The sequence below is a fragment of the Balaenoptera physalus genome (assembly GCF_965194825.1).
Source record: "Balaenoptera physalus genome assembly, contig: HAP1_SCAFFOLD_1081, whole genome shotgun sequence".
Classification (NCBI taxonomy): Eukaryota; Metazoa; Chordata; class Mammalia; order Artiodactyla; family Balaenopteridae; genus Balaenoptera; species Balaenoptera physalus.
This window is the reverse complement of record NW_028125712.1, coordinates 35,283-179,461: the sequence shown is the minus strand read 5'-3', so window position 1 is coordinate 179,461 and position 144,179 is coordinate 35,283. Positions and strand designations below refer to the sequence as shown.

General features: G+C 35.0%; 1 long non-coding RNA gene across 3 annotated transcripts; it reads left to right on the top strand.

The window, feature by feature from the left end:
• Positions 1-33,660: 33,660 nt before the first annotated feature.
• On the top strand, positions 33,661-111,057 carry LOC309653750. Of its 3 annotated transcripts, XR_014259432.1 has the most exons (4): positions 33,661-35,304; positions 83,454-83,530; positions 85,551-85,631; positions 110,321-111,057. It is a non-coding gene; the product is annotated as an uncharacterized lncRNA (long non-coding RNA). The 3 variants fall into 3 exon arrangements; XR_014259433.1 differs by lacking the exon at positions 33,661-35,304 and having other exon boundaries at positions 83,308-83,530; XR_014259434.1 differs by lacking the exons at positions 33,661-35,304; positions 110,321-111,057 and adding an exon at positions 87,132-87,858 and having other exon boundaries at positions 83,308-83,530.
• Positions 111,058-144,179: the final 33,122 nt, after the last annotated feature.

The window sequence follows — 144,179 nt, the reverse complement described above, 5'->3', positions numbered from 1 at the left end:
GGAAAAGACCTACAATAACAAACCCAAAGCAATTAAGAAAATAGTAATAGGAACATACATATCAATAACCACCATAAATGTAAATGAATTAAATGCTCTAAAAAAAAGACAGAGACTAGCTGAATGGATACAAAAACAAGACCCATATAAATGCTGTCTACAAGAGACCCACTTCAGACCTAAGGACATATACAGACTGAAAGTGAGGGGATAGAAAAAGATACTCCATGCAAATGGAAATCAAAAGAAAGCTGGAGTAGCAATTCCCATATCAGACAAAGTAGACTTTAAAATAAAGACTATTTATTTAAGACACAAAGAAGGACACTACATAATAATCAAGGGATGAATCCAAGAAGAAGATATAACAATGGTAAATATTTATGCACCCAACATAGGAGCACCTCAGTACATAAGGCAAATGCTAACAGCCATAAAAGGGGAAATCAACAGTAACACAATCATAGTAGGGTACTTTAACACCCCACTTTCACCAATGGACAGGTCATCCAAAATGAAAATAAATAAGGAAACAAGCTTAAATGACACATTAAACAAGATGGACTTAACTGATATTTATAGGGCATTCCATCCAAAACAACAGAATATACTTTCTTCTCAAGTGCTCATGGAACATTCTCCAGGACAGATTATATCTTGGGTCACAAATCAAGCCGTGGTAAATTTAAGATTGAAATCGTATCAAGTGTCTCTTCCAACCACCCTATGAGACTAGATATCAATTACAGGAAAAAAATCTGTAAAAAATACAAACACATGGAGGCTAAACAATACACTACTAAATAACCAAGAGATCACTGAAGAAATCAAAGAGGAAAATGAAAAATACCTAGAAACAACTGACAATGAAAACACAATGACCCAAAACCTATGGGATGCAGCAAAAGCATTTCTAAGATGGAAGTTTATAGCAATGCAATCCTACCTCAAGAAACAAGAAACAATTCAAATAAACAACCTAACCTTAAACCTAAAGCAATTAGAGAAAGAAGAACAAAAAAACCCCAAAATTAGCAGAAGGAAAGAAATTATAATGAACAGATCAGAAATAAATGAAAAAGAAATGTAGGAAACAATAGCAAAGATCAATAAAACTAAAAGCTGGTTCTTTGAGAAGATAAACGAAACTGATAAAGCATTAACCAGACTCATCAAGAAAAGAAGGGAGAAGAATTAAATCAACAGAATTAGAAATGAAAAAGGAGAAGTAACAGCTGACACGGCAGAAATTCAAAGGATCATGAGAGATTGCTACATGCAAATATATGCCCATAAAATGGACAACCTGGAAAAAATGGACAAATTCTTAGAAAAGCACAACCTTCTGAGACTGAACCAGGAAGAAACAACAAATATGAACAGGTCAAACACAAGCACTGAAATTGAAACTGTGATTAAAAATCTTCCAACAAACAAAAGCCCAGGACCAGATGGCTTCACAGGCGAATTCTATCAAACATTTAGAGAAGAGCTTACACCTATCCTTCTCAAACTGTTCTAAAATATAGCAGAGGGAGGAACACTCCCAAGCTCATTCTTACGAGGCCACCATCACCCTGATACCAAAACCAGACAAAGATATCACAAAAAAATGGAACTTACAGGTCAATATCACTGATGAACATAGATGCAAAAATCCTCAACAAAATACTAGCAAACAGGCTCCAACAGCACATTAAAAGATCATATACCATGATAAAGTGGGGTTTATCCCAGGAATGAAAAGCTTCTTCAATACATGCAAATCAATCAATGTGATACACTATATTAACAAACTGAAGGAGAAAAACCATATGATCACCTCAATAGATGCAGAAAAATCTTTGGACAAAATTCAACACCCAGTTATGGTAAAAACCCTCCAGAAAGTAGGCATAGAGGGAACTTACCTCAACATAATAAAGGCCATATATGACAAATCCACAGCCAACATCATTCTCAGTGGTGAAAAACTGAAACCATTTCCTCTAAAATCAGGAACAAGACAAGGATGACCACTCTCACCACTATTATTCAACATAGTTTTGGAAGTTTTAGCCACAGCAATCAGAGAAGAAAAAAGAAATAATAGGATTCCATATCGGAAAAGAAGAAGTAAAACTGCCACTGTTTGCAGATGACATGATACTGTACATAGAGAAACCTAAAGATGCTACCAGGAAACTACTAGAGCTAATCAATGAATCTGGTAAAGTAGCAGGATACAAAATTAACTAATGCACAGAAATCTCTTGCATTCCTATACACTAATGATGAAAAATCTGAAAGATAAATTAAGGAAACTCTCCTGTTTACCACTGCAACAAAAAGAGTAAAATACCTAGGAATAAACTTACCTAAGAAGACAAAGACCTGTATGCAGCAAACTATAAGACACTGATGAAAGAAATTAACAATGATACAAACAGATGGAGAGATATACCATGTTCTTGGATTCAAAGAATCAACATTGTGAAAATGACTATACAACCCAAAGCAATCTACAGATGCAATGCAATCCCTATCGAACTATCAATGGCATTTTTCACAGAACTAGCGCAAAAAATTTCACAATTTGTATGGAAACACAAAAGACCCTAAATAGCCAAACCAATCTTAAGAAAGAAAAACGGAGCTGGAGGAATCAGGCTCCTATACTACAAAGCTACAGTAATCAAGACAGTATGGTAATGGCACAAAAACAAAATTGTAATCAACGGAACAGGACAGAAAGCCCAGAGATAAACCCATGCACATATGGTCACCTTATCTTTGATAAAGGAGGCAAGAATATACAAGGGAGAAAAGACAGCCTCTGTAATAAGTGTGCTGGGAAAACGGGACAGCTACATGTTAAAGAATGAATTTAGAACACCATACACAAAAATAAATTCAAAACGGATTAAAGACCTAAATGTAAGGCCAGACACTATAAATCTCTTAGAGGAAAACATAGGCAGAGAACTCTTTGACATAAATCTCAGCAACATCTTTTACAACCCACCTCCTAGAGCAATAAAAATTAAAACAAAAAAAAATAAATGGGACCTAATGAAACTGCACAGCAAAGGAAACCATAAAGAAGACGAAAAGACAGCCCTCAGAATGGGAGAAAATATTTTCAATTGAAGCAAGTGACAAAGGATTAATCTCCAAAATATACAAGCAGCTCATGCAGCTCAATATCAAAAAAACAAACAATCCAATCGAAAAATGGCCAGAAGACTTAAATAGACATTTCTCCAAAGAAGATATACAGATTGCCAACAAACACATGAAAGGATGCTCAACATCACTAATCATTAGAGAAATGCAAATCAAAACTACAATTAGGTATCACCTCACACTGGTCAGAATGACCGTCATCAAAAAATCTACAAACAATAAATGTTGGAGAGGGTGTGGAGAAAAGGGAACCCTCTTAAACTGTTGGTGGGAATGTAAATTGATACAGCCACTATGGAGAACAGTATGGAGGTTCCTTAAAAAACTAAAAATAGAACTACCATATGACCCAGCAATCCCACTACTGGGCATATACACTGAGAAAACCGTAATTCAAAAAGAGTCATGTACCACAATGTTCATTGCAGCTCTATTTACAATAGCCAGGACATAGAAGCAACCCAAGTGTCCATCGACAGATGAATGGATATAGAAAATGTGGCACATATATACAATGGAATGTTACTCAGCCATAAAAAGAAATGAAATTGAGTTATTTGTAGTGAAGTGGGTGGACCTAGAGTCTGTCATACAGAGTGATGTAAGTCAGAACGAGAAAAACAAATACTGTATGCTAACACATATATATGGAATCTAAAAAAAAAACACAAATGGTTATGAGGAACCTAGGGGCAGGACAGGAATAATGACGCAGACGTAGAGAATGGACTTGAGGACACGGGGAGGGGAAGGGTATGCTGGGATGAAGTGAGAGAGTGGCATGGACTTATATACACTACCAAATGTAAAATAGATAGCTAGTGGGAAGCAGCCGCATAGCACAGGTATATCAGCTCGATGCTTTGTGACGACCTAGAAGGGTGGGATAGGGAGCATGGGAGGGAGACGCAAGAGGGAGGAGATATGGGGATATATGTATATGTATAGCTGCTTCACTTTGTTATACAGCAGAAACTAACACACCATTCTAAAGCAATTATACTCCAATAAAGATGTTTAAAAAAAAAAAGGAATTACTGGAGGAAGTAATGGAATGGTAACTCAAGCCCGAGTTAGAATTAATAAAAATGTGAAAGGATATATACAGATATCCTACTTTCAGGAAACTAAATTGCATGGAGGAATGAACAATTCTGTGGTTCAAATCAAAGTCTTAATATAGCCACTGAAAGTCACTCCAACTCTCTCTACCTTAATTTCTCCTTCTGTAAAATGGGGTTAATTGAAGGTTAGGATGTTAGGGACAGAAATAATATAGGGTCAATCATTCATAGACATTCAATAAATCGTAGGTTTGTTTAATAATAACAATAGTTACCAATAATTGGGCTCTGACTACACATCCTTAATTATATACTTACTGTGTGTTCTTATGTCCTTCAAACAGCTCATGAGATTGAAATTACTTTCCACATTTAAGACATGGAAATCTACCCTTAGAGATATTAAATATTAAGCAAAATTACCTAACTAGTATGTTGTAGAGCTGGAGTTCAAACACAGGTAGTCCAGAAACTCTCCTCTGAAATGCTTTAACTTAGTGCAAACTCATACATCAGAAGGAATGTTTACTTTCATATTTTAATGATTAAATCTTCCTAGCCATAGACTAAAATTAATTTAATATAGAAACCCTGCTAAGGGGTAACTGATTAAAATGGAAGACTGGTGGTTACAATTTTTGATATTGTAATAATGTTCACTCATCTACATATATGTGTAGCTCAGTGTAGGTTTTACATCTATGAGGTAAAATTATAATGCCAGTGTAAGTGTTATTTACCAGATCAATTCTGTATATATTAACATCAACTTTGTGAGAGATGTATTACATTTGTGTAAGTTTCTTATAAATGTAAGTAGCATATTTTTCCTTACAGAACATTCATAATCAAATTATTTGTATTCATGATGAAACTCTTGAATTGCAGTGGCTCATACTAGAAAACACAGTTTCTAAAAATAGAGATCTTACCAAGAATAGTCAATAAGACTAATTTTTATTTATTAGGTTATAAAGACAGAAATGAATGTAAAAGTACAGTTAACTCAACTTGCTTTCTGTAAGCTTCTACTAGCTTCCAATCTTTTGAATTTAGCATCGGTGATGTCCTACAAATTTTATATTTTAAGAAGATGCAAAAATGTGGCAAGAGTAGAGGTACTGAAAAAAAGTAGATGTAAAGGTTATTGGAGTATAGAAAGTCAAAGAATGGAAGCTGATTATTGCATTATTTTATATGAACATTTGCATTTCATTCATTTCTTCATTCAACTAACTTAGCAGTTATTTTTCAAACCAATTCTACCTGATGGGCACTGTGATAGATTTGCTGCATTGCGCTAGTCAGATAGGGTCACCTCCTGGAAACAGACTTGTTTCTTGTTCTAAGTGGTCATGGGACAGTGGAAGGACCACTGTCCATTTCATAGATGAAATGACAACTTTGTGGAGAGGCTAAGGGGAAGAGGAATCAAAAATGGAGAACAGTTTGTATTAGACAAGCCTGGGAAGATATGTTGGCAACAAGTAAGTATAGTATAGTATACAGGCAAGTGATTAGTTTTTTATTTGTATTGATTGAAGAATCCAAGAATTGTGTATGAAATAAAATATCATCAAGTTTTTAAATAAATTATTTACATATGTTCATTTTGAGATTCCCAGGATGGATTTTTTTTGGAAGGTGATGGAGGGAACCTGAATTTCAACAAATAATACAGCCAAGATTTACTTAACACTCAACAATTCTGGGTAATTAATCTCAAATCTAGATCTACCTATTCTATCAGGTCTCTTGTCTCACATCTCCAACTGCCTCTAGAATATTTCCACCTAGATGCCTCATAGCCAACATGTCCAAAACTAATCTCAAAACCAGCTTCTTTACAAACCTCTATTTCTGTCAAAAAAAAAAACCCACTTCAGTCACATAAATTGAACTTTTAAGATTCTTTCCACTTTTCTATCACCATACCCATCCAGACAGTACTTCTTACTTATTCTTCATTCATACAGACTTTTGTATTATATCCCTCTTGAATTTATTTAAATTTCCCAAAAAAAAGTCATGATAGAATTATGAGAAAAAAATGGGAGAAATTATACAAGACGTTTCTTCAGCATTTATTAATTGCCATGTACCCATGACAATGTCATTTACAACTGTTGACTTAAAATAGTATTTCTGAAGATGTTGATAGAAGACCAATTTTTTATGCTAAATATTTTCTTGAACTTCTAATTTACAATATATTTACACTTACTCTTTATTGGTCAAAATAATTAAACTACAATTAATTGGATGCATACCATGTATTCGATACACACATTTCTCATGTATTTAACAAATCTATAAGAAAGGCATATATAGTGCAGTCAAAGAATGTATAGCTTGCAGAATTTGAACAAACTGCCCAAGATTATATAACTGATACATTTCAAACTAAGTTTTTCCTTATATCAAAACCTGTGCTTTCTACATACAGTAGCATGAATGTCAGGGTGGTTAAACAGGTGTCTACTGCTGGCTCTGTATTAACAGAATGTCTAAATGTTTACGTGCCAAGTGAAAACTCTCATTTCCCATGTCTTCAAAATATGCTCCTCTTTCAATCGTCCTCATATGAGGAAGCTACACAGACATGTACCCAGCTGATCAAATTATATAATTACGAAAATTTGTCCTGATCAATCTATCTACGAAGTCTCCAAATTACCTACTTCTTTCCTCACTGCTAAGACAAGAAGCCAAACTCCCATTATTTATCAATTGGACAAATTTATTGCCCTCCTAACTGATCTACAAACATTGTCATTCACCAACAAAACTCATTTGCTCCTATTGGCCAGAGTGATATTTAAATTTATAAATTATATCACATTACTCCTTTGCCTAAAACCCTGTGTGGCCTGACACTGTACTATGAGTGAGATGCTCACATCTTCTTTTGATCTAGTAAACGTTCTGATCCCATTCTGCCTAGTTTCCCCATCCTCACCTGGTACTGCTCTTTTTAGCACCTCAGATGCTCTATTCTCACATGCTTTCTGGTCTTAGAAATGGACAAGTTCTGCCTTAACCTCATTACATTTGCACTTGCTTTTCATAGGTCTGGAAAATTACTTTCCTAACTTGCTGTGTACAGGTTCTCCCTTAACTTTCGGCTCTCCATACTACTCTGTCATCTTCTCAGAAAGGATTTGCCAGTCTGGCCTTACTAATCATCCCAGAGTTCCACCTGGTTCCTTCCCAGAATATACCTCAATGTGAAATGATCCCTTTGTGTATTTGTTCACTGTCTGTTTTCCCTCCTGATTGAATATGAACCCTAGGTTCAATTCTTAATCAGTGGTTCTTGGAGCAGGACCTGACACAAAGTCAGTTATCTATCAATACTTGTGAATGTATGCATGAAAAGTAAATTTCGTCAGAGAATAAGATCTTTTCTACATAGGAAAACACATATATCCAAAAAAATATATACTTACAGAAGTACTGCTACAAATGGAAGTATATATTTTAATTATAACAGTACTGAGTTACTGTTATATAATATTTTCAAATACAGTAACAGACTCATAAATAACTTACAGTAATGAATTATCTAGTTTACCATGTGAAACTTTGTGTGTAATGTTATATTTGAAATCAATATTCCATCTATTAGCCAAGCAAATAACTTAAACTTGTAAAGTTTGGACAAGGGCATATGAAAGTAACAAATGCTTGACAGTTGTGAGCATTTTAAGTTACTTAACATTCACACAGAGTTTTCTGCTATGTGATTCACACCACAGTAATTCCAATGAAATATACCTTCTAAATCTACTCCTAAGAGAAAGGGTCATTTATTTGATTTTTCTAAACCTCACCCAATATCTTTAAATGGTTCCTAGAGGATTTCACAAATTAATATTTTATCATAGGCATACTTTACAATGCCACACAATGACACAGCATAAGAAAAGAGGAATAAAGTCAAAAATTAATCTCAAAGACGTAAAGTACTCAAAATGTAGTAAAAAAAAACGAGAACAAGAAATGATATTGAAAAGTCATCATCTATCCAGGAACTACTGTAAAACTGCCTCTCACTGGATGTGTTTTTTGCATTTGTATTACTGTTTTTAATTTCTGAAGTAATAGTAATTACTACTGATGATACACTATAATTTTGTTGAAAAGACTGACTTGAGATTAAAAAAATTCAGCACTTTCTAAACACACACACACACACACACACACACACACACACCCTGTGTATAGTGATCTGAAATTCAGTATATCTTTTTATTGGCATTTGGAGACTTTGTCTAATAAAACTACTATTATGGACCTGCTTTAAAAATTCCCAGTCAACCTAGATAATTGTTTTATTTTTTATGGCTCCTAAAATAAAATATCTATTAGTTACAAGGCTTCTTCCACCCATTCATGGTTATTATATAGCCTGATGTAATATAAAGACTTATAAAAGAGATAAATAAGAAGTTTCAAGGAGAGTTGCTTTGTAAATAACAGAACATTTTAAAAGGAAAACTATGTTATCAAAGAATAATGAAATATTAATTCATATAAAGAAGAAACAATCAACCAACAAAAAACCCCCAGGGAATCCAATGAAATTAATCATCATAAATTCTAGAACAAGAATCAAGGAGATTGGATCCCCCATTTATTGAAGTTGTCAGAAATGAGAGATGCCACAGTAGTAATCTGAAATTTCTTTTTAAATGATTATTCTGTCAAGTATTTCCTTAAAACTGCTATGAAAATCAGCAGAGAAAAATCTTTTAATGAAGAAGTCAGATGGTCAAGGAGAAAAAGTGAAACAGTACAACTGGTTGTTTAAAAAATATCAATAATAAGAACTATCAAGAATTGGATGAAGTTAAAAAGGGAGCACTGTTATGGATAAAGCTTCATATACATGTACTGAAGTGTCTTAGGAAGGATTAATGTTATGTCAATGTTTATGGAAAAGCAAGATGGACTTGAGCTTCTTGAAGTGAATAGTGACTTCTATAAGAAACTAAGTCATTTCATCATAAAAGTGAAAAAAGTGAATTTACAAATACATAAATGAATCTGAGTTTTTAATCAGATTTGGTGAAAAACAAGTTGGTCTGATCCATCTCTACGTACAGAGATGAGTTTGTCAGACAATGAAAACACTATATAATTTCACCTTTCTTTTAAGAAATCTTAAGATTTTGCAGTTTCAAAAATATAATGAAGACACATGTTATAATGATGACTTTGGAGGGAAAGAGCAAATTGAAGGGACCACATGTAAAATTAATACAAAGTTCCTATATTCAGAAAGGTCACACCACATATGAAAATCAATCTGAGAGAAAGAAAGGGAGATTAGGATTTCATTTAGGTTATATGTATAAATAGAATAAAACTAAATAGTCACAGACTTTGGTAGTTTATTTAGTCACTAAATTATGTACAAAGAAAAAGGCTGTCACAAATGAAAATACAACCCCCCAAAAGGCACGGGTAACAGCAGAACACATGGTATCAATATTCATGTATCAAAGGTTTTTTAAAAAATTGACTCAGAGTCTTGTTAGAAAGTAGTATGATGACAAGGCTCATAGCATGAAAAAAACTTAAAGATAATATAGAGGTATGCCCTGAAATATAAATAAATAATTCTAGGGCTAGCTAAAGGGATTCAGGGTATTTAGTATAGAGGGAGAGGGCACAAAATAGACTGATTAATATTTTTCAATAATGGACACATTATAGTAAAAGGTTACACCTGGGAAAAGCACTGCAGAAGAGAAGACATTCAATTTTATCTGCTAGCTTCCAGGTCACACCTTAAATGAGTTATGAGAAGTGTGTGGATACAAACCATTTTTTTTTAAATATTCAAGGCGTAAATTTATAAACAGCTTGCCTAAAAATAGAGAAATGTATTGAAGAATCATTGTTGTTAGAGATTTTCCTTCCATGCTGTAATTTGCTGATAGTTTGTAAGCCATGATGTATATTTAATAATTTAGCTGTTTTGTTGCTCCAAAATATGTATTATAAATATAATAGGAGAGTTATAGACTTAAATTTTCTTGGCAACAAAGGTCATATTATTTCCCATGTATTTATTTCTCTGAAATTATTTATTAATTCCTTTTTACTCATTGTTAATAGCAAATCTTTGGAAGACAATAAGTTTAGTTCAGCAGATATAGGATATATGGCCCATATAACTATATATATATATATATACATATATATATATATATATACATATATACATATATATATATACTATTAACACAGATATATGATTCCCAACCATCCATTTCCATCATTTAAAACCTGAATTAGTTAGAATGTATTCCAGAATTAAATAAATGAGGTGAGAACTCATTTTGTTCTTCAGGTCTGACAAACAGAGGAAGGTACTGCTTTAATAAATAAACTTCAGAATGTACAGATTATTTCTTTTATGAAAAAACCTCTCTGGTCGAAAAAGTTGAAGCTAGAGGTGACAGCAGTAAGCACTGCTTCCTTTATGTCCCAAAGTCACACAGAATTCGGGTGCACTGTTGTGTCACCAATCATATTTTATTCCTCAAGATGAGAAAGAAGGGGCAATGCTGAACTCTAATAATCAAAGGACAAGGTAGGGGTATCCAACTTAGAGACAGCTACCAAAGCTCTCCCAGATAATAATAATTATAGAATAACACTAATTATAATAATTACTCCCAGATAATAATAGAATTATAGTAATTATAGAATAATAGTAATTATTACTATTTAATAATCAAAGGACAAGGTAGGGGTATCCAACTTAGAGACAGCTACCAAAGCTCTCCCAGATAATAATAATTATAGAATAATAGTAATTATAATAATTACTCCCAGATAATAATAATTGTAGAATAATAGTAATCCCAGTGACTTTTAGTAGTTCTGACAACATGCCAGACTCTGTTCTAAGCATTTTTCATGTATGAACACATTCAACCTGATCAACAACCTTATGAGGAGGGTTATCTTATTAGAAGCATTTTATAGAATGAGAGACACAGGGATGTTAAGAATTTTCCATAGATAATGCAGCTAGTGTTCAGTGTCAACCCAAAGAGTCTGACTTAGCCCCTGGGTCATACCACCTCTTCCTATGTATCTCCTCCTGGGGAGATTCTGTTAAACACATGCACGTGTGCATGTCCACACAAATGTGGAGAGCTACATTTTCCTCTGAATGCACTGGGATGAAGTTACATTTTTTATAGAGAAATTCTGAGTAAAACATTTAGGTGAGTTTTTACCTGGTATTTTTATTCTTATTTAGTCTATGAAAACACAAGAAATATATTCAGAACAAATGAAGATATCGATAATATACTGTATATTTAATAACAGTTAATTGTAAAACGACTTCAGCTTAACTATGTGTACATGTGTACACATATGTGTGCATGCAAGTGCACCATATATGTGTTCTCATGGCTTATCCACTTCCATGACTTACATTTTAAATCCACAATTTTAACTGCTTTTATTGTTATCTATATATTGATTTTTCAGAGAAAAAGGTAAGACTCTCGTTTTGAAAAGAGATAATTAAATAAGAACTTTTTTGTGGAACATATGGTTTCATTTTACTCAAAAGCAGCAATTACTTTCTCTATTCAATTAGTTTCTTGTGATTTTTGAGTACTCAGAGTAATATTGAACATTAACCAGTATTACATTAAGACAAAAGATTAATACATTAATTAAGTATTAACATTAAGACAGAAGATTATATCAACCTGGAGAAACTCACCCCCAATGGCTGCAATTTGTTTAGTTAATCCTAGAACAGTGATGGTGGCAATAAAAATCAGTGACTGTCACGTGACTCCTCTGAAGATGGGTTTAGACTGCTTTGGTTGTCAATACACCAAACCTGCGGCCCGCCACACTCCCTCCAACAAGAAGCAAATGATCAGTAGCACCTCAGAACCTTTTTTACACACTTTTGGTACTTGATTTTTTTAAAGGCTAAACCCAACTACTAGACATGACAAGAGTTAAGGACTTATTCTGTATAAAATATCTATAGTTAATTCAAAAATAAGCAATAATCCAGCCAGTGGAAAAATCAATGTACTCCATCTTTTATATATATATATATATATATATATATATATATATATATATATATAAAATTGATACTTAGATGTTAAAGTAGTAAAAAGAAGACAACTTAACCTTTTGTTTATTCCCTCAGGACACTTTATTGTAAAAACTAGACTGCTTACTGATTAATACTTTCAAAACAAGTCTCAAATACAATGATTCTTCAATAAAATCTATTACTTGTAGTAACACAGTTTCACAAAACAGAAATAGGATCTTTTGTATTTTGTCCCAGTCTTAGTCATAAGCTAAAACCAAAATTACTTTAAATCTCTTTTCTTATGTCATTTAAACAGTCTATAAGAAGCTCTTGAATCTTTTCATAGAAATCTTAGACAATTTTACTGTCTCTTTCTAATTTAGTGTACATTAATTTAGAACTATGATAAGTTATTTTAGCATTTTATCTAAAAGTAGTCAGTTAAGAAAAATTACCTTTCTTTCTCTACCTAATACATCAATAATTCTGCATGGTTACCAACTGCTTTTCATGAAAAATTATTTAACCCCTAACATTTATCCTATTAATACTTTCCTAGAAATTCATTGTTTTTTGTGTGTGTATGTTTTTAATGAGGCATGATTGCTCTTTCTTTTAAGATGTATTTGCCGGCCAGTACCAGAAAATCCATCAATACTGTCTTCTAAAACACTGTGATTTTTTTTCCCCTGTATAACAAGGAACCTGGGGCTAGCTGGCAGTGTTTAACATATTATCAAGGAGTCAGACCCTTCTCAGTGATGTGCTGTAGCCACCTCAGGATCTTCACTTTTGATCCATGCACTGTCATCTGATGGGCACAAGACTGCAGATATAGCCTCATGTAGCATAGCTATCAAGGAAGAGGAGCAGCTGAAAGGCTCTCTCACTTCCGCTGTTAGACAAGGAACTGCCTTCCCAGAAGCCTCCAACAGAGTCCTCATTGATCCTAATGGGAACACATATCCACCTTTAACTGAAATGGAGGCGGAGAAAGCAATCCCTTGGTTTTATATTTTACATACTTAAGGTGAAAGGAAGCATGGGGAAAGAGATTGAGACATGACTTCTAGATGTCAGCCCTATCACCTACAGTACGATCGTTCCCATAGGAACTGTTTTATTTAGGACTAAGTGCTGAAACAAGCATGAAATACAGAGCACTCCTAGATATTGGATGAAGTTCCGTAAAAGACTATCCTGAGATTTATATCTTTCATTAAAATATTTTTAAAGTATTACTTTTTAAAGATTAAATATTTAAAAGGGACTAAGAGAGATTTCTGGACATTCTAATTGAAAAAAATTGCATAATCATGTGTTCCACAAGGGATCTCACAGATAAGTATACTGGTTCAACATAAAAGTAAAATGTGAACGTGTTTTATTAAATCAAACTGAAGTTTAAGCACTAGAATAATGTAAAATAATGAAATAGGGTGAATACAACAAAATAGTGTAGATACATACATAATATATATAATTATATATATATTTATCAAACACAACAAAAACATTGTACTGGTATTATTTCAGGCCATTTGCTTTATACCCAACCCCATATATTTAAAAACTTATGTTATCTGTTTTCTATGATCAAAAATTATCAGCTCTATTTTTGTGGACAAGTTCAGCATGAAGACATTCTCATAGTAATGATTTATCACTCTACTAGTTTTCCTGTAAAAGATAATCTAATTTTCAAATGTGTGTGGTATTAAAATACTAGAATAAACATAATTCACTGTTTTGTTGGACAATACAATTTTGTTGTTTCAAATTTATTTACAAATTCCAATTATAGCGACATTAATTCACAGAAATGCCTATTAATTACATTTATAGCATAACTAGGGAGGAAATGAACATGAATTATTATGCCCAAATATTTAAGGCACACAGATGCCTTAATCTCTCAGGAATTAAAAATGTATATAGTCATTTTTGTGTGGTATGTAATAAAATAATTATTTCAAATAAAAGATGCTTTTAAAATATGTTTAATATATGCTTTAAAAGTTCTTTTACAGATTGTTTAATAATATTCATCTTTACAGCCAACTTTAATTTTATACATATTTAAGTGACACATGGGCTAATTTATTTTAAATTAATAATGTAAGAAAAATGTGAGTTTTCTATAAAAGATTTTTTAAATTACACATAAAGTTTAGCTTTGAAACCAAATTGATAGTTTTAACATGAGAAAAAACAGTCCCCTTTTCTTTGTACTCACCTTAAAATAAGTCAAAAATGAGAAACCTATACTCCATTTTAATGAAAATAGGAGACATTCATAACCCCAGTAACATCATATAATGCCTGAGTGCCCTCAGTCATAACATATAATGTCTGAGAGCAGATGGTGAAATAAAAAGTAATGTACCCAACCAAATGGAGGAAAGTTAACCTTAAGTTCCTGTAGAGGGAGATGTTGAGAGAAACCACCAATTTATTATACCCAGAACCTTTAGAAAGCTCAAGAATCAGGTACCCTCTGAAGCAGAAGTCAGGAGGTTGGTGGGAAGAGTATGTAAGTCTAAAACAAGGCATTGGTTTGAAAGTTACATTATGAAGCAGTTAGACCTCAAATCCTCACTAGCACCGCTACCCTCCCCTTATCCTGTCTCTAGAAGAGGACGAAGTTATCCAGAAGACGGAGAATTGAATGAGAAAAACTTTGGACTTGGAAACATCAAGCACAGATAAAGGGAGCAGTGATATTCTAAATGAAAACAGAGAGACTGAATGGAAGTCTATATAATGAAGAATGGAACCCTAGCCCCTTTCTCCAGTTTGGCTCTGGAAATCCTATAAGCAGACTTCTACCTACTAAGCTGGCCATTGAATGATCCTTTAATATAGAAGCTCAAACACCTGTGAGGAAAGGCCACCGATAGTGAAAATTGGGGGTTTCCAACAAAAAGCACAGCTTGCCACCTGGTCACCCTATAGGATATTCCACCAATTTACTACCCTTCCTTACTCCCAATAATATCCATATACATCCAGGTACACACTCACACATATACACAACATCAGAGCTTGTAATAAGAATTTTAGGAAGTCTAAATCAAAATACACAAATATTACCAGATATTTTTGGAAAATTTCCATCATGAAAGACAATAACCAAAATAAACACAAATTACAATTCAGAAACAATACCAACAATACTGAGAATAGAAGAATCAAAAAAATTATAAATACTACACTCAAAGATATGTGCAAAGATATCACAATCATAAAATAAAAGTAGTAAGGTGTAGAAAACTCAGGATCAAAAACTGTCTTAAAATTTTAAAATAATAACAGAAATATGAAAATCAGTAAAGGAATTGGAAGATGACATTAGAGAAAAAAAATGAAAATTATAATAGGCAAGAGAGTTTGAAGATCAACCCAGGAGAACTGCAAAAAGGACCAAATAATAAGAGTTGTAGTAAGAGAAAAAAGATGAAACACAGTTTAAAAAAATATATTTTTTTTTAGAATTGAAGATTAAAAATCCCCTGCCTAGTCTTATTACTCTGAAATTTCAGAACTTTATTGACAAAAAGGAAGATTCTGAAAGGCAATTCTGAGAAAAAAAATATTAGTTCTCATCCAGAAAATCTGGAATAGGAAGTCATACGCTTTTCTATCAGCCACTCTGATGTAAATGTGAAAGAAAGAACAAAGACATTTCAGAGCTAGCTACAGAGTTTCAAATAATCTCTTTGTTCATTTACTAAGAAAAATATTACAAGTTCTGCTCCATCGAAATAAAGAAGTATATCACACATGAGTTCCAGACACTAGAAAAAGCATTAAGAAAGAAGCAGAGGGATTCTCAGCAAATCAGGACCCCAGGACTATAACACGTAGTGGGCAGATTCATCAATCCGTCCTGGTCCTGGATGGAGGAGGAAGTAAAAGAGCATGGGAAAGAGTGTCACGTGACACACAGACTTAAGAACTGGACAATGCAGATCATCTGAGAAATTCAACTGTCTAGAAAATTCTTTTGACATGTCCCTTAGTAACTGGAGAGTATGAAGGACTTAGCCTTAGGATAAAAAAAAGTAGATTAAAAACAAAATATAAGGCAAATATTAACTCCAGAAAAAAATGAAATTTCAAAAAATCTCTAAACAAAAATGATAACGTATACTACAATCTCAACAGTGAAAACATTTCTATAATCATCTAAATTAAAATCTTGAATAATGATTTAACCAAAAATGTATAAGGAGTATATGGAGCCAGAGATATATATGCTAAGGTAACTAACATATCCATTTAACACAAGAGGTTGATAAGTAAAACTGACAAGTCAGTGGATAGATCCGATAAATCAATATATAGAATAAATAGTTAAAAGAATTTAAAATAGTTGTTTTTGGTGTGTAGCAATCTGGAGATGGAGTATAAAATTGACTTTTGCTATTGCAATTTAATTCTTACATCTTAGCTGTTACATGTTACATGATACATTACTATAGTACATTGATAAAAAGAAAAATTGATGCAGTCCCTCATATTTAGCTTGAAATTTAGCTTAAGTACAAATATTTTGAATTCTGGTATTTTACACTGTAAAGAAATAATTGGCTTATTTTTATATTTGTTTTTAAATAGTTTGATAAAACAGATGGTTTTAGGCTGCTATTTACAAGCATTTTCCTCCAAATAGCACATTTTGCTGTGGATAGACTTTATGCCAAATAGCTGAAAACCCAAATTCGATACAATCATAATTATAATAGTTCTCTTTTTTTTTTTATTGATTTTTGAAAAGCCTACCTATGTCCTACCCAATCATTTTAATCAAATATTAGACAATACATCACGGTGGTGACGAGCTTTGTTTGCTCTGAATTCAGACCATGTTTGTTCAAATTCCAGCTCCCTCCTTCTCTGTGTGACCTTGGCCAAGTTTTCATGGCCTCTTTGTGCCTCACTTCTCCCATATTTAATAACACAAAATAAATAGACCAGAATCATAATGTTTGTGGGAATTAAATTAGATAATTCACAGTAATAAGTTAGAACTGCACTTGGCAGTAGTAACAGCTTTATAATTATTAGCCATGTTACCATTCTCAGGACAAGGTGTTATGAGTCTGGTGAAGAACAACTTGAGAACATTTGAAAAATCATTAGACGTTTTATCCTTTTTGCTTTCTTCCTATATTTTGTCATTCCATCTTTATTTCATCCATCCATTCATTCATAAGTATATGTTAGTATTATTTTTAACAAAATAAAAGTTTTAAAGAGAAACAAGGGTTTTCTTGCATTTTCAATCTTTTCATCAACTGTATCACAATATACTAATGATCCACATATACACACGCACACACACACATACACACACTTGCACATACACACACACTCACACTTATAAATAAGATTCATTGTAACTTAAAACCATAAAACTCAAAACCATCCCAATTGTAGGTCACTCTGAAGGATTAGCCAATCAATTGAGTCCTAAGTACATTCCCAGGAAATCTACCAACTGTTGTCTGTATTTGCTCTCTAACTCCTGATACCATCTTCATCATTTCTGTTTTAAAGCAATATATAGAATTTTTATTGTAACATTTTCAAACAAAACTAAAATAAATACCAATATGACTTTTAATATTGTGGATTCCCCAACTCTACAGAATGATAAGCTGGAAACATTTTTTTCAGAGCTTCTAAGAGTGTGGGTTCTTATGAAAATTCTCCTAAGTCTGTGTTCTCATTGAGTTATTCAGTCCTTTTAAACCTCTTCTTGCTGATTCAGACAACAGAGATTCTTACCATAAATTCTATCTCAACAAATTGGTAAGGTAATTAAATGAGATAGTGCTTGAAATGCTTAAAATAGAGCTCAGAAAAAAGTAGTTATTAATTGGAAGGTTAAATTATAGCAAAACTACAGCAATGAAAACACTTGGTAGGCTTTTAATTATTTTCATGTAATATTCAAGTATATATTCAGCCAGAAAAAGAAGTTAAATGTCATTACAAATGTTTTGGTACATTCACTAAAAATGATCTTGAACTTGTTATATTTATACTGAATTCAGCAGAGTTACCTAAGGATTTAGAATAATTACACAGTAGAGAAAAAAGTATCTTAGAAAGTATCCAATTTCCTCATTTTACAAGGAAAAATCTCTACAGACAGCCAGGGCAGATAGGATAAACATAGTACATCATATTGCAAAATCTATCTTACTTTAAGAAATATTTGGGAACTGAAGAGGAATGTATTGTTTTATTAAAACATATATGATACATTATGTTAAACCTAGAGTTCAAGAAAATTTCCAAATATAATAAGAATGCTATGACTTTCTGTCTTCACCAGAGTCCTACACGTATTCACTCTGTGATGACTAATACTTGGTGAAGTTTTCTGAAAAGAACTGATACGAGTAGTTGGTAAAATTGGTTACACATTAGAAGTAGAATGACATCACTTAAAATTCCAATTCTGCCAATTTTCTCCACAGGAGCATTTCCACTTTATTCTTTCTACTGAGTTCTTCTATGCCTGAGTGAGAATAATTATGCCTTTTTCTTAGGTAAGCACATACTGAGAACAGGACAAAATCTGAACATAGTCCTTCTGCGTTGCTACTGCAAATGCAACTGATAAAAGAAGAGAAACTGAGCTTAAGAATTGATTTTAACAATTAAATTATTAAAATTAATCTATGGAACCAACTAAGGAACCTTAGACTTGGCATTGAGCTTAAGGAGCCAAAGTATATGAGGCACCATCTAGGCTTAGAGGATGGTTCCCGATTAATCTGTGGTAGCAAATTCCTAGAAACAACTTCAAGTAAATCAAATTAAAAAATCATAACAATAAAATTTATTATATACTTATATTCTGATGCATATTACCATCCTGGCCTGTTTGGGCAAATTTATGAATACGAAGCTGACAGTATAATACAAAGCATACTGTGATAAGTATAAATAATGTACAAAGAGATTATTGAGAAACTAAAGATGAATTCTGACTAATTTCACTTGAACAGTATTCAGAGAAGAAATAAAATTATGATGAGGCTTGAAGTATTCATAAACTTCAATATGGAATTATGATGGAGAAAGATATCTTGAGCAAGAATAAAGATGCGATAATTAGAAAAATATAGGGTATATGTCAGGAAGAGTAAATAGTCTACCAACTAAAGAATGTTGCTGGCCATCTGGTTCTACAAAAATGAAGTCACTAGTCCTGCAGCCACTGACCTTCAACACCGCCTGAAAGAAGTCCAGGGCGGACATCAGGAATGAGGCACTCTGTATTCTGGGAAAAACTGGCAAAACTGGCCTGCAGATAGTTAGATATTTTTAGGACAAAATTTGATGAAGCCAATTTCTTGCATCTTCTCATACCTAGAAATGCACTAAAATCATTAACGGAGACATCTGCTACTCGTGACTAGCAGCAGCCTTCTATGGAGATGTGGGCTTGACTGCATGTACTTCCTTCACCAAAATCACAAATGTGCTGACCTCCCCCTACCTCTTTGTACCAGTTCCTCAGAGCTCTCTGAGAGGCTGTTTCCCTGGCTACAGTCCTCAGTAAGCCCCAAATAAAACTGAACTCACAGCTCTCATGTTGTGTTTTTTTGTTTTTGTTTTTTTTTCCCCAGTTGACAAGTCCTCTATTTACTGTAAAACATCTAAACTATATTGAAAAGTAGTTTATGGAGATAAAACTGAAATGTTTACAGCAGAATACAAAGACTGTTGAATGAATGGTGTTTTTTTTTTTTGTAGTAAAACTAATCATTCCACATTTTAGTTGTGACAGAAGAAACATAACTTGAGGAAAAAGGGTACTTTTAGCACATATGTTCACTCATCATGGGGATCAGATCAACCAGTTCTAGGAATTTACCAGCTGATCTTTTTCCTGGCATTGATTTCTTGTTGTGGACAGAAAAATATAGAGGAAAAAATTGGAGAAGAGTATCACTAAAACAAATGGCTATAGTGGGCCTGAGATTTTTGATTTTGAATTTCTCTTTAATTTTCATACAATAATTCAGCAAGAAACTGTTTTTTAAAAAAAATCATGGCATATCACTTAGCAAAACTATCCCTCAGTTCCATGCATTTTCTCTTCCATTTCCTTTTGATTTTCTCAAATCATGTAAGTTAAAGAAAAATGTACTAGAATCAAAACTTCAAAAAATTGTTCAGTGTTGTTCTATGCAATGTAATCCTCACCTCTGAACATCTACATAACAACAGACACACATTTTCAAAGGACGATTTTCATAAAAAAATAACAGTTTAAATACCTTTATGAATATTAAACAGATGTTCTAGTATTCTTAATATTTTTCCTTGTTTGTAAATTTCTCAAGAAGGCCCCATCTAACTTTAAAATCATAAAATTTTGACCATGTTCCACCACAAATGGTCAAATAACACAATTTCCATTAAAAGAAAAGTAGGCTTATTTTGTCTAATATTTTATGACATTGTAAAATCCTTACATGTTTGTTTTTGGCTACCTCCACTTTAAAAAATAACCAACACACAACATTTCTTATAAATTTGAACATATGAAGTTATCTTCCTTCCCTCTCCTGTTTATCTAAAGTAAAATGCCTTGTTCATCATTAGATTGCCAAATGATAATATGACTCAATATGGTTTTAATTAGTAATCCCAAGATCTAGACCTTTGCCGGTTAGCTCTTTTCTATTTCCCTCCTCTTGTTTCTTTACTGTTGTTCCTCTCACACTTACTATCACTGCCCCATTATTTTTAGGAAGTATATGAATAATATTTGTTAATTCTTCAGAAGTGCTTAGTATTGGCTGTACAAGGTCATGACACAAATCTATCGCCGCTATTTAACCAATCTTACTCTTTCAGGAATAAAACTGTCAGTATGCAGTAACACAATATTTAGTATTTCTTTAGAGGTGCAAATTCATTCATTGAAAGTTGCCACTTTTCTAATTAGAAAACTATCAAATTGTTTTTTACTCAATGTTTTGTGATGCAGAACTTTTATAAGCATAATGGACCACAGATAAAATATATTATTTGATATTTCATTTGTTGCCTTACTTTTGATTGTTTTTCTCAGATGTAGGGGGGAAAAAGCAAGGAAAGTAATAAGAGAAAATTTCTTTGAAAAGTGCAAGCATTAGTAATTTTCCCACCATCTAGCTGGTAACAAGCAATCCCTCAAAGGGAGCTACACATTTTTACTTAGTGGAGATAGAATCTTCTATCATTTCCCAAGGGAGAAGCTTATAAAATATTGATGTTCTGGAGGGAGCGTAAAATAACACAAATGCTCTTCCATTGCTTTGCTGACAGCTCTGCTTCCTTTCTCTGAATGTGTTCTTATCCGATCTCTCTCCTCAAGGGAGACTGTGATATTCTCCTTTGCAGTCTCTGACCCACCCCAGTTTTGATTCAAAGTTCCTGTGGAAGCCTGCCTCTCTGAAAGGCGGAAAAGCCACGCTTTTGCTTCCCAGCACCTCTCCTATCCAGAGGGTCACAACTTAAGGAGAAGGTGGATCAAATAAATTATCACACCCTTTAAATTACTATTTAAGAAAAGAGGTGAGTAGAGACAGAGGGAAGAATAACAGCACTCCCTCATTTTAGAGGGATGAACCCACTATGTATTCTGTTTTCACAGGTTGTAAGAGAAGCACTTATTTCCTGAATCATTAATTTAGTATACTTATTTAGTTCAACCACAGAAATTTCTAAGATAAATGATTAATAATTATCACCAGCCAGGTCTAAGCTGAATGACTTTTGGTATATTGTTATGTTTGCCCTTTTTCTTCCCTGGTTGTGAAATGTCTTATGAATTTCATAACTACAAGTGGGAGACAAAAGGAGATGTAGCTTTTATGTTTTTCTACCAGAGTGATATGCTGAAGAAAGACTGAGCTATTTGGGACTGCATTTTGAGTAAACTTTAACATGATGGGGTATTTTTGCAGTAACTGTAATATTTATCCAAACATTAAAGTAAAGGAAATGGTACCATTAGATAACCCTAGATGAGTGTCATTGTATAACAAATGTTTTACTATAATTTTAAATAAAAGCTAATGTGTGAAATGTTTATGCCAATACTAGTATCAACTGATTCAGCAGTCATTTAGTAATAGATCTCATTCCAAATGAACCCTTATTTTACAAATATTTTTGATATGAATGTTTCTTATTAAAAACTCAATATTTGTGTCACTTATTTCTCACACAATTTTATTGAAAAATCAATGACTTCAAGTATTTAGAATCCCTGTGTGGAGGGGCAAAAATAACTAGGGAGGCAAAAATGGTGTAAGACTTTTTTTTTCCCCCACCTTCACTGTTTTATTTATTCATTTTTAACATCTTTATTGGAGCACAATTGCGCCACAATGGTGTGTTAGTTTCTGCTCTACAACAAAGTGAATCAGCTATACATATATATATATATATATATATATATATATATATCTCTCTCCCCATATCTCCTCCCTCTCACATCTCTCCCTCCCACCCTCCCTATCCCACCCCTCCAGGTGGTCACAAAGCACCGAGCTGATCTCCCTGAGCCACGCGGCCGCCCTCCACCAGCCATCTACCTTACATTTGGTAGTTCACACATGTCCATGCCACTCTCTCACCTCGTCCCAGCCCACCCCTCCCCCTCCCTGTGTCCACAAGTCCATTCTCTACGTCTGCGAATGAGTCAGGACAGGAATAAAGTTGCAGACGTAGAGAATGTAAGACTTTTTTAAACACTTTTGTTTGTTTGTTTTAGTAAACAAAGGCTGCACAGAATCTATGCAATAAATCAGTTATAAAATCAAAAGATCAGGTATTTTAAAAACATAATTTCGCTGAAAATTGAACAAATATTACTTGTGCTCTATGGAGAAAAATAGTACTTAATCCCTGGCATGTTATAGAAGACTCAGTTTATTAGGCACTTCTTCTATGGCAGCTGTAACATTAAACACATATACACATTGACTCATATACAGTTTTTGCAGCATGAGGTGTGCAACATTGCCATTTCCAGATGGGTAAACAAACTGACATTCACATGACTTAAGTAGATAAACTGTGGTCATACAACTCTGGGGTCTTTGATTCTAGATTCTAACCCACAGCTGCCATCTCCAAACACCGGTTTCTAAACAAGAGTGCATCATGCTAAGACTCTGAGGCTGAGGAAACATTACTCACGTGTCTTGGCAAGTTTCACCTTTACCCATTCTATGACCTTGTGTAGTTGATTACCACTGATATACTTTGAGCTCCTCAGGTGTAAATATATCACTCTATCACCCTGTTTAATTAATATCACATACCTATGAAGAAGCAAGACACTATTTAATTCTTAATATAACTGGAATGAAGAATCTTTGATTTTTTTTTTTATCATTCAGGGTATTAAAAACCAAAGTGAAACAGATGGAGAGCCAGAAGTGAATATAAGATTAACAAATAGACTCAACACCCAAAATATAAATGGAGACCCTCTAGGGATTAAACTCTCCTAAGGCAGTCACGTTGAGTAATTATTTTTTTCTCTCTTGGTTTCTAACTATTTTAATGTACATTTAAAATTTTTCTATTTTATAATAACTCAGTGCTTTCAACTAAAAGAAATGTAGTAAGTCTATATTTATAAATAATATATGGAGAAATACTAAATGTTGTAAAACTGTTTTTTCAATGTCAATAAATTTATTTATATATCTATGTCTCCTGGTATGTTCATAGTAATGAATTAAACCTGTTTTAAGGCTTTCTATGTATGCGAGGTACTTCTTCACTTTTATTTTATAGTGAAATCTACTTTCTAACAATTCTTATTGAGTAATGTTTAAAACCAGTTTGGTACAATTTAGTGAGAAAAGGGTACCTACAGGGCAGTTTCCCACACAACAGGCACTGTGCTAGAAATTTCCAATGACCTGTTTTATTTAATCCTATTACCAACCCTGTGAAGTAATGAAATTTTTCCCATATTTTGAAAAAGAAAATAGATGCTTCCAAAGGCTAACTAAATTGCTCTCAAACTTGTAACCATTAAGTGATAGAGGCTAACTATAAACTAGGTGCCGTGGCTCAAAAATCTTTCTGTGACACCACAGAGTTTTGGGGAATACGTTCTAATTTCATTGTGCACGCATGAGTGTTAGAGTGTTTACAGAACCATGCTGAAAAAAGAATCGGATGGTTATACAAGTAATTAGTTAAGGTGTGAGTCCCTTAATTACTAACACTTAATTTTCCTAAACTACAAATTATTTCCCAGTGTTTGACCTCATTCAGAACCTAATACTAATTTGACATTGAGACCAGGAGATAATTTGATAATCAGATAGGAGAGTTAGGGTAGTTGATGATGGACTTGGGGTGGAGCAGAGGAAAGGCTAGTTAGTACAGAATGGATTTAGGTTAAATTTAATTAATATTTGTTGAACTCCTAATAAGTGAATGCCACAGTATTAGTTTGCTAGGGCTGTCATCACAAATATCTCCGACTGGGTAGCTTAACAGAAATGTATTTTCTCCCAGTTCTGGAGGCTGGAAGCCAGAGGTCAAAGTGTTTGCAGGTTTCCTTCTGAGGCCTCGCTCCTGGAGTTGCAGACGGTCCCCTCCTCCCTTTCTCTTCACATGGTCTTTCCTCGCTGCTGTCTGTGTCCCTGTCTCCTCTTCTTATGAGGACACCAACCATATTGGATGACAGCCCACACTAAAAACCCTATTTTAACTTAATTACCTCCTTTAAAGCCTAATCTCCAACTACAGTTAGATTCTGAGGTATTGGGGCCTAGGGCTTCAACATATCAGTTGGGGGGGGGTACATAATTCAGCTCATAACTGTTATTATGCTAAGTTCCATGTTAGAAACAAAGATAAAATGAAAAAATAAATTGCCTTCAAAAAATTCCCAGGCTAGTAGGAGAATAATTGTGTCTTGAACTAGTGTCTTATTCTTAAACCAGGTCATCCTATAAATACCACAAAATTGTTTTTCTACAGCACAAATTAATGATGCTTCTTCTTCCCTGAAATATCTTTAGTGTGCTTCTAACATTTAGAGATGAATTTCACACTCCTCAGCATAACGATTAAAGTCCTGGTTCACGAGTCCGTCTTCTCTCAGTACAGTAACATCTTCTCCTGTGGTACCTTCTCAGTTCCCGAAACTTTCTCGATCAGCAACCACCCATAAACATTCTAACAACGCTGACCATGCTCTTATTTCCCTCCTGTGCTAGAATTTCTGCTTTCATTTGAACACATTTTTTTCTACCTTGGAATGCCTCTTTCCATTTCCATCGTAGAGTAGGCTGCTAAGCTGGTATTTACAATTGTAAATCTTTTTTTTTTTTGAGACTGTATTGCCCAGATTTTCTTGCAATTATATGTAGACACATTCCTGAATCTAGTCAAGGAAATGAGAGCACAGATGATAAGGGCCATTTCTGTGTCAAGACTTTTTTTGAGGAAATGGTTTGTCCTCTTCTGTCACTCAGATTCAGAGAGTATAGACCTGAGGGGTGGGCCTGAGTCTCTGAATTACCCAGGGAGAAGTGTCACCTATCCACGTGGATAGCACACAACTATAGCATGATTGAGAAAAATAGTTCCATAGTGGCTGAGACATTATATATCCAGGTCTATATGTTCGTTCATTCTAGCCTACCCAAGCAATATATCTAAACACTGAATTCTTATTTGTATTTCAAAAACCAGCTCAAACATTATTTTCTATCTAATATTTTCTTCCAATTTTCCCCCTTCTGGACCACAAACCCTGTAGATCTAGAAGGGAGTAGCAAATATAAGACATTGTAAAGAAAGCATCATCAGGATTTAATGATGAATTAGATGGTCTGAGAGGATGAAGAGTCGATGGTGTAGGAATGGAAAAGAAGGTTGGAACATAATTCTAAGCTTAAAGAATAAAGGAGCTATTTGAGGAACAGAGCTAATAACTTCAAGCTTCGATATGTTAGGTTTCGGATGGAACACGAAATTAGATACATCTAACCACTATTTATAAATATAGAAAGGCTGGAAATAAATATATATTTATGATTGATCCTCTAAAATTTGTTTGGCAAGTCTATCTGAGATGAAGTACGCAAGGGAGAAGTGTGGAGGAAAAGGCAAAATGATTGAGAATAGAATCCTGAAGATTTTGAACTTTAGAAAGATCAACTTGGAGGTCCCAAGATAGTACTGTGCTATTACAACAGAATAAATAAAAAGACAATTTAGAAAGGAGGAGTCATGTGAAAGTTGAGCAAAAACATGAGAAAAGCTGTAAAAATTCATGGAAGATTAATTTAAATCATTGTGTTACATAATCATTAGTATGAGGATGTAAGCTCTCTGAGAGCAGGATTTTTTTCTTTCCCCCTTTTTTTTTTTTGCACTTTCATATTCTCAGTACCTAGAATAGTGCCTGACACATAATAAATGGTCAATAAATAAGGTTAAATCAGTGGATTGAAACCTTTGAAGAGAACAGTCTTATTGAATTATTGAACTATTAAAGACAGATACATACTAGATTATAGGACCTTAGAAGGAAAAATTCAGATCAAGTTAAGGTGGGAGTCTGAGCATCTGTGAATAGAGAAGGTTTGAAAAAGAGGAGAACATCTTGAAAATAAATTCCCTGTTGGAGGCCTTAACAAGAATAAGTGAAATCATGACTGAATGGACTTCAACAGCAAATTGAATACAACATCTTACGATATATGAGTATCTTGGTAATGTGGAGGGTACACTTGGTAATAAAGCTAGTAGCTAGCAGATCACCTGGAACATAGAAGACATTTAATAAATCATCACTGATTTATGTCATAAGTTAATCAATGGAGTGGTGGAAGAACCATCAATATGTTTTATACGCAGTGACTTAAGTCTTCTCTGGTTACTGGGAATAAGCAGATTACCTAGTGACTCCTAAGCAGACCCACTGGCTTGAGACTTTAAGCCAGAGAAGAACCCTATAAATAAAGACAATTTTCATGAAATAAATATACTAGGAAGGGTATCAGTATGTCAGAGCAGCCTCCATAATTCAGGAGAAGCAAGAGTAAAAGTCCCTGTAGAGCATCTATGTACCCATTCCTTACTGAGAAGGACAGGTGTGGGGCTGGAAGCAGTTGGATCCTGTAGGAGGCAGTCCAGAGGGAGGGCCCCCATTGGTCCTGCTGAAGAGCCTCTGCAGGTTGTCTCTGGCTCTCCTGGGGATTCTCCAAACAAGCTAAGGCCCTTTAAGAAAGTCATTTTTTGCTTAAGCCAACTAAAATGGATTCTGTTGTATGCAACTAAGAGTATATTGGCGGTTCAAATAAAAATGTCATTTTTGCCTATTATATTGACATTCATAGTGGCTGAACTTATCATCTGTTCACATATCAGTGCCTGTTTCTTTCAACTGCTCTCCTTTGTATCCCCAAGGCTAAGAACAGTATGTATGTGATATACAAAAAGCAGTTAGTAAATGCATGCCATATAAGTGAAGGAGTTAATGAGTGAATACTTCCAAAACTCATGTCCATCAGGGACATTCTGGCAGAATTAGTTTAATAAAGGAATGTGACTTTTACTGGTTCCCTACCTTCAAGCCTGAAAACCCCTAGTTACCCTGTGTGAACTAGCAAGCTCAAGCATGGCTCAGGAAGAACCTACATCTGATATTGTTTCAAAGACTAACAAGTCAGAACCACTCTTACAAACAGGCCAACCACATGGATATTCCAGCTGGGAGAATGTTGATAGAACACCTGGGTATAGCCACGTTCCATGGTGTACCCTTACACAGGGTCATTAGAAGAAGACAGGCTCAGCCTGCCACCCCACTCCCATAAGTGCAAATTAAATATCAAGAGTGGGAATCCAGAGAAGAAAAATAAGAAAGACACTTTCTATGGTAATAAAGTATCACAAATATGTATAAATACAATTTTTATGAGTGGTAAAAAAAATTGGTCAAAGACAACATCAAATAGCATATTTATTTGGGAATTGCTTATTTATATAAGTGATAATTTTTGTGAACTATTTTTATCGTCATCATTATTATCATCATTGTTAATACTGCCTTTTAGTTAGGTTTCACCTAAATACCACTATATTTTCAAAGATTCTAGATGAACTATTATGTGTAGAAGCATGTGATCTACAATAGACCAAACAGCTTTTAATCTCATAACCCAAATATTTGATGATATCTGTTTATGGTGCTTAAATCAGCATTCCCCATCTTTGATGTACTATTATATACTATTTTATAAACATAAATAACTGTAGGCCAGAGAAAGAGGAAGAAACAGATCCATGTCTTTGCACTTCCAGTAAATGAAGTAACATTTCAAACTGCCAGAAACACTTGTTAATTGCTTCCACTGATTATTCCATTCCGTTGTGGGAATCCAGCTTGCCTTCCCATCTCCTCTGCATTGTAAAGTGAGGGATTATTTGATTCGTGATTTCTTAAATTGAAACTGAAACAAAACTTCCCACTATTATACCCCTGTGTATACCCAAAAGCTTACCTCTTCTTAGCCTATCTTTATTCAGCTTCCTTCCACTGTTTCAATTCAAAGAAATGTGGCTATTATCTTTAAACATAACCGGTTGGTAAAACTGACACGACACACTGTAGATCTTTCATTATATTCTTTTTGATCCTGAACACAAATGCCCAAAGTAAAATAAACTGATATTTAATACAGGTATTCATTTAAAAATATATATGTATATGTGTGTGAATATTATTATATACTGAATATATATGTACATATATTGATATATATACATATATATTTATTTTTGACACAAACTTGCTTGGATTTTTTTCTTCTAATTTTTTTGTGACTTTAAAATGTAAACAGATTTTTTTCTTTTGTTTGTTTCTAAGAATGTAATGCCAAGAAACAGAGGGGCAACATAATCTCCAAAATATGTCACTAAGGAAGGTGACTATACCCTTACAGGAATTTAAAACACTATATTACTCCATAAGAAATACTTAATTTTGAATTAAAATAATAATTTTTGAATTCTAACACAATGATAATGATTTAAACAGGAAATAAACCTAAACACAGAGTAGCAAAAAAAAAATAGACGAAGAAAATTAAATACTTTCTGCTGATACAAAATCTGTCTTTAGTCCATTGCTAATAAATTCCTAGATAAACAAAGAGGGTTACTTGTTTCTATGTGTACTACACCAAGACATCAAAACATTCTAGTAGAAAATCATGTATACAAATAACAGACTCAAGGTTAAATAGTTGAACTAAAGGTGACATGACAATGAAGATATTTTTATGTAATATAAAGACTAGATTGTCTTGCATTAGATACCTTTTTGTAATCCCGTATCTTCCTGCTCACAGCCTTAAAGAATTAGTTCTTAATTAGTGTATGTGACTTAATACAGTAAAATAATCTTTTTCTCTTAAAAAATTTATCACATAATATAGAAAAATATTAATAGTAACATTCCTTTTGTACTATAGAGAAATTGTTTCATGTTCTAAGAGGGAAAGTTGCTAAATAAATAATTTATGGCTAGAGCAATTAATGTTTTTATGTATGGGTAGGGTGACTTTGTACCTCAGAAGAGATGGAATAATAGAGTTTCTTCCCTGTGTTTTCTATGAGTGGCCCCCTAGTTATAATGGAAACTGATATTGCCAGTTTCATCAAGATTAAACTAACTTTAAAATGTAGTCATTTGAATCCAGTGTTCTGTAACTGAATAAGCTTAAAATAAATGAATGTTTTGCCAAAGGCAATGAAATTCAAAGCTAGTTTGGTTGTCTTTTATGTACATAAAAATAACTTTACTAATTTGTTTTTTTGAATAAAGATGAGTTTTATTCACACTCCATGAAAAAGGATTAATAGAATAGACAAAATTATAGTCTTACAGGAAAACATATCAATTACTTGCAGGTAAAACTGACATATATTTGAAAAATTCCTGTGTACATAATAAATACATTCACACAATGAAATGTTCTTATTCTGCTGCAGTGTCAATCTGCTTAAAGATAATATACTATAAAAATTTTAAGAGATGCTAAGGTGAAAGGCAAATATAAATCTCACTTGAAATATAAGTAGATTTAAAAGGTATTTCTTGACATTATAAAATGAATATAAACATTTATCTGCAGTGACATTTAAAATTGCTGTTAATTCCATTGTCACGGTATTGACACAATAACAAGTCAAATAGGCTAAAAGCGCATGTTGGTATATAGTCCTTGTACATGAATTAAGTACTTTCCTTTTTCACATGGATCAAGGAATAAATTTTATTATCAGATTTTCATAGGCTGAAAAAAAAACCATGCCTGAGTTCTTTTCTATCTATGGAACATGAACTACTCTTTGAAAATGGAAGAAATGAGTAGCAGACTTAGATAGGAAATAATTCATCAAGTGCCTACACATCCACAAGAAACTTCTCTGGAGACTGATACCTAATATTCTTCTCAAGTAGGGCTAGTTATTGTAGTTTGTTTTTAAACTGGTATAAATTGTGGGATCCATTCATGAATTCAACATTGCTCTACCTTAAACCCTCTTTTAGACCTGGGCAAGATGATAATAATAAATCCATACTTATGTAAATATATTACACACCAACAAGGAGAGGTCAAGGAAACTAATTAACCAGTAAAGAATCGGAGAGTTGAAACAAGGTGGGAGTCAATGTAATGTCAATACAAGAGATGAAAAGAGTATAGCTCAAGTTTCATTTTTTAATAATTGTCCTGAATTCCGGTCAGAGACTGACGTGAATAGTAAGCTGTTACAGTATATCTTCTATTGCTCTAGTCTGATTCTCTTCTGCCTATTTAGCAGTGCTTTTTATCCAGGTCTATTTCTGTTTCTGCCACTAGCATTGTCTTTCTAGAGCAACCTGATTCCTTCAATCAGATTTACAGAACCTCCTCTGTGTTAAGGGTTGTATGTGTGGAAGTACTGAAAAACAAAATATACAAAATGATTTGTAAAATGAAAGTAGTGAAATACATTTCAGTTTCCTTTCTCATTTAAAAATATTTAATTTTTCCAAAATTAATTAATAGTATTCAACTAATGGTGATAAAACATCAAAACTCTTGGTTGCATATGTTTCTGTTTTTTCCAGTTAATGAACCACAACACTCAATCTTCTTTTCAGTATGTGTCTCCTAAATTTTAGCAATACATACATACTTGATCAAAACGGGACTTAGGTAAGTTATTGATAGGTCGATATAACCTATCAGCACTATCACATCAAACTAAATACCTGTAATATTTGTTGGTAGTCAACAACTTCACATCAACAAATCTCATCTTCCTGATAGGAAAGCAAAGGCATGCTGTGGGAAAGTATGTGTTTTGGAAGATTCTTGCAAACTACTTAATAACAACATACTCTTCATAAATTCTGGACTCCTGTTTTGAAAGGATTTTAGAGCCCCTCTGAATCAAGAGTCTTCAGACCCGTTTGCTCAGAAACCACAGTAAAATTTAGATGTATAGCGCACACACACACACTCAGAACAAAATTTCATAATGTAATGTGCAATGCACTGTTATTTTAAGCTTACTTCTTGTTATTTCTAGTCTATCAAAAGTGCATTAGTATAAAGTCATTAAATTGATTTTATAGGCTTAATCAATTGAAGCCAACAATTTGAAAATATTGTGATAGATCCAACTCCATTTTATGTATGATTTAACTTTGCATCAACAATTGTGACACTGTTAAGATGGTATTGCTAAAATATCATCTGAGGTAAAATGTACACTTTTAAAATAATGTGATTCCTAAACTAATCCATCTACCTATCTTATTTACTCTACTCCAAATATTTGCAATGTTCAAGATTCAACACGTTATCCCCAGCCTTGCATATAATTAAAAATAACATGGGAAATTATACTTGAAAATTAGCATATGCCTTTTGAAATATTTCCAAAATTAGGGCACTGTCTATTGAAAAAGGAATAGAGTAAATAGTGTCAAAATTTTCAAAGGTGTTGTATCTACTCAGTAGTGCTCTTATATTGCTAAAATACATATAAGACTTTGTTTCTCTGTTTCATATTCCTCATTAATTATATTCTATTAGAAAAAATGATGAATTTCTAAATACATAATATGAAAAGAAATCAATCATCCATATTCATATTCTCGAATTCAATTATTCATTCATTAAAAAGGACTGTAGGATATTCATTCAAAAAATGTGTTTAGAGAATTCGGTCAGAATTCAGTACTGAATCAGACACAGCATTAGATCCTAGGGGGTGTAAGATTAATGTGACATGATCTGAGCTTGAGAGTATCAGCTTTGGGGAAAGACAGTGGAATAAATTGTTAGAATCTGATCTAATAGAGAGTCCATCTGGAATATGTAGAACGTACAATAGCTAAGACAGGGACTATATGGTAAAAGGTAAGCGGTATGGGTTGAGCGATCAGCACATCCGGGGTCATGTCTTAAGAGACTTAGAATGTTTACCTGTGAGGGACAAGATACATTTCAGAGGTTCTGCCTAAAATGGATGTGATATCTCCTTCCTATGATGAAACATAAAAACGAAAGCAAAGACGGATCTAATGAGAATCATTACCAGGCAGACATTCTACAGGATCTTTCTCTGGCTTGGCAGAACTGAGGAATAAATCTTCAGGCTGGAGTCAACAACAGGCTAGCCCAACCTATCTAAACCTATGGCTGAGAACTACTAATTTTCAATAATACTCTGATGTTTTCCAATGTATTGGCCTCCAAAATTTGGGAGAAGCAAGCATACTGTTTTCTGAAAAATCAGGTATTTCTGTTTACAGATTTCATGTGGTCTTGTTTAGTTAAAACTTCATTGAGTAGACATCAGCCTAGCTAAACATCCTTCCATGCATGTGCAGAGAAAACATAACTTCAGAGTCACAGGGTTTTAGGAAGTCATGCAGAGGACAGCAGCTAAAATGAAATTAAGGCCTGAGAAAGAGAGTCTAGGCAAAGAACACAGATGTTCAAGGACACAGAGTCCTGAAAGAGTTTGGTATATCTGAGGCATCTCCAGAGTGTCATTTTGCAGGAAATGGAGAGGGAAGCAGACTGGAAAGTTAGACAGGGCATATCAAAAAATATCACCCATGCCAAGCCTCTGAGTCTTAACAATGGAGATCCCCTAAAAGATAAAAATAGGGGTCTGACAAGGCTAGACTTTCTTTCCTTTTTTTTTTTTTTTACAAATTTCTCTTCAAATATAATATAAATATATAGACCAGAATGTACCATTTTCTCAATTTACAAAGCCAAAAGAAACTTTTGATAACTTTAAAAGTAGGTACAGTCATTTGTGTGGAAAATAGTTGATGAAATTAACATTGAAATAGCAACAAAGCCACAACTAATTGATTTCACATTAATATTGACTTAAGAAGCACCAGAACCAGTATCTAAATTAAAGTGTCACTATCATTGTGTGTCTGCATGCTGTGTGCTTTCTTTGCTTTCTTGTATGTGTAAAATGGCATAGGGATCATATGTGTTTGCATCTATATTTGTGTGCATGTGTATTTAGTTCCAAAGATGGCATTAGTTATGAACAGAGAAAGCAATCAAAATAAATCATCTCATCTTGATATGAAAGAACACAATATACCTTTCATATGAAAAAAAAGCTAAACTGTTACACATTGATTCCAAATTGATGGTTATTGATTCTAAACTCAAAACCTGTATAATAGAGTCCAGATAATTCTCTAAGAGTACTGAATTCTCTTTTTTCAGTTTCAAAATATCAAGGACTATTTTTATCATTACTATTTTGATTTCAGGGAATCACAAATTGCAAATCAGAAAACTAAAGATAAAAGGATTATTCAGATCAATAGCAAATCCAGAATTGCAAGTATTTAGATTTCCAAACTTAAATTATCATCAGTACTATTCAATCAAGTGATGTTTTTCTGGGGCTTTCTAAATGCATAACATCAATAAAAATGATTAAAACAAATGTCTTAGGTGCAATAAATAAGGTTTTCACATCCAGAGGAATAGAAACAGTCGATGTAAAATCTTAGCAGAGCTGAATATTAGCTCCATGAATGCAGAAACTGTATCTATCTTGTTAATTGCTATGCTGCCAATACCTAGAACAGTGACTGCATCATAGGGCTCCATGGTACTTGTTGAGTGAAAGAGTATATGCAGTAGCCCAGGTAACATGGTTGGTTCATCACTGCAAAACATTGTTATGGCATCCTAGAAACCAATATCACGGATACCCAGGAGAGGAACCTAGCCATAAACTAGCTTGGCTATTTAGCAACAATAATTTTGTACTACAGAATTAAAACTTTTAAACATAGAATCAAATGAGGTGTATATATTGACATATGTTGATACTAAGTGCAAGCAGATGGTATTAACAGGACATAGCTCTCTAATACCTTATCTAATACAAGAATCATAGAAATTATATTCTCTTAGATGGAAGATACTGGAAATCTGCAGCTCAAATAGAAAATTATTTGTGGACATAAGTTACTCTTGTATCCAGTGCCACATTAAATGGCATAATCTGATGGCAGACGGTCCTGGGAGGCTCAATTATGCTGACAGGCAAGTTATGCCATAAAAATAACTGTCACCTCCTCTGAAAGTGTCATTTCTCATAAACTGCTGAATAAGAGAAAAACAAAACAAGCACAACTAAACTAAGCAAAATGCACTTGCTGCCTACCTAGATTTAATTGGTCTAACCGTTATTGACTGTTGCCGGAAAGAGGTCTCCAACCAACAGCTTGCTGCGCTTCTGACAATGCAGGTCGTAGGAGAAATAATGATGATGCCAAGTAAAAGTGCCAGCAATTGACGAACTGGCAGAGGAGTGGACAAATATTCAGATTCAACGGATCAAATATTCAGACGCCGCCAAAAGGTAACGTAGGGGTTCTTTTTTTAAGTTACCTTCAAAATGAGTGTTAATCCAAATGTATATATATTTTTTGCAAATAAGAGTGTCTAAGGAACTAAGGGGAAAAGGGCCAGTTAAAAATATTTTAGGTCCCCGCTTTAAGAGGAACAACCATCATAAATGGTAGAACTATATTTTTGGTATCCGCAAATTACATTTAACAGGATACAACGACAATTTAAACCGTCTCCTTGGCCGCAGATTGTACAAAGCCCCTACTTGACCTCACTGTAACATGTCCGAGGACCACTTCAAGCATGTTTGCTTATTGTTTGTTTATTTATTTATTTATTTAAGATTCCAAGGGCATTTAACTGAGAATGAATGACAAACGTCTATGAATTGTTCTCCTTGGGACAGTGGTTGGTGTCAATATTCGCATAGGCACACATTAGCTTGCTCTTTAGAAACCACTCATAGCAGAAATTCAGAATAATCCATCTAAAATTATGGGTCTCGTCTTTCAGCTTAACTCTTAAATATTACCTCCTCCATATCATTCTGTGCTTTTATACTATCTGTCTGTTTCCCTCATGTTTTAGGTAATTGTGTATTCATTTCTCTATCTCTAGTTGGTAGATACATTTTAATCAGGAAATTCTATTGTTGATCTTGAGATCCTGAAGCGTTCTCAAAAAAGATTAGAATCAGATAGTTTTTCTCTGTCTCTGTCTCTGTCTCTCTCTCTCTCTTTCTTTCTGTATCCCTCTCTCTCTGCCATAAATGTAAATGCTTGAATTATATGTTGAATTGCGAGAAGGATGGGATTTTTAACTCCCAACCTAAGCACTGAATGATATTAACTTTCTACAAAATGAAAAATATATTTGGGAATGGGGGGAATTCAATTCTAATCTTGTTTCTTTCTCCAATTAATCTCTCTAATCATCAATTTTCTTATCTGCAACAGGAGAGATTTGGATTATAATTTATATAAAACCCTTTCTAATTCTAATAATCTAGTATTCTTGCTTTATTGCTAGGCCTTATAAATCAAGGAAAGAACTTCTAATTGTATAATAGACACTTGAGGAGTTCCTATCCAGTATTACATTTGACCATGTCTACTGGTGATGTGGGTAATAACATTGAATATGTTAGTATCGGGAACAAGTCCTGTTATAATGTCAAATGTATTTTAAGAATCTCATGAACTACTTTAGCTGCTTAATAAAAACCATCTATTTGTTCAGAAACCAAATTTTGAAAGGTGTGAAGAATCTTTGTTAGAAAATCATGTAGTGTTTGTTTAAGTAAGTGAGTGGCATGGCTTTTCTTGTGTGAACTATTCAATAGGGAACCTTAAATGAATTGCTTAAACACACATCTAACACAAAATGTTTCAAGGATTTTTGAAATCCTTCATAATCATTTTACATGTTTTGCTTTTATCTTCTTGAATAGAAATGAGACACAAATCTCAAAAAGACTAATATCCTTATCTGTGATGGTCAAGAGATAAAAGTGGGTTAAAAGTTTTGGAACTTAAATACATCTTAAGTTAAACATTAAATAATACTATGTTTTGCAAGGAGCCTACATGTAGTAGATTTAAATATTTTCATCATTTAATTAAAAAGACCAAGAAAATACTGATCTGTGTTGCCACAGCGTTTGTGTACAGCACTTTGTTTTGTTGTTACAAGGGCTTCCAAATTGTGTAACATGCAGGAAACAAATTCTCAGGATTCAGTTTGAATTAGAGATTTAAGCAAAATCTGCACCTGGGAGCAATCACATAATTAATTTTAATAAGGGATTCCCCGGTGGCGCAGTGGTTAAGAATCCGCCTGCCAATGCAGGGGACATGGGTTCAAGCCCTGGTCTGGGAGGATCCCACATGCCGTGGAGCAACTAAGCTCGTGTGCCACAACTACGGATCCTGTGCTCTAGAGCCCGTGAGCCACAACTACTGAGCCCGCGTGCTGCAACTACTGAAGCCCATGCGCCTAGAGCCCGTGCTCCACAATGAGAAGCCACTGCAGTGAGAAGCCCGCACACCGCAACGAAGAGTAGCCCCCGCTCGCCGCAACTAGAGAAAGCCCACGTGCAGCAACGAAGACCCAACAGAGCCAAAAAAAAAAAAAAAAAGCCATCTCCATAAAATGTTACAAAAAAAAAATTTTAATAAAAAGGAAAAGGCATACATGATCGGAGGTTTAAGATAGGATGAAACTTTTGGATACAAGGGTAAGATCCTTTGGGAGAAAAAAACAAGATACAAACAGCCTTAAGAAAAGAATCCAAATAGCATTAAATGTCTCTTGAAGGGACCACATCTGAAATAGTAGATATGAAAATCTTCCTGCACTCATAAGGTCCTTCAACTTAAAGGAAGTTGGTAGACATTTACCAGTACCAATAAACTCATTTCAAGTACTGTGCTGACATGCTTGAGCGCAGATGAATAAATAAAGCGGGTGGAGTAGAACTGCATCGCAACTATCAAACTCAATTCCTGCAAGAGTATTAATCTAATTAAGCATAAGTGAAGCAGTGTCATATTTTTATTTTTTATTAAGTTCATATTTTCAAATTGGAGATATACATTTGGAAAGGCCTTCATTCCTTAAGAATAAAATAGGATTATTTTCAAATAAAACACATTCATCAACTCTTCATTTACTAAGACTGGGAACCTCACTAAGTAAATTGAGCTGGTGTTCATTTCAATCTTTTTTTCTAGTTGACTGAGGTACTATAATTTACCTTATTCATTCCTGCAGAGTGCCTAGCACTTACTAGGCATGTACAAATGTATGTGAATAAATAAATCAATAAATAGAAGTTTATTCTCTGATCAGAGTGTCTAAGAAACATAAGAGTTGGGTGAAATATCACCTCATTTCTTCTGCACACATTTATACCTTCCAACAAGATTCCCTCTAAGTTATACCTGAAATAAGTGGTAAGATTCAAAAATCATCTAAGGTTGGTAGTGAGGTAACATGGAATCCACTGGAGTTTTCTTCCTCACCATCAACAGTTAAGTCTATGGTTGGCTCATCTGAATCAGATATGGCCATTTAAGCCTTTTTTGGCCATTGCTTTATTTGATATGAAAAAAAAAAAAAATCCCAAAGTAGAGATGCAGCCAGTCTGGCAGTCAAGTAAAACCTGAACTTTTCATTTGTTTGTTAACAAATACATCAGCAAAAAGCTAGCATTGGTTGTAAAAGATGTATTATTCATTTATGTATAATTGTCATTTGCAGACAGAGCCACAAATATTAAGCTTTGTTGAACATCTAAGGTTTCTCTCCAAGGTAAATCAAATCGGTGTAATCCTCGTGCTTTTATACACTGTTTTTAATATAGTAACATTTTCTTCATTCACATTAGTGCTTTCTGTTGTTTCTGACTTTTAAACAGTCTCAAATTAAAAGTAATGGAGAAAATGACTTCTGGGTTACAGAAATCACTGTTACAAGGACTAAACGTTAGAACATCATTTAGAGTTTATTTCTTTACTTAACAACTTTGATTATCTGGTTTCTTAAACACTACAGATTAGAAAAAGAAAATTAAAAGGAAGGAGGCTGTAAGGAACATGCAGAGCCAGTTCCCTAGAACTAGCTCTGCAGAGAAACAGTATATGTGACAGATACAAATGGACACTAAATAATATTTGGTCTCCATAATGATTTGGAGTGTAGAAGGAAAATTATTCTTCCATTTGTTAAAAATGTCAAGGAAGACTTTATTAAAGACTATTTTAATGGAGCTCAAGACTACTGAAATAGGGAGAGAGATTGAACTCACCTACAAATACAACAAGGACAGCTGGGGATTGACACCCAACAAACAGAGTAAGAGGGTAGACAGAAAATTACTAAGAGCAACTTGGTTAGTATGAAGGATGGGGGAAGAGGAGTGTGGCTGGATATCAAGGGTGGGAGGATTCTCCATAAACTGGTTTAGCAGGATTCTTTGCCAGAATTGGACAAGGTCATGGGGCTAAGACAAGGGAGGTGGGGCAAGAATGAGGCTTAGTAGAAAAGTGGGCTCAGGGGAACCTGAAAATAGAGTTTGGTCAAGGAGGGAGTTTTTGTCCATAGTCACCAAGAAAAGGTTCATTTAGGCTTTGTACTTTAAAAGAAGTTGGAGAATCCCATGCAGCCTTTGAGAAAAACCTTTACTAAAAATGCTTATTTTTCCCCCAATATTCCAATCCAATAGCAGTCTCCCACTATGTACAAACTGCACTAATCCAGAGCACTTCAGTTCCTAGCAATGTTTTTCATATTGATTAATACCTCAGACAAAATAACTGTCCTTGACTTTTCCAAAATTTAAAAAGGCACATGAAAGAAGGATTAAAATGTCTGGGTGAATTGTGCAATAACCGGTATTTGCCCTTCTATGAACAAGGTCACCAATATTTTACGATGGTTTAAATGTGATCAGCAGTAAATTAACAAGAAGGAGGTAAATTAACATTTGCCTACAATGCAGCCTTTTATATATCACCTTAAGAAAACAGAAGAAATTCCCTGCCTGTAACTGAAGATTTTTAAAAGTTCTACAACTTGTTTTATAGTGATGGCTTAATCTCCTAGTTGAAAATAGGCCAATAGGTTGATATTTTGGAAGTTCCTTCTAGCTTTTAACTTTGTTATCCTGAAATGCTTTTCCTTCTAATTCTTTTTCTTCTTTCATTTTCTTTCTATTAATTTACATTTTTTTCCTTCCTTTTAAAATTTCTTCTTTCCTCCTCCATCCCTTCGTTCCTTGTATGTGTGTTTCCATGCCCTGTTTTTTTTTGTCTCCATCTTACGTATAAATATTTTAATGGTGATTCTTTCTCCCCCATCCCAACCTCACTCATTCCTTAGGACTTGCCTCGATCTTGAACTGACTCTCTTTCAATTTTATATACAGATATCCTTTAAAAGATGCATTAACTTTATTTTAAGGTATACCACTCATCTCTAAATTGACGCATCTATGCTCTACTTTACGTGGTTGGAATTCCGAAAACTCTCTCATTTTTTCACATGGTTGCCAGTTAAGCTCCACCAATATGGAGTGCTAGATTAAAGCTGGAAGGCAAGGGAGAGCGAGTTGAAAAAGTTTGTTCCTTCCTGTTGGCCTGTTCTTCCCGTCAGCATCACTCCATTCTCTCTCCAGCAGTGATCTTTCACCAAGCAGCAGCAGTCATCCCCAGTTTCCAGCAGCTTTGGTTCCCCAGGAACAAACAGCACTGTCTCCCTTCAGAGGTTCTAGCACTCGCTAGGGGACGGCCCATTCCTAGAGGTCTGGACCCAAACTCTTTGGGGTCCAACCTGTGATCTCCTGAGGTACTAAGAGTAGCCAAGCAGTGCCTCCTCTTCAAAGTTTGGAGCCTAGCTCTGAAAACCCCCATCTCTACGCTCCTGTGCTATTAGCTGCATCTGTATGACACCCACTTCTTAGAGAGCTGAGTCTCAACTCTCTAGGGCATCTTCTCTAAGTTTCCATATTCTGAAAGCTCCATGATCTTCCCTTTGTGCCTTAAGCCTTAGGGGTGTAACTCTGTTGTACCTTAGTGTTCTCTTTTGATCTTTCTATTTTCCAACACCTCTTTATCCAATTCAATATACTAAATTCTTTCTGTTGCCATATTTAGAATGATTTATCTCTTCCTAACTGGACCCTGAGTTTGATACTATATTGGTACCAAGTATATTCCCAGGGAAAAAAACCTCATAAATAAGATTCATGAATTGGTTAGTTGTATCCTCGACCTCAAAAAATGTGCTGAGCTCCTTATCAATGGGAAATAAGAAATCAGTAAATTTTGGCATTCCATGCATCATGATTAATTAAATTGTCACCTGTGATCAAATGTCTAAAGACACGGTGGAACCGAGTACCTACTCTTGATGCACATGGGCTAGGATATCTTCTTACTGTACTGAGAGCAGGAAGAAAACAAATGACAAGCTCAAGGCTTTACAATCTTGGCTCCATTGACAGATAAAGAACAAGAGATTTTCTACATGTCTCTAGAAGAATTTCTTATTTCACTGAAAATAAAAATTCAATTGTCTAAGCTGTAGAAATAAAGACAAAGTCAAACTGACAAATTCCCAGGGCTGGACAACCCAAGGAAAGCAGTATTATAGCATGCCTAGAGGTCATCTTATTTCTTTAGTTTTAATACTCCTGTATCTGCTACTCACAAAACATCATAATAAACAGAAGTGAACAATATAATGATCCTACTGTACTTTCCAGAAAGGTGATATTTCCTTGAAGTCTATACATAGAGATGGTAGAAGACACAATGGACATGGTTACAATTGTTCAGGATGAGTTGACTAAATGAGAAGAGATCTTCCAGCAGCCCTAGGAAGCTGATAATAAATCCATTTCACTTGACCTGAGAAAATAATTATGAAAACTTGTGAAGGGAGCTGATAGGCCTTTGAAGAGTGGGACAGGTGGATGGGTGTACTGCAGATTATGGCCCTGTAAGTAGGTGCTATTTGATTTTCTTTTGTTGGGTCTCTTCACTGGAATTGGCTCACTGATCAAAGAGTAGGGTCCAGTATTCATTGTTCATCAATGTCCTCTTTTACTTCTTCTTTCTTCATTCAACAAAGTTATCAACACAACTCTCCCCACCAACACTGTTGGTACTCCAGGTCCTTTTATTTTATTCCGTTTTTATCAAGTTTAATTTCCCTGAAAAAACATAACTAAAAGAACAAAAAGTATTGTACAATACCATTTAAAAATGTATTCCTTCTGTTCATTCACATGTTATTTCGAAAGTAAACATGAGTGTTTGAGGGTTTTTTCAAGTCTACTTTAAGCTTTATGTTTGAAATATCTTACTTTAAAATATCTATACATCAAAGAAAATGTATCAAATATAAATTTGTACATACAACTGCACTGTCCTTTAAGCATGCTTAAAGGACAAATATGCTTTCTTTAATTTATGCAAACATATGGAAAGTTAATTTTCTTTAATTTTTAATTTTATTTTAATTTTTAATATCTTTATTGGAATATAATTGCTTTACAATGTTGTGTTACTTTCTGTTGTACAACAAAGGGAATCAGCTATAAGTATACATGTATCCCCATAAACCCTCCCTCTTGAGCCTCCCACTCATCCTCCCTATCCCACCCCCCTAGGTTGTCACAAAGCGTCGAGTTGATCTCCCTGTGCGATGCAGCAGCTTCCCACTAGCCATCCATTCTACATTTGGTAGTGTATATATGTCAACGCTACTCTCTCACTTCGTCCCAGCTTCCCCTTCCCCCTATGTCCTCAAGTCCATCCTCTAAGTCTGTATCTCTATTCCTGCCCTGCCAGTAGGTCCATCAGTACCGCTTTTTTTAGGTTCCATATGTGTGCGTTATCATACGGTATTTGTTTTTCTCTTTCTGACTTACTTCACTCTCTATGACAGACTCTAGGTCCATCCACCTCACTACAAATAACACAATTTCGTTTCTTTTTATGGTGGAGTAATATTCCATTGTATATATGTGCCACATCTTCTTTATCCATTCATCCGATGATGGACACTTAGGTTGCTTCCATGTCCTGGCTATTGTAAATAGTGCTGCAATGAACACTGTGGTACATGTATCTTTTTGAATTATGTTTTTCTTAGCGTATATGCCCAGTAGTGGGATTGCTGGGTCATATGGTAGTTCTATTTTTAGTTTTTTAAGGAACCTCCATGCTGTTCTCCATAGTGGCTGTATCAATTTACATTCCCACCAACAGTGCAGGAGAGTTCCCTTTTCTCCACACCATCTCCAGCATTTATTGTTTCTAGATTTTTTGATGATGGTCATTCTGACTGGTGTGAGGTGATACCACATTGTGGTTTTGATTTGCATTTCTCTAATGTTTAGTGATGTTGAGAATCTTTTCATGTGTTTGTTGGCAATCTGTATGTCTTCTTTGGAGAAATGTCTATTTAGGTCTTCCACCCATTTTTGAATTGGGTTTTTTTTTGATATTGTGCTGAATGAGCTGTTTGTATATTTTGGAGATTAATCCTTATCAGTTGCTTCGTTTGCAAATATTTTCTCCCATTCTGAGGGTTGTCTTTCATCTTGTTTATGGTTTCCTTTGCTTTGCAAAAGCTTTTAAGTTTCATTAGGTCCCATCTGTTTATTTTTTATTTTATTTCCATTTCTCTAGGAGGTGGGTCAAAAAAGATCTTGCTGTGATTTATGTCATAGCGTGTTCTGCCTATGTTTTCCTCTAAGAGTTTTATAATATCTGGCCTTACATTTAGGTCTTTAATAAGTTTTAAATTTATTTTTGTGTATGGTGTTAGGGAGTGATCTAATTTCATTATTTTACATGTAGCTGTCCAGTTTTCCCAGCTCCACTTATTGAAGAGGCTGTCTTCTCCATTGCATATCCTTGCCCACTTTGTCAAAGATAAGGTGACAATATGTGTGTGGGTTCATCTCTGGGCTGTCTATCCTATAGTTCCATTGATCTATGTTTCTATTTTCGTGCCAGTACCATACTGTCTTGATTACTGTAGCTTTGTAGTGTAGTCTGAAGTCAGGGAGCCTGATTCCTCCAGCTCCATTTTTCTTTCTCAAGATTGCTTTAGCTATTCGGGGTCTTTTGTGTTTCCATACAAATTGTAAAATTTTTTGTTCTAGTTCTGTGAAAAATGCCATTGGTAATTTGATAGGGACTGCACTGAATCTGTAGATTGCTTTGGGTAGTATAGTCATTTTCACAATGTTGATTCTTTGAATCCAAGAACATGGTATATGTTTCCATCTGTTTTTATCGTCTTTGATTTCTTTCATCAGTGTCTTATAATTTTCTGCATACAGGTCTTTTGTCTCCTTAGGTAGGTTTATTCCTAGGTATTTTATTCTTTTTTTTGCAATGGTAAGTGGGAGCATTTCCTTGATTTTTCTTTCTGATTTTTCTTTGTTAGTGTAGAGGAATGCAAGAGATTTCTATGCATTAATCTTGTATCCTGCTACTTTACCAGATTCATTGATTAGCTCTAGTAGATTTCTGGTGGCATCTTTAGGATCTTCTATATATACTATCATGTCATCTTCAAACAGTGACAGTTTTACTACTTCTTTTCCACTTTGGATTCCTTTTATTTCTTTTTCTTCTCTGATTGCTATGGCTAAAACTTCCAAAACTATGCTGAAAAACAGTGGTGAGAGTGGGCAACCTTGTCTTGTTCCTGATCTTAGAGGAAACGGTTTCACTTTTTCACCATTGAGAATGATGTTGGCTGTGAGTTTGTCATATATGGCTTTTATTATGTTGAGGTAAGTTCCCTCTATGCCTACTTTCTGGAGAGTTTTTATCATAAATGGGTGTTGAATTTTTCAAAAGCTTTTTCTGCATCTTTTGAGATGATCATATCGTTTTTATCCTTCAATTTGTTAATATGGTGTATCACATTGATTGATTTCCGTATATTGAAGAATACTTGCATTCCTGGGATAAACCCCATTTGATCATGGTACATGATCCTTTTAATGTGCTGTTGGATTCTGTTTGCTAATATTTTGTTGAGGATTTTTGCATCTATGTTCATCAGTGATATTGGCCTGTAGTTTCCATTTTTTGTGACACCTTTGTCTGGTTTTGGTATTAGGGTGATGGTGGCCTCGTAGAATGAGCTTGGGAGTGTTCCTCCCTCTGCTATATTTTGGAAGAGTTTGAGAAGGATAGGTGTTAGCTCTTCTGTAAATGTCTGACAGAATTCACCTGTGAAGCCATCTTGCCCTTGGCTTTTGTTTGTTGGAAGATTTTTAATCTCAGTTTCAATTTCAGTGCTTGTGATTGGTCTGTTTATATTTTCAATTTCTTCCTGGTTCCGTCTCGGAAGGTTGTGCTTTTCTAAGAATTTGTCCATTGCTTCCAGGTTGTCCATTTATTGGCATATAGTTGCTTGTATTAGTCTCTCATGATCCTTTGTATTTCGGTGGTGTCAGTTGTTACTTCTCCTTCTTCATTTCTAGTTCTGTTGACTTGAGTCTTCTCCCTTTTTTTCCTGATGAGTCTGGCTAATGGTTTACCTATTTTGTTTATCTTCTCAAAGAACCAGCTTTTAGTTTCATTGATCTTTGCTATCATTTTCTTCATTTCTTTTTCATTTATTTCTGATCTGATCTTTATGATTTCTTTCCTTCTGCTAACTTTGGGGGTTTTTTTTGTTCTTCTTTCTCTAATTGCTATATGTGTAAGGTTAGGTTGTTTATTTTTGTTGTTTCTTGAGGTAGGATTTTATTGCTATAAACTCCCCCTTAGAACTGCTTTTGCTGCAACCCATAGGTTTTGGGTCATCGTGTTTTCATTGTCATTTGTTTCTAGGTATTTTTTAATTTCCTTTTTGACTTCTTCAGTGATCTCTTGGTTGTTTAGTAGTGTATTGTTTAGCCTCCATGTGTTTGTATTTTTTACAGTTTTTTCCTATAATTGACATGTAGTCTCATAGTATAGTGGTCGGAAAAGATGCTTGATACGATTTCAATTTTTTAAACTTATCGAGGCTTGAGATGTGATCTATCCTGGAGAATGTTCCGTGTGCACTTGAGAAGAAAGTGTATTCTGTTGTTTTTCAATAGAATGTCCTATAAATATCACTTAAGTCCATCTGGTCTAATGTGTCACTTAAAGCTTGTGTTTCCTTATTTATTTTCTGTTTGGCTGATCTGTCCATTGGTGTAACTGGGGTGTTAAAATCCCCTATTATTATTGTGTTACTGTCGATTTCCCCTTTTATGGCTGTAAGCATTTGCCTTATGTATTGAGGTGCTTCTATGTTGGGTACATAAATATTTACAATTTTTATATCTTCTTCTTGGATTGATCCCTTGATCATTATGTAGTGTCCTTCTTTGTCTTTATTTTAAAGTCTATTTTGTCTGATATGAATTTTCTTTAATTTTATAAAAAGTTATTAGCTACAGCCAAGGAAATTATTTTGCTTAAAAGAAGAATGAATTGTGACTGAAACCCATCTTTACCCAGAGAGTTATGCATCTCAGATCATAAAAAAAATTTTTTTAATGTTTACTCCAGAATATTTCTGTTGGAATCCTGCCTGATACTTATCAGACTCTGGTTATACCCAAACATTTGCTCCTCTTCTTCCTCACTGATGCTGGGAAGACAAATACACTACTTATTTTTATAGACTCCTTAATAGCTAGAAAAGGCATGTGATCCATTTCTAGAGAGTATAAGCAGAAATTTGCAGGGGATAGAAGGGAGAGAGTCACAGGGGAGAACTTATGAAAAGCTTTTACTTTTCTAATTAATCAAACTTCAATCACAATAATGAAAAATGAACAGGTGCAGCCAGTAAAGCCCTTCCTATTTATTGCCCTACACTTAGGTCTGATATCTGGCACTGAGACAGCTCTCTTGAACACATGAATAACAAGCATGTGGGAAAGGCCAAGGAGAGTTTCTGGTTACATGGAACTAAAAGAATACCTAACGTTTACTGAGAGAAATTATGGATGATTTTCAGGTCACTACTTCATGGGCTTGAGTAGATTGGACTAAATTTATGATACCATGAATTCTTTTGCATATTAAAATCTTGATAAAACATACCTTCTTTTGTTAACTTGATTTATCAATTTAGTTGCTAACTTATGTCTCATGCCTGCCTTATATATCCTCCCTGAAATAAAAATCTGATTTCTATCATTAGCAGCATCTCATTTTATACAGTACCTTTTTTTTTTTTTTGGAAGCAAATATCAGGTAGAACTTTTTCCTTGGAAACAGAGATTTTTAGAATCTGGGAAAGAATTCTTGAGCTATTGGACACAAAACTTAATAACTAAAATTTGTAATAGACAATAAAATTATTTTAGACTTGTAAAATTTCAAATTGAGATAACAAATAGATAAAAACATTTTAGGAAACTTTTCTTCATAGTTTCTAAGTATTGATCAGCAAATGTTCTATACATCGGTCATGAAGATTTTGTCATTGTCCTTTTTATGTTTTGGTAAGAATGTGGTCTAAAGAAAGGTTAAAAGAGATGCTAAAACAACTTCTCAAATGATATTTTTAAAAGGCATTTTTAGCTTGCAAACATTTGAATCAGTCCATACACACTTAAAGACTGGAGTTTAGGGCAGTGACATCATCAAAAGAGCAGTATAGGCATTTCCTACCATATTCCCCACAAAGGACACAGATTTTGACAATCATCCATGGATGAGTGGGCTGTTGTGGAAGCTTGGGAGTTCAGCAGAGAAGTTCTAGCACATCACTGGAGCAAATAGATCCAAACTGGATGCACTGAAGAGGGTAAGTGGAACAGTTTCAATTTACCTGTGTCACCCCTCCCCCAAGGTGACACCACCCAGCGCCAGGAGAGAACGTCTCAGCCTGCGAGTTTTTCCACTAGAGTAAGTGAGAGCGTGTACGTGAGCACCCAGTTTCCCCAGCCACGCAGGATGCTGCCTTAGAGACCCACTGCTTTCTCGCCTCATCCCGAATTCTGAGTCCTGAACTACGCAACTGGTGGGAGGTGAGTGACTGGGAGAAGGGCAGCCAGGGCTCAGAACAGAATGTGTCAAAGCGAGTGAATCAAATCATGATGTCTTGGTCTCCAATAGGAAGCCTGCTCACAGCTGCTCAGAACACCTTGACTGTGGATCCACCTCACTGGCCCACAGGCATCCTACACACACCCCCACTCTGTGGAGGCCCCTGACAGCAGGGAGAGAAAGCACCTACAGATGGCTAAGGAGCACATTCATAAAGCCTGAACCACCTTGTAGGGCTAGGAGAAACAGCACTAACTTGGGCAGTCAGCACTGCCCTGGGGAAAACAAATAAGAAACTATCAGTACCTGACCTGGTTTTGCAGGCATACAATCTTAAGAATTAATGGGAATGGACATTAATTGTTAGAGAAATGCAAATCAAAACTACAATGAGGTACCATCTCACACCGGTCAGAACAGCCATCTTCAAAAAGTCTACAAATGACAAATGCTGGAGAGGGTGTGGAGAAAAGGGAACCCTCCTACACTGTTGGTGGGAATGTAAATTGGTGCAGCCACTATGGAAAACAGTATGGGGGTTCCTTAAAGAACTAAAAATAGAGTTGCCATATGATCCAGAAACCCCACTTCTGGGCATATATCCAGAGAAAACTCTAATTCAAAAAGATACAGGCACCCCTATGTTCATAGCAGCTCTATTCACAATAGCAAAGACATGGAAAAATCCTAAATGTCCATTGACAGATGAATGGATAAAGAAGATGTGATACATATATACAATGGAATATTACTCAGCCATAAAAAGAAATGAAATAATGCCGTTTGCAGCAACATGGATGGACCTAGAGATTATCATACTAAGTGAAGTAAGTCAGAAAGAAAAAGACAAATACCATACGATATCACTTATATGTGGAATCTAAAATATGATACAAATGAACTTATCTATGAAACAGAAGCAGACTCACAGGAGAGACGGTGGTTGCCAAGGGGTGGGGGAGGGATGGATTGGAAGTTTGGGATTAGCAGATGCAAACTATTATATAGAGAATGGATAAACAACAAGGTCCTACTGTATAGCACAGGGGACTATATTCAATATCCTGTGATAAACCATAATAGAAAAGAATAGGAAAAAGAATATATATATAACTGAATAACTTTGTTTTACAGCAGAAATTAACAAAACATTGTAAATCAACTATACCTCAATAAAATAAATTTTAAAAAAAGAATGAATGGGAATGTAAATTGGTGCATCCACTACAGAAAACAGTATGGAGATTCCTCAAAATATTAAAAATAGAACTACCATATGATCAAAAACTCCCACTTCTAGGTATTTATCCAAAGGAAATAAAAGACATACACCTCCATGCTCACTGCTGCATTGTTTTCAATAGCCAAGACATGCGAATAACCTAAGTGTTTATTGATGAATGTAGGGATGAAGAAAATGTGGCATATATACACACACACATATACAATGGAATATTATCCAGCCATAAAAAGGAAAGCCTACCATTTGGGACAACATGGATGGGCCTTGAGTCATTATGCAAACTGTAATAAGTCAGACAGAGAAAGACAAATACTCTAAGATCTTAATTATATGTGAAATACTAAAAAAAGTTGAACTCATAGAAACAGAGTACAATGGTAGTTTCCAGGGACTGCGGGTAGGGTGGGTAAATGGAAAGATATTAGTTAAAGTGTACAAACTTCCAGCTTTAAGATCTAGGGCTCTAGTATACAGGATGGAGACTATAATTAACAATACTGTATTATATACTTGAAAGTTGCTAAATGAGTAGCTCTTAAAATTCTCACCACATACACACATACACACACATGCATAGACACACACAGGATTAATTATGTGAGTTGATGGATATATTAACTAACTTTATTTTGGTAGTCATTTTGCAATATATACATGTAGCAAATCATCATGTTGTACACTTTAAGGTTATATATGCCAATTATATCTCAATAAAGCTGGGAAAAATAAAAATTTTAGTTTACTATATTTCAAAGTATATGAATTCAAGTTTAAATTTGCCCTTTTATTTTCAATTCATTTCAAACTGAACTCATTGTAAGGTAAGTTAATATCACTGCAAGTTGGGTCAATGAAGATGAACATTTTATAACACACAGAATAAATTATAGCTATGAAAATCTATATCACCAGAAAAACATAATTGATTAGAAGAGCTACTATGCTTTCAACTTATTTGTATACATAGTCCCCTAAGAAACCTATGGAAAGAAATGTATCAGCTCTATTTCATTAATGATATTCAATTTGTAGTGCTTTCAAAGACAAAGACTTAATTGTGTGGATAGCTAGAAATCACCTGGAATCCCTGGAGAAAGATATTTCACAGAGTTTGAGACAGCAGGTGTTCTTTAAAACATGTAAAAATATATATAATTAACATATAAATGTTTCCAAAAATAATGGATATTATCATGGGATTATTCTTGTTAAAAATGTGAGGCATGTTAGACAGGGTTGTAATATGCATTTTCTGTATTATTTTGGAATATTCAATTCTTCCACAGAGAAAAGGCAACAAACAGGTGGGATAAGACTCAAAAGAAAAGTTAAACGTATATAGAAATTAATCTAGTAGTTTACAAGAGACAGTCAAAATGCATCAGGTATGTTAATTGTATAAAATGTCTAAGCAAGGAGCTTGTGACACTTGGGTGGTATTTATATGACTTATTAAATTTATATAGTAAGTTAGTATAGTAGTAGTAATCTGTAAAATACACTGACGATTTGGTGAAAAGAATTACAGTGTAATGAAGGACATGACTGGAAATATCAAGTCATGTTGATGCCACAGCTGGGCTGATAGCTGTGTTACCCTAAGTCAGCCACGCATTTGATGAAACCAGCTGTGGTTGGGTGTACTTGTGCCTGTATCTTACCATTAAGGCAAGTGTGTGTCACTGGTTGCCCTCACTTTGCTTACAGTCATAAGCACACTGCCAGTGTGGAAGGTTGATGCGGTACAGTGAAGCAGGAGGCATCAGCATCGTGTAGCCCAGACTCAGGTAGTGTTGCCTTTCTACTCGCACCCTGTCCTAAGTACCTTAACCTACCCCATCTCTTCTTTCCAAGTGTGTTTGAAACTGATGTGATCTGAGCATCATAATTTGATCTGTGAGCCTTCTGTTCTATGATCTTTGGGATGGCTTGCCTGGTGGTGTCTTTAGAGGCTATAAATCCATCCAAGTAATTCAAGATCTGCTTTAATTTTTCACCTTCATTTCCCATTTAAGAAATGTTGAAAATTTTTCATACAGCAAATAAGCTAGAAGGAGATTATCTCATGCTTTGGTTAGTTTTAGTGCAGAAGAAAATAAAAGTGCATATTAGGCTTACTTGTGATCAGCATTTCAACTAGAAAACCCCTTTTTTTTTGTTTGCTTTATGTTTCTGTTTCTTGGGTTTTTGTTTTTTTTTTTTATGGAATTATTTATTTATTTATTTATTTTTGGCTGTGCTGGGTCTTCGTTTCTGTGCGAGGGCTTTCTCTAGTTGCGGCAAGCGGGGGCCACTCTTCATCGCGGTGCGCGGGCCTCTCACTATCGCGGCCTCTCCCGTTGCGGAGCACAGGCTCCAGACGCGCAGGCTCAGTAATTGCGGCGCACGGGCCTAGCTGCTCTGCGGCATGTGGGATCTTCCCAGACCAGGGCTCGAACCCGTGTTCCCTGCATTGGCAGGCGGACTCTTAATCACTGAGCCACCAGGGAAGCCCTCTGTTTCTTGGGTTTTTTTCCCCACAATATAAGGAAGAGAGAAACTCGGTTGTGTGGTTAGGCGCTCTGATCCTGCTCAGCTTGCCCGTGTTAAAGTCCCAGCTCTTTGGTCACCAGGTTCTGTCTCCTTGGTCAAATTAATATTCTCTTTGAACCTCAATTTCCTCATTTAAAAAGTAGAGGTAATAATAGATCCTACTTTCACAGCAATTGTAAAGATTTAATGAGAAAATACTTGTAAAATGCTTAGAAAACAGCCTGATACATGGCAGCATCCAATAACGGCTGTTATCTAAGGGAGAAAAAAATTAATACTTTTTAAATGTGGCAAATAATTCAGACAACTATCATAGAAAGTACCATGTTCTTCTGAAGCAGAATAAATATGATAAATAATAAATAAGATAAAATGTGTCAGGCAGTTAACTGGGCCTGTAGAAAAGGAATGTGTCCTTTGGCTTCTAAAACTGCAGCTCTCTTATGTACCTAGTCCATGGGCAATTTTACTGTTTATTAGAGTTTCTGTTTTTGATTTGTCTTCAGTCGGGTAAGGACGGTTGACAATAACAAGCTTATTTCAGGCTGCTGCCTTATCGATAGGTTTAACTTTGTTTTAAATTAGTAGTCTACTTTTTATTTACTTATTGTCATTCTCATAAAGATAGAACTGGCTTGCATTCACATTACTTTCATTTGGGGGAAACTTTATACAAAATAAAGATTACGGAAGTAATTAAGTATCCTACAGGTAATCTATAATATTCATATTTTTAAAGATTGTTGTATAGAATATGGTTCAGAAACAGATATCAAAAATTACTTATGTATTGTCAAATAAGTTTCAGAAATAAGCTCGGGGTATACTGTTTTACTCCAAGCATAGGAAGAACACAAGAATAAAGAGGAAATAACTCTCAAGAACTGTGCAGGGCTTGGGACTTCATCTTTCTTTCTAGCTAATAATCTACCTACTAGTGTTTTACACATGTTGGCAGAAAACATGAGACTCCTGGATCAGCGACAATATACTTCATTGCAGGCAGCAAAAGCTGTAGCCAGAAATTCCAGTACATAAGTGCTCTTTTTCCCTTGTGCCCATGGGAGTAATGCAGGGCCTATGATAGAGGATTGTTGCCTTCATCAGTTTGAGCTGCTATAACAAAATGCCATAGACTGGGTGGCTTAAACAAGACATTTATCTTCTCACAGTTCTGCAGGCTGAGAAGTCCACGATCAAGGTGCCTGCAGACTTGGCTCTTGGTGAGGGCTCTCTTCCTGGCTTGTAGATAGCCCCCCTCTCAGTGTGTGTTCATATGCCTTTCCTCGGTGCAGAGAGAAAAATTTCTGATGTCTCTTCCTCTTCTTAAAAGGCACCAATTCTACCACGGGGTTCTATTCTCATGACCTCATGTAACCGAATTAATTACCTCCCAAAGGCTCCACCTCCAAATACCGTCACATTGGAGATTAAGACTTCAACATAGGAACTTTGAGAAGACACACACATTCAGTTCATGACAACAGTACATCCACTGGGTTGTGTTACTGAAGAGGAACTTGAGCTTAGGGAATTCACTGCTACTAGAGCAAACAGAAGCAAGACTATATTTTGTCAAGGGGAAGCATTTCCATCATCCTCCATGTTTGCTTCCTGCAAGCATGCCCTGATAAATGACCCAGGTAAAGAGTAGTCAGAGTAATGCATTCTTGTTCTACCCACAAAGAACATGCAGGGACACTGATGGCCCATCGTGAACTGACTCTCCTAATACTAGTGAAAACTCAGAGCTTGAAAAAACTGTAAGCAGAAAAGAAATCCGTATACTCCTCTATTTCAACAGAAATGATGACTGCCACATAGTGAGCTCAATAAATATTGATTACTATAGCTGAATAATTGACGAAAGCCATTGGACTTTGCCTTTTGAGGAACAGGAGGGGATTACATATGGCCACCTACGCCCTGTTAGGGAGTTTGGACTTAGTTGAGAAATCACTGAAGTTTACTATAAGGAAGCGGCATGGGCAGATTTACATTTTGGAGCAACCACTTTGACCTCAGTAGAATGATGGATTTAAAGAGAGCAAGACAAAGACAGGGAGACAAATTAAGGAGCTACTGCAATAGAAGGAAAAGACGGTGATAAGGGTCTAAATTAGAGAATCACTGCACAGGACAACACTGAGAGTGATTTTAACAATATTTAAAGAACAATCAGCAAGACTTAATGCTTGATAGAATGAGAGGAGAGGGGTAGAGACCGAGAAGATGCCTGGTATCCTCACTTGAGTCTGGGGGAATGTGCCTTAAGCAGGAGTCAGGAATTCAGAAGGAGTAGTGGAGCTTCTATCATTAGATCCATTCAAATGAAACTATTTGATAAAACAATTTCTATTTTAGTTTTCTGATAGATTTCAAAGGTATGTAATTTTCCACATCCACATACATACATACAAAATTAAAAATTTAAATATTATCATTATAAATGCCTTTTTAGATAGGAACATTTATATTTTCTTAGACCATCCAAATACATAATTAAAAGTGAATTCTCTTTTCTAAACAGATACTTTCTTTTCTCATCTGTTTCATGCCCCACACAAATTTCTGTGATCATATAAGTAAAGATACTGTTCATCTATATGACTTACCTCTTAAAAGGTTTACAATTTAATCTTTTGTGATTATATGCCTGGTAACCTTGGTTTTGATGAATTACTTTTTGGCTTATATTTCTTAAGCCAGCAACTTTCTTATATTTGGTTAAAAAGACAAATCGAATTTCACCAATAGCTATAAATAAAGCCATTGATTTGAACTAGGAAGCTCGGTAGCTTCTTTCACCAAAACCTGGTAAAATTTTAGCATAAAAGATGGCATTTAAATGGAAAAGTATGTATGTATGTAGAAAACATAAATATTTGCATGATTCTGAACTTTTAATAAATGGACTTTCCATATATTTTTAAATGTGTGAAGAAATTAATGTCCATTTTACACACCTCACTATATTCTAACATTAATCCAAGTAAGTATATTTAATGGAATTAACCTCCCCATATTTGTAGTGGTTTAAAAGAAAATCATACTGATTTGTTGTTATTCTATACAAAGTTATTTATTTTATTGTAAAAGAATTGCCCTATTTATTTTTAGCAAAGCAGGGAAAGGATTGGCTAGGGAGGTAGGGTTCTGGTTTCAATTTAGTCCTCTCAGTATTTCTTAAAACCCTGAAGGAAGATATTATGAGTCTCATTTTAGGCTCCACTGGGTAAAATATCTTACTAAAGCCGTATAACAGTTTGTGGCTAAACTGAGAGGCAAGTCTTAAGATTTAAACCTAAGTTTTTCTACCATCTGACCATCCATTGTAAGCAAATAATCTTTCCAAATTATATATTTCTAAAATATAGGATTAACTATGGCAATATGTACATCTTTAGTAAACCCTTGTTCTGAAATGAATTTTAACTGAGAAATTCTGAGTCAGGGGAAGTGAATTCTAACCAGATTTAAATAATAATGGATTTTGTTAGGTGAGGAATAGTGGATCAACAGGATCTCAAACTTATAATTGAATTAATATAATTCCTTGGCTCTGTGTAAACATCTAAACTGGTTTGTTTTTGTTTTGAACGAACACTGTGGACTGACTGTAAACATCCATCAAACTTTTTTTTTTGAGAAATTCTGAGTCGGGGAAGTGAATTTTAACCAGATTTAAATATTCATGGATTTTATTAGGTTAGGGGGAGAGAAGTTTAATTTAGAAATAAGCTTCGGAAAGCCTCCTGATCAGAAGGGAGCCTAAGGGCCTACCCACCCCACCCACCCTTGGAGAGAAAGACCATTATGACGGGTAAGGCCCCCGAAGGGGAGGGGACCGCATGGGACCTGGTGCAGGAGCTCCACGAAGCTGGTCCTGGGCTCAGCAGGTACTGGCAGAGCCTAGAGTGAGGAGTGGACCGGCTTTCTCAGGTAAGGGGCCCTGCTTCTGACTGTGTTGCATTTGCATTTGCCACTCAGGACGAGCAAGATTTCAGGGATACACAGGAGCACTTCACAGATCATCCCGCCCAGCTGCAGGCCTTCCCAGTCTTAGTAGAAGGGACTGTCTTTATCAAGCAGGTCACTGGCTTCCAAGACAGGCAAGCCTGCGGCAGGAGGAGGACAGCCCAGGTCGCTCCCTCTACGACACAGCTGCAGGACAGGGCTGAGAGCCTTCCCCTAAGCTCACCTGAGGGCCCAGTGCAGAGAGCAGGTCTGAGGAGGCAGCTGGTGCTGCCCAATCAAACGTCTTGCATCAAGACAAGTCCAAGCTGTTCAGAGAAACCCAAACTCTTATTCTCAATGCCAACAGAACCACTTAGACTCACCATGCAATGGCTTTAGATAATAGCTTATGTTTTGCAATACAAAATCTAAAACACAAATATTCCCATTTGATAGCACTATGGAGACCTGAAACCACCTTCAGTCACAGTGTCTCATATCTGCACTAGCAAGACTTTACCATTCAACATGACCTTACTCTGCCTGATAATTATTCTCCAGGATGAGGAAGAAAAGACATTTTAAAACAAGATGCTTCTTAATAATGCTGCTTTCTAAGAAGAAATCTTTTAAAATGTATTTAGTTTTCTTTTTATGGACATAATAGACATTTGTTGTAAGGCATCTGAAGAACACACAATAACTTTAAGAAAAGCGTAAAAACCACCTAGTAAGTCACATGTACTTGCCAATAACATTTTGCTTAACATTCTACATTATATGCATAAAAATATTTGCTAAGAGGGAATTTCTGATTTTTCTGCCCAGAACTCCTAGAATAAACTTAATCCTATTTTCCCCTGAGATATACACCCACTCATCACAAAAAGGAAAAGAAAAAGAGATGCACATCATATACACATACTATGTGTGTACAAAGTACAGTCACATGGTACAAAATCCAAAACATTTCTACTGAGCGGGGGTGGGGATAGTGGGTAGCAGCTCCTTGAGAGCATTGTTAGGAACCCCTGTTCTTCCAAGGAGAATCGGTGCATACAAAAACAAATACCTGTATCTATCTCAATGATTCTCAAACTTGGCTGTATGTTACAATCACTAGAGTAGATTTAAAAATATATATATCGACGCCTGGGCCCCATCCTCAAAGATTCCAACTTAATTAATCTTGGATGTAACTGGGATATTGTAATTTAAAAGCTCTCTAGGTAATGCTTTTGTGTAAAGCTGAGAAACCCCGTCTATGCTATAACGTAATTTGCCACTTTTTATTTAAAAAAGGACATTTGAGATCTTTCCAAATTTCCATTTTTTAAGACCATATATTGAGGTATGGGTGACATACAAAAAGCTGTATATATTTAACATACAACAATTTAATGAGTTTAGAGATAATCATACACCCCGAAACCATCACCAAAATCAATGCCATAAACATATCTATCACCTTGAAAAATTTCTTCTCACCTTTCTTTTCTTCCTTCCTTCCTTTCTTTCTTTCTTTCTCTTATTTCAAATAAGAACATTTAACATAAGATCTACCCTCTTAGCAAAATTTTAAGTATACATTATTGTTAACTATATAGGCACTACATAGCACATCTCTAGGAATTACTCTTTATAACTAAAACTTTGTAACCTTTGACCACTGGTAACCACCATTCTACTCTCTGTTTCTGTAAGTTTGACTATTTTAGAGTCTTCATATAAGTGGGATCATATGGTATTTGTTCTTCCCTGTGTTAGTAATGTCCTCCAGGTTCACCTATGCTGTCACAAATGGCAGAATTTTCTTCTTTTTAAAGGTTGACTAATATTTCACTGCATAGTAATACCTCATTTTCTTTATCCACTCGTCCTCTGATGGAGATTTAGGTTGCTTTTATGTCTTGAGTATGTGGTAATGCTACTATGAACATGGGAATGCAGATATCTCTTCAAGATCCTGATTTTAATTCTTTGGATATATACTCAGAAGTTAGATTGCTGGATTGCATGATTTGATCATATGATTCTATTTTTAATATTTTAGAAATCTCCATACCATTTTCCATAGTGGCTGGCACCAATCTGTATTACCACCAACAGTGTACAAGGGCTCCCTTTTCTCCCTTGCTGATACTTTTTATCTTTTGTTTTTTGCTTTATAATAGCCATCCATTTTTCCAAAAATAATACATAATTCTCCATTGTTTGGATGTACCATAATTTGTTCAACCAGTGTCCTAGATTAGGGCACTTTATTTTATTTAATATTTTTTTTAAATTTCATAGTGTTGTTTTAGAACATATTGTTTGATATATGGATAATATTACTAGAAGATATATTCTTAGAACCATAATATCTGCATCAAATTGCATGAGAATTAGATAATTCTGTGAATATTCTGAAATTGCCTTTTAAAATTTGCCCTACTACTTGCATTATAGAATAATACCTGTTTTCCCACAATCTACCAAGGTTCCTCAGGCTCTAATTTGCACATGAATCACCTGGGGATTTTGTTCAAATGCAGATTATGTAAATCCAGAATGGGCCCTGAGATTCTGCATTTTGAACATTTCTTCATTTTATAGTTACTTAAGGTGGCATATTGGGATGTTTACTTGAGATTTTTCTTCTTCTTCCTACAGGTATTAATATCTGTAAATTTCTCTCTAAAAACCTTTCTAACTGTATCTCATAAATTGTGATTCTTCTTTATTCATCTTGATGTATTTCATTACCTTGTGATTTCTTCTTTGGTCATTGCTTATTGAAGGGTAGCTAATTTGTGAATTTCCCAGTAACTGATTTCTTACTTAGCTCCATTTTTGTTAGAGAACATACTTTGCTGATGCATGATTTCATTTTTTTTTAATTTATTGCTTATTTTATGTTCTAACATATGGTCTTTCCTGGACAATGTTCCATGTATGCTTGAGAAGAACATGCATTCTACAGGTGTCATTCTACTTGGTTTAGTAAGTATATAGCATTGTTCAAGTCTATTTTCTTTTTGATCCTCTCCCTAGGTGTTCCATCAATTACTGGCAGAGGAATCCTAACTATTATAATCAAATCGTCCATTTCCACTTCAATTATTTTCATTTTTGCTTTATGTATTTTGAGGCTTTGTTGTTAGATGAACAATTGCTATGTCTTCCTTTCAGATTTATCATTTTATCATTGTAAAATGCCCCTTTGTTTCTAGTTACAACCTTGGTCTTAAGTACTATTTTGTCTAATATTAATCTATTTGCCTAATATTGTCTATTTTATCTAATATTAGTATAGCCACTCCAACTCTCTTTTGGTTCCTGCTTGTATAGCACTTTCCATCTTTTAACTTTCAAACTATTTGTGTCTTTGAATCTAAAGTGTAAGTCTTGTAGACATCTTAAATTAAAACAACAAAATTTGGATTGAAATTAATACCAACTTAATTTCAATAGTAGATAAAACTACTCTGATATAACTCTCTTCTCTGTCTCCTCCTCTGTGCTATTATTGTCGTACAAATGGCATCTCTGTAAATCGAAAGCCCATCATCATAGTTTTATATTTATTATGCAGTTCTTTAAGTTACTCAGGTTAAGAATAGTCAGAAAAAAAAAATACATTTATATTATACTTCATTTTATATTTACATATAGTTGGCTTTGCTGGTGTTCTGCATTTCTTCATTTGGATTTGAATTACTGTCTAGGGTACTTTGATTTCAGCCTGAAATAACCTCCTTTAGGTTTTTGTTTGCTTGTTTTTGGTTTTGGTTTTGTTGTTGCTGTTGCTGTTGTCGTTCTAATAAAGAAGGATTGCCATCCTAGAAATGTTTTTCCTCATCAGCTTTATAATGAGAGTTGCGGATATTTTCTCAAATTTTTATTAGATATTTATATTTGTCCATTATATATTTTTTTTAACATTTTGATATTTTGGTACTCAAATTCATTATTCTTTCTTTTTATTGTCACATTCCTAAAAGCTGGAGGGGAAATTTAGAGAATCTTTCTCTCTCCAGCCTCATCACTTTCTTTCTCTTAAATTTTACCCTTTACCTTACTTCTATGTCATTGAATAGTCATGTCCTCTTTTGCCTCCTGGTCATTTTAGTACTGTATCTTCTCACTGGAGTCCTTTTCCTACCACATCCTACCCTTGGTAAACTTCTCTCCATGTTTCAGACTTTAGATTAGTTACATGATCCAGAAAGCTTTACCTAGGCCTTGCAAGTATGAACTACCTGCTTCTCCTATATATTCCCTTACACATCACACCTGTTTACTTCTTGGTGACCCACAAGAATAATTAAGAATGAGGAGGATCATGCCTGTTCGGATCACTATTAGCTTCAATATGTGGCACACAATAGGTAGTAACAAACATATAAATAGATTTCTGCAATTGAAATAAGTTTGATTTATGTATTTAGCTATGTTCACACATGAAAAAAAGTTGTAAGCCATATTTATTGCAGGTAACTAGATTAAATCAGCTTACCTGTTGCTAGTACAAATTATATTATAATGCAAAGGTGGATTTACTGAAAACCTAATAAAACTTAAGCTTCAGGTTCCCTTGGTTGTCTTAATTTATTACAAGGTCATGCTTTTAAATTTTACATTCTTTTTATTTAATATGCAGCTAGGGTTGCCAGATTTAGCAAAGGAAAATACAAGATACTCAGTTGCATTTGAATTTCACGTAAATAGCAGATAAATTTTGAGTGTAAGTGTCATCTACACAATATTGGGACATACTTATGATGAAAAAAGTTGTTATCTGAAATTCAAATGTAACTAGGCTTCTGATTTTTTTACTGGCAGCCTACAATAAAACCACACCCCAACACCACCACCAAACTATACAAGCTGCAGCCCATACAAACCCTGAGTCTGCCTCTCTTCTATTGCTGTGATAGAAATTTGAGTTATCAAATGGCCAACTTTGGAGCTGAGCTTTAATATTTCCATTGCACTTTCACCAACAAGTGTATATCTTTTGAAAACTTAAATGGATACTTGTCCCTAATGCATTTTTCATATTATATATCTTATATAATTAAATACATTATATTGGTTAAACTTTGATAAAAAGACATACCATCATCAAAATTGCCAGACTCTCCGTGAGCATCATGTAGATGAGTATTTTCAGTTAGTTACTGCACATTGAACCCTACTGTGCTCCATGAACTGCACAAGACTTTCAGATGCAAGATAAAGAAAACACAGTCCTGATCATTTTAAGTGTCTGGAAAGATTCTATAGTAACGTCACACCTTAGACACATCAATCTACAATTGTAATATAAAGTTACTCTCGTTAAATACCAGCAAAAGACCATCAGGTTCCCATTCAATAGCCAAAGAAGTTTGATTGTTTTGGGAAGATATGGACATATAATTTTTGCCAAGCAATATATAAATATATGTATCATTCTGCTATATGTTTTCTTCAAATAAAGGTGACATAATTTTCTCCTATTTCCAGGCTTTTCTGCTTTCAAAAGTCCTCCTAAATGATAAGTTTCAGAGAGGTATGAGACTGCAATTTGATATACACATTGAAAAATATGGAAGGATTTTAGATTGTTTTAGATGTTTCAAGCAACCCAGTAGTATTGTGATATTTGCAAAAGAGCATCTCTATTATAGCTCAAAATGTCATGGAAAAGGATTCCAAACACCCAATATTCAGAATATTTGTCCAATAAGTAAAAAGCCTTAGCATTTATTAGGGCCTGACATATAACCTCAAAAATAAATAAATCTCCAAGTATGAAAATCTAATGATAGTCCCTATATATGGTTAATTAGTATAATAATAGTTCTACCAAACTATTGAATAAGTCTTGGCAATAGACTACGAAAAGTGACTTGTTCGTTTATTACAGGCATGTTAGTAAGAGCCCTGACTTAGCAAAAATCAGATGGCACACTCAAATTAGGATAACTTGAGAAAAGTTTAATAAAAGGACTATTTACAAAAGTGTGGGAAGGGGTAGTGTAGTATCCTGCAACTAGCAATAAACAAGTTTTTACCATCTTAACTCCAAAGAACAAAGGGGAATAGTTACCAGAACCCAGAAAAGAGATTTGGATATAGAGATGGTTGCAGTAACATTTTGTCATGGGACACAGCTAGCCTGTGTTGACCTTAATGGGAAAGAACCCAGGTAATAAATACATCAGTCTCATTCTGCTCCCTCCTTTTGACCTTTTGTAGCTCCCTTTTGGCCAAACCCAATCTGAAACAAATTCAAGCGTTCCTACTGATGTCATCAATATAGAACAGGCTCCAAGGGCAGAGAGGAGAGAGGTGGGGTAGACAGCAGATCTGGAAGGACAAATGGAAAATGTACAAACTAGAAATCACCAAGGAAAAGCAACCATTCAGCTGCTATCATTTTGCTTTACTTACTACTTCATCCATGTAAATATGATTAGGTTTTCCTCTTTCTGATACCTGATTCTGATACTTGGACAAGTTTGGACTAATTTGCCCAAAAATTTTGGAGCAATATAAGAAATGGCCTGATATAAAATACTGAATATAACATACACATAAAATTCATGTTGGGGTGACTGTAGACCATCTATAAATATAGTCACCCTCAGAGGAGCTGAATTTAAGGTATAATGAGGGCTTTGGGTGACTGCTGTTTAGGGCAGAAGTTCCAATCACATTAGGACATCATAGGCCAAAGAGCAAGCAAGCAACCAAGCAACAAAGATCATCTCAAATATAAGAACCAAATTAAAACTCACAAGAATAAATGCTCTTCATGGTCGATTGTGACAAACACTCTTCTACTAAAATGGGGTAGGCTCGTATAGCATGCTTGTGATCTTTTGTTATAGGTTATCACAGTTCATATTAGCACAAATGTAAAATCTCAGAGAAATAAAATTGGCAGAAAAATCTAAAATTCAATAAATCTCTCAAGAGGAAAAATGGTATATGTGGAGGTTTAATAATGAATTTTATATCTATCATTTCTTGAATTACTTAAGAGACTAGAAAGATATATATCAATATTTAAGGAAACACTTTCAACACATACAGAATGGCATAAATACCATATTATTTTACCATTATAATACATGTATTTGCAGATAATGCCTCTGCAATACCAAACTGAATGTCTAATGAAGAATGTAGCTGCTAAGATTTTCTCTAGTAGAGAAGGCAGTAAAGGGAACTGCTGTAGCTTTTATTATGAATTACAGGAGAATCCTTCATGAGACAACTGAGTTTTCATGAATGCCAGGTTGACACTGGCAAAATTGATATGTCTTGACATTTAGATGAGTTCTACAGAATGATGTGTACATGTTCTGTCATTATGCACACAATACATTTGTAATGTTTAAAGCACTTAAAATAATATTACTGTTGTAAGAGAGTAAGAACAAGTCTACTTTTAAGTACAGGCAGATTTCAGACTTGAAAAATGAAACAATGACATCTGATTTAAGAGTTGGATCTCAAAGCAAAACAGATCAAAAAGTCAAGCTATTGGAATAGTGTTACATGTTCTTATTTTGTAAAAGAACACTTTAAAGTTTTGACTTTCAGGGTAGAAGAAAGGCAATGTGCCATGTTAAAAAGAGGATAGACAATTTTCATGTTGAGCCCTAAAAAACTGCTGATATCTAAACATTTTAACTTGCAAAGGAGACAAATTGCAAATGATATTCATTGAGTGCTTTCTATGTGCCAAGCACTGTTCTCAGACCTTCACATGTTTCCACTCATTCAGTGCTCCCCAAATCCCAAAAGGCTGCTACTGATAGTATTCCCATTTTACAGATGAGAAAATGAACACAAAGAAATTAAATAACTCACCCAGTGCTGCACAGGTAGTTAATGACAAAGGTTATACCTGAAGCCAGCTTGTGTGGATACAGAGCTGTGCTTTTAACCACTATGTCATTCTGTTTCAAATGATGGAGTATGGGCTGGATGTGGACTCATTTAAACATCACTGGGTTTATGGTTTGTGATGCTCTGAAATGCTCTTCTTGCCCTTTTTTAAGAGTTTGAGGGGGTCTCCAAGTCTAAGAAATGTGACAGCAAGCCAGTAATTCATCAGTTTACTATAAGCAATGCCTTAAGATTATTAATTCAGAGGCAGTGTGAATGCAAGACAACGGTGGACAAAAGACTGGAAACCAACAGGTTGGTTAACAATTTTTAGGAAATGTAGGCTTTGCCTAGCACAGTGACAATGGGAAATGGGAAGGGAGTTTACAGAGGAAACATTGCAAAAGGAACATACAGCCTCTGATTGGATAGAATAGAGAAAGGAAGAAAGAAAGAAAAGAAATGCCCATCTTTCCATCCCAGTTAACTGAGAAAATTACCTTAAAATTGTTATGAATAGAAAATTTAAAAAGACATGTTGAAAAGTATCTTAAAATTGAAGTTACAAGGAAAAAGTTATGTGTTTTATATGCTAACATACCCTATAGTAGTTTTTAAGTTTTTTGTAAGAAATGAAATAATGTAAGTATATATTTAATAAGTGCTTAATAAATGGTGGCTTCTATTATTATTTTATGAATTTTATTATTTATTTACAAATTCATTTCAGAAGCTGAATGTGACTATTTGAACTCTGAATAAATGGTATGACTATTCTTCTACATTCACCTAAATTTCTATTTCAAAGAGAATATATTTTTGGAAATATTTAATTTTGATTTTTACAAGAAATTCCTCTGCAATATTTGGGAGAGGAAAAATGTAAATACTAATAGCTTGTTCTCAAAATTGTTAATTAATATTATAACACATTCCTCCCAAAAATATCAATATAAATATTGTTCTCAATTTTGCATAAGGTTTAAAAGGTGAAATGTGGTGATTTTACTTTCAAAATGATGTCTATATTCACATAAATATGTACGTGTGTGTGTGTGTGTGTGTGTGTGTGTGTGTATGTAAAACATCTGAGGGACTCTACATTGTTCCTACTGTTGATTTCAGAAAATTCAATTCACTAAAAGTAAGTTTATACATTTGAGCACATGCCTGCAATGATACTCAAACAAAACAAATAAACTAAACACATGATAACAGGGACCTTGTCACATTCATGTATATGTTTTCCAAGGCCAGGCAGAGTGTCTTGCACTTGAAGGTGATGGATAAATGCTTCTGGAAAAAAAGGGAATTCAGTTGACCCATGAGGTAGGTTTGCTCAAGATAGGCCTTTCACACTCACAGGAGAGTTTCCTGTACTAAAGGTTTTTAGCGGGTATACCTCTGTTTTCATTTTCATTGCTACCTTCCACAACAGGAAATACAGTTCCTTGAAAATAGTAAGTATCTGTAATATCGTATGACACACAAGAATCTACATGTCTCCTCTCTTTTTCTCTAGAGGAGGGAGCACTTTCTGCTCTCCAGAAGAAGGAAGAGCAGCAAATCTGACAGGTGAGAGCCTGGAATTCACTGGGCTACACTGCACGAGTGGAGAGAGCTATCCATCCCCCCACCATGACGTGGCCTCATCTTCTTTTCCTGTATTTCACATGGGGAACATCCTTGCCCTGTCCTAAGCTTCCTGCCTTTAAGCCCTGAGCATTCATGTACGGATAGGTTCTGGGCATGATTTCCATAGGCAGGAAACTGTTAGTGTGAACAGTTTGGTGACTGAGGAAGTTGACATGAGGGTTCTGAAATGGAGACCTGCTATATTCCATTTAGAGGTGACTGATGGGCAAAATACAAGAATAAGAGAGTTACTTTGGCACTAGTTCTAAGACGTTATTAAATTGAGCTTTAACTGAGAATTCTCATCATCAGGGGTTTGGGGTCACCTTCTAGCAGTTAAATATTTTGAGACTTTAGTTAAATATCTTGCGGGTGTATTCTCTACTTCACTTGTGCCTCAGAAGGGAGAAGGAGACAACCTCGGTCTTCCCTCATCACCCAGGTCCCTGGTCCTTTAAAATGAACCAGCGTGTTATTCTCTAAAATATTAATCTTGAATACATTGACTACCATGTGGAATAAAACATAGTATGTGGAGAGATCAAGGCACCACGCGAACGTGGCACATGTGCATACTGACAGCCAACATTTTGGTTGCACATGACTTTGTAGGCAGATTATACTCTTTGATTATATGAAAAAGAATATATTTTGATTATAGTCAGGTTTCATTCTAAATAGGAAGACCTATATTTGATATTTTAGACATCCATGATTGAAAACTTCATTAGGTAGGGAAAAGAGAGAGAGGCTTGTGCTAGGCTATTAACCATAGTATGTATTATCTATTCTATGTATACCTCTATGCTCAGTCCTCTAAATTTTATTCTTGAGATCTGAATTCTGGTTTTTGTAATTCCAAGGAAAATCTTTTCTCTAGCAACAGAATTCAGCATTTGCAAATCAATTAACTCTGGCTTTTAGAGTATTTCCCAGGAGTGAATATAATAATAACAATCGGGCTTCCCTGGTGGCGCAGTGGTTGAGAGTCTGCCTGCCAGTGCGGAGGACACGGGTTCGAGCCCTGGTCTGGGAGGATCCCACATGCCGCGGAGCAACTAGGCCCATGAGCCACAATTGCTGAGCCTGCGCGTCTGGAGCCTGTGCTCCGCGACGGGAGAGGCCGCGATGGTGAGAGGCCCGCGCAACGCGATGAAGAGTGGCCCCCACTTGCCGCAACTAGAGAAAGCCCTCGCACAGAAACGAAGACCCAACGCATCAATCAATCAATCAATCAATACAATCAAAATAATGGTCATGGTTTTGTGAATGTTTCCTGTCACTGTTCAAGGGTTTTGTTTGCATTAATCAATCATCATAATAATGCTCTGCAGTATACACTATAATAATCCTGTTGGGTTGCAACCTCGAGACTTTCCCAGGTGAAAACTGAAGCTAACCTCCATACACAGAAGGCAAGGAGAGACCTACAAAAGAGGCAGACCACTCCAGATTTGTACATGGCATGTTTACTAAGCAAGGGAACTGACATAAGAGGCTTGTCTTGAGCGGCTGCAAGACGAGTAGATCTCTGCCCCTGTCCACCAGAATCTTAAAGCCTTTATAGAGACCTTACCTGGGCTCAGCCGCTATCAAGATGGTCTCAACAACACCTTACTCTCTCAAGGCTTTGTCCTTGGAACAGATCCTGTGGTAGGACCAGGGGGCAGAGCATACGATCCAAGGACAGGGGAATGGGTGAGTAGCTTGTGATTGCCGAGGTCCACCTCGCCAGTCAGCTGGTGGTCACATCCTCTCAACTACCTCCTCCAACAAATCCATGTTGCATTGATGAGGAAACTGAGACACAGGAGAGAAAGTGACTTGTACAAGTAAAAGGATGTAACCAAGATTTGAACTAAGTATTCTGGTTCCATGTAAATTGTTTTGAAGAATATGACTACCTTGTTTCTGCCCAAAACTCTATTTGAAGCTTAAGGATGGCCTCATTTTCATTTCCACAAGATCATCTTCCCATGGAGTCACATGCTCCAGAGCAAAACTACAAGAGTATGTACAGTGTTTAAAACATAGCAGAGTTAACAACTCCTTCGTTTAACACATCTAAATATTTTCTGCAGTATTGGTTTTTGCCCCCAAAAACCTGTTCATGATCAGACTGCATCCTGATTTTGTCTCCTGCTTTTGTGAACACGATAGACAAAGCAATGGCTACTTTCCAGGTCATGAGATTAAACAGCAAAAAACATTGCACAGCAAAAAAACAAGTAAGCAAACAAAAAACTCAAACAGAGTTTAAGTTAATTACTATCTTTCACAGGAATTAGTTAAACCCAGTGGTGATGCTTATAGGTATAAAGGGAGGAATCAATTAAGGGAAGACTGAGGATAAAATGAAGAAGGGATGACCAGTACATTCTGGAGACTACAGAAGAATTCAGAAGGAAGCAATAACAGCTGTGGATCATAACAACTGCATAATCAACATCAAGAATGACATTTACAAACAACCACCTCCATCAACAACAAAAATTGTCTTATGTCCCCTTGTCTTTCTTTTACAGAAGACTGCAAATATGTGTAATAATGCAAAAATATTGTATTCCAGAATGGTGTATAAGCATAGAACTCTGTTGTTAAAGAAAGAAATTGAATTGAAATTTTAAGAGTAAATGACATTTCAAGTTATATTATTAAAATTTTATATTAACACCTATATTAAATAGAGAAATTTTTAAAAATCATAATACTGATTAATGTGATTGATTAGTGTGAAATACTTTTATAGACTCTTATGACTAAATGAAATATTATAAGGGCTCTTTCAATAAATTTATTTCAATAAACATTTTAATACTGTTCTACTAACATACCAAATTATGGCTACTGTTATGTTTAAGCAATCTGAGTAAACATAATGTTGATATTCGGATCATAATTATTTTTCTCTGAGAAACTATTATACTGTATTAGGTTTTAATGCCTTGAATTATATTTTTAGTTCCAATATTGCATTAACGTAAATTCAAATACAGTCTTTACAAGTCTCATATAATATAAAGTGCAGAATACAATGTACTTGAGGAATTAAAGCTTGAAGCAATAATTTTAAAAATCAATTGTTAATTAAGGTGGCAAACTTATTTTATTATGCACTTTTAATTTTAAATCTGTAATTGTTTTTCCACACCTGCTAATAAAGATGTAAGAAAGCAGTGGTTTCAATCACATTTGCAGGGATGTTAAATCACTGCCCTTGAGAAGTCTGATTTTCTGGTTTCTAATACATGTCTGGATTGATCATCCTGAAGGGAAGGCAGCTTTCCCATTTTCTAATCATGCTTAGAAATCTATAAACATTTAAAAATCTTCAAATTAGACATTATTGGTTTCTCTGCCATTTTTATTTTCAGTGACTAATGAACGTCAAGAATAGGGAGATCATTTCCAAGCAATTACTGAAAGTAAACTGATTTATTACGCCATGACCTATAATACAGGAATACAAGGTACATTATACGATTTCTATTGTTATATGAAATTGGGAAGTTCTTTTCAGAAAATCAATAAAATTTTGCACACTTGCAGTGCTATTAGAATCTGAGTTCTCTGTTGCTATATAAATTATGTTTTAGATATCATAAAATTATTCCTCAGATAATGTTTATATCCAACAACTCTTTTACATACTTTTAAATAAACACATACAGGCTAAGGATTAGTAATTACATTGTATTTCAGAATTTCATTGTTCCTCCAATCACTAAAACTGTCTTTGTATTAAGCTTTTAGCAGAGATTATGGGTAACAGCCACATTTTACTATTTCTCTAGTCCTAGCTATGCACAGGCACTCTGATTGTTACAAGTTTTCCTCTCATTACAAGGAGCAATGCATCATCAGTGACTCTAAGCTTAACAGAATTCTTTTCCTTGATTACATCCCGTGTGAGGCGTGGAGTTTGAGTTTTTTAGGAGAATGTGCATCTTTGTTCCGCTCTTTCATCCTGTTTGTCCTCATAGACAAATAATGAACCAGGCCTATTATTTTAGCAAACTTAAAATCTTAATGGTAACTTGAGAAAGAGGAATGTGTTCTACTTTGCTAACTCTCCTAAAATAATCCATAAATATCATAATAAATATTCTGAAATCATGGTTGGGGAATAAAGGTAACGTTGCCTTGCTGCAAGGAAAAGACAGGGATAATGTGAAATGGATAATGTCAAAATTACAGATAGCCTGGAAATGTTTTATGGATTCAAAAATATACAAAATTGAGTGCTGTTCATCAAAAATAATGGAAAATAGGATCAGTTTACCTAAAGATTATTTGAGTTAAGGATTATGTAAGTCAATCTGGCTACTGTGCATAAGGTAGCAATGGTTACCAACATTTTTCATCTCCAATTCCAAGGCTCATCTTTTATTCAGCATACATGTTTTATACAACATCTATAATCTGCTATGATTCTTAAATGTCAGGAATGGCATAAATGGCTGCCTCTACTTAAAAAATATAACAGTAATTAAAAAAAAATCAAGTCATTTATATACACATTTACTATAATGTGTATGGAAACTGAGCACGTTACACTAAGAGAGGTAAGACAAAGGCAAGTACTGTACGATACCACTTATATGTGGAATCTAGCAAAGCCAAACTCATAAAAACAGAGAGTAAGATGGTGATCACCAGGGCATGGGGGTTGGGGGAATGGGATGGATATTTTTTGAGGACACAAATTTGCAGCAAGTAATAAATAAGCCCTCTCTAATGCACAGTACAGTGAACATAGACAACAATATTGTATTATAATCGCCAAACTTGCTAAGAAACTAAAATTTAATTATTCCAACCACTAAACAGAAAGGATAATTATGTAACATGATAGGGTGCTAGGTATTGCTATAATTATAATATATATTATAATTATAATATATAAATGCATCAAAGTAACATGTTATATACCTTAAATTTGTAAAATGTTATATGTCACAATTATTTCAATTAAAATATATAAATAAATAAAAACAAAGAAAGATGCTAATTATCTTGTATTTTTTGGTATCTCCATTTCATGTTTTGCTATTTCCCACTCTTTTAGATAATTTCCATTTGGCAAACATCTACATATTTTAAATGTCTCTACTTTCTCTAAAAACTTTTTCTCTATTACCCAGAAACGACTGGTCAAGTTTTCTCCCTTGTAAAGGATTTTCTCACAACCTTCATAAATGTAATTTAGAACCTCTGTCGAACCATGATTTTATAAGATAATGGTTCTTTAAACTTAGACTGATTACATATGTCAGAGGTGAATGAGTAACACAATACAGAGACGGTTGAACTTACTATGCCTTCATAGCAAAACTGTTGGTTAAATGGTTGTGATAAGTAGGGCCCATAGAAAAACTAAAACTGGTAAACGATACAAGTCAGGATGATAAAATCAAAGGGGTAAATGTAAAATACATTATCAATATGCATGAAACTTGTATTGGAATGCTGGATAAAGAATTCACAACTGTTAGAAATTGGTCAACCTAAAGAAGACATTATTATTTTCAAAAGCTACCTATATTTTCCTTGGATAAAGGCAGATCAGCACTATCCTTTTCTATTCTCTTCACAACACAGTATATAGCAGTGATAGTGGCAGCCATATGGCAGCAGGCAGCAAACTAATGATTTTTACCACCAAACAAAAAGGAAAAGATAGTAATAGGAATGTAGAGTGATAAGAAGGATTGAAGGATCATTACCTTACATGATACCCAATCTGAATTGTACACTGTGAACAATTCACAATTATCACAGATCACAGGCACTGCTGTTCTGCCGTATTTTTCTGGGAAAACTCATTTGTTCTATTCATTTTTGTGTGTACTGACATTTAAAACACATAAAATATTTTTAAAACTAAAACTAAAAAGATGCTACCAAAAAAAAATATTTAATTGAAGTAAAAATTAGAAGACTCTTATCTTTGCCACTGCCCTTCCCAATTCTCCAGCGGTTGCTCCTATTAGATATACTTTTGCAAAAGTAAAGTTTCATCACCACAAAAATCTTTCTTTCTTCAACCTTTTCACTGAAAGTGCCCTTTACAGTTTTGCTCTAGTGGATGCCTGGATCTCCCCTGAGGACACTACTCACTTCCCCTGCAGGGCTCCAAAGTGGTAGAGGATTTTGGTTACGTTTTATTTTTGCTTCCTCTATATTTCTCTTAGCACTGAGCTTGTAAGTCAAATGGGGTTTGTATCAATATTTGCACTTCCTTGTTCTTTTCAGTCTATTCTCAGTCTTACACAGAGATTTGAATCCCGTGTTAGCAGGTATTATCTCTTAGGACCTCTCATCATTGCATCATCTACAGATACCCTGGGCTCTCACTGATTCTTGATGTCTCTAGTTCCCACTCCACCGTTACTTTGGCTGTCAGAATTTTTAATGATTTTAATCCTCAGAGTGAACAGAAAATCTAACTATACTGTGGCTTCTCAGCTTCCTGAACTATTGTGAAGTTCTTGTCTTGCATACTCCCCAGGCCACTCAGTTCCGTAGTCATGACCTAGTCCTTGGCATTACCTATAATAGCAACTCCTCCATAATCTCAATTTCACACATCACACTCTGTCAGCTCGACTTCCTGACTTCTTGCTTGTACTCACTGCCTCAAGCAACCCCACTCCAATAAGCCATTATGCCACCGGGACGTATATTTATTGATCCCACATTATTTTCACTTTCCCTCATCAAACTTATATTTTTCTCTTCCATAAAAACCAAGCTTAAATTCCACAGTCAGTTGTTTTAATGACTTCCCTGCATATACCCTCGACTACACTATTCTTCTTCAATTTTGTCATGCAACTTGGCTGTACCCTGACTCTAATTAAATAGTTCTTTACTAATCCAGTCCTGAATCTGAGCACTGCCATAACTGGAGAAAAACACATAACTATACTGCCTGATCTCGTTTTACATTCTCCTTAAACCTTAAGGAAATTCAACTTTCTATTCTTTTCTCTCCTACTCTTTTAAATGACTATTCTGTACTCTATCTTTCCTGCTCTCCTCAAACATTCATCATCTCCTCCCTCATACGCAAATGAAGTTGATGGACTGGCTTCCTAATTTGCTGAGGAACGAGGTCCAATCGCCTGTCCTCACACCTATGTTCCTGATAGCATTTATACCTGCATACTCTGACTTCACTCCTATTAGTGTGTCTAAGGCCAACACCTCCACTTATGTAACGTTGGCAAAGGCCTCTCTCCAGGGTCTTGATCTCTATATGAGGTCTCTTTGCAAAGAAAAGGGCTCCTCCTCCTCTGAGTGGACTTAGCCCTTTGTTGAGATACAAGCGCTGACAATAAACCTGAGCAAGATGACAGTTCCCCTCGCCTCCTGAACTCAGTACCCTCACGTGCTACATGATTCTAAGTAGGGAACCGGTCGCGTGCTTACTCAGGAACATCTATCTGGTATTCCTGTACTCTCTGTCTCATGCCATCAACTTCCTCTCTCTACTAGATCACTCCTATCCTGCTGTTATTTATTCTACCCTAAAAATATAATCTCTCTTGACTCACCCCTCCTTTTGGCTCCCTTACATTTCTATTTTCCCCATTGCAGCTAAAATTATTCTAAGAGTTTTTTATACTCTTTCTAATTCTGCTTTCCCCAATTCTGCTTTCTTAAAACCACTCTAAGTGGCCATTCTCCTTTTCCACTTCACTGAAAATATTTTTTAGTGAGGTCATCAACGTTTTCTACTGATAAAGGTAAGGCCGGTTCTCAGAACTTATGTATATTGGACAAGTCGATAGTTCTCTCTTCCTGTAAACACAGCTTCACAAATAGTACCCTCTGTGTATTTGATCCAATCACTCCTCATTCCTTTTCATTGCTGTCATACCACCATGGTCCAAGCCACCATCCTACTGAACTTGAATTATGGCAGTAGCTTCTTAGCTGGTCTCCCTGTTTCCATCCATGCCACATATCAAGGGTATTCAACATAAATCACAGTAATTATTTTAATATACCCAACCATTAAGTTACTTTTCTGTTCTCAACTCTCAGTTGTTTTCCATGTCACTCAGAGTAAAAAACAAAGTCTTCATTTATAATCATTGCAAAGAATTAATAGCTTCATTACCTCTCAGATTTAATTTTCTTTCTCTCAAACTTATCTATCTAACTCTATCTCCTATCATAGGTCTATAATACTGTTTTCTCTAACTTTATTTCTTTGTTTCCAAGACATTTCTAAAATTTCGTCCCTCATCTCCTTCAAGCTGTCACTCAAACATCACATTCACAGTGAGGCCTCTTCTGACCAAACTGTGTAGGACTGCATCTCTCTGCAAGGACTCCCACCTGCCTTGCTTTATTTTTCTCCTCAGCACTTACTACTTTTCCCCATATTACATTACATTTATGAACTCTCTTACTTTCTAGAATGTAATTTCATTGAAAGCAGGGAGGTTTTTTCTCTTTTGTTCATTGTTGTACCTTCTCAAGCCCCTAGACTAGTTCTAGGCACATAGCAGATACTCAATAAAAATTCATTAAATTGAATTGGAGTCTGTGTCAGACATTATTCTGGCCCCTGCAACTATAATGTGAACAAGTCATCTTTAATCTAATATCTTCATAATTTTCCTGATGCCCTCTAGTTTATATATTTTAAGATTTTTTTACCTTAAAAAAGAAAACTAGACATATGTTATATGATACCTCAGTAATAAAGACAAAAACCAGCATAACCATCTTTAATGATAAACTTTAAGGGGATGAGTTGTAGAAGTCAGATGATTAGTGTTCAGACATAATTTTTTTTTTAATTATTTATATTACACGTACAGTTCATACTAATGAGATTCTGTCTTTGAGTTTAGTCATAAAGTTTCTTATTGGAAAGAAAAAGAGACTAATGTAAACTATGGACTTTGGATGATAATGATATGCCTGTTTAGGTTCATCGATTGTAACACATGTCTGACTCTGGGTAGGGCTTCTACGGGTGGGAACAGGGAGTAATGAGAACTCTGTACTTTCCACTCAATTTTGCTGTGAGCTCAGAAGTGCTCTAAAAATAAATTTTATTAATTAAAAAAGGAGAGATATAAGTGAATATGATTGTGGATTCAATTTGGAAATGATTATGTTTGGCAGTTATACACCATATTTGACTAAGGATCACCAAAAACTAATAGAAGGTGAGCGTTTGTCCTTGGCAATTAGAAAAGTTTAAACCTCACCTTTGACCAGTGTGTTATGCTTGACTTAACTGTAATGACTGAGTTACTTAACTGTTATTTGAGCTTATCAACATGCAATATTATTTGTACCATTTTATTACATGATGTGGGATTTTTTTGATACACACGTATATATACTTGCAGTATACCTAACCAACTTTTCACATCCTGCTCTTCACTTTTTATTATCTGTACCATTTTTTAGAAATGAATTTTTATTTTAAGTAATCTATGTACTATTTTTAAATAGGCAATATCATGTGTTAAACATTTGTTATTTTATAAGACATGGTAATCAGCATATATAAACCCATTCAAGCCACACAATAATTCATACAAGAGCTATGAGTGGCATCAATACTACAAGCTTATAGTAAAGAAAATAAGCATTAAAATGTTAATTCTCTCAAGCTTCTATATATAATGAGTTGTAAAGATGAGATTCAAACATAAGACTGTCCAATGTTAAAGGATCTTTATGTTCTTAATGTCTTATTATATTTAATACAACTGTATTGAAGTTACTGATTAGAAAACAAAGAAAATACTAAAAAGAAAAAAGTAACCCATGCCGAATAAGGCAAACTGTTGACATTTCAACGTATGTCTTTCAAAATTTGTTTGATTTTATATAATTTATAATGATAATACTTAAGATATTATTTTATGCCAGCACTTTTATAGTTAATATAGGTATTTTCTTATGTCATTCCATTAACTGAATGTGCCATAGCTTCACTAATTCTCTCTTTTTGACATTTTTTTTCCTATTTTACTATTATAAATAATGCTGTGACTGGTTTTTCTTGGACTTGAGGATAACTTTCTTCACTTCACATGAATTTCTTATCATGTTCTTAGAATACATTTATACAATTAAAATTCACTTTGTCAATGCATGTCTCTCTGGCTTTCTAAATAAATTCCTGAAGTGTCACCTAAAATGCATCAGTTGCCAGTTTCAAGAACAGTTCATGATTTCTTATTTTCTATAATTTGTCCCACAGCTAGGTATTATTACTTATTTTTGTTGGAATTGTGTTTGTACTTGATAATTTTGATAATAGCATCTCAATATCAGATAAACTTACTTGTTTCAGATCAATAGTGAGAGGAAACATCATGCATAAGATTATATGCCATTTATGTTCTTTCCTGCTTTTGTAATGTGCTATTCCTTTTTTTGTTTTATCTGCCTCAAACTTTGATGATTTGCAAATGCTGTTTAATACTAAGAATATTATCTTTTGGCTTACCACATAATTTGTGAATCTTTTCGTCCTCCAAGTTTGTGAAAGCATCATTGTGTTTTCATTGTAACCCATGCCAATTTGTGAAATGGAGAATTTAATTTTTATTTAGCTAGATCTTTTTGGTATCTTATTTTTGAGCTTAGAAAAATCTTCTTAATGCTAAAACAAGATTGAAATAACTATATTTCCTTCTAGTATTCTTATGACTTTTACATTTATTTCTTTGTTCCAACCGGAACGTGTTTACCTTTGAAATATTAGACCAAGAGCTAATATTTTGGATCTAAGTAGGTTTAAGTAACTCTTCCAGCTCCAATTGTTAATAAATTTTAGTTACTGTTGGCAATTTTATCTCCACTAGGAATTGCAATCACTTTTTCTAAGCTGATACCCTATTCTTGCTAACTTATTTCTTAGAGATTTAGTTTTCTTTGTCTTTCTGAGAGGGAAGTATACATGGTACCCTGCACCTGGCCTTTGCTGGTCAATCGGTTCTTATTCCTGGAACTTAGGAACTGGCTTTTGGAGACTTAGTCAATTCATTTAATATTGGTCATTGAAACCACAGGACTGGAGAAATCATTTTCTACATGAAGAGGTTGACCTACAGAGAGAGAAATAAAACAATAAAATAAATGCCTAAAAGGAGTGGTGACAGATTTTATGCCTCAAGGAGAGAAAGTAAATCAGGGAAAGCAGCTGCTATGGCTCCTGGTGGATGTTCAGGACATTTGTAATTTACTGAGAGGAGATGCAGTGTTTGCTGAGAGGTACCCTTTTGTCATTCCAATAAGTTCTTCTTTTTCACTGAACACTATGGATTCTTTTGTTTGCAACAAAATTATCTCTGATGAAGACTCAGTCAGTTATACTAAAGTGTATTTTTTTTGGATTTTTATTCCCATTTATTGTGCTCTATTTGTTCTTACAGCAGGACCACATTAGCTTAAGTGGCATAACTTCTCAGTACATTTGAATAGCCATCATGAGAAGTCATTATCATATTTTCCTATGAATATTCATATACATATATCTTTATATAATATATAATACATATATATATACTTACAGGAGAACTTCTGTATCATTTTATCTTTTTTGCCAAATTAAAACAAAATCCATGAAGATTCTGATTATACTCTAATGTGTAAAATAATTCAGTAAGACTGAAGATTTTTGCAATATTTTATATTGCATACAAAAAAAGTTCCTGTATTAGATTTTAGATTTTCATTGTGTGAGAATCCATGCCTGTGTCATCAAAGATGCATCAAACATTTACCGAGTTCCTATGATGTGCCAGGCCTTCGCCAGGGTAGTGGATGGCTAGAAACAAGAGCAGGACTGACACACTCCTGGACCACAGGCAGTTGATGTCTAGGAGGAGGACAAGCATTAGACCAGCGGTCCCCAACCTTTTTGGCACCAGGGACCAGTTTCATGGAAGACGATTTTTCCATGAATGGTGGGGGGGATGGTTGAGGCAGTAATGGGAGAGATGGGGAGCGATGGGAGAGGCAGATGAAGCTTCACTTGCTCGCCCGCCGCTCACCTCCTGCTGTGCGGCCCGGTTCCTAACAGGCCGCGGCCCAGTACCGGTCTGCAGCCCAGGGGTTGCGGACCCCTGCATTAGACAATCACTGATTGAGATGACTCTGGAGGGGAAATAGAGACTAGATGATTCCAGCCTTCATCGGTCAAGATAAGGGTTTCAGTGTTTATAACAGGAGTAAGGAAAGTCATTGATAACAGGCTTTAGGCAGAGAAGTGATATGATCCAATTGGTATAAGATATATTCATGAACACATATTTTGGTAGCTTTTTTGTATTATAATTCCAACTGCTTTACATAGGAAAGCTATTGATTTTGGAGGGTATGTGTGTTGTTTATTTGTCATAATTGTAAGTTCTAAAAGGTTTACAATTTTCTAATTTGAATAGTCTAGGTAGATAATAATGTAAATTTATATAATAATGATATAGATAAGCACAATGAGAATAAACCTCTTTATTTTTCCTAAGATTGCCTCTAGTTTTCCCCTGTTCTAGTGCATATCTTTCGCTTTTGCCTATTACATTATTCAAGGTTCAGACAGGGAATAAAGAACATGTAATGGGTATTTCAGACAGAAATATATTTAATCCAGAGTATCAGAGGCTTATATAACCATTAGGATGGTTGAAGTACTGAACATCGCGTAGACCACTAAGAGGAAATTCAGATGTGTCTGGAGTCATGCAAGTCGTCATAATGATTCCAGCTGTCTGCAAAACACATGTCTCTCAGGAGACTACTTTAGAAGAATACCATGAGAAGTGTCAACTAGTAAGTAATCTCAGCTACTTCCTGCTAACAGAATTCTAAATTTCCTTTCGGGAGAAATTCTTGACCCACTTTTAGTCCGTGTAATTTAAACAGACTTGAAATCTCAAATTCTGTTCCTATCAGTAAGGATGTTACTAGTGACTGGCCTTAAAAATTTGCACATTCTACTGGTCACAGTGATTAGCTGAGAGTTCAGCATGCTACCAGGTCAGGTCAATTAGTTCCCACCCTGTAAATTTTACTGAGCTGACCTATGTTCCCTGGACTTATTTATTTAACAGAAGGTGATTTTTAGACTGATGTTGGCCATCATTGTCACCACATGGAAAAACTGCCTGAAAAAACCACCATAAAGGAAAACAGAATATAAAGTAGACCAGTCATATTTTTTAAAACGTTTTTGAACAATTGATTTCAGCAATATTTGGAGCTTAGTTTAGAACTGTATTTCTGGATTATATGATCCAGTTTTGCTTAAACGAATTGACTTGGAGTTCTTCATTTCCAAAGAATGGATTCCAATTATTATAGCTATTAAATGTACTTTTTATATTCTTTTAAGAAGCATTTGACTTTCTATTATTGTAATAAGGATTTCTGCAACCATATTACACATTTAGAATATTCCGTGCTGCCATTTTAAAGTTTCTTATGGTGTTAGAATAATATTACATAAATTGTAAAGTTCTCTTTTTCTCACATTAAAAGCTTCTATTGATTGAGATTTTTTTAATTAAATAACTTTAATGTAAAACTGTCTATTACCAGGCATCTGTCTGCAGAGAAATGCTTTAGCAATTTAAATTTATATTTCAAGATTACCATTTTGTTTAAGTTTTCTATTTCTTAATCACTCTGTTTTTGAAATTCATACCATTCTATTCACAGAGATTTTCAAATATATTAGCTTACGAACAGATTGTTCAACTTTCCCTGTGTTTGCTTCTGCTGTACATTTCATTTTATTGTACTTACAGTAGTTTAGGGATGTTATAGTAGTTTTTCCGCTAGTGTCCAGTGGATTGCTTTATAGAGGGAGGGAGGGTGCAGTTAGAAACCTTAGGGAACAGAATTCCCCTACCGGGAAAAAACAATAAGATAAACCTTTGGAAGGATCAAATGATGGACAGATTTCAAATGGGAGACTGTTGCTAAGGTGTGATTCTGACACATGGCAAACAATCCACTGGAAACTAAAAGGGATAGGTGGAAGGAAATGAGTGTTTCTACCCCCTTGTTAGCAGTATCCGGTCTCTTTCATTCTCTCCTTTATTTCAAGCCTCAGGCACTTTGTGACTCTAGCTGTTAATTTCTATCTCTCTCATTTTCTCTTTCCTGACTCTCTTCTCTCTGTCACTACTACTATACCAGTGTTTTAAGGTTGACTGGTGGCTTGAGTTAATAAAACTTTTTATTCTGTGGGCTTTCCATTCAAGATGACATGTGTGTAATGATTGCTGCTCATTCAAAGAATTAACTCATTTCTAACAAAAAGGATAGAAGGCCAGTTATCTTTCCTGAATATGACCCTGGGCACAATTTAAACCCCAATAAGGATGGGAACGTAGAAGTGACATTGCATGGAGCCAAAAATGAAGGTCAGTAGATTGCTTAAACCATCACGTAGGCATAGGGCCAAGATCAAAGAGAATGGGTGCCAAAGAGTGTTGACACAGTAAATACTCATTAAACATTAAGGAGGTATATTCAAATACATTTAAATTAATAACAAGTATTTTTATTATTTTGTTATTTAATTAAAATATGCTGTCCTTGGTTTTATCAATTTGAGGACTTAGAGAGTCCACCTTCCTCTACAAAAGGACATTTCAATTATAAACCTTACTAATTGAAAGAAGTGACTTTTTTTTTTGGCCGCGCCATGTGGCTTGCGGGAACTAGTTCCCTGACCAGGGACTGAACACAGGCCACGGCAGTGAAAGTGTGAGTCCTAACCACTGGACCGCTTTCACTTTTTGTTAATAAAATATCTACTTCTAGAATATATTCTATTCTTAAAATTCACAGTTTCAATATGAAATTAACAAAATCAAATAATAACTGAAAGCATCCTATCTAATTGATAAGAGGTAAATATTTATATTTTTTGTGCTATAAAACACAATTTCTAATTTCAGAAATCCCAACATGCAGAAAGTAATTATGGATTTTCAAATAGATCCAGTCTTTGTTATATCTCTGATCCAATTACTCCACATAACTTATTAGGAAATGCCAAGAACTGTCTGACATCTTGATGACAAAATTACTGTAATGGAATAGCAATACTTTATATTTTAAAAAGAAATTTTAAAAAATGTAAACATGAAGGAACTCATTGTTTATTATCAGAAAATCTTTAAAAATATAGAACATTTTAAAAGATGGGTACCATATGATATTATTTCCATTATGATAACCAAGGTTTTATTTTCTTTGAATTCTCCTAACTCATATATAAACACACTGTTAGTACATGCACAGCATTAGTAGTTTCAAAATCTGGTTCTGTGAGTTTTGAGAGAATGATTATATCAGTTTAAAAATGTTTCTTGATAATGTACTTACTTGTTTCTTCCTTTTAATATTCTCTAAATTATTGCATCAACTGTATCACACCAAGAATCAATGCACATGACTTTGGGTATACATGGCTAATATTTTTGAAGGACAAAATTTATCATACTGGTCAAATTTCTTCTACATTGGTCAAAGTGAGATTTATAAATTTAAAAAGTTAATCATCTTCATGAATTTGATCTTTCATGTTTTGTTAGTTCCTAATGCTTATATTTTCATATTTTATTGCCATCTTATTTACTAAATTTTCTTTTCAAACTCACATATACAAATGCTAACACCACACACATATTAACTGAAATTGCTTACTATTTCCATGAATACTGACAATTTGTAGAGTGGGTATTCAAACATTATAGATTAGAATTTCTATTTTAAGTGTTGCTTAGTATGTTAAATTTCAAGAAACAAGCATCTATCTATAATATATATTTATAATATCTTTATTACAATGCATTTTATATTTACCTTAGTGGTAAATACAAAGCTGATCAATGATTTCTTATTACTTCTCATAATGTAACACAAAGTAATGTGACTTGAATATGATTTACAGTGTTTTTAAAAATACATTATATGGAAGTCCAAAATCTTTTAAATGATGGTGAAAAATAAACGTGTAAATGGTGTGCATGTGTGTATATAGTGTGTGCATTTAAATGTACGTATTCTTATGTATATATGTTTTTATAAACAAAATAAAGTTCACCCAACTGATTACTTTCTATTTCAAATCAATTCAACCTCTCAAGTTTTTGTTTTTTTTTTAATTCGTATGCCCCCTCTTTCAATTCTTCTATCTGTGTCTATCTATAGAAGTAATGTGATATGATACTGAATCTATCCTGCTTTTCAGGCTTATTGATGGAAAAATTTACTTTGCTTTCCGTTTAAATACATCTCTTTATGTTTTCAGAGATTAATTTGAGGATAAGGTGTGGAAACAAAAATGGGATATGTTGTAGGGAAGAGATGCTATTGTTAATATAAGAAATGAAGTAGTAATTTCATGGCACACAGAGAAAGTATATGAATAAAATACTGCTCTATAATGTTTTCTAGTAAGTAGTAAAATACTACTATATTTTAAGTTTTACTGGCAACACACATGAAAGAGTTTTAAGCAAAAGAAGTGATGCAATAGGCTCCACTGGGCCATTCAGAATCCTCTTGCCACTGAACCTACAGACCAAGGGGTTTGCTGTTTTGGCTGAGTGTTCCTGATTATCAAGAGGAAAGTACATTGCCGTACCATAGTGAGTGCAGAGAAGAATGTTCCTGGAACCTATGGGATTGACTCAGGTCTTATTGTAAGTATGAATGGAAAACTAGATAAACCTAAAACAGACAAGACTAGTAAGGACCCTGATCTTCAAGACTGAAGTTCTGGGTCATTTCTTCAAGTCAAATATCCTGGAAAAGTTTAATGATATCTAAGAGCAAAAGGAATATGGTATGGAAAGGTGAATAAATAAGTTATAAAGACTAACTCTGGCCTTGTAAACAATGGCTGAAACAAAGACTATACAACAGTATATGCTTCACTTATATATATATTAAATATAAATAATATTATATATTACATCTACACATTTACATTTATATTACATAAATTATACTCCATCTTGTTTGCCTTTTGTGAGAGTAAACATCTTTATGATTTAATGTTCAGGTTTATGATTATTAAAGTGGTATGGTGATCAAATTAGAATGAGAATGAATGTTATCTAGAGTTAAAAAAGCAACTGATGGATTTGATATCTTTTTTTTTTTTTGACAAGGGATTAGTATGTTCTTATTAACATGCACGAAACTTCATTGCATTAGATGGGAGCGTGTTGTTTTTCCTGTTTCTGTTTTCACATTTAAATATATATCAAAGGAGTGTGTATTGATTCTAATAGTAAAGAGGCGGATTGTACTAGATGTTGTCTACTAGATTTTGGCAACCTTTTCAATCCCTTCTAGTTAACTTTAGTATCTCAGAGACTAGAAAGCTAAGAACTGTACTGCTAGATTCTGTTACTTGGATTGGAGACAAAATGTGGTTTTTCTTCATGAGCTTCATTGACAGGAAACCTGCAGGGACGCCAGGGAGGCAGAGGATGCTTTTCTTGGAGTGGCTGCAGCCAAGGGCCCGGCTGCAACAGACAGGACTCTTCGCGGGGCTCGAACCCACATTCTGACTGTGCAGGCGTTCTGAGCGGCAGGCAGCTGCTGCAGAGGCACCACTGGCTGCAACCACTGCTGTTTTCCAGACCCCTGGATCCTCACTGTGGTAGCAGGGCCCGGAAACCAAGTATTGCATTCCCACAGCAGGCCTGAGTTTTCTCCTCTAACCCTCCAGGGATGTGGATGCACCGAATTTCCTGTTTGTTCATCCGTTCTTAAAATAAATGAAAAACTCAGAGTTTTCTGTTTCCTACACTGTGATTCCTGATGCACATACATATTTTTCAACCATATTAATAGGTTTCAGAATTTATTTACAATTTCTTGGAGAGAAATATTGGCATCATAGGACTAGATCAGTAACATTTGTTTTATGTGTGATAAGAAATGTAATTATTTTAGAAAACAAAGTATATATCTCTATATAGATAGATATAGAAATAAATATAGAGATATAGATATAGATATATACTTAGTTATACTCTCTCCATGTTCATAAAGTATTAGATTTTAGCATTTGGAAGTTCACTATATCTAAGATCACTATGTAGCCACAGGATATGAAAAGGCTTATTTTATTTCAAAGTGTGGAAATATACATCCTAAGGAAACTTCACAATGTTTGCATTATTTGTCTCAATTATATATTAGACAGTTTCGAGCATGGAATTATGAATTGTATCCATATATGTACTATTTTATTAAATATTGTGCAATATTTTAAATCACATGACAATATTTCAGATTTTGATAGCGTAAAGATAAATAAAACTTGTTTAATGTTCATAGATTTCTTCAACCTCAATTCAAGATTCTAATGTCAAGCCTGCACATGAGATGCTGTAGCCGTCTACTCAAGCTGTTCAGTGAGTCTGAAGTTGCATTTAGCGATGGCATATCTCTCATGGGCTGATTGGCTGTCCTGCCTGTCATTTCCATGGATGCCATTTCTCTTTTATACCTTGCACTTCCAAAAATGTCATATATTTTGTTTCAGAGAAAAGATCTTTTTATCCTTTTCAAATTTCAACATGTTAGTGTAATTTCAAAAGACATATCCTAGAGCTATAAAATATATTAATGGGATTCTAAACATTTGATAGACATTGAAAATACTTTTATCTGTATTTAAATACCTATGTACGGCTTAAAATATTGAAGTTTGTAATAGTATTTTAACTAGGTCTGTACATATACGTACAATAGTACAATCCTGTTAAAAATGCTTTCGCTCGAGATGAACCACTTGAAGCATTTTCATGTATCCTTTTAAGACATTTCTTCTGACAAGGTGAGCCAGTCTTTCACTATGTTAAGCACGGTGTGACATGCAGGGTATTTGGATCCCTTGAATCTTACTTCATCATGGGAGCTTTCAAAATTTAGAGAAAAGGATGGTATCACAAACATTATGAGATACCTTTCTGATGGCTTGCCATCTATCAAAACTATTTCTTCCCTAAAATACTCAAAACAAACAACATGTACGCTGGATTTAGAATTTAAATGTTTGCTGTTGACAGGATATAGGCAGTCGATATGCTGTGTATGCATGCGTGTATGTTTGAATGTACTTTGTTAAATTAAAATTATTACGTGAAAGGGAAATAATAAAATTAGCTGTTCATAGTTTCTAAATAAAAATCACATTTATGTAAATCTAAGACATCACTGAGAGAGGAAGACGTTGTCTGAAAACATGACTTCTCATAGAAATATTTATTAAGTGGCATCTATATGCCAACGTAATGTAACAAACTAAAAGTAGTTTTAACTTTCATAGTTAATTTCAGTGGCAAACTGTTTTCCATACATTTATATCTCAACATTACCTCTTGAAAGGAAAATTTGAGTTACTAAATACTGACTCCATATCTCCCAAGTTTAGCTAATAGTATTCTACACCTACTCTGGAAAATAAACAAACGACTCTAAAAGATAACATTATATTTATTTTTAAAGATGATGAGATAGCAGATTTTGGTAAATTGGCCATGATCATATGGCTAGTACTGGGTATTGAATGTTTTAACAGTAAAGTAGCAAAACTTCCAAGCATAAATAAAGAAATTATTTCTACTTAAATGTTTTAGATAGGTAATTGCATCATTAAGAATTCTTTCTTTGTAAAAATAGTCTTTTGTAAGAGCTCAAAGTTTTGGCTTGCTGATATTCTATGACCTGTTTGTTGGCTTATGTAATTCACAAATAGCTTGTAATGCATCGATAATACTAATTATATCCTAGTTCAGGATAAAAAATACTTTCCCACATCCTTCTATGATTCTTATATTTTTACTTGTAGTTATGCCTTAGATTCCAAAAAAAAAATCACAGTTTTTCTGAAAGTTAATTGAAGTTCTAAAGCTCTGGGTGGAAATGTCATGGTAATTTGTTTTTGAAATAATATGGAACTCTACAGCTAAAAACAAAGCATTCAAGACAAAACAAACCATGGTTACTGTGGCAATAAAAAATTTTAACTTCTATTTAGGCTTTCTTTAACGCTTTAATGGGTCTTCTTTGTATTCTAACAGTCATGTTATCTTCTCCACAAATAGATTCAACGTCTCTAAAATGTCTAAGGAGAATACTAGAATGTTGTTTCCATATGCAAACTGCAAAAGTCTTTTTCTGTATGCTCAAACTTATCTGAGAGAACTTTAAATAAGTAGTGACGCAATAATTACTTCCTGCTAAAGACTGATAGATTAATATTTTTGATAGATAATAATTTGGACTCATGCAAACATCCTCCCAAGCTATTTTTTATGATCAAAAGACTACAAATTAATGGCAATCATTATGGTATATCACTTCTAGAAATCATAGCACGTTCATGGACCTCAATGGTAATGAATTTTAACTATTTCCTTTTTCTTATAGGTCACAGCCAAAGAGATTACATATGTGAATTTCCAGAATGAGAGACCCAGAAAATGCCATGATTTAGTTCTCCAACTCCAGGTACAGATTTATTTCAGTTTCACTATTCAACTTTAGTGTAAAGAGTTGAGAACACTTTAGGTAAATAATCAAGGAATGAAGAAAAAGAGAAAATGGAGATATGATAACAAAATACCTTAAAGTCCAAGTAGATGGAGTAAGGCTATCATGAACAAGCTGTATAGAAGTCTAAATACTAGTTCAAGAGGAAGGTAAGTAAGAGCATAGATGCAGACTGCAAGTTACTTAGTGATTAACAGTCTGGAGTTTGAGGTCAAATTCTAAACCTGCAATTCAGTAGCTGCCTGATTCTGGGCAAATTGCTTTACTGTCTATGCTGTGCTTTTCCATATTCATAAAATCATTTAACATTTCTAACTTCATAGAATTCCTGTAAGTGAGGAATGAGAGCATGAAAAAGGCACAGCTCAACACCTTGTACATACTGAGCACTCAATACATTTCAGCTCTTCTATAATTCAGCTCTTCTCAAAATAAGAATACTTTGGGGACCATAAAATGTTAAGTTATGAGGTACCCTTAACATTTTGAGGTATTTTAATGGAAAGTAAGTAGATCCTTTCACAAAATTATCAAAGGACTTCAAAGTAATATTTATTTTATTTATATGGCATAACTCTTTGTAAATTTAAGTATATACGCAGTTTTAACGTAGACCGAAGGTATACACAATATTTTAATTTTTTCAATACTTCCTGCTGGCTTGGGTTCTACAGAGAATTAACATTATAAAACCTGTCTAATTTTTTCTTATAATTCTTAGGTATACTCTGTGCTTTATTTTTAGTCTAAAAAGGTTTTGGTAAACTGAGTATTATTTAAAATTTTCACCATTTTTCATGTATTGATTTCCTGAGCACCAGGAAACTGAAATATGCACGTGATAAGTTTAGTACTTCTAACTTTCACACAGGAAAATTTTAGGTAAGGGGATTCATCTTTGTAACAACTAAGGATGGCTTTTTACTTAAATTTTGGACTCCAGTTATCATAATGTCCAATTTCCCTATTCTTCCTAACTTAATTTCTGCCTAGTTAATCATGTATTTATTTTATTTTATATAATAGTATCTTATTTTCATATTATTCCAGGTTGGATTTCTTCCTGCTTTGTAGAAAAACCTGAGCATGTTTAGCAAATATTTTTGATAAACAGATCATTTGTATATTCTGAGAGACATACAGCACCCCCCTTTGGGGATTTAGTCTCATCAGTCATAGTAAAGAATAGCCTTCATATCTGCCTAAATAAAACTGTAATAAAATGTAGTGATATATATTACACAATAATATACTCTCCAAAGGTGCATTATAAGTGATTATCTGATTATAGGCTGCTTTGGTTTTCAGTGTCACCTTGACCTTTCTTAGGAAAGATAATTGAAAATTGACTGAATACAGACAAGTTTAGCATTCAAAATTAGCAGCAATTTTAATTGTCTAACTATTGTAAATTAACACATTTTACCACATATTTTGTATTTCTTGAATTTCTCATAGAAAAATTGTGGAAAGGTTACAAGAAAAACAGAAATCAAGTGTGTACATGAAAAAATATAGTTTTTTGCTTCATGACATCGTAAATGTTATACATGTAAAATATCATTTGTGAAGTTTCATTTTTAGGTTTACGTGGGAATAACTTTGTCTTTAAATTTGACAAGAAAGGTTGCTCTTGGCAAAGTTCTATGTAAATAAGTAAACGGTATAACCACAGAAAAAATTTATAAGTTGTATTTATGTAAGATGCTTCAAGTGCTTGTAGTTGTACAAATAATCACACGTGAACAATATTAGAATATATAAAATAATGTTAAATTAAATTATAAAATACATTAAATATCTTGATCTCTCATTTTTCTTAGAAATATCGTTAAACAGTTTTGCAGTAATATTTTGATAGCTCAGACATGCCTCAGTGAGTCTTTTTGTGCTCATTGCTGAGTACCATTTATTTAGAAGACTAAAGTTGGAAAAGGATAGATGTATACTGACAGCCTCTAAGAAGATAAATCAGCATATGATCAAAGAAAGTTGAAACACACTTAAGTAGGTAATAAAGAATTAAAAACAACTATTTGTGTCATGTACTTGGAGAAGTTCTTCAGTGTCAAGAAACTGTGCAAAACATAGGTTTGTTTTGTTTTTCATTCTCCCTGTTTTCTATTTGTGGAAATAAACAAAGACTACCCCCATAAGAACAAGCAAAGGCTCTTTATTCAGAGCTTGCAACAGAAAGAGAGTCAGCAACCGTCACGTGATTTTGGCTGGCAGGAGGGTTTGAGAGCTTTACAGTGAGGACAGGAAAAGGCTTTGATATGCTCTGAATGGAAGGGGTTGGGAGGGAGAAGCTGGAGGCAGGGTAAATAGAAGTGAGGTATCTTACATGATTGGTCTTGAAGCAGATTTGACCCTCTCTGGTTGGTCCTGAGTTATAAGCAAGGGTAAAAAGTGGGAATCTGGCAGTCACTGATCAGGTTCTGACTCTTCTGGGTGAACTGCTGCAAAGATTGTGGGTTGGCTTGTTGGCTGGTGCTGCAGACACTGTAGGTCAGAGTTCTACTGTCATATCTGGTCCAGCCATTATCTGTGTGCATTTTCAGTCTCTCATATTACACCTGACTGGAGACTAGTTATAGATACTATTATTTTTCCCAAATACAATAGCTTCCTCAGAGCTAGATAAATAATTCTAAATCATTTCCAACTTGAAGTGAATGAAATAGATCATCAAATGAAAACAAACAAAACACTATCATGACACAAAATGTGAAATACTGCAAACTGAGGACAGCTATTAGAAGTACGATGGAAGAGGGTGGAAGTGGAAGAGGAATCAGAGCGGTGGCAGAAGCGGCCATTATCACAGAGAATACTCAGTGTTACTCAAATTTAAAGTTATAAAGGGTGGTCGTAAGAGGTAAGATGAAAGAATTGGGAAGGAGACCTTATATAATTTTACAAGAATTCAGTTTCAAGATGGCAGTATACATTTTTCCCCTTATTCGTTTTTCTTAAAATTGTCTGAGAAAATATAATCACATTGAAAACTAGAGATCAATTTCAATGAAAAAGGAAACTGGTTGTAATACCAAACCACACCATTGAAGCATGCCAGTCAAATATCATCTAGTCTTTGTCAAACCTGGGGAGGGATCCTAAGCTCTTAGATCTCCCCTCATTTAAACTACAGTTTAAATTCTAGACGGCCTTTCCATGACCTCTTTGGTTAGAGCAATGAAGTCCAGGAGGCTGGGTGGGTCTGGAGAAGGAGAATGTTCCTATAGAAAACCAAATCATCACCAAGGAATGACCAACGCAAGAAGCAGAAGGGGAAGCAGGATGACTGGCTATGTTAATGAATCCGTAGCCCTGAATCCTGCCCAAAGGAGCCCACAGGGATGCAGTGAGGGGCAGGGAAGGAGGATGCATTTCCACATGTCATTTAGTTTCTGTTAGGTGCCACCCAACTGCTGAGTGCAGATAAGAGAAAATGTGAAAACAGGGCAAAGGTGTAAACATTACAGGTCAAAAGCTTCATGAATACACAACTGTGATCTTCACTTCTCTATAACTTAACATAACTTGACCATCAGATTCACCATGTTTTCTCCATCGTGTGCCTATCTGGCCATTCAAAAACTCTAGTAACTCAGTCTGTTCCAGTTTGGAAATCTCTTTTGGGTAAATCTTCAGATCAGGGTTCTCTCCCACTCTCCTCCTCTTCTCTCATATACTCAGGAGATTATTTGATATTCAGTTATATTGGGTAAATTTTAAACTCCTTTTGACTGTTTCAAACATTTTCTGAGGCAACAAATGTTGATGGTCCAGAGGAGTAGGAGGAAGGAGTGAAAACAATAAAGAATGCTTAAAGGAATACCTGGGTCAGGATTATCCTAACGTCTGCCACAAAAATAAAATGATAATACTGATGAAGTCACACTATTCAATCCAGCTGAGGATGATGACTAATTGCTCACTTTCCCCATTTCTCTCTGATTGTACAATGTTTAACTGCGAGGACCTTCTGCTCATAACACCTACCCACAGAAACAGGAAGAAGTAATAACGCAGAAAAAATTATCCAGGAAACAAAGAAAATATTTACACTAATAGTGCATCAGAGTGGGCACAAATCACGATTGATATCATTTCCATTTAATGAAGGAGATTGCAGAAAAAATATACTGAAGTGTCTAAAAGAAAGATTATGAGACAGATGCAATTTAAAAATTGAGCTTGCAGAACTTAGAAAATAAAATAATGGGAAAATACAATAAAAATAAGGCATATTAGAAACAATAGTCCAGGGCTTCCCTGGTGGCGCAGTGGTTGAGAATCTGCCTGCCAATGCAGGGGACACGGGTTCGAGCCCTGGTCTGGGAAGATCCCACATGCCGCGGAGCAACTGGGCCCGTGAGCCACAATTACTGAGCCTGCGCGTCTGGAGTCTGCGCTCTGCAACAAGAGAGGCCACGATAATGAGAGGCCCACGCACCATGATGAAGAGTGGCCCCCACTTGCCGCAACTGGAGAAAGCCCTCGCACAGAAACGAAGACCAAACACAGCCATAAATAAATAAATAAAATTAAAAAAAAAAAAATGGGGGGAAACTTTATAAAAAAAAAAAAAAAAGAAACAATAGTCCAGTATAATTAGCAATGCACCCGAAAATTTAGTGAGCATGGAGTAGAAATTGAATAAGTTGCAAAATATAAATATATAAATTGGAAAGGACAAAGAAGTAAATTTAGTATTAGAGAAAATGAGAAATATGTCAAAAGAAGATCCAAATGTGCATAAATAATAATTATGAGATGAGAGAAAAAAATGAGACAGAAAAACATGAAGTGAAAAAAATGAAAGATAATTATTCTAAAATAGATATGAATCTGAAGACTGTAAGAGCACACCTTATACAAAGACAAATTAACGTAGAAAGATTAACACCAAGAATTTTCCTTATGATATTAGCTATCTTAAAGAAGGAATGCATAGCTTCTGGGAAAGAAAAGCAAATTAGTAAAAGAAAAAAAAATAGGAGAAATGGAGTCCAGTGAAAAATGAGATATTATACATGTAACAAATAAATAAGATCAGCCATCAAAAAAAGAAAAGGAGAAACAGTTTGTCTTCAGGTTTTTACAATGAAAAACAAAGAGAGCTAAGCTAAGAGACAGTGCTGCAATAGTCACGTTCTTTTCTTTTTATTTATTTATTTTTTATTGAGGTATAATTGACATAACCACAACTGGTTTTGTTTGTTTGTTTGTTTTTTGGCCGCACTGTGTGGCTTGTGGGATTTCAGTTCCCCGACCAGGGACTGAATCTGGGCCATGGCAGTGAAGTGCCGAATCCTAACCACTAGACCACCAGGGAACTCCCCACAATGTTTTCTTATAAAGGGCATGACTTCAATATTTTATATCTGACCATACTGTCTTTCTAACACATGAAAAATTAAGTAGATAAAATACGGTAATTTTTTTAGGAGAAAAACTAGTGGACTAAATTCTGCTAACCAAAAAGTAAAGAACTCTAGAATCCAGAATATTTAATTATTTAAAATAAATGATTGATGAAAATTGTTATAAATAGTAAATGTTCTCAAATATACAAATAAGGAAAAATTGTGGGAATTATTATTTCAGAGCAAAAGTTGACAGTAACAGGGGATGAATTATAAGCACCTCCTCACCCTTTGTACTTGTGTGCTATGGGGAAAATTAAGTGTGCTCTTCCATTCACTAACTTAAGAAAGGTTAATTAGCACCTGCTATGCAGAAGACCCTGTTTTACAGGGAATACAATTGAGATCATTGACTTCAGGTAGCTTTCATTCTTGTGTTTGGGGGCTGGGAGAGCAGATAAAGACAATGAACATAACAAATAAGTAAATTTTATGGCAGGTTAGAAATGACAGGTTCCCCAGAGTGAAATAGAGGAGAAAAGGCACAAAGGGACTAATTGCAGGTGGTGATGGATGGGTGGGGATGAGAGACTGTTCTGGGTAGCTTCACAGAGAAGGTGCTGACTGAGCAAAGACTTAAGGAAGAGAGTAAGCCATTCAGAAATTTGAAGGAAAAGCAAACGTCAAAAGGAAAAGCCAAAACAAAAACAGGTGCTCACTGAATTCATGGCATAAAGCTCATGAGGCTGAGGTGGAGAGAGCCAAGAGGGAATAAGTAAGAGAGGGCTCAGGATATTTTGACCCTTATAAGCAAGCCAACGTGAGAGCTTTCACTTTCTCTCATTTTTCTTCATGGGGAATCAACTAGTACTGAGAAAATTTAGAATAAGAGTACAAAAGGAGAAAAACCCATATTGTTTTTTATTAACCACCACCCCATGAAGGTGGATGTTTTAAGAAATAATGCTTTAAAAATGAAAGAAAAAACCCTCATGAGGAAATACTCTATATTATCTGAGAGATCATTCTTTTAAACATGGGAAAATCTTATTTCCATATTTTGTGGATTAAAGAACACTAGCTTTATACTCATATGACTTGATGGAATTGTCAAGAGAATAAATTATGTTTTGTACCAGCTATCACGACTCTCTCCCTCTCGCGTATATGCATGTTGAAATGTGTTTTTCTGCGTCTAAGCTCCTCCTTATATAGGAAAGATAATTAAATTATAGTGATAATTTCCTGTCTGTCTGAAATCCATCTCACATCTATTGTCATTCATCCCATTCTAATTTTCCCTACTCCTGGGAAAATTTCGAGATTACCTGATCATAATTTCTGATATATGAATAGAAATGTTTATTTATTTTAAAACTTTTCATGTTTTATCTTTGATAAGTAGATGACTCTGGAAAGATTAGGGTGATATTAGCTTTAAATTAACTCTATGAGATTCCACTAATTTTATCACCATGCTAATGTAATGTTATCACAATATTTTAGTTAGTTAATAGAAGACTTCGGTTTAACTTCTCGTAATTTATATTTTTAAACTATTCCAGTTCTATGGTGTTAACATTATTTCCAGAGATTATTACAAAAACATCAAATTAGGTTTAACTGACTAAATTTAAAATAATGGATAACTTTTTGAAATGTTTAATACTGTGAATATTATAAATGCTATACTGAAATTGAATATTTAGATCTTTAGTCAATTAAGACTTTGGACCAATATTAAATCAAGTTAATTAATAAATAATTTGGGGCTTCCCTGGTGGCGCAGTGGTTGAGAATCTGCCTGCCAGTGCAGGGGACACGGGTTCGAGCCCTGGTCTGGGAAGATCCCACATGCCGCGGAGCAACAGGGCCCGTGAGCCACAACTACTGAGCCTGAGCGTCTGGAGCCTGTGCTCCGCAACAAGAGAGGCCGCGATAGTGAGAGGCCCGCGCACCGCGATGAAGAGTGGCCCCCACTCGCCGCAACTGGAGAAAGCCCTCGCACAGAAACGAAGACCCAACACAGCCAAAAATAAAAATAGTAAATAAATAATAAATTTAAAAGTTTAAAACAAAACCAAAAACATAAAATCTGGAAAAAAATAAATAAATAAATAAATAATTTGGATACCTGGACACTTTCGAAGTAAAATGATAAAAACAATGGTCACTGAACATAGTTTTAAATTAAATTCTCTGTTTCTCATTGTTATGTATAAAATGTCTATAGCTTAGTGGGACTTACACATGTTTTGAAATGTCTGGTTCTGCGGGCTTTTGTACTGAGCATGAGTTTCTGGGTTTAATTGCATATTCTAGGTTCCTGGTTTAGAAGTGCATTTCAAACTCCTCATAATCCCCTTATTCTGCTTGCTTCAAGAAATAGCAGCTCCTCAAAGGTAAGTTTATGAACAAAGTAAACAATATATTTATAAAAACTAACCGTTTGCTCATCAGGACTTGCTTTAGGGACCTCATCTCATAGTTCCCGCTAATACAGTTATTACATTGTAACATCTACCCAATCCCAACCTGCCCCCTGACTTAAAGGATTCACCTTCGAATTCTGCAGACGCTAAAACTATAAAACTATACTGCCGGGACTTCCCTGGTGGCGCAGTGGTTAAGAATCCGCCTGCCAATGCAGGGGACACGGGTTCGAGGCCTGGGCCGGGAAGATCCCACATGCCGCGGAGCAACTGAGCCCGTGAGCCACAACAACTGAAGCCCATGTGCCTAGAGCCGGTGCTCCGCAACAAGAGAAGCCACAGCAATGAGAAGCCCGCGCACTGAAAAGAAGAGTAGCCCCCGCTCACCGCAGCTAGAGAAAGCCCCTGAGCAGCAACAAAGACCCAACGCAGCCAAAAATAAATTAAATAATTTAAAAAAAAAAAACTTTACTGCTTTAATGCCTCATTTGAAGCAGTACTCAGACTCTGTCACAGTGTCTGACATTCTTCCTTACAGAGTAAATCTAAGAAATTAGCTTTGCCTGATCAACAGGTTTTATAGTGGGCTTCTAGATGTCAATAGCCACCAAATGCGAAGACAGTTTGGTAAATGAATGCATGAGGTATCTTACGCGTGTAGCAAATGAATAATTTAAATTTTCTGTACATTAACAAATTGCCATCTCAGAATATATAAATTTATACTTAATACGAGCCATGCCTAATTCGAATAATATATGAGCATGCCTATTCCCCTTGTGCTCACCAAAAATAATATCATAAATTATTTCAACTGTCACTCCTGTGAGGATATGTAGATTTTCAAGTTGTCACACACACTTATAGATATAAATTGATATGTATGTTTTGAGACTTATACCTGCCTTATGCCCATGTGTCATCGTACATTTTTATAAAAAATTTAAAAAATAATTCCTGTGACTTTGTTATGCAGAATATAAACATCTTAATATCAAAGGCTAGAAAATGCCTATAAATATTTTATACAGTGTTATAGTCACTCTTAAACAATTAAATTTCAGACGATATTTTTAAAATACATTTAAATAACTTTTTAAAAATACAGTTCATGTATCATTATTCTTATTGAACTGCTTTGGAATCTTAGAAATGTGGTAGCCTCCATTAAGTAGATTATGGTATGAGTTTTCAGAAAATAGAAATAGATTTTTGATGCTCACGTGCAAATGGTTGGCTAACAACGGCCCAGCTCTTCTACTTGCTCGTTCTCCTAACAAATGCTGCATTTCAAGGAAACAAATTCTAAATGTCAATATACCCACACTGCTGGGCTCAAACAGTAATTATTGGAGTGAATGGGCTAGGGGCACCTGGGGAATTGGGCAACTCATCTCACCTCTAAATTACCTTGAACACCTGGGAAAAAATATAATGGCCTGCAGCTGGTCTGTAGAGGAAACTTGTGATTCATTATCAAAGGAACGGAGAGGTTTACATATGTTTTGAACATGTGCTGCCCCTTCAGAAGGCACAATGTAAATGGATTTAAAGCATCATTAGGTAAATATTTTAGCACAGTTAGGAAAATTGACTACACAGCAACAACTGCCATGAGTTGGGAAAGCATACTGCTGTGCAGTGTCAAAATATGGGCATGGGTGAGGTTACAGATGAAGTGTGGACACAAAATTCCAGTGGCATTCATAAGACAAGTGCCTAAAACATAAACCCAAATTATCATTATGGAGTTTCACTGAGTACAATTTAAATATTAATGCTGACATTACAAAGGAATATTTGATATTTAATCAGTTAGATCTAGGCTAAGATATAGTTTATATTTTTAATCTTTTTGTTTGAACTTAAGAAGAATGATTCTGCAGTCCAAATCTAATATCACTAAACTCAAATTGGCCCTGGAGTAATAACTCAACCGCAAGGACACAGAAATTCTAAAGGCTTTGGGCAATTTTAGTCATTCTTTCTCAAATGTGAGTATGACATTATAGAGGAAACTGAAATGTCAACTCTGCCAATACCTAGCTAAGTGACCTTGAGTCATTCCTCTAATATGTTTCTTTATATCTTAAATATAGAATTAAATATCTCAAAATACTCTCCAGCATTACAGACAAGTATAATTCTTAAATGTAAATAATCGAGAGACTGTTGAAAGCAAATATTCACATGTATTTATACTGCCTGATAGATCAATGGAAAACTGTGATACTGTACAAACAGCGCTCTGAAGCTTTTGACCTATATCACTAAACAATCAGTTATTTCTATAACTTATCCTGAAGTGTTACCAAAACCTACAAATTTAACAATTTATATACATATATATAACTCCTTAGAGATTAAATAAGAGGCTAGAAGCACTTGTGCCTATTTACAAAGGAGTACAAACACAAGTTGAATATTTCTTGTTAGTCCATTATGAAGTTGAACTTCTTTTAAAAATGCATCTCTAAATACACAGATACCATGTCTTATTATTTTAAACAACAAAAAGACTGGATTAAATCATAATGTTAAATAACAAATAATAGTTTGCCGTTAGAAAGTCATACAAACTTATCGGAAAAAAGAAAACAGAAGGTATATTCCCAAAAGGAAAAGCCTCTTTGACACTGTCGTTCAGAAATGAACCTGTCGGGCTATCCCAGATATTACTAAATGTAGTTTTAGAGTAGACCGCTCATCTGGCAAAAACAGAATGTTTAAACAATGACGTTTTGCTTTCTATATTTCACGTCATCCTTCTTAGCACTATTCCAAGGATGACTAGTTTCATTGTCCGTGGACTGTTTTCTAAATCCAGAAGACGGATGCTTTAGGTGAATGTGCATGACACACTCAAACTGTAAACACACGAGTAAGGGAAAGTATAACACACTGGTAGAGGTCAAGGTATATTAGCAGCAACTCAAAACCACCTCAAAGTTTGACTTATTTGTCCATTAGTTAACGCCTAAAGAAACCCTGTGCTGTCAAGGATGACAGAGCTGCAATCGTTGTCCATGATTCTTCAAGCAGTTAGTGACAATGGGCAGATTAATGAAGTGGGCAAGGAATAACCAGCTGGGGGATTGGTAGAAATGTTTGCCTCCTATGGACATCTTTTTTTTTTTTAAAGTGTAGATGAACCTGCTTCGTAAATGTATTCATTCAAGTACTGGCTTAAAAAACAAATAATGGTGATGTGTTTGAATTTCAATGATACATATGGTCCTGAGTTTGACCTGAGGACAGACAAGGGATATGATAAGGTGAGGAGGTCCTTGGAACAATCTTGGGAAATGACCAAAGCAGATCTGTGAAACAGGTTTCACAACTACCTAAAAGAAACAGGAGAATCAGTCGGGTCTAGTACATCTATAAACTGGAATTGGGCATTTTGATGGGTTGACATTTTTCCTTGACAAGCTCAGAACCTTAAGTGATCTTAGAAATGTCAGAGAGGAGCTTAATAGGCACCTCAAAGAAAACATTAACTATACAATTAAACTTAATGAGAATAAATTCTCCTTTTATGAGAGAAAGGTCAATGCTAGCCTGATCTTGAAGAAAAAGGAGTTCACACACACATGAAGAAAGCCAATTAGAGAACTAAAGTTAATATAGTGCTGCAAAGAGAGAGGTTTTTATCAGCTTTCTCAACTATTACTTTCATATTAATTCAAATTTGTGTTATGAGAAAATACAGTTTAATAATATCTGTAATCTCATAGACAAGCCACAAGGAACTCCAAGGAACTTCAGGATTCTAAACATGTAATAACCTTCTCTTCATATCGTTTTTTGCACATATTCCCCACCAATGGCACAATGAAATTTTTAGAACTTTGAAATTATATATAAGTGAAAACCAAGCCCAAAACTAAGTGATTGAGGCTCTTACTTGTTTATTTCAAAGTTTACTCCATTATTCATTGACCTTCAAAATAATAAAGGCTAACATTTATTGAGCTCCAACTATGTAATAAACTTTAAATCCTTACAGCAATACTACTGGATGTGTAATATGATTATTTCATTTTATATACAGGAGATGTGCTTAGTCAATATACTGGTTCACTCAGATAACAAGAAGCAAAAACCAGATTCAATTTATTTCCTGGAATTTCCACAAAATAATTTCAGCTTTTTATTTCTTGTTCATTTCTGTGGTTTTTTTTGACAGCTAAAGACCTGTCATATGAAACTCATATAGATATTATAATGTTTAAGTCACATTTCATAAAGTCATATGTGTGTGTATAAAATAATATTGAATAACACAGTTAACAAAAAACTCTGTGATAAATAAATGAAATTATACAAATATTTTGAGTATCTAGAATAAGAGTTTTGCAAAATACTACATTGAAATCAATTTTTTTCTCTCACAAGCAGCTTATGATCTGGAAATATAGAAACTATATCATATAATACACAACATAATACAAGAAAGATTGATGTAACTATTATGAGACTAATACTTTACAGTGAAAGGAAGCTCTACCAGAAGTAGAGATCAAAATGATTTTAGGGAAAGCAAGAAACTTTAATGGAAAAGATGAACAGGTACATTAAATTTGAAAGACAGAGACTTAGGAAAAATGGACAGGAAAGGGGATTTTAAGCAAAGATACCAGTAAAAATATAAATCCAGAATATGAGAGGACTATCAGACTGCCTAAGGAAAAGGTACACGTAGGTAAAGAATAGTAGAATAAAGAGAAACATAAAGTAGAGAATATAATATGAAGATTCTAAACAGAAAAGTGACATGATTAGACTTGTTTTTGAAAGTGCCCTTTAGGACAGACTGAAGAAATACTAGAGAGATTTATATGAAGAATATTCATGAGAGAGTTAGAGATCACTATATTGTCCAATTTAACATTTTCTATACATCAGACTAAGATGATACATATTTCAGTAAAGGTGAGAAAGTAACCTCATTCGTTTTGTGGCATTATTTTTCTAAGATAGTATAATGGTATACTGAATTACAAATATTTCATAATTTCAGATTTTCACACACAAAACTACTAACACATTTTCATCCGTTTGGTGTAGTGCCCGCCATCTTATATGTTATATTCACAAGTTATTTAAAATTAATAATTTTCTTTCATATATATATTTTACTAAGGTACCATATAAAGATATACAAAGGAGTAAGTCTGAGAGATATTTTTGATTTGAGGTCAAAAACTGGTGGACTGTAATGTAGATGTGACTTAGAGATGCATTTTCTGTACAGTGTTGCCGTAACATTTCAAAATTTCCCATGAAACTAAACAAGTTCAGCTTCTCTTTAAAAACAACAGGTTATCTGGTACACCAAGCCCCAACTTTTGAAAGGAGGCAGTCAGTGAATCTGCAGATAGACTGTACTCTCTCTCCACACTGGGAATACACTCTTCCATTGGCATGTCCCCACTGTTCCTGGAGACCTAACATGTAGGCCACTGCACTCACGTATGTCCCCTGCCTGACATATGTCCCCTGTTGGCCTTTGAATTGCAACCTATGATTTAGAGAAATAATCATCAGGACATCGCAACTGACTAGACAAGGAGAGTGAAAAGGTGATAAAGGAGTCCAGAAAATATGATTTTAATTTAGTTTGGCACAAATAGGGTCACCAAATTAAAGAGCTTATTGAGGCACTGGGATTCTCACCTAAATCCTACTTGCTGTGGACATACTCTTAAAGTGACCCTCATGATCCCTGTACGTGGTATTCATTCCCTTGTGGGAACTCTCATGCTGAGTGTGTGTGAGAACTCTGACTTGACTTTAAGCTACAGGATACAAAAAAGGTGGTGGGATACATGTGATCATGTGTCCATAATTATGTGGTTAAGTTACATAAGAGCTTAGGGCCCACTTCCCTTCCTGGTCTAAGAATGCAAATAGCTATGCTGTGGAACCCTGCCTGGCTAAGAACTGCAGGTGGCCTGTAGAAGCTGAAGACAAACTTGTAACTGACAGACAACAAGGAACTGGAGCCCTCAGTCCTACAACCACAAGAAACTGAATCCTGCCAACAGCCCATGAGTGGGGATGCAAATCTACCAGATGAGAACCCAATCCTGACCAACAACTGGATGGTTACCTTGTGAGACCCTAAAAAAAAGGACCTAGGAAAGCCATGCTCAAACTCTGGACCTATGAAAGCCGTGAGCTACTAAATGTATATTGCTGTAAGCTGCTAAGTTTGTGGTAATATTCTTACACAGCGATCAATAACTAATGCAATACAAATTTCCATTTCCTACTTTAAAAAATATTTACTCAGAGATGCCTTCCCATATCTCTAAAACTGTTAGGGTCCCCCTAGTTAATATTTACAAAGATACCAATGTTCCTTATTTACAGAAACCTGCAAACTTGTGAGGATCTGTTTATCATTATTTATAATTATTTACTTGAATCTTCTTGTAATTATTGGCCAGATCCCTACCTCTTCCACATACCAGGAATGATGGATTAAAGATATCACAAAATTTTTGTTACTTCTGCCACCAAAAGTTAAGTTTTGTTTTGGATTTTTGTTTATTTGTTTTTTGTTTTCCCATTGCCTGGAATCTGGCTGGGCCTGAGACTGCTTAAACTAATAGAATAGGACTGAAGTGATACAGTATGAAGACAGACCCAGCTCTGAACAGATTGCTATCTTTTGATTCCTCCCTTTGGTAGTCCCTCTGTCTTGCCGTAAGGAAGCCCAGACCGCTTTGTGAAGTGTCTCTTATAGGGAAAAATGTGAACCATGACAACAGCTTTAGCTGAGACAGCAAGAGTTTTGCCAGCCAAGTAAAAGAGAAATCTGGAGAATGGCTCCTCCAACCAATGTTGAGATAGATGACAATGCATAGAACAGAGATGAGCTATCTAAACAGCTACAACCAGATAGGAAACTCATAAACAAGCATACCTTTGCTGAGTTAAGCCTCTACATCTTGTGGTGTTGATTACACAACAACAGACAATCAAAATATCAGGAACAATGTGTACATTCTCAGTGCTAAAAGTGTAATTGGCATACAGAAGCTCTATCTTTTTGGCAGGGATTAATGTTATGTTAAGTCTCTTAAAGGAGATTTACAAAAAGCAATTTAATATGAGGATCTGAAATTTATTAAAAATACTTTGGAATGGAGATGTATTTTTAGATAAAGATTTTCATGAGAAAATATCTGGATTTGGAGATGCAGATCTGCAAAGAGGAAAAAATTTAAATTGTGGGGAGCTTAGATATCACCAAAGTAAAAGAAAATAGCAAAAAAAAGAGGCTTAACAAGATAACTGGTGTTGGCAGAAAGGCAAAGATAATTCTATATCTTAGGTTTATCTTTATTTTTAAAGGACATGTTTTTATTACTGTACTTTCAGTCTCTAACTGAGAAAGATATAACATTCTTTGGAAAGGAAAAACATATTACTCACCTAGTACATTAATGTTATTTCTTTATAAAGGCATTTGAGCATACTCGTTTATGTAACTCTCCTCAACTATATAATTTTAAATAATTAGTAAACCTAAACATTTTATTTCTCTCTTTAGACAATACCTAGACATGTCGGTATTTTTGTTACTCACATTTGACAATAGTATACAGCCTCATTATTTACAGTAAGTTCCCTATGTACAAACCTTCAAGTTGTGAACTTTCAAAGAAGCTAACGTGCATTCACATGTCCAATCATGTAAGTCAGTTCACGTGTCTGGCGTACATTGTCACGCGCGTGCATCCTCTACAAGTGGTTGTGCTTTTGTGTACTTTACTGTATAGTTCTGTATAGAGTACAGTACAGACATCACTGGATCGTTTTTTCAAGAGGGTAGATAGAATTGAATCCAGCAAGGAATCAGAAGCTGTGCCATCAATGTCAGGCGTGAGTGAAATTGCAGCTTGCCCTCCATCTCCTCTTCCTGATGATCATTCAGCTCTACCATCTCCCACCTCCTCTCCCTCCTCCAGTCAGTAACTCTTCTTGCCTGTTTGCTCAATGCCAGCCCCTGTATACCAGCTATTGTACTGTACTACTGTACTTTTCAAGGTACTATACTATAAGATTTAAAATGTTTTATTTTTTTTAATGTATTATTTGTGTGAAAAGTGTTATAAACCTATTACAGCACAGTACTATATAGCCAATTGTGTTAGCTGGGTACCTAGGCTAACTGCGTTGGACTTACAAACAAATTGGACTTATGAAATCACTCTTGGAATGGAACTCATTCGTATGTAGGGGACTTACTGTACTAGGAAACTTCCTCTTGCCATGTGTCTTAATGTTTAAATGCTTTTGATTTACCAAAGAATAAAGCATTAAATGAAATAATGCCGCTATGATGAGCATCCTTAGGTTTAGTGAATAGTGGGGAGGTTGGAGAGAAATAGAGGGTATCACAAAATTTTGTAAAACTCCTCTGCAAAAGTGGTTATGTACTCCACTTACATATATCTCCATCTCTGTGAAGATAATAAAACTGTTCCGAAACACTCTACCACTTTAGAATCCAAGGCTCAGAAATTCAACACATGCTAATTAGCTTGATACATGGGGTCTTTCTCTAAATTTGGTATCTAAACCTTATAAAGTTTTAGGAATACGATTATATTTACTTTATCTGGGGAAGTTTTGCTATTAAATTATATTAGTATAATATATCTTTGGGGAAGTCCTGTGGTAATAAAACTGGTTTAATCCAGCATGTCTCAAATATATTTCACTACAGTTGACTTTATTTTAATGGAAGGGCACATTAATCACACAAGGAAATAATGATCTATGATACCACTTTGGGAAATAATATTTTAGGTAAGAGGGACTTCAAAATTCAAAATGAATTGATTGGCATGATCCTCTGGGAAGGAAGTGAGGTTTGTAGGTACAGCTGGCCCTCCATGGTCTCAGGTTCCCACATCCACAGATTCAACCAACCACTGATCACAAATTAAAACAACAAAAAAAATTCAGAACGTTTCAAAAAGCAAAACTGTAATTCTTTACATAGCATTAAAAGAATGTATGTATATACATAACTGAATCACTTTGCTGTGCAGCAGAAATTAACACAACATTGTAAATCAACTATACTTCAATAAAATAAATTGAAAAAATAAGTAACTTGGAGATGATTTAGACTATATGGGAGGATGCACATAGGTGGTATGAAAATACTAAGCCATTTTATCCAAGGGACTTGAGCATAGGATTTTGGTGTCCATGGGGGTCCTGGAACCAATCCCCCATGGATACTGAGGGATGGCTGTATAAAAAAGCTAGTTTTATATAAAACTCATCTATTGTGATCCTAGGGGAAACTGTTAGTTTCTAGAAGCTCCAGATCCTTTGTTAGTAAGATCATATTACTTTGACAATTCAAAAAGATAATCCTAAAGAAATTTTTTTTATGAACTAAAACACAGTATATGAATTTTCATAAGTATCATCTCAGTTATCACATTATACAATCTCTGCCTGAATAACAGAAATATAACTATGTAAAAAATGTCGGCTGAGGTGAAGCGATTTCCTGCCTTATCTAAGGGTTGGAGGCAGAAGCTCTGGCTGGCTCTTTTCTGCTGCCCTAATAAATAAGAGGTAGCGGTTCATATGGGCACCAAGTCCGTGGTTTCCCACTAGGTTTTTAAAGGAAGTTAGGCACTGTTAAGAAAAGCAGAACAAGCAAGACAGGAACACAAAACCACCCATCAGCACACAGACTACCTAAAGTCATACTAAGATCACAGACACCCCAAAACACACCACCTGGCACTGCTCTGCTCATCAGAGGGAAAAGACTCAGCTCTACCCAACAGAATGCAGGCACCAGTCCCTCCCATCAGGAAGCCTACACAAGCCACTGGACCAACCTCACCACTGGAGGCAGAGATCAGAAGCAAGAAGAACTAAGACCCTGCAGTCTAGGGAAAGGAGACCTCAAATACTGTAAATTAGACAAAATGAGAAGACAGAGAAATATCTTGCACACAAAGGAGCAAGATAAAAAACCCACCAGACCAAATAAATGAAGAGGAAACCAGCAAACTACCTGAAGAAGAATTCAGAGTAATGATAGTAAAGATGTCCAAAATCTCAGAAATAGAATGGAGAAAATACAAGAAACGTTTAACAGGACCTTGAAGAACTAAAGAGCAAACAAACAGTAATGAACAACACGATAACTGAAATTAAAAATAATCTAGAAGGATTCATAGCAGAATAACTGAGGCAGAAAAACAGATAAGTGAGCTGGAAGACAGAATGGTGGAAATAACAGCCACAGAGTAGAATAAAGAAAAAAGAATGAAAAGAATTGAGGACAGTCTCAGAGACCTCTGCAGCAACATTAAGTGCACCAACATTTGAATTATAGGCGTCCCGGAAGAAGAAGAAAAAAAGAAAGGGTCTGAGAAAATATTTGAAGAGATTATAGTCAAAAACTTTCCCAAAAAAAAAACAACAACAAAAAAAAAAAAACTTTCCCAGCATGGGAAAGGAAATAGTCAGTCAAGCCCAGGAAGCACAGAGAGTCCCATACAGGCTAAACCCAAGGAGAAACACGCCAAGACACATATTAATCAAATTAACAAAATTTAAATAGAAAGAAAAAAGATTAAAAGCAGCAAGGGAAAAGCAACAAATAACATACAGGGGAATCCCCATAAGCTTAACAGCTGAACTTTCAGCAGAAACTCTGCAGACCAGAAGGGAGTGGGAGGATATATTTAAAGTGATGAAAGGGAAAAACCTACAACCAAGATTACTCTACCCAGCAAGGATCTCATTCATACTTGATGGGGAAATTAAAACCTTTACAGACAAGCAAAAGCTAAGAGCAACTACATGCCAATAAAATGGACAACCTGGAAGAAAAGGACAAATTCCTAGAAAAGTACAACCTCCCAGGACTGAACCAGGAAGAAATAGAAAACATGAACAGACTTAGAACAAGCACCAAAATTGAAACTGTAATTAAAAAACTTCCAACAAACAGAAGTCGAGGACCAGATGGCTTCACAGGTGAATTCTAGCAAACATTTAGAGAAGAGCTAACACCTATCCTTCTCAAACTCTTCCAAAATATAGCAGAGGGAGGAACACTCCCAAACTCATTCTATGAGGCTACCATCACCCTGATTCCAAAACCAGACAAAGATGTCACAAAAAAAATTACAGGCCAATATCACTGATGAACATAGATGCAAAAATCCTCAACACAATACTAGCAAACAGAATCCAACAGCACATTTAAAGGATCATACACCATGATCAAGTGGGGTTTACCCCAGGAATGCAAGGATTCTTCAATATATGCAAATCAATCAACGTGATACACCATATTAACAAACTGAAAGATAAAAACCATATGATAGTCTCAATAGATGCAGGAAAAGCTTTCAACAAAATTCCAAACCCATTTATGATCAAAACTCTCCAGAAAGTAGGCATAGGGGGAACCTACCTCAACCTAATAAAGGCCATATATGACAAACCTACAGCCAACATCGTTCTCAATGGTGAAAAACTGAAAGTATTTCCTCTAAGATCAGGAATAAGACAAGGGTGCCCACTCTCACTACTATTATTCAACATAGTTTTGGAAGTTTTAGCCACAGCAATCAGAGAAGAAAAAGAAATAAAAGAATCCAAATCGGAGATGAAGAAGTAAAACTGTCACTGTTTGAAGATGACATGATACTATACATAGAGAATCCTAAAGATGCCACCAGAAAACTACTAGAGCTAATCAATGAATTTGGTAAAGTAGCAGGATACAAAGTTAATGCACAGAAATCTCTTGCATTCCTATACACTAATGATGAAAAATCTGAAAGTGAAATTTAAGAAACACTCCCATTTACCATTGCAACAAGAATAATATACCTTGGAATAAACCTACCTAAGTAGGCAAAAGACCTGTACGCAGAAAGCTATAAGACACTAATGAAAGAAATTAAAGATGATACAATCAGATGGAGAGATATACCACATTCTTTGATTGAAGGAATCAACATTGTGAAAATGACTATACTACCCAAAGCAATCTACAGATGCAATGCAATTCCTATCAAACTACCAACGGCATTTTTCACAGAACTAGAGCAAAGAATTTCACAAGTTGTATGGAAACATAAAAGACCCCAAATAGCCAAAGCAATCTTGAGATAGAAAAATGGAGCTGGAGGAATCAGGATCCCTGACTTCAGGCTACACTACAAAGCTACAGTAATCAAGACAGTATGGTACTGGCACAAAAACAGAAACAGATCAGTGGAACAGGATAGAAAGCCCAGAGATAAACCCACATACATATGGTCACCTTATCTTTGACAAAGGAGTCAAGGATATACAATGGAGAAAAGACAACCTCTTCAATAAGTGATGCTGGGAAAACTGGACAGCTACATGTAAAAGAATGAAATTAGAACACTTCCTAACACCATACACAAAAATAAACTCAAAATGGATTAAAGACCTAAATGTAAGGCCAGACACTCTCAAACTCTTAGAGGAAAACAAAGGCAGAACACTCTATGACATAAATCACAGCAAGATCCTTTTTGACCCCTCCTAGAGAAATGGAAATAAAAACAAAAATAAACAAATGGGACCTAATGAAACTTAAAAGCTTTTGCGCAGCAACAGAAACCATAAACAAGACGAAAAGACAACCCTCAGAATGGGAGAAAATATTTGCAAACAAAGCAACTGATGAAGGATTAATCTCCAAAATATACAAGCAGCTCATGTAGCTCAATATAAAAAAACAAACAACCCAATCAAAACATGGGCGGAAGACCTAAATAGACACTTCTCCAAAGCAGATATACAGATTGCCAACAAACACATGCTCAACATCACTAATCATTAGAGAAATGCAAATCAAAACCACAATGAGGTATTACCTCACACCGGTCAGAATGGCCATCATGAAAAAAATCTACTAACAGTAAATGCTGGAGATGGTGTGGAGAAAAGGGAACCCTCTTGCACTGTTGGTGGGAATGTAAATTGATACAGCCACTATGGAGAACAGTATGGAGGTTCCTTAAAAAACTAAAAATAGAACTACCATATGATCCAGCAATCCCACTACTGGGCATATACCCTGAGAAAACCATAATTCAAAAATAGTCATGTACCACAATGTTCATTGTAACACTATTTACAATAGCCAGGACATGGAAGCAACCTAGGTGTTCATCGACAGATGAATGGATAAAGAACGTGTGGCACATATATACGATGGAATATTACTCAGCTATAAAAAGGAACAATATTGAGTTATTTGTAGTGAGGTGGATGGACCTAGAGTCTATCATACAGAGTCAAGTAAGTCAGAAAGAGGAAAACAAATACTGTATGCTAACTCATATAAATGGAATCTTAAAAAAATGGTACTGATGAACCTAGCAGCAGGGTAAGAATAAAGACACAGACATAGAGAACAGACTTGAGGACACAGGGGGAAGGGGAAGGTGGGACGAAGTGAAAGAGTAGCATTGCCAAGTATACACTACCAAAGGTAAAATAGGTAACTACTGGGAAGCAGCAGCAGAGCACAGGGAGATCAGCTCGATGCTTTATGATGACCTAGAGGGGTGGGATAGGGAGGGTGGGAGGGAGGCTCAAGAGGGAAGGGGTATGGGGATATATGTATACATATATCTGATTCACTTTGTTGTAGAGCAGAAACTAGCACAACATTGTAAAGTAATTATACTCTAATAAAGATGTAAAAAAAAAAAAGTCACACATTCCCACTAAGTGATTCTAATTGTTTGAATCTCTTCTTCACAGTGATGGAAATTCTAATTCCCATAATATTTACTTATCTAATTCTACCTGCTGCACAAAAGTTTTGTCTTCAACAACTGCTGGGTTATACCATGTTCTCAGATAGGAAGACTCAAAATTATAACAGTGGCATTTCTCCCTAAGTTAATTTATAAACTGAATGCAATTTTAATAAAAGCACCACCAGGATTTATTTATTGGAGCTATACAAAGTTGACTAAAAACTTCCTCTCCTCTAGAAGGTTAGACAAGCAAGAATAGCTAAGAAACTTGAGGGGGAAAAAAGGCATGTAAAGGTGATGGCTAGTAATTGAAGATGTTAAAACCGTGTAGTATGTCGTTAGAATAGACAGATAATCCAATAAAACAAAATAGAAAATCTAAAAGTATACACAAGTGCATGGCGAAATTAAATATGAGATTTAAAAATGGTATCTCAAATTAGTAGCACTAAAATTATTTAATAACTTGTAATGGGATAATTGGATAGCCACATGAACAAAGATATGGCGAATATATCCTTACGTCAGTATAAATTCTAAATGAATCCAATCTAAATTTAAAGGGGAGGTGGGGCAGACTATGGTGAATTCCAGCTATGACTCACAATCCAGAAGAAAAGATTAGACTATGTAGTTGTATTATAGGGAGTATGCAAGGAAAATACCATAATCAAGTTGTAATAAATGACAAAAAGGAAAAGAATACTTTCATTTTATATTAAGTTACAGCAAAGGATCAACATGAATTAGATAAAGCTTCCAAAAGTAGAGACAATACTAACAATCCATAACGGGACAAATGTATGGCCAGATAGTTACGAGGAAATAAACGCAAACTGTCCTTACATAGAAGAGAGTTAGCTTTTCTCATAATAAAGGCAATGTTAATAAAAGCTACCAGATAAGGCTTTTTTTTTTTTTTTTTCTTTTTTTTTACCTACAACACTGGAAAAAAGTGTTGACAATATAGTCCACTGTCGAAACTATAGGAGGCACACGCACATTTACATTTTTTTTTTCACATTTACATTTGATGTACTTTAAAATGGTATCAGCCCTCTGAGTGGTGAATAAAATTATATTCATAATTGCCAAGTTTGCTAAAATTTCTTGTTAAATTTAATATAATCACACCACTTGCAAATAAGTTTTTTTTTTTAAGTTTCTCACACTCAAGCTTCATACGTGCAGTCTATCCACTCAGGATTTCTCATACAACATTGAATAGAACTGATGATTGTGGACTTCTTGTCTCATTTGTGATTTAATGAGCATGCATTTACCATTTCACTATTAAATGTGCTCATTTCTATAAGGTGTTTTGTTTTAAACTTTTTATTTTGTTTGTTGATGAGTTTATTTTATTTTGATTATTGGATACTAATTATCTTTTGATGGTTAAGAATTTTTATATATTAAAGAATTATCAATTATTTTGTCAGCCTATTTTAATCTCTAATTTTTTGATGATTTATATTAAATTTCTTAAAATAATTTTCACGCTTATAATTTTCATGCAATTTGTTGTTGCCTTACATTTGTTTACATTTTAAAAATATTTTTGTATCTATATTCATGACTGAATTTGACCGTTTTTTAATTTTGCATGTTAAAAAATGGATAATTGATGTTATAATCATGTATTAACGTGACATATTCCATATGACTGTAAGTTATTTGAAAGTAAAACCCATGGTGTATTTCTATTCATCTTTGTATTTTCTCCTTCCATCCTCATATAACTTGCAAACTAAGGTGTTCTAAAAGCTTAAAAAGTGACCTAACGTGGATGTTTCTCCTCTAAGGAGTCTCAGTCTAGATTTTTTCTACATCTGCTCTTCAGTCACAAATGATTTCTCCTTCTAAAAAATCCCAGAGCTGTTGAAACTTTATTGGATTCTTTATTTTCTTTCTTGAACTGGGCACAATAATTCCATGTAGATTTTCTCAAATGTTTGATAGAGTTAGTAAATAAATGAATATCATAGACAGCAAAGAATATACATGTTGCCATTAAGAAGTAAGCTCAGAAATAAGTCTTCTCTCTGTAAAGGCTAATAAAATGGAAGGGACAAAAAAATAAATAAAATCTTAAGAGGAACAGTTAGTTTCATAATTATGATGCAAGGGAGTTCCACTTTCTGTAGAAATGCTCTTCTAAGACTCACCATGGTAAATTCTCTCCTAAACCCATTTATATGTTCCCATGAGGAAAATTGTAGCTTGGAGTTTTGACCAGTGGCCAAAGTTTTGCATTAAATCAATTGTAGGAATGATAAACAATGCATCATAAGCACAGATATTCAAGTAACTGTTTTAATATTACAATGTAAATGCATGTTTCAAATCTTATGAGTAGGCAGAAATGTCCACATTGATCAAATAAAGGTCTCAAAAATACTAGGAATGTATATACAGATATATAAAATGCTTCCTTATAACTTTTCTGTCCTAATGCTCATAGAGGTATCATTACAAACATCCATTAGCTCAGCATACCAATGTCCTCTTTGTTTTTTTCCTTTAAGATATTTAGAAGAATTTGGAGAGTTAATTTGGATGTTATATATCTCTTCTAAAAATTGTACAGCAAATTGGCCTGACCATTTTAATCTTCTAAAAAAAATTTCTGCAGCAAAGAAAGAAATTTTTAAAAATCTATCCAGTTTCTAATTAAAGAATACTTTACATCTAGCCATTCAGTATACAATTATATATAGGAGGCATTCATGATGATGATAATGATTAAATTTACATAGCATTTATTACACTGCTTCACCCTTCAGGATGCACTTTCACAAACGTTAATGTAAAACGTCTTTCAATACCATAAGGTAGGTAGAATGGCTATTATATTCACTTTGCAGTTAAAATTGTTCTCCTTTATACATGTCCAAACCTCTCCAATGTTAAAACAAATTTCTTCCCTTACCCCACTGTATTTTCTAGCTACTGTCCTATATATCTCATCCTTTCCATTTCCAGAATGTTTGACCAAGGTATTTCTTTCCATAAATATTTCTTGACAGGCTGACTTAAACATTAGCAAACTGAGTCTGACAGAGGGAGTGGTACACCTGGAATCATATGACAAGTGAGTAACAGAACCTTTGTTACAATGACTCAGCACAGAGAAAGTACTAGCGTCCTGGATCAGGTTGCTAGTTTATATCCTTTCATTGTTATCATACCAATATCAAGCACAGTCATCATGATTTTTTTTTTAATGTCAAAATCTCACCCCGTCTTCAGTAAGAAGACGTTTAGAGAGCAGGACTTTAGGCCTTTGTTTTGATGATAATTGACTAGGGTGATTTTGGTAGCAAATGACATATCTGTGAGCTGACTGCATGAGCACAAGCTCTTTGTGTGTGTCTGTGTATAATTAACACAAGTTTATTGTACTACCTCTTAGGCCCCACCACATAACATCATTGGATTGATGCTGAGATGGTAAGATGATACACTGCTCAATAAAGCAGGGAATTAATAAACATTAAGCAACTTGAAAGTGACAAGTGAAAAGAATAAAATATTTTGGTTATTTAAATTGTGTTTTCTGGTGTCTCTTCACTAAAATTCTTTGGCTATCCTGTACTGTAAAGTTTCTCACTGGCAATTTGGGATTAACTGTACATTGTCCTCCTGCACTAGCTCATACTTCATGGATACCTCCTCCTAAACAATCTTCTTAAAGATGACTACATGCCAGTGAAGCAATAATATTAATTGTGGGGAGTGAAAAATTACAAAAAAAAAAAAAACACACTAAGAAAATACCAACATAAAAGATGAAAGAGACAGCAGTGGAAAGGTAGGTAAGCTCTGAGTCTAACATATCGTGTGGCATATGTATGTGTCCAATATATACTTTTTGACTGAATATTAATATGACACAATGGTAAACTGAATAGATACCTGTTTGAAAAGGGGAATGAATGAATTAGTCAAATGTGCAACAGTATTCGGTATGAACCAGAATCTAAATCTTAACAGCGGCAATGTTTGATAGGGGATGAAGGGGAAAGAGAGTGAGAGTGACAAATTTAAAAAAAAAAGAAAAGAAAATGAAAGTCATGACCACTTCTTCCTATGTGCTACTGAGAATGAATGTTCAAGTAGTTTATTAGACTCGTGCCAAGGAAGCATGCTTACCACGTCGGTTGGTTATCTGTCCACTACGTGCTGTTGCCCAAGATTTCATTTCCATTTGTCTTTCCATTAGACACATACAATTTAAATTCCACCTAGACACCCATTTTTGTCTGCTACTGATATGTTCCATTCTGCTGAATAAGATCCAACAATTCTCATTTGGCAGCTTTTTCAATCAAAACAAATTCAATCCCTTACACTAGAGTTACGTAGCTAATGAAACCCATCTTAAATGTTGGCTGACAGTGTATTACAGAATATTCACCTTGGAACGTCTTTTCACATGTAGTTTAGAAACAACAACTAGCTAATTGACTTAACACCAAAGTTTGCAATTTCCCCGAAGTATATGGGAATTCTGTCTTAGAAACTAATGATAATTCCATGTTTTCCTTTGATGAGTGTTGGCAGACTTCTCACTTCCTCATGTATAAACGTTTACAATTCTATAATCAGCAGAGCCAGGAAACAGATGAAGCTAAGCTGCTTGACTAATTGACTGGCATTAATGTAATTAAACATTAACGTAATTAAACATATTAAGATCCAGATTGATAGCCACTGAGTGACTTTAACGACTAGCATGTTCGTTTCAGTTAATTTGTCATTAGGCCTTTAACATGAGGGGCTCAACAGAACACAAAGTTATTAGTATCAAAAATTTTGACATATGAGATATCATTATTAATATCACCATAAAATTACATATTTAACAGCGAATGATAATTTTAAGAGGTTTGCAATAATCATAATGGTGGCTGTGTTATATTGAAATTCTTTCATTTAGTAGAACATTAATGAAATGTAGGATTAGCTGTGGAGAAATTCACTGTTGGCAACTTTTCATTAACACATTAATTCATTTCTTAATGACCTTCTATATGCACAGAAGTGCAACAGGCTTCAAGAAACCCTGAAGTGTTGAGAAAGTAGTTGGGAAAAGGTTTTATAATCTTATAAGGAACACATAAAACACAGCTAAAATTCAAGTGGAAAATACAGTGAGATAGTTTCCTGAAAACAACATACACGTTTCTGAGGGAATGTAAACAAAATCATCAACAGGCTATAAGAGAGGTACTAAGAAAAATTATTTTAATAAAAGTAACTTTGGGCTCACTTTTTGAATTAGACCGTTGCCATTCACTGGGAAATAGAAAGTGATGAAAAACATCAGGGTTTTGTGCACCTAGGCAAAGAAGGCAGCATGGAGAGGATGGAGAAATTAGGCAATGCTGAGAAACCTTATATTAAGAACCGATTATAGATTATATTTTCTCTAACTTGTTTGTTTGTCTCTCATTAGCTTGCTATGAAATCACGAACTGATATGGAATGTATAACACTGTGGCTTATATGAATACTTATAATAATTTGTATGTGTTGAGGTAATATCTTGCTTCCTTTTCAGTTTCCCATAAGGACTTCTTAACTCTGTAGAGACAGGAAACAGAGTTTACAACTTTGTTCATTCCAAAAGGTGCTGAGGAATTATTTGCTTATTTAATAAGCAAACTTTAAATGATAAAAACTGTTTAAGTGTGATTATTCTTTCTCTAGAAAGTTAACCAACTAGAGTACAGTACAATGCTTAGCAGATAATCTTGCACAGAGTAGAAATTTAACAAAAATGAATGAAACTTAAAGCACATTTTGTATTCTTGAGGTAAGAAAGGAGAATTATGTATATTTCTGTGTAATTCTAGGAACAATGTCTAATCCTAATGATGTCTAATAATCCTAATTAGGATTATTGTTTACTCATTGATGATTGTTACATGCTTCTGAACTAACTAGCATCTATATTCTAATATATATTTCACTTATTAATAACAGTTTGTTATAAAACTACTAAGTTTTAAGTCATGAATATAGAGAGGAAGCATAAATTTTTTTTTATTACAAAATTTTATTTATTTTTATTTAAAAAATGACACGGCCCGAAAGTCTTAGCCATTTTTATTGCTACTATTTGTGAATTTAAGAGTTCTGCTTTCTTCAAACCAACTGACTTTTAGTCAATTAGCTTTCCTTTGGCGTTTTCTGGTAAAAATTATTGAAAAAATATTTTTATTAGAAAATATTCAAATATATTTACAATTATATAACAAAGAGGTTTGCATCAACAACTCAGTTCTAGTAAATATCTTCCACATTTACTTTAGTTCTTTTTCTTTAATACATGTTGCACCCCTCCTTAATCCTGTCACTCCCTTCAAAAAATTTTTAAAATTATGTATTTGTTTATATATACTTTCCTTTCTGTAAAAGGTCATGATGGCATCAGATAAAAATGGGTACAGTGAATAATCAAGCAGAATAAACCAATTAATATTATTCCTAAAGGCATATGTTATAATAGATGGAATAAATTTACTTAATGGACATTTACAGTGAGTATATTAATATTTGACATAAAACAAATAAGCTGATTTTCAATCAAAACATCACTTAACTTCCTTGACCAATGATTATTATTAGCAAGTGATTTGAAGTGCAAAGCAGGCAAATAATTCAAATCTGACAACCTGAATATTGTTCAATAAATGTTGGTTCCTTTCATTTAACTAACCTTGCATTCATGCTGAGGTTATATAAATATTTAAAGTATAATGCCTGCTTATAATGTTCTTATAAGGTTCTTGCACTTTTTAGGAAGGTACTGCATGTACAAAAATATAAATATCTCAGATCTGTAAAAGTAAGAGCTAAAAAGTTAAAAAACTTGTTTAAAAAAACATCTAGGGAATCTGAGAGAAGATCATTTCTGGAGCAAGGTCCTTGTGTTGGCAAGTGTTGGACAATGATACTAATTAATAAAAGCTGGAAAGAAACATTTTTTGGATAAACAACTGTATTCAATGTGGTCAAATCTTACTATGAACAATTAAGGTGTGTTATGGGATGAACTATGTCCCCCTTGAAATTCCTATGTTGAATTCCTGACCCCCAAGTATATCAATATTTGACCATTTTTGGAGACAAGGTCTTTTAAAGAAGTGACTAAGTTAAATGAGGGCTTTACGGTGAGCCCCAATCCAGTATGACTAGTGTTCTTTTAAGAGGAGGACATTTGTACAGGTAAAGAGAGACACCAGAAACGTGCACGGACTGAGGGATGACCATATGAGGACACAGAGAAAAGGCAGCCATCCATCTGCACAATAAGAAGACAGGCCTCGGGCTTCCCTGGTGGCGCAGTGGTTGAGAATCTGCCTGCCAGTGCAGGGGACACGGGTTCGAGCCCTGGTCTGGGAAGATCCCACATGCCACGGAGCAGCTGGGCCCGTGAGCCACAACTACTGAGACTGCGCGTCTGGAGCCTGTGCCCCGCAACAGGAGGGGCCGCGATAGTGAAAGGCCCGTGCACCGCGATGAAGAGCGGTCCCCGCACCGCGATGAAGAGTGGCCCCCGCTTGCCGCAACTAGAGAAAGCCCTCGCACGAACCGAAGACCCAACACAGCCAAAAATAAATAAATAAATAAATAAATAAAGTAAAAAAAAAAAAAAAAAAAGTAAGTTAACAAACGTGACGTTTAAAAAAAAAAAAAAAGAAGACAGGCCTCAGGAGAAACCAAACCCGCCAAAACCCTGACCTTAAACTTCCTTCCTCCAGGGAGAGACCTTCAAGATGGTGGAAGAGTAAGATGCGGAGATCACCTTCCTCCCAACAAATACATCAGAAATACATCTACCTGTGGAACAACTCCTAAAGAACACTTACTGAACGCTGGCAGAAGACCTCAGACTTCCCAAAAGGCAAGAAACTCCCCCACGTACCTGGGAAGGGCAAAAGTAAAAAGAAATAACAGAGACAAAAGAATAGGGACGGGACCTGCACCAGTGGGAGGGAGCTGTGAAGGAGGAAAGGTGTCCACACACTAGGAAGCCCCTTCGCGGGCGGAGACTGCAGGTGGCGGAGGCGGGAGCTTCGGAGCCACGGAGGAGAGCGCAGCCACAGGGGTGCAGAGGGCAAAGCGGAGAGACTCCCACACAGAGGAGCGGTGCCGACCAGCACTCACCAGCCCGAAAGGCTTGTCTGCTCACCCAACGGGGCGGGCGGGGGCTGGGAGCTGAGGCTCAGGCTTCGGAGGTCAGATCCCAGGGAGAGGACTGGGGTTGGTGGCGTGAACACAGCCTGAAGGGGGCTAGTGCACCACAGCTAGCCTAGAGGGAGTCCGGGAAAAGGTCTGGAGCTGCCGAGGAGGCAAGAGACTTTTTCTTGCCTCTTTGTTTCCTGGTGCGCGAGGAGAGGGGATTCAGAGCGTGGCTTCAAGGAGCTCCAGAGACGGGCGTGAGCCACGGCGATCAGCGTGGACCCCAGAGACGGGCATGAGACACTAAGGCTGCTGCTGCGGCCACCAAGAAGCCTGTGTGCGAGCACAGATCACTCTCCACACCTCCCCTCCCGGGAGCCTGTGCAGCCCGCCACTGCCAGGGTCCCATGATCCAGGGACAACTTCCCCAGGAGAACGCACGGCGCACCTCAGGCTGGTGCAACGTCACGCCGGCCGCTGCTGCCGCAGGCTCGCCCCACATCCGTACCCCTCCCTCCACCCGGCCTGAGTGAGGCAGAGACCCCGAATCAGCTGCTCCTTTAACCCCGTCCTGTGTGAGAAAAGAACAGATGCTCTCAGGTGACCTACACGCAGAGGCGGGTCCAAATCCAAAGCTGAACCCCGGGAGCTGTGCAAACAAAGAAGAGAAAGAGAAATCTCTCTCAGCAGCCTCAGAAGCAGCGGATTAAAGCTCCACAAACAACTTGATGTACCTACATCTGTGGAATACCTGAATAGACAACGAATCATCGCAAATTGAGGTGGACTTTGGGAGCAACGATATTTTTTTTTTTTCCCTTTTTCTCTTTATGTGAATGTGTACGTGTATGCTTCTGTGTGTGATTTTGTCTGTATAGCTTTGCTTTTACCATTTGTCCTACGGTTCTGTCTGTCCTTTTTTTTTTTTCTTCTTTTTTAGTATAGTTTTTAGCACTTGTTATCATTGGTGGATTTGTTTATTGGTTGGTCTCTTCCTTCTTTTATTTTTTTTTATTGAAAAAAATTTTTTAATAATTATTTTTTTATTTTTTCTTTTAATAACTTTATTTTACTTTATTTTATTTTATCTTCTTCTTTCTTTCCTTCTTTTTTCTCTCCCTCTCATTCTGAGCTGCATGAATGACAGGCTCCAGGTACTCTAGCCAGGTGTCAGGGCTGTGCCTCTGAGGTGGGAGAGCCAAGTTCAGGACATTGGTCCACAAGAGACCTCCCAGCTCCACATAATATCAAACAGCAAAAATCTCCCACAAATCTCCATCTCAATGCCAAGACCCAGCTCCACTCAACGATCAGCAAGCTAGAGTGCAGGACACCCCATGCCAAGCAACTAGCAAGACAGGAACACAACCCCACCCACTAGCAGAGAGGCTGCCTAAAATCATAATAAGTCCACAGACACCCAAAAACACACCACCAGACGTGGACCTGCCCACCAGAAAGACAAGATACAGCCTCATCCACCAGAACACAGGCACTAGTCCCCTCCACCAGGAAGCCTACACAACTCACTGAACCAACCTTAGCCACTGGGGGCAGATACCAAAAACAACGGGAACTACGAACCTGCAGCCTGGGAAAAGGAGACCCCAAACACAGTAAGTTAAGAAAAATGAGAAGACAGAGAAACACATAGCAGATGAAGGAGCAAGGTAAAAACCCACGAGACCTAACAAATGAAGACGAAATAGGCAGGCTACCTGAAAAAGAATTCAGAATAATGATAGTAAACATGATCCAAAATCTTGGAAATAGAATGGAGAAAATACAAGAAACGTTTCACAAGGAACTAGAAGAACTAAAGAGCAAACAAACAGTGATGAACAACATAATAAATGAAATTAAAAATTCTCTAGAAGGGATCAATAGCAGAATAACTGAGGCAGAAGAACGGATAAGTGACCTGGAAGATAAAATAGTGGAAATAACTACTGCAGAGCACAATACAGAAAAAAAAAAATGAAAAGACTTGAGGACAGACTCAGAGAACTCTGGGACAACATTAAACATACCAATATTCGAACTATTGGGGTCCCAAAAGACAAAGAGAAAAAGAAAGGGGTTGAGAAAATATTTGAAGAGATTATAGTTGAAAACTTCCCTAATATGGCAAAGGAAATAGTTAATCAAGTCCAGGAGGCACAGAGAGTCCCATACAGGATAAATCCAAGGAGAAACACGCCAAGACACATATTAATCAAACTATCAAAAATTAAATACAAAGAACAAATATTAAAAGCAGCAAGGGAAAAACAACAAGTAACACATAAGGGAATCCCCACAAGGTTAACAGCTGATCTTTCAGCAGAAACTCTGCAAGCCAGAAGGGAGTGGCAGGACATATTTAAAGTGATGAAAGAGAAAAACCTACAACCAAGATTACTCTACCCAGCAAGGACCTCATTCAAATTTGACAGATAAATTAAAAGCTTTACAGACAAGCAAAAGCTAAGAGAATTCAGCGCCACCAAACCAGCTTTACAACAAATCCTACAGGAACTTCTCTAGGCAGGAAACACAAGAGAAGGAAAAGACCTACAATAACAAACCCAAAACAATTAAGAAAATGGTAATAGGAACATACATATCGATAATTACCTAAAATGTAAGTGGATTAAATGCTCCAACCAAAAGACATAGACTGGCTGAATGGATACAAAAACAAGACCCGTATATATGCTGCCTAAAAGAGACCCACTTCAGACCTAGGGACACATGCAGACTGAAAGTGAGGGGATGGAAAAAGATATTCCATGCAAATGGAAATCAAAAGAAAGCTGGGGTAGCAATTCTCCTATCAAACAAAATAGACTTTAAAACAAAGACTATTATAAGAGACAAGAAGGACACAACATAATGATCAAGGGATCGAACCAAGAAGAAGATATAACAATTGTAACTATTTATGCACCCAACATATGAGCACCTCAATACATAAGGCAAATACTAACACCCATAAAAGGGGAAATCGACAGTAACATAAACATGGTACGGTACTTTAACACCCCACTTTCACGGAAGGACAGATCATCCAAAATGAAAATAAATAAGGAAACACAAGCTTTAAATGACACATTAAACAAGATGGACTTAATTGATATTTATAGGACATTCTATCCAAAAACAACAGAATACACTTTCTTCTCAACTGCTCATGGAACATTCTCCAGGATAGATCATATCTTGGGTCACAAATGAAACCTTGGTAAATTTAAGAAAATTGAAATTGTATCAAGTGTCTCTTCTGACCACAATGCTATGAGACTAGATATCAATTACAGGAAAAAAACCGTAAAAAATACAAACACATGGAGGCTAAACAATACACTACTTAATAACCAAGAGATCACGGAAGAAATCGAAGAGGAAATCAAAAAATACCTAGAAACAAATGACAATGAAAACACGACGACCCAAAACCTATGGGATGCAACAAAAGCAGTTCTAAGAGGTAAGTTTATAGCAGTCCTACCTCAAGAAACAAGAAACACCTCAGATAAACAACCTAACCTTACACCTAAAGCAATTAGGAAAGCAGAACAAAAAAATCCCAAAGTTAGCAGAAGGAAAGAAATCATAAAGATCAGATCAGAAATAAATGAAAAAGAAATGAAGGAAACCATAGCAAAGATCAATAAAACTAAAAGCTGGTTCTTTGAGAAGATAAACAAAATTGATAAACCATTAACCAAGCTCATCAAGAAAAAAGGGGAGAAGACTCAAATCAATGGAATTAGAAATGAAAAAGGAGAAGTAACAACGGATACTGCAGACATACAAAGGATCATGAGAGATTACTACAAACAACTATATGCCAATAAAATGGACAACCTGGAAGAAATGGACAAATTCTTAGATATGCACAACCCTCCGAGACTGAACCAGGAAGAAATAGAGAATATGAACAGACCAATCACAAGCACTGAAATTGAAACTCTGATTAAAAATCTTCCAACACACAAAAGTCCAGGACCAGATGGCTTCACAGGCGAATTTTATCAAACATTTAGAGAAGAGCTAACACCTATCCTTCTCAAACTCTTCCAAAATATAGCAGAGGGAGGAACACACCCAAACTCATTCTACGAGGCCACCATCACCCTGATACCAAAACCAGACAAAGACGTCACAAAAAATGGAAACTACAGGCCAATATCACTGATGAATTCAAAACACTAGCAAACAGGATCCAACGGCACATTAAAAGGATCATGCACCATGATCAAGAGGGGTTTATCCAAGGAATGCAAGGATTCTTCAGTATACGCAAATCAAACAATGTGATACACCATATTAACAAACTGAAGGAGAAAAACCATATGATCAACTCAATAGATGCAGAGAAAGCTTTTGACAAAATTCAACACCCATTTATGATAAAAACCCTCCAGAAAGTAGGCATAGAGGGTACTTACCTCAACAAAATAAAGGTCATATATTACAAACCCACAGCCAATATCATTCCCAATGGTGAAAAACTGAAAACATTTCCTCTAAGATCAGGAACAGGACAAGGTTGTCCACTCTCACCAGTATTATTCAACATAGTTTTGGAAGTTTTAGCCACAGCAATGAGAGAAGTAAAAGAAATAAAAGGAATCCAAGTCGGAAGAGAAGAAGTAAAACTGTCACTGTTTGCAGATGACATGACACTATACATAAAGAATCCTAAAGATGCTACCAGAAAACTACTAGAGCTAATCAATGAATTTGGTAAAGTAGCAGGATACAAAATTAATGAACAGAAATCTCTTGCATTCCTATACACTAATGATGAAAAATCTGAAAGTGAAATTAAGAAAACACTCCCATTTACCACTGCAACAAAAAGAATAAAATATCTAGGAATAAACCTACCTAAGGAGACAAAAGACCTGTATGCAGAAAATTATAAGACACTGTTGAAAGAAATTAAAGATGATACAAATAGATGGAGAGATATACCATGTTCTTGGATTGGAGGAATCAACATTGTGAAAATGACTCTACTACCTAAAGCAATCTACAGATTCAATGCAATCCCTATCAAACTACCGCTGGCATTTTTCACAGAACTAGAACAAAAAATTTCACAATTTGTATGGAAACACAAAAGACCCTGAATAGCCAAAGCAATCTTGAGAAAGAAAAACGGAGCTGGAGGAATGAGGATCCGGAGTTCAGACTATACTACAAAGCTACAGTAATGAAGACAGTATGGTACTGGCACAAAAACAGAAATATAGATCAGTGGAACAGGATAGAAAGCCCAGAGATAAATCCAAGCACATATGGTCACCTTATCTTTGATAGAGGAGGCAAGAATATACAGTGGAGCAAAGACAGCCTCTTCAATAAGTGGTGCTGGGAAAACTGGACAGCTACATGTAAAAGAATGAAATTAGAACACTCCCTAACACCATACGCAAAAATAAACTCAAAATGGATTAAAGACCTAAATGTAAGGCCAGACACTATTAAACTCTTAGAGGAAAACATAGGCAGAACACTCCATGACATAAATCACAGCAAGATCCTTTTTGACCCACCTCCTAGAGAAATGGAAATAAAAATGAAAATAAACAAATGGGACCTAATGAAACTTAAAACTTTTGCACAGCAAAGGAAACCTTAAACAAGATGAAAAGACAACCCTCAGAATGGGAGTAAATATTTGCAAATGAAGCAACTGACAAAGGATTAATCTCCAAAATTTACAATTAGCTCATGCAGCTCAATATCAAAAAAACAAACAACCCAATCCAAAAATGGGCAGAAGACCTAAATAGACATTTCTCCAAAGATATATAGATTGCCAACAAACACATGAAAGAACGTTCAACATCACTAATCATTAGAGAAATGCAAATCAAAACCACAATGAAGTATCATCTCACACCAGTCAGAATGGACATCATCAAAAAATCTACGAACAATAAATGCTGGAGAGGGTGCGGAGAAAAGGGAACCCTTTTGTACTGTTGGTGGGAATGTAAATTGATACAACCACTATGGAGAACAGTATGGAGGTTCCTTAAAAAACTAAAAATAGAACTACCATACGACCCAGCAATCCCACTACTGGGCATATACCCTGAGAAAACCACAATTCAAAGGAAACATATACCTCAATGTTCATTGCAGCACTATTTACAATAGCCAGGACATGGTACCAACCTAAATGTCCATCGACAGATGAATGGATAAAGAAGATGTGGCAGATATTTACAATGGAATACTACTCAGCCACAAAAAGAAGTGCAATTGAGTTATTTGTAGTCAGGTGGATGGACCTAGAGTCTGTCATACAGAGTGAAGTAAGTCAGAAAGAGAAAAACAAACACCATATGCTAACACATATATATGGAATCTAAAAAAAAAAAAAAAGTTTCTGAAGAACCTAGGGGCAGGACAGGAATAAAGATGCAGACGTAGAGAATGGACTTGAGGACACAGGGAGGTGGAAGGGTAAGCTGGGACAAAGTGAGAGAGTGGCATGGACTTATGTATACTACCAATTGTAAAATAGATAGCTAGTGGGAAGCAGCTGCATAACACAGGGAGATCAGCTTGGTGCTTTGTGACCACCTAGAGGGGTGGGATAGGGAGGGTGGGAGGGAGACGCAAAAGGGAGGAGATTTGGGGATATATGTATATGTATAGCTGATTCACTTTGTTATAAAGCAGAAACTAACACAGCATTGTAAAGAAATTATACTCCAATAAAGATGTTAAATAAATAAATAACAAATTAATTAATTAAAAAAAAAACTTCCATCCTCCAGAACTGTGAGAAAATAAATTTCTGTTTCGTAAGCCAGCCAGTCTGCAGTGTTTTGTTATAGCAGCCCTAGCAAAGTAGTAAAGGATAGAAGCCATTTGACTGCAACAACCAGGTGTTATGCTCCTTTTCAGTCTGCTCAGCAATTACTATCAAAGGAACTCAATAAATATTTGCTGATATGATTTAAGTGATACAGATAAAAATGACTGGTTAAAACTACAGTTTATGTGCATTGTCTTTAATTTTAGTTCACTGCTCCTGAATATATTTCTTGAGCAACAATGCACTTCCATATTTATGATAGTGAGGATAATACATGGATTATCCAAAGGGAACCACATGGAATTTCTTTTCATTTGAAAGTCGAATAATATTAATTTGAGGCAGCATAAGGTGAATCTGAAATGTAATATCCTTCCCTAAAGGCAAGAGTGCACCTTATTTGCTATTTCCAGAACATTTCAGGACCAATAAATTTATACTGAAAAAAAAAATCTTCTCTGAACAGATGTTCTCAGATAAGTCTAAAACTTTTCATGAAGTGCTTTTCATTACTGACATGATTCAAGTTTTAAAAGAATCTTATTTCTAATTTATGTGTGCACACCTGTAACTCTTCTACACATCATGTTGAGGAATAAAAATCAAATCACTCAGAGCCATATCAGTAATTCTGTTGAGTATGACTTCTAACTGAATAGTGATTAATATGCAACCAATGAATCAAAGTTCTTGAGTTTTACCTTCTTTGAAGTGACAATTTGCCTTATTTCCGTGCTAGCCATGGAACCGCAAGATGCAGGAATTTAACTGAGAACATTCTTAAAATTCTTCATTTTAATACACTGAAGTTCATTTATCTGCAGTTACCTAACACTGTGCCTCTTTGTGCAAGATAGTCACTGCCTTTGCAATCTCATTTCAATCACTTTGCAAGTGGTATGTTGCTAAAAACTTTAATTTTCACTAATGTCAAAAAAATTTTTGCTGAAAGCAGTTTTGCTCATGCATTCCTTTTGCAAATGTCTTATTCTTTGCCATCAGCTGAACTGACATTTTGATCGGTTTGTAAATCTGGGAAGAATGCTGGCTGAGAAATAAATATGTTCTCAAGCGCTTCTTTCCTTCTGGTAACAGGCTGCGTGCTGACCCTGTACAAGTCTGAATTTAGCTGAATCCATGTTTGGATCCTTTACATCATAATTGTTATAGTGATCAATGGAACCACAGTTTACTATTAAATGTAAACTAAACAGGGTAATTAATTTGTACAAAATATTTTTTCATATCACAGAATATTATAATGGAAATATACGCAGGTACATAATTCAAATACTGGATATTTCTATACTTAAAAAAAAGCTGTGCTTGCATGTACATGAGAGAGACAGAAGAAGGAAGGGAGGGAGGGAATGATGAAGAGAAATAACATTTGTTTGTCCAAACAGGCTAAGCTGAGGTAAATTTATATAGTTTTCCTTGGGAATTCATCTTCTTTGTATTAAAGTTTTACAAATTATTACTATATTCCACCTATGTGAAATGAGCTTTTCTTATCTGTCCAATGAAGTTGAGAAAATTTGATCATAAACAATGTTATTCTGGCTCATACAGAATATCCTATTTAACTTCACTGAAGTGTATATATATATATACATAAATATACACGTGTGTGTGTGTGTGTGTGTGTGTGTGTGTGTGTGTGTGTGTGTGTGTGTATGGGACTGGTCCTTGTCAGATTTTTTAACATATTATAATGTAACTGATTAAAAGCTTGTAATAAAAGGAAAGTTGTCTGTTTTTACTTTTCTTACTTGCCTTATTATATCTTTAAAGTTTCTTTGCAAGAATCCTTTAAAGCTGCTATTAATTTTATAACATTTACATTAGCTTAATCAATCTGGACAAAATCATCATAAATCCACATACCATAGAATATACAGCTTTATTTCACCCAGTATGTTGCAGGGAAATGAACGAGAAGGGGGATCTGCAAACCACTCTTGGTGGAGCCCCCTCCTTTTCTAGAATCCTGAAGTAGTGTTCAGAAAGTGTGACCATGGGAGCTACAGACGCAAGGGAGGCACCAATGGTAATCTCAACAAATTCAGTTCTAATTTCTCCAAGTTCTTAAGATAAAAATAAGGAGCAGTAGAAGCACTAATATCTCACTTCACCACCACAGATTCAGTTCATGTAAATGTTAGAGATAACATCCAAGATTATCTTCTTTTTTTCTTTTATTTATCTAGGGTAAGTGATGACCTGAGAAATTCTTTTTCTTTTCTTTTAAGATAGATCAAAATAAGCCATTTCACTGACCTAGTTTTTAAATTAAATGCAAAATATGATGCTGGATAAGTAAAACAAATAGCAAGTTAAAGGGTGCTTGATTCATAAAGTGGCTAATAAAGTGGGAGGATTAAGAGGGGATTGAGTAACACAGGGAGATGGAGAATGGTGGCTTTGGAGAACTTGGGGTGCATCCTCGGGTTTAAACTGTACTTTGAAATGTTGCTTAATAGTCCTATCTTTACTAAGAAGCCTTTTTCTATATTTAAAAAAAATTAAGTTGCATTTCTCAAATTATATTTTCCCCTGAATTAAAAAAATCACACTTGAAATAATCATTTACAATTACTTAAGAGTGGCTATCAATTTTCATAGCTAGGCATCTGAATGCCCTTATGTTTTCAAACTTTGACAAATCATTTTTATGTGTTTGTTTGCTAGAAAGTTCATTAATAGCAATATGTGCTCTCATGTGTTAAATGCCTATGCTGAAGGAGAGTGTGCCAGAAATCTTACAAGTTATAGAGTTAATATTAACATAGTCCCTCCGGGTAAATACGCATATGTCCACTGAACGGGTGAAGAAATGTACACAAGACTCTAAGTTAAATATCACATTCAAAAAGATAGTTAAGTGACCAAGCCCTGGACTGCCTAAATCTTAAGTCATTGTTCTTTTTATCATGTTTCCCTACATTGTCATTATTTCACACTACATGCAGATTATATAATTTTTCAAACCTTTCAAAAATAAATTGTTATCTAGCAATTGAGCACAGGAACTAATGAATGCATGCAACACTGATTTCTGCAGATGAAGAGTGAAAGCTTCATTTGTAAGCCGGGAGATCTCCAAACTGATTTTATAAAGAAAGGACCATTGTTCTAATAAAAACTAAATATCCATTACCCCCTACCTGTACCTAACCTGTGTCTATATAACATGTGTTGTGAGCTTTGTTTTGTTTTGTTTTGTGTGTGTATTGATTACTCTAGAATTGGCATTTGGTTCCTTCCTTTGTATAACTGCATTTCTCAAAAGAACACTGGCTCCAGAGCTAATTTTCTTGTTGTAGGAGAAGGAGGAAGTGACGCCTGGTGGTTATTTGAGACTTCCATGGTTCAACATATGATCAGCTGAACGTAACATAAATTTTCTGACTTGACATTTGTGTTTTTTGTGACTGGTTAGACTGACTTTAAAGATATGGCTTTCATTAATCTCTGCAGTGATCCAGAATTTGATGATTGTATTTCCGGATGCCACACATTTGGTAAGTTTTAACTTTGTATATGTAGCATTATCTATAGATGGGTGAAAAATTTAAATGAAGTTGCCTTTCTTTTTATTCTTCCACAGCATGGAACTATCCCTCTTTGTTTCAGATGGCTGGAGAGATCAGTGGTGACTCTGGCATTTTAGAGAACTCCCAAGAGTAAAAATCTGGTAAAATTCATGTTTAGTGTTTTGAGAAACCTCCTTACTGTTTTCCACAGTGGCCACACCAATTTATATCCCCACCAACAGTGCACAACATCCTCACCAGCATTTGTTATTTGTGTTCTTTTTGATGACAGCCATTCTGACTGCTGTGAGATGATACTTCATTGTGGTTTTGATTTGCATTTCCCTAATGATTAGTGATGTTGAGCATCTTTTCATGTGCCTGTTGGCCATGTGCATTTCCTCTTTAGGAAAATGTCTATTCAGTTCTTCTGCCCATTTTTTAACAGTTATGTTTTTGTTTTATTTTTTTGATGTTGAGTTGTATGAGCTGTTTATATATGTTGGATATTAACCCCTTATTAATCATATAATTTGACCCAGAAATTCCACTCCTGTGTATATATCCAAAAAAAACCCTAAAATACTAATTTGAAAAGAAACATGAACCCCAATGTTCATAGCAGCATTATTTACAATTGCCAAGATATGGAAGCAACCTAAGTGTCCATCAAGAGAGGAATGGATAAAAAAGATGTGGTATATATGTACATAATGGAATACTACTCAGCCATAAAAAATAATGAAATTTTGCCATTTGCAGCAATATGGATGGATTTGGAAGGCATTATGCTAAGTGAAATAAGTCAGACAGAGAAAGACAAATACTGTATGAGATCACTTATATGTGGAATCTAAAAAATACAACAAACTAGTGAATATAACAAAAAAGAAGCAGATTCACAGATGTAGAGAACAAACTATTGGTTGCCAGTGGGGAGAGGGAAGGTGGACGGGGCAATATAGGGGTAGGGGACTAAAAGGTGCAAACTATTAGGTAAAATAAGCTACAAGGACACATTATACAACACAGGAATATACCCAATACTTAATTATAAATGAGTATAACTTTTAAAAATTGTGTATCATTATACTGTACACCTGTAACATATAATATTATATGTCAACTATACTTCAAAAATTATATTGTTGGGGCTTCCCTGGTGGCGCAGTGGTTGAGAGTCTGCCTGCCAATGCAGGGGACGCGGGTTCGCGCCCTTGTCTGGGAGGATCCCATATGCCACGGAGCAACTGGGCCCGTGAGCCACAACTACTGAGCCTGCGCGTCTGGAGCCTGTGCCCCGCAACAAGAGAGGCCGCGACAGTGAAAGGCCCGCGCACCGCGATGAAGAGTGGCCCCGCTTGCCGCAACTAGAGAAAGCCCTCGCACAGAAACAAAGACCCAACACAGCCAAAAATAAATAAATAAATAAAAATAAAAATAAAAAATTATATTGTTTAAAAAAAGGAAAATTTTAAAAGCTGGTAAAGTTCAGCTTTGACATGAAAACTAGGATTTGACAGCAAGATACCAGGTGTGAGAAACAAGTGCTGTTGAGAGAGAAAGGATTTTCCAGGTTCCTTTGTGACTCTTTGGGCTATCAACAACCAAGCCTGGAGGTCTCAAGTCTGCATGTTTATGCGTGAGAAACATAGAGCTCCTTGTTAATCAGCAATGGCCTGAAGTTCCAAGCAAGAAAGAAGTCCTGGAAGTGATGGGAAGGAGACGCAAAGAGGAAGAGAAGACAGCAAAGTTTTCAGAGCTAGGTGGATTCTCCTCGAGGCCCTTGCCTGGGGAGAAGGTGGCCATGTTCCTAAGATGACGGAAGGTGCCCTGAGGGTTGCTGTGGTTAAGGAACCTATTTCCTGTTGGGAATTGGAAAGCAACAATGTGAGGAGTCACAAAACTAATAATGCTGTATAATCACACCAAGACTCTGTGGTTTTACCTCTTTAACTTTATATACATACTCATATTCTTGGAGGAATCCCAGGTACCTGAGACAATGTCTGGGAAACTTGCCAGACAGGTTCATCAGAGAAAGAGTGACACGTCTTTTTAGGAAATGCTGCTAAATGAACCAGAACATGGCGGGCCCAATGGTCATCAGAGCCAGACCTCTAGGGGCCTACAATGTCAGCAGTGCAGAGAGGAATCCAATTCAAGGCAGAATCCCATCTTTCCACACAGGACTGACACTAGCCACAGAATTTAGCCACAATACCTGTAGGCAGACAGAAGTATCCTGGGGACTAGAGAGGGCCGATGACCTCATGGCCCGGCAGCCCCACTCCTCTAGGTACCACCCATAAACATGCTTCTCTCTCCATCCTTCTCCTACTCATGGCGAGAACAACGGAAAGAGGGAAGGAGTTGGCTAGCTAGCCCATCACCTGGGAGATGGAGCTTCTTATTCATATTAGGACCAAAGATGACTATTTAAATTAGTTTATCTTACTAAACTTAAATTGAGTTGACAAAATTATTTCTCCAATTAATCAACATGTGGGTTTTGTGAAGAAAATCAAATCAGCAAAAGGTAAAATAATTGTATTATAACTGCTCATCTAAGATAAGGTGTAGGTCTACACCCCAATTGTTATGCATATCCACACTACACACACACTCACACACTCACATACAAATATATACTGAGATAAGATCTTAAGTGGTTCATCCATCCACTCATATTTAGGTTATTTTATGACTCAGAACTTTTCAAACTCAGAATTTTTCTTTCTCTGAATTTAAAGAAGGGAGTCTCTTGTGTGACAGTGAGAATGGCAAGAGGCAATATTTGTCAGTTAAGAATGTTATAATTCAGTCAATTTCTTCTAGGTCCAAATTATAGAATGGTCCTAAATGTACTGCCTAAATATATGTATATACTGGTATATGTGTATCTCTGTGTGTGTATACACGCATACTATATGTTAAATATTTTTATTAAGGCATTTAATAAATAAACTTAAAATTTTACACTGGAAATTTAATAGGAAAAAAAGGACATAAGAATGGGTACTACTTCTTACTCTCTCACTGATAATCAACGGAGAGAAGGAAACTAAAAGTTGAGTAAAGGTTCTCCATAAAATAGTGTGATTTCTCTAGAGTATCCAATGCATGTGTGTTTTTGTGTGTGTATGTGTATTTACCTACACATACAAATACCCACCCTACCTCCAACCCATTTCAGGTTTCAGATTTTAAGTCCTGCTGATTGTAAACTATTGTCAATCTATCTATAGCCACTTTTTACTTTCTTATACTTACTAAACTGTAACCAACAAGTGTTTGCTATCTATCATTGCTTAAGTTCTCTCAGTTTCTTTTTTTCTTGTACATAATGTTATAATTTCCCACAAACATTTTTATTATATTGCTCTTCAACTCAGGTGACTTCTTATACTACAGTATTTCAGTCATAACTCCCAAGCTCACATGACCTCCCCAACTGATCTCTCCATAGTTCTATGACCTGCAACATTATTTCTGAAGCCAAGTACAGTCTGAGATCTAAGATGATCTGCATGTTTTTTATCCCACTTCTTGCTGTTTCTTACCTAAGAATGCTTCAGTATGTCCATGATATTTCTTCCTAAGTCTTTTTTCTGCCAATACATTTTTTGACAGTTCATTACCAGGAACTCTTTCAACAAATTAACTAAAAATCTCAAGCTTTCTAGGGAGTCTAATAGTCTTTTGCAGTATTTCCGTTTAGTTTACAATTCAATCATCTTACTCAATATTCAATTTGTTCTGTATTATTGTGTAGATTCTTGTACAGCTTTGCAATATTTTAATATTATTTCATAAACAATCTTTTCCATCAGAGACTTGAAACTCCCTCTTAAGGGTTAAATTGCTGCCCACCGCCCACCCCCAAGTTCACATGTTGAAGGGCTAACCCCAGTATCTCAGAACATAATCTTATTCGGAGATAGGGTATTCACAGAGGTAATCAAGTTAAAATGAGGTCATTAGATCCGGCCCTGATCCAATATGACTAGTGTTCTTCAAAAAAGGGAAAATTTGGAAGTAGACACGCACACATGGGGAAATCCATGTGAAGAAGAAGGCACAGATCTGCACGATGTTCCTACAAGCCAGGAACTCCTAACATTGCCAGCAAACCACTAAAAGCTACGTGAGAGGCAGGGAGCAAATTCCCTCACAGTCCTCAGAAGGAACCAACTCTGCCAACAGCTTAATCTTGAACTTCTATCCTCCAGAACTGTGAGACAACACATTTCTACCGTTTCAGCACCCCGGTTTGTGGATTATGGTAGCTCTAGCAAGTTAATATACCCCTCAAAGGAGGAAAAAACATCTCACTACATCTGAAAATCAGGCTGCTTGTACAAGGCAAGCAGTAGGCATGCAAAATAATAGGGGGGTTTGACTTATTTAAGTATTTAAATATGCTGAGCCTTAATTTTACTTGAGTAAATACATAGCATAAAATTTCCTGATTTTAGATTTGTAAATCAAGTGAGTAGAAAAAATTTTTAAATGTGCTACATTGAAACAAAGTCTAAATAGATGTATAGGCTTCTCTTTCTGGCTATAAACAAATCATCAACATTATCTGCATTTTCATGGCATTCATTAAGTTAAGTAGATCTCTTTACTGAGATATTTTATTTATTATCCTTTTAACTTTGCAAAAGAAGATATAAATATCTTATGTCCTTCATGTAAATAGGCATGCCATTTTCTTTTGTATGAGCTCCTCTGATTTTTGTTTCTTTATTCTTTGAATTTTTTTCACTTCACTATTGTTGTAAGAGTTGATACAATAAAAAGGGTTTAATCAGAACTTCATATTAATCAAAAACTTAAATTGCTGATGTTAGCAATCTCCATAGAAAGACTTACAATACCCATATTTTGCCTTAAAATGGCACAGATTTTCACATAAAAAAATGTTTTTTGAGGGTCTAAATAAAGTTTAAAATGTTTAAATGGTATTATCCATGTCTCTCTCTGTCACACACACACATGCAAACATACACACAATCTTAATTCCTTTTTGATGTTTCAACATTTTCATAAGAAAAACATCTTGAATATGTGAAGTACATTAGAGGTTAAGACATTGTATGAAATGGTTTATTCTCCATTGGGTTGTAAAAATTACAGCACTCACTTTGTAAATAGTAATTACAAATATAAATAATAATTGAAAAAACTTTGACATTGAATAAATTTTATGAGTTAATACTAGCTTTTGGAAGCTATGACAATCTTTTAGTGTATGTAGCAAATTGCAATGTAAGTAGATACTTCTCTAGTTAAAAAATTGTCTGATGAAATATGACTTGATAGTCAAAGATACTAATTTAATGCTTTGATATTACATAAAGAGAAACAATCAAGTAATACATATTTTTAAAATGAAATGAGTATGTTGATCTCTACATAGATATGGTGCAAAACACACAGACAGCATACAATTTTGTCAGTTTTCATGGGGGCAGTAGTTAAACCATTTGTGAGTACAGAAAGGTGATTTTTTTTTTCCTTGTCTGTCTCTTTAAAAAATCCAAAGGTTTCCTCATGACTGAAAACTAAACTTTTTGGTCACTCATGGTGACTTTGATCTGAACAGATCTGCCTTTAATTTAATATGATACTCTTTGTACCTGCCAGTCGAGGATTGCTTTTCGCTTTTAGAAGCCATTTTCATTCCTTGACTCACGCATGGACCCCTTGCTTCATCTTCAAAGCCAACAAGGGCAGGTCAAAGCCACACATGCTTCACATCTCTCTGGCTTTTCCCCTCTGCTGCCACATTTCTCTGACTGATGGTTCTGCCTTCCTCTTCCACTTTTAAGGAACCAAGAGATTACATCTGGCCCAACTGGATAATCCAGGATAATCTCTCTATTTTAAACTCTATAATCTAGATTCCACCTGTAATGTCCCTTTTGCCATGTAACACAATCAACACCAAGGATCAGGGTGTGAAGATTACATTCCTTGAGAGGGATAGACAGTATTAGTCTGCCTACCACATAAAGCCCTTCTGAGGAGTCTCGCCAATGCCCCATGTAACTGAGGTCTCTCTCTTCTGACTACTGGGATTATAAACTATTCCCAGCTCCGGGGAATGTTTTGCCTACTGAGTATTAATGATTCTTTCCTTACCCTTCTTTCATTTCCTCTCAGGCCGAAGTGCATATTTTTGGAGGTCTCCGTGCAGTGTCTCCCTCTGGAGGTCTGAGCCATAATTTCTAGCCATCTTTACCTCACCAAATTCTAGCCTCTAGCTCTTTAGCTCAGTCAGATGATTGGGGTGTACTTTGCTTTCAACTTCCTACGCTGTGCCCTGGAAAATACCTCACCTCATTTATTTCCTTTTTCTCAGGGACCACAGTTCTGTGGTGCTTATTGTGCAAAGTCTAAGATCATTGGTTCCTATAGTCTTTTATATGAAAACTAGTCTAGTCTTCTAGTTTTAATTTTTTACCTCGAGGATAATTTTTGTAGCAGTTAATATTTATGAGCAGAAACGGATGTCCTTCAATATATGCTGATTAAAGAAATTTTTCCTACAGCAATTTTTATACTACATTTTTTAATAATGTAAAAACCAGTGGATTAGTTGGCGAATGTAATTTATATTAGTCTGAATTTTTTAGCTGATTTTAAAATCTAAAGAATTGTGGACCAGTTTGGGTTCAGAGTGAAAAAAAATGCTTAGGCAAAAAATAGCTCCCAGTTTGAATGGCATTCTTCTGTTTTCATAAAAAATAGGTGGTGAGGATCTCAATATTGAGTATGTCAAAGACCTGTAATACTAGTGAGAAAAAAATTTTAAAACCCTCATAGTTTTTAATAAGGAAATATTTGCTCAAAAATTGGATTTGCACAATGATGTTCAGGTTTTAAACTATGTATTTGCAGTTTGGAAAATCCTTTGTAATTGAAACCCTTTTAGGAAAATATACATTGTGAATTTGATGTTACCAAGTACCTAATTCCTTTTCTCTTGTAGTGAAGCATGCTATTTCAGGAGACCCACTTATCCTTTCATAAGTTAAAAGGGTGTATTTCAAAGAAGACAGACCTGTCCTATACAAAAATGGGCACAGCTCATTTTTTACATGGATTCTGGATTGACAGATATCAATAATCTTGATGGAGGATATAATTCAGCATTAATTTGCACATTTTTCCAAACACTGAAACATGGAGGGATCGTCACAGATATTATTCATTATTGGAGGAATAAAGCTAACCACCAATTTATTGTAGAGAGGTAATTTTGTCTGTATCATTCACAAAGAGAGACTTTCTTACTCATAACACAATGTTTTTCAACCCTGCTTGTTTTTTAGAACCACTTGCAAATCTTAAAGAAATACTGATATCTAATCTAATCAGAATAAACAATGTGAATAAACAAATAAAAACTTTCTGCATGATGCTAATACATGCCTAGTGTTATAAACCACTTCTTGAGTGGAAGGAATTAGTTAAGCAAATAGGCAAGGAAATAGGAAATTAGTATCAAAAATCCTAAATATCTATATAAGTTTTATTTATCCACATGTAGCTGAGGCCCCTTCATAAATCCTGTTGCTTTGTTTAAATAATCGATTTTTTTTTTTTTTTTGCAGAGACCATGAACACTATCTGAGCTTATTTTCTCCTATGATTTTATTCTTCAATACGATAATATAAATCTAACTTCCTTTAAATGGGCATCTGTTTATTATAATATACATGACTTCCTTTTCATTAAAAGACACAATAAATTTTAAACAGTTTTTAGAATGTAACACTATTCCTGGATATAACATTACAACTTCTCTTAAGTATTAATTTCAATGAGGAAAAAGGAAAACATAAATCTAATTACCAAAAAAAAAATCAATAGAGGTTAAATTATATTTTTAACTGCAAAATATTTGGCAAATTCCTAATTTTCTCTTCTGCCACTAAAAATAGCTAAAACTGTTGGTAGTCAAATCATCCTCAGAAAGAACCCCATGCCACCAGTTCTCTGCTTTCCCTTATAGTTCACCACTGCCAGCAAAGTCCTTCTATCCACTTATTCAATATTTAATGAACATATTCATTGTTCCCCCAAAGAGTTTGGAATTCAGTGAACAACAATGAGGAAACAGCTAAAAGAAAACAGCAAGAAAAGTGTTTTGGCAAGACTAAACCTTCCTAATATTTCTGAGTATGTAGGCATGACTGGCACCTGGCAATTAGAACTGGTGCTTCAAAGCGCTTCTTATCAGCAGGCAAGAAATGGTTATAAATGGGAGTTCCAGGAGGAGCTTGATAAAAATGAGTTAGTCTAGGACACTACAAGTTATTACTGTATGTAACATGTTTCAGAGAAGACTTTCTACGTAGAGGAAGTTGACAGGGCAGGACACTACAAAGTGGTAAGAGAGTCTCTTGGATTGTTATAATTTAACTCTTCAGGAAACTCTAGTGGTTCTGCCTTCATTTAGCTTTAAATGAATACAGTACTTTTGATCGTTAGGGTTATGGAAGATATTGGGAAGGGGGAGCATGATGATGGAAAAGCTTTCTTCTGCATAAAAACAGCCAGTTGGAGCCTTGGGTGGTCTAAATGGGTGTAAATCTGCAAGTAACAGTCTCTGAATTGAGGAGAGCTGCTTACCTCTCCATTCTCAACAGTGACACTCTATGTGGGAGGGTGGGCTTGCTAATCCCCTCTTTTCCTTTGCCACAGGTCTCTCTCAGAACCTGCTGTACACCAGGCTTTAGCCCATCTCACGGATTTCTCTTTCTGTCACAATCTTAGAGTAGACGATGCAGTGTTGAAAATTTATATGTATAATTTTGCTCAAAAGTGCCTAATTTCTTCATACACGTATTTTATGTTATAGCTGCAAATTCTCAGAAGAGAACAAGATGATGTGATGTTTCCTTTTCCATCTCACCACCTAACACACTGCATTGGAACACCTAGTTTGTTTCTTGTGGATCATTTAGCTAATGACTCACCCACTCACCTACCTGTATTGTACCCTCAGCCTTTGCATACTACCACCCCTAGAGCCTTCATACTCAATCTTCCCCCAGGGATCCAGCCATGCACTGTCTCACTCAGGGGATGTGAACACTACAGGTATGACCAACCACTGAATTTCTAATAAATTAAAATTTGTGTTGGGAATGAATGAATGGTGGAGAAAAAGGAAGAAGTTGCATGAGATTTACCCATACCCTGATTTTTGGTCAGAGAAGGGAGGGAAATTAAACACAGAATAAAATTAAAGTGTGCCCACTCCAATCACAATTATATTTCTCTCTAACAGAGGTTTAAAATAGAATTGAAAGAATACTCCATACCTCATTTAATCACTCAAGAATTTCACAAGAGGCTAGTAATTGTCTAGTAACTAGCCCAATTAGTTATCAGATAATAATGTTTTCTTCAACATACTTAACTTTTTGAATGCTTTTTTATCTGTATTTTTCTGATTTGTTTTAGAGTGCATTTACGGGCAAGTGTGTGTAAGTATTTACATGTGTGTAGGTGCGCATATACAAATATAATTCTACTGGTAAATATTTAACTAAAATTATAATAATATTCCTCGACAAATATGAAATCAAGCCCTTACAGCAAATATGAACACTGAAAAATGTTCCATTCTACAGTCAATGTTTGCTTTCTATTTTTTTAATCAGCACATAGTAGCTCCATTTCTGAGATCAGGTAGTAGTATGCAAAGATCTTTCCCACCATTTACCTTAGCCTAGTTTGAATTGCAAAGCCCTATGGAATGATCCTTTGGATTATATTTACAGAAGACCATTATATTTACAAATATTTTGAATACATTAGAAATTATATCATGAAGTCAACTCCAAGTATTCAGACTCTGAAACTTCTCAGTTTGAATTTTCACTTAGGTTATGAGCATTACTTCTCCCTTAGGATAAGTAGTAATGTTTCCCATGCATCATTCAATCATCCTAGTTCTCAGTTTGTTTCTCCTCATTACTAGAAAATTTGGGAATAAAGTAATAGGGAGTTAAATAATACATTATTTGTTTCCAAAAATGTATGCATTTATATTAAATTGCAACAGAATATGTATGATTACAACTTAATAATGGTTATGGAACAGAGGTATTAATATATTCATAAGTATATTATTAATTCTTATAACAATGTTAACATCCCTTCAAGAACGGATTTCTTAAAATTGTGGAAAGCACTGAAATCTATTAACTTTTAAGTTACTAATTTTACATGTAATGAAACTATATTTTTCTATAAGAATTAGCAGTACTTTGACATATTTTAAAATATTTGATAAAATATGTATTCCTATAAATTATGATTTTATAAAAACACACTAAACCGGAACTAAAAGAAATAGAAAACTTACTGATGCAACATGGAGGGTTAAGATCTTAAGGTGTGGGCTTCCCTGGTGGCGCAGTGGTTGAGAGTCTGCCTGCCAATGCAGGGGACACGGGTTCGAGCCCTGGTCTGGGAAGATTCCACATGCCGCGGAGCAACTGGGCCCGTGAGCCACGACTACTGAGCCTGCGCGTCTGGAGCCCGTGCTCCGCAACAAGAGAGGCTGCGACAGTGAGGGGCCCGCGCACTGCGATGAAGAGTGGCCCCCGCTCGCCGGAAGTGGAGAAAGCCCTCGCACAGAAACGAAGACCCAACACAGCCAAAAATAAATAAATAAATTAATTAAAAAAAAAAAAAATCTTAAGGTGTAAAAGATATTAGAGCTGTAATTCATGAAGAATCAAATGCCTTATAATTCAAATACTGAGCATCTAGAATTAAACTAGCACCAGAGCCAACAGGCAAAATGAAACCAATGCCATATACTCTTTTAAGTGTATGGAAAAAACTTTAGAGAAAAAATAATTTTTTGAAGAATGAAAGCCTATGAGAAAATCTGTTCAAAGTTTCTAGTTTTGTGAAATATTATTTATTCTTCTGCGGCATCAGAATCTGGCTACATTGCGCTGCAGCAACTTAAAGTTGTGCTATCCTAGCCCCCATACCCTATACATCTGAGAAATATGAAGTTAATATTTAGTGAAAATCCGTTTGGGGAATTTGGAAAAGTTTAAGAGCAGGCTTTTTAAAATTTGTATGTCCAAATAGAGCATAGAAATTAATCTTCTCTTTGTGTTTTAGAGAATTTAATTTGAGGACCATTTTATTTTGTAACAGAAAATACAGCCTCTCTTTTGAATGATAAACTCAGAATTACAATGACTTGCCAACGGAAAGAGAAAAGTACAGACACTGAGGACTAAATGCCCCATTTTCCTAAAATATAGAATAAGTGGAAACGTAAGAAATGGGCAGAAATTCAAAATCTGCAATTCACAAAGCAGAATGATGGAAAGAGAATGGGAGGAGGTGTAGGGGTTAAAGCTGGTTTCAAAACTACTCCTAATTAAATTGATCAAAGCCAGTTGTCCAGTGCATTCACCACGTGGATAAGCTGGATGCTATAAAGGAAATGGTTCCTTCATCTCTTGATTTTAATCTATTATCCTTCACGATAGACTCTACTGTATAACCTAATATATCCATGTTAATACTTTAATTATATGATTTCAATGGTTTTTGCTGGGAGTACACATTCTAGAATGAGGGAATATCAAGCGACTAAGTAGCTTGACCTTTTGGTCTCGTCTGGCTTTGTGGCTGAAAGCATATATGGCTCTAGTAGCATCTCATGCAGAATAATGACAGAATAATCACTGGGGCATGAAACTACAACCTGTAGGCAGTTAATCATGACCATTAATCTCCGCCACATTCTTCTAGTCTTTGAGGATGGGAGCAGTGACAGATTTCATTTTGTTTACTGAATGTAAATGAATCCCAAATCAGCTTCTCAGCTTCTTGGTAGAAATGAAAAAGAAAACAATATTACAAGTTAACTAATTTGAAATTGCATATTGTGTAAAATTGAGACTCACTTCTGTTGCGGGATATTTGATCTTTTACTGTAGTCGTGTCTCATGCGAGGACTCAGAGGATCTACACTGTCAAGTTCTTATAATCAAAGTTCTCAGGCACAGACATCTGAGAGAAGTTTATGGAAAATAAACTTTCCTGACATCCTCATTTGAAATAAATTATAGTCATGAAACTAAAAAAAACAGATTCCTTTTTTGAACTTTTTACACTGCCTTTCTAGTATTGTCTTAACCATGATTACTGCCTATACTTATACAGAATTAATGTCAGCTTGCAGCTTCTAAAATTCCACTGATAATATTTCTTGCAAACAATCCAAAAGAGCTTTGTAGACTGAAACCAGGAATCATAAGACCTTATAAGAATGTGTTTTTCATAATAAAGCAATGAGAAGTTTGTCTGACATTTGAAGGTAGTGGAAGTTGGTAGATAGGGCTTTTGAGCATTTGGGAAAGAGGTCAAAATACATTAAAAAAAAAAAAAAAACCTTAGCAAAGAGTTTGACTCTGTGTCTAACTTAAAGATTTGTGTTAGGTACAACAGTTTTTTTTTAAAAAAAACTATGTAATATGCGTTACTCACTACCACCATTACCATGCGTGCACACACACACACACACACACACACACACACACACACACACACAGCCCCACAGAGGAAAATAATAAACACAGTGAGGAAGAAATTTGTTGCAGAAAGAAGACTGAATTTAGCTTGAAAATTTCCTGATTGGAGACCTGACTTTGTCTCTCATAACTTATGTGAACTTGGACAAATTAAACTATCTAAGTCTCAGTTTCCTTACCTCAAATGTGAAATAACTGAGCAAGCTATTTTAATGGATAAACTGTCAAAATGTTTATTTGTTTAATAAAACCAATTACCTAAATGTTTATGTCTAAATTTTAATGTCTGAACTAGCTATATTAGTGTCTATTTCTACCCCAAAATAGTATGCACAAATCCATCTGATTTCACTAAAGCTTTAGTATCGTCCAACATTGTTTTCAATATATCAGGTGGTAGACACGTCAGAGAGGCTCTCAGTGCTTCAATGGTAACCTGAGAAAGTATACAGACTTGTGTCTTCTAAAAGTACACATATTTAGGCCTCATTGCGCCTATTGTTTTTCCTAACTTGCAATTAAGTCTATCAGTATTACTCATCAAATTTCAGGTAATAGTAAATTACAAGAAAAAGCTTTAAAAAATAGAAAAAAATGCAGAATAAACTCGACAACTTGGGAATCATAATTACATGTCAATACAAACTAAGTAAGGGTCAATGTAAAAATAATAATAATCCTCCTCTTCATCATCATAGCTATTTATTATTGAACCCTTTGCACTAGGCACAGTTTTAAGAGATATATATCATGTCATGAAATTCTGTATTAGTCCAACAATTTTGATATATTTGTCCCAATATAGTAATTACATTTTGAAATAATAATCTGTCTCCATGAGTTAAATATTTGGGATTGGGGAAATATTGATTATTACTTATATTTTATAGACAAGTAAGACTCTTAGGCTGGTATGAGAAAATAAAATCAGGTACAACTACTAAGAAAAAAAAATCTTACGACATGTATAAAATTTTTGAGCAACTGCAAAAAAGGGAAAATATTCTGTAAGTGCGTTACAGTTATGCTCAACCTGACATCTGGAGCACACCTAAATGTAGCACAGTATCCGTTGTCAGCAATGAACACTTAGGATCACGAGTAAGAATCAATTCCAGAGTTGCTTCTAGCAGGAAGTAAACCATCAAATCATTCAGCAAAATTTTAGACCTATTTTCAGTCTGAGGATAACCTCAATATCAGAGCTGATGACCTTGGTCAAATACATACCAATAAAAGTGATGGATGGTGGAAAATATGGTGCTTGAATGTCCGAGTATATGGCTCATCAGAGGCTCCTTATAAAAGGTTCTGATAGTTAAAGACATGAGTGGTGATAGGGTGAGATCTCTTCTCACATTCTTGGTTCCAACTTAGAACCATTTGGAGAAGGTCTTTGTGTTATCTGGTACATGGCACATGATAATCTCTCTACTGGATTAAATTCTATCCTCTTGAAAGAAGTTCAGAACCAGAAATGAAAGTCTATTTGAGGTCAGAATAGGTAGGAAATTTATAAATAAGCTAGTGAAGATTTCAACAGTACTATATCAAAGAACCTAATAAAATTTTTGGAGCCTTGAGTTTCATTTGTTACTGAAAAAGCTACTGAACCTCCTCTTAACATGTCTCCACCACCCTAGAAACATTTTTTCTCTGTGTTTCAGACACTGCTACATTGGTTTAATACTAAATGCTTGAGACATTAAATTGTACCATTAAAATTATTAAACGTCTGCTGGTAAAATAGGTTAACAGGCAAAACAGAGTGACAGATAATGACAAGATAAACGCCAGTCTTTGGATGAATCTATTTACAGCTTTGCCTTTTACACAATGAAGTTGAGGCAAGTTACAAAAAAAATACAAAAAATGTTTTAATAATTAAATGTCTACATATAATAGTAACTAAAAATATAATTAGGATCAAGCGAATATGACACACATACGCCAGTGCAGGTGACTGGTAGATCTTGCTCTTTGCATCTCATCACAGCCAAGCAAAGGAAACACAACAAAAAGTAATATGGTTGTAATTGGGTGTGAGTTACAGAGTGAATCAGGACATTAATTAAAATTTTACATGTCGCTTCAACATTCTGCTCTTTTGGCAAATATGATTTCTTCCTCTACAATATGTTTTGAGAAAGAGTGAGTGGCACCCAGTTATACCTCGTACTCTGACTCAAGGTCTCAGAACACTAGGATGGCATGTAGAATATTAAATGCAGATTCACATTCTTAGAAAACCACAGAAAAGATAGCAGGGAGAAAACATTTTTTAAAGTATGAATAGTGATTTGCTGGGATGGATTGCCATTTTCCGTTATGTTTAAATCTGGGGGCATCATATACTTGTTTGAGCCTCTACTAAAAATAAACAGTCCTATCTTCTACAGACTACACTAACGCTGGATTATATTTGTATGATATATATGCCTTGCAAATGAAGGATAAAACAAATTCTGAATACATATGACTTTGAATATTTGATGTATATTTTTGAGTGAACTACCAAATTTGACTAGCCGGTAAGTTTGATGTTAAGAATAATTGATTTAGAGTGTTGGTTAAGTAAGAAACATGTGTCTCTCAAAATGAGACAAGATATCCTCATTGACCCAATACATTTGATTCAACTAAGCACCTCCTCTTTGGAATGAGTTTTAAGAGGAAACAAGCCAGTGAGGAACATATGTTTCACCCTACTGTAACATTCTCCAAAAGATAAATAAGCAGGGAACTGTTATATCATATCTTATAGGCGAATCATGTGAGAGAGTACTGTGGAATGATTAAGTGCAGAGTCAATATACTAGTTTCGAGTTTTCAAAGTTAAACCCAACGTTTAACATTTATTAGTCTTGTATCCCTTAACAGGTTATTGGATATCTCAAAACCCAGTTTTCATAGTATCTACTGCACTGTTTATTATAATGAATTTAGCAAAGGCTAGCTAAATAGTGTCAAATAACATCGATTATTATTATTAACATTAGTAGCAGCAGTAGCAGCAGTAGTAGTAGTAATAGTAGCAATAAATAGTAAATACTAAATAAACATTAATTATTATTGTTATTTTTATATGAGATGGGAAAATGGGGCAAGTATTTATAAAGGATCAACATTACAGTCTTGTGGTGAGAATTGTTCTAGCATTATAATTTATATAAGTATATATCATATAAAATTATAGTTGCCTTTTTATGCAAATATTTTATCCAGCTGGATTTAAACCTTGTATATGGTGTAGGGTCAGGATTTAACTTTTTTATTTTCCAGAGGAGACTGTTTCCTTCTACCAAATAGTTCATGTTTTCCTCATTGATTTATGATGCCACCAATATCATATCACGATTTTATATTTCCATGGTTCTAGTTCAGAGCTCCTCAATTTGTTCCATTGGTTTATTTAAACATTCTTATGCCAATTCCACAACCTTCTTAATAGTGTAAACTCGGAGTCTCTCTTAATATCTGTTAAAATCTACATTCTTTGCTCTATTTTAGATGCATTTCTTAGTTTCAAAATCATACTTGTGGCACTCCCTCATTTGGTGAATAAAAGTTATTTGGTGAAAGATAATTTAACATTTTTTTGGCCTTTCAAGGATTCATTCACACATGGAAATATAGGTTTATTTGCTGGCAAAACACTGTCATTTATTTGTTTTAATATCCTAAACTCTTTTGATAATGTAAATAATTGTACAAGATCATTGGGTATAGCACAAGTTGTTACAGAAATAAAACAATCTACATATCTTGTTGTTAAATACATATTACATAAACATCTGTCAAGGCAATTACACTGTACTTAATAGTTCTTATAACAGAGTAGTAGATAAAACAATTAACTGATTAACATTTTATTCTGTATTTCATGTTATTATTAAAAGTTTAAATTTTATACATTTGCAATTTTTTCTCATAATTCTAACAGTGTCTTCCCAATTCAATATCAATATTTTCAGTTTTATGTCAGTTATGTGGCAATATTTATAACTATAAAAACAATTTTTGTGCTAAACTGTAAATTATTTTCACATACCTCCTCCAGTATTTTCTCTTATTTTGCCATTGCTTCTCTCAAATCATGAATTTAAAGCTGCTAATACAAATTTTCTTTCATGCCTTTGATATGAAAACTGAGTTTTTCCAGAAAAGAAAGATTTTATATTGCTTTCAATTAGAATGGCAGTTGTATAACACTGCCTAGAGATGCGAGATTCATATTTTACCCTTACCACAGTTCCTATTCTGGATGACGATGTCTTGGTCTCTACTACGTGTGTAGAATTACACGTGGGAATTACAAGAAGTGTCTTCCATACAAGCTACCCTCTGATAACATTGATCTTTCTACTCTTCTTGGCTCAGTTTATTATTTATCACTTCAGAAATAAAAATATAACAACTAAATTCAACTCACTGTATACAGACAAGTGCAATTTTATATTTTAAATATTTGCCATGATTCTATTATGTGTATTCTGGCTGAGTAACTACAAAAAATAGAAAATAGAACCTGATTATAACAAAAGTTTTTCAGAGGGAACTATTATTCTTGGAATGTGAAATCTAGTTTCTATTTTTAATTTTTCTGTAAATACTCTAGGAACACAGAACATGCTTTTCTTTTCTTTCAAATGTTTATGAAATGAGTTCTTGGTTTTTTTCATTAATATGCATTAATACTTCATTCTCAATGATCAAGATCAAACATGTGCAAGGCTTTTCAGTTCACAGGTGATTAGGTTTACTGCTGAATCTATTTCCCTCTTTGTCTTGCCAGATTTGACCGTGGCCAAAACATATTACAAAGAGAGAGATGCTAATTCAAAGAGACTTTTACAGCTGTTGCTTTAGGAGAACTGCATGGACTTCAGTGTGTGTGGAATATTCAGAGACACACTTGAGAAAGATTGGAGATAGTAGGTTACAGAGGTAACCATGGGCCAAATAAGAGAATCTTATATTTAAAATTAAGGAGTTTGTACTTTATCTTGATTCTATGGGAAAACATTACAGAATTTTAAGCAAGAAAGTAAGCAGATTAAATGTGTTACTTTGAAGTATTATCTTAGCTACCATAAAGAAGGAAGTGCTGTGAGGCAAGACTGAATGAGATGTGAGAAGTAGTAAAATGGACTGCTACAGTAATTCAGGAGGCAGTTGCAGTTGTTTTACTCTAAGACAGTAGCAGTGAGGATGGAGAGCTATAGTGATCCTATAGGATCTGAGGGTACATAAAAAGAAGTGTGTAGAAGAGTCTCCTAAGTTTTCTTATGTATTTATTATACTCCAGCATATTTATCATATGTGATGAATTCTTATTCAAAGAAAAGTAGCAATACAAATTTTTTTTCAACACATATACTGGAGGTGAAGATAAAATATCAATGATATTTCTTAGTGCATCTTCAATGTAAAATTTTTCTAATGCATCCTAAATCTTTGAAATGACATTTTTCTCTATTTAAAGTGCCCTTTACAGTCTATCAACTAATCCAAATATTTAAAAGACAGTGATTATCTCATACAAAATGGTTTGTTTCATTTTGAGATTATACTCATCATGTTTAAAGACTGAACACTAGGTATCATTAAGTTTAGGTAAAAAGATGTGACTAATGTTACTTTGCAAGATAACTGTAAACAGTTATATTAATACAACACTAATAAAACCAATGCTGGGCATATTGGAGAAACTTCTAGTGCATGTTGATGTTCTGTTGAAAACAT